Below are 122500 nucleotides of genomic sequence, written 5' to 3'. Positions count from 1 at the left end.
GACTGCCCCATTTGGTCGCCTCCTACAACAAGGACCTATTCTAACCCAGATCCCCACGGGCTTACCAAATTGGACTTTCCTAGGGATGTCTGTAAAGTTTGTGAAGAATGCAATCATATCTAATCATCGTTACATGTCGACACAAAGAAACATTATTGAAATTTTACACTATCCCAGCTTTTTCAAAGCCCTTTGTGATAAACACTTTTCTATCTTCCATTATTTCACGGGTACTAATGACACAGTGTGTGTGGATAAGCGTAACCACTGAAGTGCGATGATCATTAACTAGTGAGGGGGTTCGGTATCGCTCTCAAAACCTACACCAATTTTCTCTTCATACCAATCGTGAAACTGGCCCTTCAATTTACTGCAAGGTCAAAGGTTGAAATTTATCGATAAAACATGACAGCACAAATCGGAGGTGATTTTATTCTCCTTCAACAGTTAAAACAGCTTGGGGCTTTGATGCGACTCTACACCCACATATGTTATTTTTCACTAAATATTATTACTAAGTTAAATTTTAATGTGAACTATGAATAGATACATTTGTATTTTTGATAAATTCTATTTGAATAGATTTCTTTATGATTAGGTTCGAAGTGTGCATTTGTAATGCTTTATATGATAATTGTAAATGCTTGGGAATAATCTGATTTTGGAATCGAATGCGATAAATTTTTTGGAGATGACCCACGCTCACCAATTTACGTATCCTCAAAACTGGCTTTTGCTATTAATGATAATAGATGGCCTCACATATTAATGAAACCACAGTCATCTTTAATCAATCAATGCCAGCAGGGATCAAATTAATTGATTGGCCTTGTTGTCTGGGGCAAATAAATCATGGATTTGGGTAAAGTGCTTTATAAAGAACAGATGCCCTTGGAGGTGGTTAATTTAAATACTTAACAAAATTCCTCAATGATTAAGCTAGTCTGTATTTGATGTGTGTTTTCTCAGGTCTTTATTGGATGCAAAATAATTTATTAATTTCACTTTATTGCTATTAAGTTATACTATGAAGTAATTATGTTGGTTTTGTTTTCAGAGGGTCTCCAGCAGTTACTGTCTGTCCTGGTAACTCGTTTTACCCACATCCACCACATCTCTAAGGAGAAAAAGCTCCTTTTGCATTTCTTTTCTCGGTTGATCATCAAAAATAGAATAGTCATAAGGTTTGTGTATAATAGAGTCGTCAAAAATAGAATATTCATAAGGTTTGTGTATAATTGAGTCGTCAATCAGTGAAAGGCTAATCTAATTTTTTCTCTGGTGTGCAGATTTGGATCAAAATTTCGTCTGTAAATGTCATGTGAAAACGTATTTCTCTTTAATCAAGTTGGAAAAACTGAAATAAGCTTTACTGATTCCGCCTGCTTTTGTCATTGAAGTTCTCATAGTTACAGTACCCGCAACGTTATTCTTGACATTCCTATCGTGCTCTATCGTGCGTGTATCCTATCGTATCGTGCGTGTATCCTATCGTATCGTGCGTGTATCCTATCCTATCGTGTATCAGGTTTTCCGTTTTCTATCGTGTTTTGCGTTTATCAGGTCTATCGTGTATCGTGTTTTGCGTGTATCAGGTTTTCCGTTTATCGTGAAAATCGTTTATCATGTAGCTTCGGAAACTATCGGGATCGTATATAAAATCTAATGAAAAAGTACAATACTTTCCGAAACCTTTATTCGTTTTGTTAAAGAAGCTATTTTTAGGAATCGAGGAAAGACGGTATATTTGAAGGAGAACATAAAGTTGTCGATTTTATGGCAGAAGAAGAGCTATTTGTCTGTCCAGAGAGAGAGTGAAAATTTATCACAATTTAATTCTAAGTAGTCTGGAAAGTAGGACAGTAAACCGAGCACAGTAAATCTGAAAGCTCCTTCTGAAGTTCATAAACATTTGTTTGTCTAGAAACAGTTATTTGTAATTAACACTAACAGAAAAATAGGGAGTTCCGATTTGAAAGGAAAAATCAGTAAATTACATTGTTTATCACATACATTTATATTTTAATAATGGTTCTTTTTCTTCCGAATTTTTTTTCACGTGTATGCTACTTATATAGCAACTGCTGAACTTGTGCGCGTCCTTATATCTGATTTTGTGTATCACCCGCGTTTTGACAGCTAACATTCTCAGGGACATTGTATTTCACACATTTAGAAGATTAAGTTTTAAAAGGGTGTTGCATCCCCCAAAATTCTGCTCAACTGGGCACGATTCCGCTGTCATCGTTGTTTTTTTTAAATACCTTGTACATGTACACATGTACCAATACTCGTACGTGTAGATACTGGAAATTTATGTTGGTTTTGATGATTATTTGAATTTTTTTTTACACACTAAGGGTTTCAAAATTGCGAATTTAAAACAAGCCGGGTTTTGTTTATGTTTTTTAAACAGTATATTTATGTTTTGTTAACAAAATATCAATTCAAATAAATATGTTCCAATTACTTATGACTATCAATTATCAATCATAGTGTAAAAATATCTAACAGGTGTAGTGCGGTTGATTTTTTTTAAAGCGGTCGTTATGAAAATAACTTGAGATGTTGAATGAGCCGTGAACTTAGAGCTTGATGCAAAATAACCCCCTCCTCGCTACACGCACAATATTACTTGGTTTTATTTCATACTCAAGGTAATATACATTAGCATAAGAGAGCTACTGAAGCATGATATCACTACATTATATTACATTTAGTTAATTCCCTGTATAATCTATATATTAAACATTAGGTGACAATATAAGTTTTAGAATCATTGGCTGATAAAATTCATATAGATATCAAATAATGAATTCAATGCCGTATATATTTTATTATTTTTTTTAAATTTTAGCTGTGATGGCATTAAAAAAAACAAAAAAACGTACGACCGTGGATTAAAGAAATTATATGGTACAAAACCGATCAATGTTTTAAACAAATGTTACCGCGACGGGGACAGGTAGCTGATAGTCATCCCGCGATGAGAACGGGGTTTTCCTGAGTTACCTATAGATTACCGCGTTAGATTTTTTCCCATCGCGAGAACCAAGAAATCCGCTTTGTCCGTAATGTAGGTATATAATGAACATTGAAATCCTTCAATATTATTATCAACATAATGTAAACATAATGTAATTATGTTGTAGGTATCAAAATTTCGTTCCGTCTAAACCGTTTCTAAATTTACAACATTTCTATCAGGTTTTCCGTTTATCATGAAGATCGTTTATCGTGTTTTGCGTTTATCAGGTCTATCGTGAAGATCGTTTATCATGTTTTGCGTTTATCAGGTTTATCGTGTATCCTATCGTATCGTGCGTGTATCCTATCGTATCGTGCGTGTATCCTATCCTATCGTGCGTGTATCGTGTTCTATCGTTTATCATGTCAAGAATAACGTTGCGGGTACTGTAGCAAGTTAGACGAGCTGTAGATCTGTAGCTCTCGGGGGAAAATATTGGACCAATTTTTTTCCACAGTGTTGAGCGCTACAGATCTGAAACTACTTGGACACAATCAGGCCATCTCCAGGCAAACATGTCACAGTGCTTCCTTGTGTGAAAAGAATGTGTGTGTGGGAGGAATGGTTCTAAGTTTTATAGGAAGAGACAAATTGAATATTAGGTTCTGTTTCATCTAAATGATTTGTAAATATCCTTACATACTGTACAACAGATTCAATCTGAGCCTGTAGTAGAGGTCCAGATATTCTGTATAGGGAATATCGCATCTCTCTATGAGAAAGGTGACTCAAGTTAGGCTTTATTGGGGTAAGTGCTAGCTATAGGACTCGCATATCTCTTTGAGAAGGGGGCTTGGGTTAGGATGCAATCTGATAGGTTAGGATTATAGCCAATGATTTCTGATCATTCATTGATTTATTTATCTTTAGTATTTTCTTCAATTTGTATAAGTATTCATCTGTTTATCGTTAATGCAACATGGTATTTCTGAGTTCAGGAGTTCAGTACAATTTGAATGAGTTTAAACAAAATATATTTATCTCACAGAGTAATTGTGCAGAAACTCCTGTTGTAAGACAGCTCTGTTCAGTTTTTTTAAGTAGCATATGTACTTGTAACATATTTTTCATGCCTTTGTGTGAGGGTGTGCATGCTTGTGTATGGGGGTAGGGGTGGGGGGTCCCGGGAAGAATTGATAGGTAACACTTCTGTTCAGATCTCTTTGGTCAACCATTGTGATTCTTCAGATAGAGTAAAATTTTCATCTAAAACCATTACAAAGCCCTTTCTTGCTGATAAAACATTGAAAAACTTGACTGTAACTATTTAGAAATCCTGCAGATTTACAGTGTGTATATTATGAAAATTCTTGCGATGGTTTATTTTTGTGAGGGTTATCAATAAATATGTAAGAAAAAAGGTATTGTATACTATTGAACTTACCTCGAAAACTAGATATTCACAGCTGTTTGATTTCATGAATAATTACGTGAAAATAAAAACTCAGTCTACAAATGAGACCAAATGTACAGTAGCGAGATTTTCACTGTTTTATTTTCAGAGAAGACATCAGACGAGAATTTCTGGAGTCCCTGACGCCATTGTTTAACTTGTGTGTGAAGAATTGTGTGATGTCTGAACAGATACTGGAAGTCCTTAGTGATCTCGCCACCAGGTCGGCAGACAATTACGACAATGGAGTGATGTCCTTTGTATCATCTGTGTTAGGTACAGTCGTGTTGTGTGACAATTCCCCTCCCCCAATAAAGTTTGTCAATGAATCATCTAGCATAATTCACCCCAGAGTAGTGTATACAGGAATATGATACAGAACCATGCTCATACAAAGGTTGCCTGTTATGAGAGGGTGTATGTGAATTAAGGTCATGTCAACAAGGTCATATTAACAAGCTCGTATAACAAGACCTTGTCAGCAAGGTCTCAAGAGCAATTCAAATGCAAATTATATATAGATAAATGAATGATTGCATAATATATTGGTAACAAATACAATAGAATTTTTATATAATGCAGAATGACCTATTTAGTATGATAAAAAAAAAACATTTATTCTGCATAGCACAACACTTGAACAGACTGTTAGTTTTTGATAATGCATATTTCATAGCCTTGTGTTTTTATACGTTCTTTAGAGCTGGATTTGGACAGAGTGTTTTCTATGGACAACAAATGCTTACGGAGCTTTATAGAGCTTGTTTATCGTGTGTCATGGCTGAGTCGGGAGAACTACAGAAAACTGAAGGATCTGATACATGACGAGCGGCTACCAATTGAAACTGGCCAGTATCTGCTTCAAGTTCTGCAACAGAGGTACAGTTAATGTGCCATACCAGGGTGTGGTGTCCATATATAGCTCTAAACGTAACACATATACATAAAGCAGGGAAATAAAAATACTAAATAGATGTACACTGCATGCATATATTTAGTTACTAAATTTTTATGCATGTATATTTCATGAAAAATAATTCAATATACACTATAAAGCATGATGTCGCAATTGTTTGTTACAGGTATGATACACATGTTTGTTTGTTACAGGTGTGATACCCATGTTTGTTTGTTACAGGTGTGATACACATGTTTGTTTGTTACAGGTGTGATACACATTTGTTTGTTACAGGTGTGATACCCCATGTTTGTTTGTTACAGGTATGATACACATTTGTTTGTTACAGGTGTGATACACATTTGTTTGTTACAGGTGTGATACCCATGTTTGTTTGTTACAGGTGTGATACCCATTTGTTTGTTACAGGTGTGATACACATGTTTGTTTGTTACAGGTGTGATACACATGTTTGTTTGTTACAGGTGTGATACACATTTGTTTGTTACAGGTGTGATACACATGTTTGTTTGTTACAGGTGTGATACACATGTTTGTTTGTTACAGGTGTGATACACATTTGTTTGTTACAGGTGTGATACACATGTTTGTTTGTTACAGGTATGATACACATGTTTGTTTGTTACAGGTGTGATACACATTTGTTTGTTACAGGTGTGATACACATGTTTGTTTGTTACAGGTGTGATACACATGTTTGTTTGTTACAGGTGTGATACACATGTTTGTTTGTTACAGGTGTGATACACATGTTTGTTTGTTACAGGTGTGATACACATGTTTGTTTGTTTGTTACAGGTGTGATACACATGTTTGTTTGTTACAGGTGTGATACACATGTTTGTTTGTTACAGGTGTGATACACATGTTTGTTTGTTACAGGTGTGATACACATTTGTTTGTTACAGGTGTGATACACATGTTTGTTTGTTACAGGTGTGATACACATGTTTGTTTGTTACAGGTGTGATACACATGTTTGTTTGTTACAGGTGTGATACACATTTGTTTGTTACAGGTGTGATACACATTTGTTTGTTACAGGTGTGATACACATGTTTGTTTGTTACAGGTGTGATACACATTTGTTTGTTACAGGTGTGATACACACATTTGTTTGTTACAGGTATGGTAGACACAGTTTGACAATAGAAGAACATGGACTTTACATACAGTTTCTTTTTATGTGTGCCTTTGGTAAGTATAATTAATTTGATAGAATAAAACTGACAATGAAATCTCTATGCAGTATGATTATGAAATGTGTGTGGAATGTTATTCCTTAGTATGAATACATGTTGTGTAGAAACACTGGTTTCATTGAAATGGAAAACGTGTACCTCACTTTGATTATTTGCTCTTTGGCTCACCTGAGCAAAAGTTACATGTGAACTTTTCTTTTCAAAAGTTGTTTGTTGTCTGTCATCATAAACATTTCACATATTTTTACTTCTTCTCTGGAACTATTGATTCATTTTTAATGCTATCAGTCACGATTCAAAAAATTAGACTTTGTCAAACTCAGAAGCAAATGGCTGTTTTGTAGAAAGTTTTAAACATTTTGAAATACGAATTGCTTCATCTTGACCTCACTCTTAAGCAAAGCCTAAAGAAACTATCTTCCTTATATTGATCAATTAATCTTATTCTGAATTTGAAATTTGAATTCTTCATTATTGGACTATGGGGAGTATATATTTAAAGGCAAACACTTGCGACAGCATTTAGTCTTTATTATTGGGCTCTGTGGTCAATAAGAAATATCTTGGAGTCAGTAGATATTCCGGAGTAGATGTTGTTTACAAGGACTTGACAATCTTATTTATTTATTCAGAATATCTACTCCATGTCTCAGATTGCAGGATTTGTTTTCTTTTACTTTGGAATTTTTCTACGGATGCCCCCCACTGAACCTGCATTCTCTTCCCACATAGCTGTGCATTGTTCACGGCTGAACTGTCAGCTGGAAAAGTAAAATCTTATAGGCTGTGATAGCCCGTTATTTACATAATGGCTTCTGTCCAATTTGATACACTGCATTTGTAATCTGAAACACTGTGTACATCATTAGGCAAAACTTAATTACGGTGTCAGCCTGTTCCGGTCAATATACAGTCAAACATTGTTACAGCGAATATACTTATAATGAATTCATGTTTAGAGTGAAGTGTTTTTCTTCCGTGTAGTTTTGAAACATATTATGAACCCTTTGGATATAACAAATTATGTTTATAACCAATCAAATTTGTTTGTCCTCAACATTTCAATACAAGTGAGTTTTACTGAATAATTAATACTAATTTTTACTATGAAATAGAATCACCAGTTATTTTATTTTATGAATTAATGATTTGACAAATCTGGGGTGTACATGTAAGTAAATTGTATATTTTGACTACAGATTCAGTGGAATGCCCATTGTCAGATCGGGGGACGGACTGGGATCGATTTACACGTATCGTGTCCATCAGTCAGGTACACATTTTATCATTCTCTGTCTATAAGCAGTTGTTGGTTTTCACTTTGATAGCTTGTATATCTATTTCATGAACTGTGTAGATTTTTGTTTGTTATTATGATTGATCAAAATTTGTCACTCGTCTACAGACTTTTCACAATTTTGACTTCTTGTCAAGAATCACTGGGCCAAACTTGTCACCAAGCATCCTCTGGGTGAAGGAGATTTAAAGAAGTTTGTAAATGACGGGTCATGCCTGTCTCCAAGGAAATATAATCAAAGGTCATTGGAAATGGTTAATTCAAACATTGTGTTCTTTTATTAGATTTTGAAATAATCACAAAAATCTAGAAGTCAGAAATCGATTATCATTATTGATTTACACCAGAAAAGGTCCGTTTTTTAAAAGCTTATTGAACTTGGCATAGATGTCGCTTTGTGACATATTAGACATCTGTATTAACTTGACATCTTGGTACTTGTATTAGACACCTGTATTAGACACCTGTAATAACATGACACCTTGGTACTTGTATTAGACACCTGTATTAGACACCTGTAATAACATGACACCTTGGTACTTGTATTACACAGTAGACTTTTTCTGTAGACGGTGTCAGAACAGCTGTCAATGTTTCTGTAATAACATGTCACGTTGGTACTTGTATGACTCAGTAAACTCTTTTCTGTAGACGGTGTCAGAACAGCTGTCAATGTTTCTGTAATAACATGTCACGTTGGTACTTGTATGACAAAGTAAACTCTTTTCTGTAGACGGTGTCAGAACAGCTGTCAATGTTTCTGTAATAACATGTCACGTTGGTACTTGTATGACAAAGTAGACTCTTTTCTGTAGACGGTGTCAGAACAGCTGTCAATGTTTCCAAACACAGAACAAGTTGTGGAACTCTTCTGTTGCTTCCTACGTAAAACAAATGTGAGTATTGCCATGACTACAGCTGTATGTCAACTTAATGTGCATTTACAATGTACCTATAATTACCTATATATACAACGTCTAATGGACTTATATAGTCAGAGGCTGCTAAACACAATGACACTCAGGAATCAATATCATGTGTTGTTTGTTTGTCTATTTTGTTCATTTGTTTGTTTACCTGTCTGTTTTGTTCATTTGTTTGTTTACCTGTCTGTTTTGTTCATTTGTTTGTTTACCTGTCTGTTTTGTTTGTTTGTCTGTCTGTTTTGATTGTCTGTCTGCCTGTTTTCTTTGTTTGTTTGTCTGTTTTGATTGTCTGTCTGTCTGTTTTCTTCGTTTGTCTGTCTGTTTTGTTTTACATACAGGAGTGGGACAAATACCATCACTGCATACTAAGTTCATTTGCCCAGTAAGTTTCTCATACACATTTTCGTCACTTGAATTCCATTGAAACACAAACTAAGTAAAATTAATTATAAGTACTGTAAGTTCCTTATTTTACGCGAGTACTTTTAAAATTTGGCAAAATGACTTGTAGACATCAAATCACGTGATCGATGACTTCGCATGTCATCTTTTAATCAAAAGCACTTGCATGCATTTTTGCCAAAAAAAATTAAAAGCGAGTAATTTTATTTCACAAGTGATGCCTCTCGCGAAATTACGTGATTATGAATTCCTCGCATATATTAAGGATTCTACAGTATTCAGGGAGTAATTAAATACATGGAATTCTCATTATATCATATTATTTCGTTGCTCGTGTGTATCATATATATTAATTATCTTAGACTAGAATATTACTTGCAAATATGATAATTTGTTGTTTTTATGTTTCCTCTATACATGTATAGTTTATCATCTTCCTCACTGACTGACTAGGTCCACTTTGTCCCACTTAAGCATTTTAAAGTTCCACTAGATGTACCCCCTACCATGCTTACACAGAAGAGCTCTTATCTTGAAACTGGCATGACATTAGCATTCATTTGGTAATAATTGTAATTTAATATTATAGACACATGTATAACCTACGTATACTAATACATTGTAATATAAACTTTAATAGATGAATTTGTCTGTTTTCTCGAGGAACTTAGTAGTCACGCTTGAAGGATTTTACAATCAATTATTGATGGGGATTAGTCAGTTTCTACTGAATTAGACATCTGCACGTGCCTGCTAACAAACACATGCACATTTATGATGTCGCGTACATACATGTGTATATTGCTTATCACAGGAAAATTACTTTCAAGATTAGCAACATTATATTGTCAATATGAGGAAGTATATAGAAGATTCTATGAATGAAACAATCATATAATGTATTATGACTATTACTATATACAAATTATGGTCCCTTTATCTCGTGTACACCTTATATGCAGTGTAATATAACATAATATGATTTTGTCTGGTGCCATTTTCATGCATTCAAATCACTAATTGTATTTTGAATGCCTCGGTATTTATTGTTTCTATGGACGTATAATCTATAATATGTGCCTTTGCCAATAATTATTATTGTGCTTGTGCAAATAAATCATTGTCATTATCAACACTCATTATTTGACCTCAGGTAATAGCACACTAGGTAGAGGACAAAGCCTCTTGGGGGAGGGTGGAAATTTGGACCTTGGTTTAAAACTAGGTAGTGGACAAAGCCTCTTGGGGGAGGGGAGGGGTGGATATTCTGCAAATTTGGACCATGGTTTAAGAATAGTATTAAATGGGTATGATACTACAAGATCTCGACTTCTTTGTGTCACCTGCAAAGTGAAACCGTAGAACTGAAATTGTAATAGATAGAACTTTCATTTTGACTGCGTATTAATTGATATAAAACCGTATAACATACACATCTTTTTTCTTGTGGTTGAAGCATTAACAAACAAATGTCAGTAATTTGAATCAAAATATAAGTTGACACCAAGATGTTTTCTGTTACCTTGAAATTTTCCTTGTTTTGATATCAAGAGACAAATTCTGAAATCACTGAAAGCATATAGTGGTCCCAAGTATGAACTTGGGATATGCTGAGGGTTGGAGCTGAGTATGAACTTGGAATATTTTGAGGATTGGGGCTGAGTATGAACTTGGAATATTCTGAGGATTGGGGCTTAGTATGAACTTGGAATATTCTAAGGGATGGGGCTGAATTTAGAATAAGCTGAGGGTTGGGGCTGTGTATGAACTTGGAATATGCTAAGGATTTGGGCTGAGTTTGAACTTGGAATATGCTGAGGGTTGGGGCTGAGCTACTGCAGTGGATGACTACACACCTGACTGCACAAAACAGTCATGGTCTACTGAGTCTGAACACTCAATAGCACTCACATGTACATGTATAGTAGACATTAATGTTGATGGAACACACATTGTACCCAAAACATTGATGGAACGCAAATGTTGATGGAACACACATTGTAGTAACAAATGTTTATGGAACACAAATGTTGATGGAACACAATTGTACCCAAAATATTGATGGAACACAAATTATAGACACAAATGTGGATGGAACACAAATTATAGACACAAATGTGGATGGAACACATTGTAGCCATAAATGAATTTATTGGTATTTTTTCCTCTTTAATCTTCAAAATCATAAAATATGATGTATTACTAAATGTCTGTGTATTTTGTACATGAATTCTAAACAATTTATATCTTGGATTTTACAGGTGGTGACAAATGATGAAATAGGAATGTCCATTCGTAGAATTGTAATCTTTGTCACACTGGCGTCAAAACTAAAAATTTGGAATTACCCAATCAGCAGGCAGGTAACAGAAGAAGCATTGGATTGGATCTGGAGCTACCTGCTGATGATAACAGAGAGTGATGCGGGATTACCTATTAATGCACTCATAGCTGAAGAAGTGACAGAAAAATGTCGACAATACTTATCCGCAGGAGAACAAGTTCTACAGCAGTTCTTAAGGATGATATTACGGGCTCTCTCAGGTATTAAAGATTTGGAAAGATGTGTATCTGTATTTGAGTACTCTAATACTGTTATTTTATCAACATCACAATGAACGGGGGTGGGGGTGGGTCCACTAAAATCTTGTCATTAAAGCAGATATTTCACTTTAATAACTCCCTACCCACACCATGAATGAGTTTACAGTTATCAGGGTTGAATGACACCAAATTTTAGGAGGCGCCCGGACTTGCTACACACATGCTCATAATTCTGAAGGTAAATATTCTGAAACTTGGGGGGGGGGGGGGGGGGGGGACATGTTGAATACTGATTTGGCTGGTGACAGAAGGTCTGAAACTTGGGGAGGGGAGATCATAGGATGTTGAGTACTGATTTGGCTGATGACAGAAGGTCTGAATCTTTAGGGTGGGTGGTGTAGCAACGTGTTTCATTTTCATATTCACTAATCTAATGAGAAACTGTACATGCATGGTATTTGAAATAGCATAACATAAATGTAGCATAGCATAGGTCAAAACATATTTCATGTATTATGTTTTTATCTTGACATGCATCTTCTCACAGGAACATGAAGTCTGTTACCATAGAAATTTTTGATTGTAAAAATGTATATACATTGTCATGTATTATGTTTGTAGGATTGGAGTATTGTCAACTTGAAATTATTCTGATTGTTAGATAGCAATAAGTCATATAAATTTCCAATAACATCACTTACAAAATTCTTAGTGTACACAACAAGCTATTATTAAAATTAATATAATGACAACAATTTATTAGACAGTGGTAATGTTGAAGAAGTTCATGCTGTTCAGCGGGCAGCCATATTGATTCTCCAGAAGGATCTGCCTTGGCCAATGATATCAGAGGATCTGAATTGTCAACCAATCATAGATGATATAGAGGTATTTCAAAGTTTAGGACATACAATATTTGCAATAATAAAGGAATGATTTGAAGTCCCTATTTGTTAAATGGTTATGATAGTCACCTGTTCTAAATTACTGAGTGAAAGGATGGACATTGTACCAGCACAAGTCGAAAAGGGGGGAGGGATCCGATTTCATGCCACAAATACAACTTTTGAAATGACCATACTGCAACATGGATTAAAATGTAATACAGTGTACTTATAATAAAGGAAGAATCTTAAAACAAGACACCGGTCACGGTAGCTCAGTGGTAGAATGTTCTCTTCTTAACCAGGAAGTCGTGAGTTTGAGCCCCACTTGTGCCATGCCATGGCCACGTCAAACCAACATAATGTAAAATGTAAACATAGTGATTGCTCCTTCAGCAAACGCTCGGCATATAGAAGTGAGAATCATGGGTCTTTCGAATATGACCTTAAAAACAGGTCCCATGTTGCGGCAGGCGTAGGCACGTTAACGAACCCTCACTGCTACAGCCCTGAGCGCTAAGCATGTGTCTAAATTTGTGGTACTTCCCCTACTACTGGTGACGTATTAATATGAGTGAAAAATTCTCAACGGGACGTTAAACAAACAACCAATAAAACAAGACTGATCAAAATTTCATTTATCATTCTCTGAAAGTGCATGAAGATGATCGCGTTATCTGCTCTCAGTTGTTGTTCTGTACAAAATAAGCTACAACTGTTAACAAGGCATGTGAGGGAGAGAGAAATAAAAAAAAAAAGATATCTTGTTGACAGCTGATTATATCATAGTCGGAGAGTTTTACTTTTCTGCATAGAAGTAAAATTATTTTTTCTCTATTTCAGAAGATTGAAGGTCTTGTGTCACAGCACGGTTGGAAAAAATTGAAAAATCTGTTATTGAAATTCAATAATAAATGTATAGAATAAAACTATTTTTGTAAGTCTTTCTTATAAGCTCAACTACACTAGAGACTGAATGAGCTTACTATGTAGCCTGAGATAATGTTGATAGTGTTACTGAGGTCATTTCCATGGGATAACCCTGCCATGTCAGTAGCTGGAACGGGGTAATTTTCAACCTCTCTTGTTATCACTTTCATGATCATATATGGCAAGGAATAAGGACTCTGTTTTTAAGTGATTCTTTTGTACCCAAGGTTACATGCTCTATATTCCTTTATACAAAAGTTACAGAAATGATACAGCACAAATCATATGGAAATTGAAAATTCTGTAACTTTTTATTATAGAAATATATAGCATGTAACCTAGAGTACAAAAGTATCACCTAAAAACGGAGTCCTTATTTCTTGCCATATCCACTCATGACAACATAGGTTGGATATATGTTGTTTTCTTCATCATTGGACGCGATATTAGAAGTGATGTTCTCACAAACAATTAAATAAACTAAATAAGAATCTGCAAAAATGCAGTCTGTAATTCTTTATCCCGGATGAATCCCAAAGTCTGTTATTGATCAGAATTGCCCAAGTCCATCAAAATATATCAATTGCACACAATTCAAAGATTTAAGAATTTATTCAGAATTATTTACAGACAACATACTAGCTGACAGTAATCAAAGTTCATAAAACAGTGTACATGTATGTTGTTGGTTTACCATGCAATGAGCTGAATTCACTCACAAAAATATAGGCATCTTTTACAGTGCTGTCAAAATCGACAGTTAAGTCCAGTCCCCAGTTCTGTAATATGCAATGTATACAATTCAGAGTTCCTCTTACCACAAAGTTTACAGTCTATTTATACTAAAGCAAACTTCCAAAACATTCTATTTCTATCAAGGATACATTACAAGCAATCACTTTATGTGAAGGATATAAGCCTCACGATCAGTTCTTTCTCGCATAGAATGGACAGTTTGAGGCTTATATCCTACTTAAAACATTGCATCTTTTGTTCTAAAAATGAACAGGCTCGGGTAAACCTATTGACAATGATAATTATGAATAAAGCTATTTTTGAGCCATATCAACACGTTCTCTGATGAGGAGAGCATTTTCATTGCACAATCAAAATTCAAGGCTTTTAATGAAAGTACTGCGAATACTATCTTAATGAGTGTTATATTCGGGTATGGAGGGTGAGAAAGTTATGGAGCCAAATTTTGATCTGAAATGCATTGTGTTTTCGAATACCGGTATATTGGATGAGGAAATAATTAACGCCAACGAAAAAAAACCCCAATACATCCATCTCGTGTGAAATGAAATTATGCATGAAAGCGAAAATAATAATTCAAAATTAGTATATGCTAATAAAGAAAACATTAAAAAATAAAGCGTTGTGAAGGAGTTTCGGAATGTGCCTCTGGATCCAACGAAATTCAAATATGTCTTTTAAATTTAAGTTTTGATGCGATATAATAATGGCCAATAGAATTTTAAGAATTGTTGGAGCAGAGGGAAAATATCGTTTTAAGTGTTTCAGTGATTTTTCCGATATCTGTGTTGACGCTTACTTGTTGGGCATTTAAAATTAAATGTGTATCTCTTTGACAAATGTATTGTCTTTCTCTTATTTTCAGCCTACCTGTAGACGTCTAATAAGTTATTGGGTTTAGCTGTCACTGTCCAATAAGTTAACGATTTCTATCCATTATTTTTAAGAACGGACAGTATCTGTCCTTTATTAAAAGTAATGGACAGCAATTGTCAACTTATTGAACACCTACAAGTAACCTTTTAACTACAAATGGACTTTTTTCTATACAAAAGCCTAAAAAGACAAAGGATTGCGTAACAAAAATATTTTAATACGATACCGTAGCTTTGTATTGAACTCTTACAAGCATCGTTCTAAAAATAGAACGTCTAGAACTCTGTTTCAGTCAACAATATAGAGGACAAACGTATTGCACAAAAACGTGGGATCGGGTCCTGCTCCTACTATTGCCTGATTATGTACTTACATCAACCTAAACATATATTGTATATTATCATAATTGTACATTATAACTAATATTATATTTTCTGTGGTACGACAATCTTTATTTGTACATGTATAACATAATATATTTTGTATACGGGAGAGGTTGTCTAAGTTGCTAGAACTTGTATAACCAATCCCTAAAGTATATTTATACAATAAAATATGTTCAAATCTAAACTATTGCTGCGTCAAACCTAAGACGTAGAAATGGGTTGTGACAGCTTCTTTTCGATGCGACCTTGAAATTCAGATTTAGTGCCACATGGTCATATGCATGACTGTACCCTCACTGCTCGGACTCTAAACGTCATCCATACTACTAAATTTGTGTTACTTCACTTACAGCTGGTAACTTCTCAATATGAATTTTTTAAAAAAAATCTGACGGGACGTATAACGACCCACCCATCCCATCCCGGAAAAAAAAGGAAAATTACAAAAATGGAATCTCTTCGACACCCATGTTTAACGTCTTAAATCAAAACTAGGCATTCTCGAAAACGAACTAAGCAGTCGGTCTATATTATCTTTTGTGAGAACTTCCATCTGTTCAATCTCAACATCTGATTTAATTTTATACCGTCTTCTTACTACATGTAGCTGTAGAATTAGCCCAAGTAGTGGAGGACTTTGTCAAACGTGGGTCTGGTCATACGGTTATAACGGGTGAGTGGCTTACATTGAATTTACCGTTGAAGGAAAGTGAATTGTGATGACATTACAGTACTTTTGCAATTATATACCCTGTATATTGTTTTGAAATATGTGTTTTTGATTATAGAGAAGTAAGGAATAACTGCAATTTAGAAGGAAACGTAAGATATTTTTCGTTAATAAATATAAAACAAAATAGTTACATCTGACAGAATTTTTTTAGATTCCAATGCAAAGTATATATGTATATTGGTTACGATTCAATGTCGAAATGTCCAAATCGATTTAAAGTTGATATGTTACAAAACTTCATTACAAATGTTCTTTCAACTTTATTTTCATTGAAAGACTTTCAATATTACAGGCTAAACGTTGAAGTAAAGTTGATATGACTTTGACCATGGACATCGCGTCAATATTTAATTATTTATTATTCCAACATATATAGATACGGAATTAGTATGAGGATGATTGGACATTATCTTCAGGAGTTCAATGCATTCCTAGTGAGTATTTCAACTTTCAATACTAATTCAGTGTTCAAAGTGAAGATAAGGAACAGTGATCAATCTCATAACATAAAGAAGACAAAAATTAAGAGTTGGGCAAACACGGACCCTTGGATACAACAGAAGTGAGATCAAGAGGAGGAAGTCCGCTGTGAGCCCTATGTCTTGATCAGGTTACGGAGTACTGTAGAATCTTCATTTTTCGTGGGGGATTGATTTTCGTGGTTCACTCTTACCCACGAATTTACGTGTCCTCGAACATTTTTTTAACCAAGTAGAGTTATCTCTCCTAGTAACATCATATCGCTTACCCACGAAATTACGTCCCCACAAACCAGCAAAATTTTGTTTACGCACGAACAATTGCCCCCCACGAATTAAAATGATTCCACAGTAATTCGTGATCAAAAATATGTAAAGAGCCTAAGAACTGGCACGAAGCACACCAGACAGCTTTCGACTCGACCACAGATTGTGTAAAGTATTGAATAACACTCTCATCCATAAAAAAAAAACCCTGGTATTTACCTCCCATCCATATCAACATTGAATCTGAATGGTGCTCTTTATTGTCCGTTAAGCTATAATTATATTGATCTATTCACACACAGAGAGATTTAATGGACTACGAATTGTTACTCTAGATTTTATTCAAACATTACTGATTATTTCACTGCTACATGTAAATACGCTTTTAATTGCTTGATGGTGGCAGCATACATTTCTCTCTGTGAGAAGAGTCTTTATATGCATTAGTGGATGTGCTGCGTTTCCCAGTGAGATGAGTCTTTGTATGTCTCTAATACATCTTCTTTTCCTTCTTCCATTCTCCAATGGTCAGAACATCGGAGATGTGGACACGGAAACTGCTTTGCAAAACATGCTTTTCAAGGGATATAATCGGTATCGCAAACCTGTATTGAATATTACCACTAATGTTCCGTTTGGGATGGTAATTTCTCTGTACAGCATAGAAAAGGTGGACGAGAAATCGCAGACATTTTCATCTGTTATCTGGCTGATGTACAGCTGGACAGATGAGTATCTCCGCTGGAATATATCAGAATATGGGACTGAATATCTCCGAGTTCCAGCCGAAATGATATGGGTTCCGTCTATTTGTGGTATTAACGAGCTTGCTGAAAAGATGTGTATGACTTACGAATCTGTGAAAGAAAACGAGGCTTTCATTCATTACACAGGGTTTGTCTCTTTGTACAAGTCAGTTAAAAGTACCATTCAGTGCAAAATTAATTTACAGAAATATCCTTTTGACGAACAGAGGTGCACTTTTGAATTTATGTCATTGATATCAGCAATGCATCAATTAGAAATTAACGACAATTTCACTTTGGCTGACACATCACGCGCTGTATACAATGGCGAATGGAGTTTGGTGTCTGCAGAGAAGAACATTCGCACCTTGCCAACTACAGCTGATCAGTCTCCAAATTATTTTCTGGAATTTACAATAAAGATACGAAGACGTCCCACTATGGCGATTTTTACGGTAATGTTTCCCATTATCACTCTCTCTACCATGAACATTTTCTGCTTCGTGCTTCCTATTGCAGCGGGTGAAAAGATTGGGATGTCAGTGGCTATTTTTCTGACTTTTGCGGTGTACGCTACCCTGCTGAGTGAAAATATGCCGACATCCGCCGAAAACCTTTCATGGTTCAGTATCTACGTTACAACACAGGTCATTCTCAGTGCCATTACGGTAGTATTGCAATCCATTCTACTTCGTGTTTACCACCAGGATCCGCAAACTGATCAGTATGAGAGAGAAGTTGATGCATTTCAACATCGTCTGGAGACTGTTATGGAAGGAGTAGAGAAACGTAGTCCATTTGTCGGGTCGGAACAACCCACCACAATTAAGACACGCACATGTAGCAATAGAGACATTGCATTGAGAGTGGAGAACGTATTTTTGGTGTGTACCATTTCCATTAATATTGTGTCAATCTGTCTTCTCTTTGCAAACACTCTGTGAGAAAAGCAGCGGAATGGTGTCATATTTGAAACAAACGGCAATTACCAGACGTGATGAAAGAAATGTGTGTATATCGCCAAGTACATTAATACAGAGAAAAAAATGATGTGTATGTATATCCCTAATATCACCAAATGTATTTCTACAACATACAGAAATAAGACGAACAGTGCATGGAAAGCGCGTTGTAAAAGAGACAATAACTGCCTGAAATAACAAAGAAGTTGTAGAGTCTGATAGGAACTTTACTTTATTAGTACTATGATTTGATAAATATGAAAACTTAGATTACCATGAGATGGAGTATGTACCACGTGTAATGTGCTACAGTTTATCTAAGTCATATATTTATATATATCTAATTATAAAAGTCAAGAAACATGCATGAATACGAAACTGACAAAGAACAGTTATATATGTCTTAGGGAGAAACAAAAAAGTTTGATTAATGAAGGGCCGGACGAACATGTATACCCCCAACACGCACCAGAGGTATAGGACCAAGTGTCCAGGGGGAGTAAGCATCCCCTGTTGACAGGTTGCATCCACAGGCACCTGAAGTATGGATATTACTACCCCCCCCCCTTTTTTTTGATAATTTTTTTTGGTGGCAATAATTTCTCTGAAATGTGTGAATTCCCAGTCTATCTCATCCCCCTTTCGATTCATGTAATCGTTTCACGCTTTTTGTAAACTTTAGAGATTGGCCTTCTACCGGTATAATAAAATGATTTTATTATACCGGTAGAAGGTCAATCTCTTTCCATTCATAATGAGCTGGGAAACTGATTTCTTTATTTACAAGAAGCCGAAGATATTACTATAAAAAATGTGAATGCGTCTCATTTCTCAAATGAATTACCACTTGGTGGTCAATTGTCTATCTTTTTGAAAATATTGTCATATTGGATGTCAGATTTATGAGAGAAGCTGGAAAATCGGGAGCAAGTTTAATTTGCTAGTTTTATCACGAATTACGACATTGCTTAAAAAAAATAACGCCAGTTTTTCGAATGAGATCTTATACTCTGATGCAACGTGTTACGGCAGGGGTTGGACAATAAAGAAAAATTTTTAAACTGCAAAGGCCCCGAGTGACATGCATATATCTGAATTTGTTTCATCTCACCTTCAACTTGGGACATTTCGTTGTGGGTGAAAAACTTCTTGAACGGACATAAAGCAAGTTTACAAAGAAAATCAGATATAGCAAAGTAGTCATACACTTTTTTTTATGAACATCAAAGACCGAAGAACTACAAAGCGCCTTTAGTGTTTCTGTCTGTCAATTGTGTTCCGATGTGTCCATTGTCTCAGTCAGCCGTTAAAAGACTGTGCTTGTCATTAATTGATTTGGGATGGTATGAATCAATCCGTGTGCATATTTTTTGTTTGTTCAACTGTTTTCCCATTGTTGTAGAGGAATTAAAACCTTTTAGAATATGTTTTAACTGTATTTGAAATAACTGTTATTTCTCTGATAATGTCATGTTAAGTATACATGTATTATACTATGCTGTAATGGTGGTCAGAGTTTGACAATACCGGCGTTGAAACTCTTCCATAGAATTCCAAAATCAATGCAGAAACGGTAATTTTGTCTGTAATAATGAAAGAATTAATTTCTAAAGCATTGATCCATGTAGATAACAAGTATCATCAATTAATCTAATTGAAATTGGATCTTATGATCCGCTCATGCATCTACTATCGCTACACATATGTGTAGCGATAGTAGATGAGCGGATCTATATGGTCTAAGTTTAATTAGATTGTAAAGTATCATTGAACACATAAGTGACCGTATAACGGGTTTTTTCCGTGTGGCAATGATTTTGGCCTGTTTTTGCGATTAGGTACTATACAATTTTTATAGCTAGATTTGCACTGTTCTTGCAATCATTATACGTATTTTCGCAAGAAATATAATTATCTTAAGGTTTTTTTTTTGTTTTGTTTTTTTATAACAGTTGTCTTTAAGTTTTAGGTACACTGCATGTAGCACTCTCCCGTAAAGGAGGTAAATAAAGTACATTATACTTGGTTGTTGTTGTTGTTTTATCTCAGCTGTTCCTGATGACAGTATAAGGTCTCAAGATAAGGAATCATCACAATCCTGACTGTCAATATTTGTGTTTTCAATCTTGTCCGCCGAAATATATTCTACTAAAATTGTTTGACTCCCGGGTACCTATGAGCTAGAACATCGTTAAATGTTGTGTACAGCCCGCGGGAAATAAACCGCTAGAGTCTTCCATATCTGCATCATATTTGGATATTGTATTAAGCCTACGTAGATATCAACGGCAAACTAACAGCACATCTTCATGGCAAACGAGATTATTGCAGCTTTTCCATCGTCAACGTCACAAATTTGATGTATTGATTGATTGATGTTTTCCGCCACACTTAACAATTTTTCAGTTATCTGGTGGCGCCCAGTTTTTATTGGTGGAAGAGAGAACCCAGATACAATGTACCTGGAAAGAGACCACCGACCTTCCGAAAGTAAACTGAGAAACTTTCTCACTTACCGGCGCGAGCAGGATCGATTCGAACCCGCGCCGACAGAAGCAAAGATGTAGCATATATTCCATTATCACATACATGTGGTGTTTATGTCGTGCAAGTTATTCGATGCTCGAGAGCACGTTCTGCGTATGATCAATGTTTAAATGGAGACGGGCTACTGAAAAATAGTTGATGTCACAGCTAGATGTTTCAAACGTCTCGTTTAACGTGAGCACTTACGAATTCCATGGCCTTTATAATGATTTATAGATACAGCCTATCATCATGTCGCTTGCTGCTTGACGTGTTTCATAGTAATGTTAGGCTGTTCTTGATACATACTGATTTTGACTACGGATCACGATAGAGGACTCGCGGCGGGTACGATCGGTCAATAGAGGATGATTACTCCTCCTAAGTACATGATCCCACCTCTGGTGTTTTTAAGGATCAGTTTTTGCATGCCCTGTTCTCAAATTTGTGTTCGCTATAGGATTTATAAGATTGGCCAGGTTTGTTTGTATTGTTTTTTTCCCCATTTGTTTTCATTTACGATAATTGCATACAATCATATTCAAAGGTTAATGATGATCCACATAAATGTGTGCCTGTTCAACCTACATGTATATCCATGTTACTGGGGTTCTTACTATTATGTTCAATCTTCCCAATCTGATTTTCTTTTTGAAACCATTTTTCTACATGAAAAGGGTGACGGGTTGCGTTAATGAAGTGGTTTGAATGTTTGTTTGGAGAATGAAAGGTAAGGTGAACGAATAGTGATCAATCTCTTAATTTCTATATATTTAAGGAATACAAAATAGAGAGTTGGACAAACATGGACCCCTCGACAAATCAGAGGTGGAATCAGGTGCCTATAGGAGGAGTAAGCATCCCCTGTCGACCAGTCACACCCACCGTGAGCCCTATATCTTGATCAAGTAAACGGAGTCATCCGTAGTCAAATTCAGTGTGCCAAGAACGGTCTAACAATTGGTATGAAAGTTGAAGATAACGAACAGCGATCAATTTCATAACTCCTATAAACAATACAAAATAGAGAGTTAAGCAAACACGGACCCTTGGATATACCAGAGGCGGGATCAAGTGCCTAGGAGGAGTAAACATCCCCTGTCGACGGGTCATTTGATCCAATGATAAACTGTGTAATGGCAAACTAGATTATTATAACGACCATAGAATTTGCTAAATATTTAAGCGAAAATTTTGAAACCCCTGAAACATCAGCTTGTTTGTCTTTAGCCTGCCTCGATTTAAAAATTGATCATACGTAGAACAAGCCATTGCGTATCAAATCAGTTTGAGAGATATAAAAACCATTTGCAGGTGATCATGGAATATTGCTACATAGATATGGTAAGTTGACGATGGAGAAGCTATACAGAATGTGACGTCTCTCTCTCTCTCTCTCTCTCTCTCTCTCTCTCTCTCTCTCTCTCTCTCTCTCTCTCTCTCTCTCACCTTGGCAGCATCAATCCCAAGACGTTTTAAGCTCCTTTGGTAAATGGCCAGCTTGAAAAGCAAACGTCGCTGGGTTGGTTTTTTTTTTGTTGGACAAGACCCGAGGCAGGCACGATTGAGAACTTTCAGTGCGAAGACCCTGAATACCATACACACGACTAGATTTGTACTGACGTCGAGATCTATTAACACCTGTATCCTAGATAAGATCTTGAAAGTTCCATTTTAGATTGATTGATTGTATCGTGCTCGAGAAATTTTCACTCATATGGAGACGTCAACAAGACCGGTGAATGGCTTCAAATTTAGGCCTATGTTCGGCGCTTATGGCCATTGAGCAGTGAGGGCTCTTTAGCGTGTCACACCTACTATGACACGGGTAATCCGTTTTTAAGGTCATCTCCGAGGACCCGTGACATTCACACCTGATGTCGAGCGTTTGGCGATGGAACTGTCACTACCTGTTTCAACGACTTAGGTCTGTCGCGGCTGGGATTCAAACCCCGGCCTTCCGCATGCGGGGCGAACGCTCTAACCTCTCGGCCACCGCGGCGGTTGAAGAAGTTTAATACTTTCTAGAAACGGAATTTACGTAAAATAGGATTTAGTGTAAACATACTGTGCGTTTTATTAACGTGAAGTACTCCGCAGCGTTACATTGGATGTTGCATTACTGAAGACTGGACTTGTTGATCGGTTGATTTCGACAGCGCTGTATATAAACAGGTTGATTCTCGTAGTGCATTCAGTTCGGCGGCGAGCAAACGACACACTGCCTTATGGTCTTTGATAATTGTAAATTAGCATTTTTTCATTAATATATTTTACTGTAAATAATTCTAAATAAATCGTTTAATTTTTGAATTATGTTGGGTTTTGTGGGTATTTTGACCCATACAACCTTTAGCTGGTGACGTTTTAATGTGAGTGAAAATTCGTGAGGGTAGGTAAACCAAATCATCAAACACTTTTTAAATTTGTAATTGAGCAACCACTCCATGTTATTTTTTTACGAACACGTGAAAATATATTCGCGGAATCTGTCAATCAGTTTGATTTATAATTCTCAAGTATTCATAAAAAAGCAATACACATCTAAACATACTCAACTCCAAACCGGGTTCTGAAGATCAAGTAAATGTAAGAATTTCCCCCCTTGCTTTGTACAGGATATGGCTGTTCTTTTGACGTATATTCATTAACTGAAATTGTCCAAGGTTGAAATACTGATTTGATAAGTAGTTTTCAACCAACACAACATTGGCATTAAGCAGAGTATGTACAGTTTATATATATATAAAAAACTGTGCAATTCTGAAAATTTAATGTTCAATATCGATTGATTGAGTCTTCAAAATACATACAAATAGTGGCATTTATTGATGCCAGGCGGGGAGTGTGATGGAATGTAAGAGTTATCTATCTTTGCACATATTTTTTTTCGATTAGAGTTATTTGCTCCTGTTTTGGAACTCTTGAGAAGTCGTTGTTCCAACGTAAACATGTGGTCCCGCTACACACGTGTACTATTTTTGTCTGCAGTCATTGTCTCCCTGTCCTCGCCTCGCAAAATCACTTTGTAGTCCTGGCTGGAAGCCAGTAAGTTTAACCGAACACACTCGCACTTCCTGAATGAATGACTTCATCTGAAATCAGATCGTGTTCGGTTATACCTACTGGCTTCCTGTCAGTACTAATAATTATAAGATTTTCCAAACAATTCAATTATTGCTATAATGATATAGAAATTGCTAATTGATTAATCCTAAAATCACACATTATATGTTGGCAGTAACTGTCCGGTTTTGATCAGAGATTCAGATAGAGTATAATTTCAAATTCTTGTTTTCCCGTAGGGATCCGGGTTAGGATATGTCCTCAGTACCCCTTGCTTGTCGTAAAAGGCGACAAAATTGGGCGGTCCTTCGGATGAGACCGCAAAAACCGAGGCTGCGTGTCACAGCAGGTGTGGCACGATTAAAAAAAACCTGCTCAAAGGCCGTAAGCCCCGAGCATAGGCCTAAGTTTTGCAGCCCTTCACCGGCAATATTGACGTCTCCAAATGAGTGAAATATACTCGAGAGGGACGTTAAACAATATTTAATCAATCAATCAATCAAATTTTTGTTCACAAACACATGTTAGAATATTTACAAAACAATGCACGCGATAATCACAAAGCTACACAATTACTTGGAGGGGGTTCTGTTTGCCCGTGTCCCCTTTAGAACGCTAAATACATATTAGGTTTTCATAAAATGTTTTTTAATCTCTTTAACATTTGTAGACCTTGCAGGTTTGTCAAATCTACATACATAGTGGTTTTCCTACCTCTGTGTTTAATAAATAAAGTACAACTACAAGTACATCTAGAACATTATCAATAAAATTCAATACAAAATAAAAGTCTTCCTCCCTTTCAATAATTTACGTTTTTCATGCGAGTTCTATTCCTTTCGTCTTAATGTGGAGTCTTGACTTTCAAAAGCCGCTACTTAATTTCGTCTGGATGCCTCTATTTAACTTCGTCTGGATGTGGAGCCAGTGCTTTCGGAAGCAACTCTCCCGCGGGACCACGAAAATGGAATCCGAGGGTGTCTGTAACATCTGTAGCTTCCACGTTAAATTCGGCGACGGGCACTCCACGCATGGCTACTTCCGGGGCAAATAAACAAGCAGGGTAGACGACCGAAGAAGTTCCAACCACTAAACACAGGTCACACGAGTCCAGCTTTTCTTGTGCTGCTCGGAGCACAGACTGATTCAAACTCTCACCAAACCACACAACATGAGGACGAAGCAGCCCTCCGCATTCTTTGTTGGTGCACCTGGGTAGTTTTTCCAAAGGGATACGCGCATCTTCAGCTTTGGGGTCTGGGGCCCCCTTTCCTGCCAATGCCTCACATATAGGGCTATCGCGGTTAAACTTTACATCTAGACATCGAGTACATCTGGTTTTAAACAGGTTTCCATGAAGTTCAATGATATTCGTAGATCCGGAGCGGAAATGCAGTTCGTCAATATTCTGAGTAATGACAGTAACGTCACGACTTTGTGGCTTCAGTCTCTTTTCACATTCAGCAATGGCTATGTGAGCTGGGTTAGGGCTCTTCGAACCCATTACTTCCCGTCGGTAATGATAAAATTCCCAGACAAGTGAGGGGTTTCTACTAAATGCATCTGGAGATGCTAAATCTTGTGCTGCAAATGTTCTCCATAGACCACCGGCGCCGCGAAACGTAGGGACACCGCTCTCCGCACTCACTCCGGCTCCAGTCAGTACTACGATGTTTTTAGCCTTACCAAACTTTTCTCGGAAAGCGTTAAAGTCTGAGCTAGCCATTTTCTGGGACAATAATGGTGAATGTCTGACAAGGAACTTTTGGTTTGGTAGTAACCGTGTTGACAGTATTCCAAACTTCCGCAATCCTGTATCACATGACAGAGATTTCAAAGAACTAATAATAATCATGATACCTTACAGTCTTTTTCTCACGGCGGTCCATTCTGGTCATAATGAATTATAAAGGGTCTGATACTTCCTGATTGACTAGTTCAGACGAGTAATGCCTTGCCTGCGATCATAGATATTACTTTGAAGCGAATATTTTTTCGCTGAAAGTAAAACAAATTCAGTAGTTAGATTAGTTTTCTTCCGGAAAACAGTTAGACTCTTTCTAGAACTACCATCTTCGCTAGATATAGAACTACTAGCATAAAACTAAATGTGATATTCCAAATAGTGGATTGAAATAAAATATTTTTACATACTGTATTTAGAATTACATGCAGTAGCTCTCTGGTGCTTTTGAATGCACAATGACAGAGATGAGAGCCATTAGACTCTTCTAATTTAGGAACTGGATTCACAAGTGAATGTATATGGCTCCGCGAAAACTGCGCAGTGTCGGGCAACTCAGCAGTACGTCTTATTCTGACTTTACAGGTTAAAACTATGGATGCTGGTATAGTTGTTTTCAGGATGTTCCTTAAGGGCGCTCCTGAAGCCCTCTTTGTCTAGCTGGCCGATGCTGTTTCCGCTGGCAGGATGTTCCTTAATTAAGGGCGCTCCTGAAGCCCTCTACTGTCCCGGACGATGTTGTTCCCGCTGGTAGGAAGTCCCAGTCCCTGGTGATTTTTGAGAAGAAGGAATTTCCATACATTTCAGTATTGGACCTTTCCTGAAACAGACGATCTTTCCCTCTTGTTCTGCTGTCACTGGAAACAGACGATTTTTCCCTCTTGTTCTGCTGTCACTGGAAACAGACGATCTTTCCCTCTTGTTCTGCTGTCACTGGATTTGATATATTGTTGGTAGCTAGTATATGACCAGAATTAGTCTGTCCTTGGTTTTTGTACAGCATACAAAGTCTGTTTAATTTTCTTCTCTCTCCTAGGCTTCCCCACCTAAGATTGTTTATCATTTTCATGACATAGCCTGGTGTTCGGTCTGTGTAGTTGTTAAACACGAATATTGCTGCTCCTTTTTTTGCACTTTCCCCAGATTGCTTGTTTCATTCTGATCATTCAATTAAAATTAGATCCTATGATCCACTCATCTAAGTACTATCGCTACACTGGTGTAGCGATAGTAGATGAGCGGATCACAGATTACATTCTGATTTGTTGGGTCCCATACTGTTCTGTTATAATGTTGGTCTAACCATTGATGTGTAGGCGGCTGACTTCACTGGATGCGTGCAGTCTTTGCTATTTCGGCGGATAAATCTCAATGTTAATCTGTGTCCTTTTCTTACAGAGTTGTCAATGTCCCTGTCCCATGTAAGATTGTTAGTGACGGTAACAAGGTTGTTAGTGACGATATTTGCTTGCTTCTGCTGTTTCTAGTGTATGGCCGTGTAATTGATATGTTGTTGACCAGTGTAGTGGTTGTTTGTTCTTTGGTGTTTTTCGGATGACGAGCACTTCTTGGCGTTGACTCATTTGTGACTTGTTTTCCCAATGATGTTAAGTTACACTGTAGAAGTTCACGGTCTGTTTGGTTCTTGGTTTTGCGGCACAGGAGATTGTCATCGGCTAATAATTTTGTTTCTAAAAAGCTATAGATGTTTCTTGCATGCCATTTATGTAGGTCAGAAACAACAAGGGACCTAGAACTGTCTCTTGTGGTACACGAGAAACTTTTTTTCCCGGCTTGCTTAGATTCTTGTTTTCCCTGTCTTTTCAGGATACTAGGATGCAGATTAAAATCATTGTACTCGTGCCAATAAATCCCAACTACAATCTCCGGTGTAGAGAAACCGTTGTCAATGAGTTACCACAAATCAGTGACCACAGGCAAAGTGTTTACACGTACTGTATTCAGACCGAACGGGATTTCTTGGCATAATTCGGTGTGAGATAGAGATTTTATGAAGCCCAAGAGATAAATATCCGCGTGTTTTCATAATTTGTGTGTGCACTCCCTCTCCCTATGATTATATAAGCGTGCGCACTAGTTAGGACTTTTGGAGAACTCGTAACCAGAAATTTGGGTACGAGTTCTCCTGGAGAAAAACTTTGTCATTTTACCAAATAGAAATGTGGGTACGATCAGTTCTCCTAGAGAAAAACTTTGTCAATTTTATTATAAAAATCTGTGTACGAGTTCTGCAGGAAAACTACCATTTCTGATCTAAAAATCTAGGTACAAGTTCACCTGGACAAAAAACTTTGTCATTTTATCAAATGGAAATCTGGGTACGAGTTCTCCTGGAGAAAAACTTGGTCATTTCTGTCATAAAAACATGGGTACGAGTTCTCCAGGAGAGAAAAACTGTGTCATTTTAAAATATAGAAATCTGGGTTCGAGTTCTTCTAGAGAAAAAACAACAACTTAGTAATGAATTAAAATCTGGGTACGGTTTCTCCCGGAGAGAAAAACCTTGTCATCTTATTAAAAGGATTCTCCTGCAGAAAACCTGTCTTTTCTGTCATAAATCTTTCAATTTCAATTCGTAAATTTATATAAATCTCATATTTAAGTATTACAATATTGTCTGAGACATATTAAGTTTAATTTCATTTTAATAACATTAACGAAATATGTTTAATTATTTCTGGAAAACTCTGTTGGACTGGTAAAATTTTCTGCGGATTGGTTGAAATTAATAATAATACCCCATCAGTCCGACTGGACTGGTGACATAAAAAATTAGCTTCAAGCCCCTTACGGAAGCCGATAGGTGCCAGGGTATAGAATTAATATTTATTTAACTGGCGGCCGCCACTTAATTTATGTGGTGGCCGCCACTTAATTTAACTGGCGGCCGCCACTTAATTTATGTGGCGACCGCCACTTAATTTAACTGGCGGCCGCCACTTATTATCTGGCGGCCGCCAGTTAATTTATGTGGCGGCCGCCAGTTAATTTATGTGGCGGCCGCCACTTAATTTAACTGGCGGCCGCCACTTATTATCTGGCGGCCGCCAGTTAATTTATGTGGCGGCCGCCAGTTAATTTATGTGGCGGCCGCCACTTAATTTAACTGGCGGCCGCCACTTATTATCTGGCGGCCACCAGTTAATTTATGTGGCGGCCGCCAGTTAATTTATGTGGCGGCCGCCAGTTAATTTAAGTGGCGGCCGCCATATAAATTAACTGGCGGCCGCCATATAAATTAACTGGCGGCCGCCACATAAATTAAATGGCGGCCGCCACTTAATTTATATGGCGACCGAGACTCAAATTAAATCATTTATATGGCTGTCACCAGTTATTCAATTCCTCTTTCTCTCTCTCTCTCTCTCAAAATGAAAGGGATGCAATCCCTCCCAATGCTTAGTAATATGTATGTGATATATATATACAATTAAGAGCATTAAATTATTGTTTTTCTATTGTACTGTTAAATACGTAGAACCACGGGGCTGACCCTCCATTTTTTTTGACAACGTTCAATTTCTATTATTTTCACATGCAAACTATAATTATTTTCACATGTGAAATAAGATTAATTGGCGGATTGGCCCCATCCCACTCTTTGGGTGGTAGTAATGAATGGGTTTTTGCAATTGGCAGCCGCCATATATGAATTAAGTGGCGGCCGCCAGATAAAATAACTGGCGGCCGCCAGTTAATTTATATGGCGGCCGCCAGTTAATAAGTGACGGCCGCCAGTTAAATTAAGTGGCGGCCGCCACATAAATTAAGTGGCGGCCGCCAGTTAAATAAATATTAATTATATACCCTGGCACCTATCGGCTTCCGTAAGCCCTGACCTGTAGGCCTAATATTTATTTTTACCAAGAGAATACCGTGGAAGTAACAGTTCGATACATTATTAATGAATGATTATTTATTTTTAAAAAGTGTTCTCATTTGCTCCCTTTTGTTTATTTAGAGAACTTGTTTATTGACGTCGGTGTTTCGTGAATTCGCATACCAGTAATTTAGGACTTGAACTGTTTTTCCGTCTTTAATCGACATTCTGTAATGCAGAAAGTTTTAACTCTCATTCAGAAATATCTTTTTAACTATCAAAATTTAAAGAGGTATAATTTATATTCAAAATATCTAAACTAAAGGTCAATATATGTAATTACAATTATGACTAGGTAGTTTTTTATGAAGTGGCGAAAAAGTTGACAGCTGCTGTACATTCCGAGCACCTTGCCCCTTTGTTACGACAACACTAGTAAAGGCTAAAGGGTGAGGAGTTTCGAACGGGTTGTATTATGTATGCCTAAAACCCCGTATTGACAAACAGTGGTGCAATATTTTATATATTATATAGAGTTATGTTGCATGTCCGGCAACATAATACAGCTGTTCTCTCCATAATGAATTGATCGGGTAATATAAGGTTTGTTAATTAATTCTGAAAAATATTCCTTTAGGTTAATGATAATGTGACATTATAATTATATACAGTGTCGTGTCACGAGTGTGGCGAAACAGTTAACATCTGTTTAACGAAACAATTTAATCTCGGAAGAAGTTTAGATTATTGTAAGTGTTGACGTTATGAAGCAGTGATTTGTAAACATTGATTTTCAAAACCAATTTGCGTAATTATAAGGAGTGCCAACAATGGCAACATACAGGTTATCATGTGGGTATATACACTGTGTTACACAGACTAATATTAATCTCAGTGAGACTAACAGGTCCAGTCCAAAGACTATTTCTACCTACGTAGCTATTAATAGCTGCCTAGGTAATTAAACGTACTTAAAGTAGCTACTTCTACCTACTTTTACCTGTTTTTGAAAATATTAATAATAATTAAGGCACATCTTTTAAACAGCTATAGGTCAATCGTTTTATGTAATCATGTTGTGCATGTGCACGACAAAATTTGGAGTGTAAATTTGAATACTTTACGAGGATAGAGAATGCAGAGGAAATGCATGAAAATTCGCCCCAAAAACCTTTAATGTAAAAATGCATGAAGGTAAACTTTAAAATTAATACAGATTTGTAAGACGTACATTCTACACTTTTTATCACATAGCTTTGATCCTAAGCTCCTAGAAAATGGAACTGGATGCTTTTTATTGATGCAAATTTGAAAGGTTAGAAAGTAATCCTTTTTGTCCAATATTTTTGTGGTATTCATCATCAGTGTAAGTGAATCAAGAAATTTGGTACAGTCACCATATTGCGCCGTTCCTGTGTTTGGCTACGAAATGTAAGTAAATGAAAAAGTAGGTAAAAATAGCTACCAGAAGTAGGTTTGAATACCTACATAGCTATAAGTAGTTACTTACGTAGGTAGAAATAGTCTTAATTTGGACTGGACCTGATTAACTTTGATATATCTACAGACTGTATATGTATAATATTATTTATGTATACGTATATACAGACTGTGTATTGATAATTTAATAATGGGTATATACATTTGGTTTGGTAGATTATACGATTTGTATATTTAGATCTGGTGGTGGGCCTATATAGTTTAGATACTGTAAGTTCCTAATATATGCTAGGAATTTATTATCACCTAATTTTGCGAGAATCATTGATCCATTGCAAAATGAAATTATTCGCTTTTATTCTTATATTGCTAAAATTCATGTTAAAGCACTCGTAAATATTAATGTTCTCGAGATTTGACATACATGTACACCGTCCGTACAAGTGATCATTTCGTGATATAAAGTACTCACATGAAATAACGAATCTACACGAGTAACTAATCGCATGAAACAAACGGAATTACTAGATGTGTTTAGTGTTGGAAATAAAATCATGTTCAGATATATAGCTTTTTACACCCATGAAAAAATGGGTATTTCTAGATGTAATCGTTTTTTTTAAAAAAAATAAGGTTGCTGCATTGGTCTCTTTTACGTTTTCATAAAATATTGCTATATAACATTATATAACATTATATAACATTATATAACATTATATAACATTATATAACATTAGAATGTCTGCATATTTTATTTACAACTCTTACAACATATGCAATATAATACACAGAGACTTAACAAACACAACACACAACAGAGCTATTCTGTTTGTTCCACGAGATTCATTGTCTAAACCTTGGTGTTCCAAGAAAATCAATTCTGTTTGTTCCACGAGATTCATTGTCTAAACCTTGGTGTTCCAAGAAAATCAATTCTGTTTGTTCCACGAGATTCATTGTCTAAACCTTGGTGTTCCAAGAAAATCAATTCTGTTTGTTCCACGAGATTCATTGTCTAAACCTTGGTGTTCCAAGAAAATCAATTCTGTTTGTTCCACGAGATTCATTGTCTAAACCTTGGTGTTCCAAGAAAATCAATTGGATATATACAGAAATCCTTTTGATGAGAGTCAAATTACACCATTCCAGTTAAGGATTGATTAATGAGGATAATGCGAGGAGACTGCATGTGAAAAGGATTTGTTACTCCTTTAGTTATGGGGCATTTCTTTGCAACCCAGAATTGTTTAAAAGTATAATACCATGTGAAAGAAATTATCTAAATACGGGTAATAAAAATGAAATATAATTTCTGTAGTTATTGAACAATCTAAGATATACATGTACATGTGTATATATAAATTGACAAGTCAGTTTTGTACCAAGGTTGACATGATTTTGTCTTGTGCCCTCTCGTCTGTTTATGATTATGATGAATAAACATCTGACAGGTGCATTATGTGCCTCATCAAGACATGGTCATTGGTATTTTACTAGTTCAAAGTCAAGGTCGTTCAATAAGAAAATTCAATAAGATAAATTTTCCTACGATCAAATATGACCATGCTTTAGAAAACCATGTTTAACAGTTGCATCTTGTTTAATGTCTATTAATAGATACATAACAAAACAGAGAATGTCAGAACGCAAAGAAATGCAATCAACATCGACAGAACTTCAAACAGAAGTCACCGCGGCAACACATCCACAGAGCAAGATGGCAGCACAAGTGACAGACGGGTTAAACCTACGTGTCAGCCCTCGTTCATCTCCAAAGAAACTTCAGAAAAGAGCCAGTAAGAGATATTGGACTGTCCATTTTTACAGTTCAAAGGAGGCCATGTCCAATCTGAGTGGTTTAACAGTGGCTAGTTGTAACCCTACATCAGAACATGCATGGGGGTCCGAGGAGAAGAATACCGCACATTGTCACACTTCAGAAGGTAATCTATAGATACAGTCAATCTGATTCAAAGCAGATCTTTGATCCGCTCCTGATTATTGGAGTGTTATGCTTCATCTTTGGGTGCAGATCAAATATCTGAATTTGATCAGATTTTATATTCTGTATACCGGGTACCTTTAGCACGAGACTATTGTTTACAATTGTCTGTATGTGATAGCGATAGTTGTTTTTATTTAGTTCAAGGGTTTCCATTGCTACAGTACTGTTCAAAAAATCAAAATGACTTGTGCAATCATTTAGGTACAGTACTGTTCAAAACATTAAATGACTTGTGCAATCATTTAGGTACAGTACTGTTCAAAACATTAAATGACTTGTGCAATCATTTAGGTACAGTACTGTTCAAAACATTAAATGACTTGTATTGAATTAAAGATCTTGCTCCTTTTATAGTACTGTTCAAAATGTCAAAATGACGTATCTGTATTATTTTTTATTTAGCTAGATAATGGAGTCTCAGTTTAGATTGAATACATAGTCACATCTTCTATTGAAGTTGAATTTGGGTTCATATTCTTTGTTGAATCTTTTACTCAGCAGTGACTTATAACCAAATCCCTGGATCAAACTGGAATCCGGAACAGGATCTCAATATACGGAATCTGGAACAGGCTCTCATTGTACAGGTTCCGGACAAAATGGTCTGTAATTCCTGCTCGATGGAGTTTCAAAGTAGACCTGACCAGGTACCATAATCTTATATACTTGCTTATGAAATGATCAGCGGATGCAATTTCAATGCCTGAATTCCATCCATTATCATGAATTGAATTGTATTGAAAAATTTTTTTTGTGTATTTTACAAATCTCACTTGCACAATTTTAAGGAGGAACAACACACTGGAGAAATCTACTATGGATGGAAAGTGGAAGATATGTACAATAATTTTTTGAAATTCAATGACAACTTCCAAATTTACCTCATTTAGTGGTGGTGGGGGGTGGTGCAGTTTTAGTAGAAAGTAATCTGAAAAAAATTAAAACCCTTGCTAGACTCGAATGCATAAACTACATATCAGGAGTCGGCATAAACTTACTGAGCTACCCAGCTAAGTGGGTAGATTTGAAAGGAATATATATACATGTATTGCTGATATTTATATTTTTCATCCAATTCCAAAAGGAAGTCATTTCACAAGACCTTATTTTTGCGTGGAAACGATGATGTATTTAGTAACGAGATATAACTTTCATGAATCATTATATATTGCTTAAGTCTTCTTTGTATAAGAGTCTATCTGTGAGGACTAAAAATTTTGTGAATGGCTGATCTTGTGAAATCAGGCTTAAATAATGTTCTTGAGAATGATATGTCATTTACAGTATCTATAAACTCATCAGAACTACTGGACAAACCTATTTTTGTTTTTGTACAACACATTGATCTACGTAGCAAATTGCATGAGTAAGAACGGGGTTATAGTTGTACAATAAGGGAGACATATGTTTATCAGTGAGGCATATGTTTATCAGTTAGGCATATGTTTATCAGTGAGACATTTGTTTATCAGTGAGACGTTTGTTTATCAGTGAGATATATGTTATCACTGAGACATTTGTTTATCAGTGAGACATATGTTTATCAGTGACACATTTTATCAGTGAGACATATGTTTATCAGTGAGACATATGTTTATCAGTGAGACATATGTTTATCAGTGAGACATAGGTTTATCAGTGAGATATATGTTTATCAGTGAGACATATGTTTATCAGTGAGACATATGTTTATCAGTAAGACATATGTTTATCAGTAAGACATATGTTTATCAGTGAGACATATGTTTATCAGTGACATGTTTTATCAGTGAGACATATGTTTATCAGTGAGACATATGTTTATCAGTGAGACATATGTTTATCAGTGACATGTTTTATCAGTGAGACATATGTTTATCAGTGAGACATATGTTGCATGAGTAAGAACGGGGTTATAGTTGTACAATAAGGGAGACATATGTTTATCAGTGAGACGTTTATTTATCAGTGAGATGTTTGTTTATCAGTGAGATATATGTTATCAGTGAGACATTTGTTTATCAGTGAGATATATGTTTATCAGTGAGACATATGTTTATCAGTGACACATTTTATCAGTGAGACATATGTTTATCAGTGAGACATATGTTTATCAGTGAGACATATGTTTATCAGTGAGACATATGTTTATCAGTGACATGTTTTATCAGTGAGACATATGTTTATCAGTGAGACATATGTTTATCAGTGAGATATATGTTTATCAGTGAGACATGTTTATCAGTGACATGTTTTATCAGTGAGACATATGTTTATCAGTGAGACATATGTTTATCAGTGAGATATATGTTTATCAGTGACATGTTTTATCAGTGACACATTTTATCAGTGACATAGTTTATCAGTGAGACATATGTTTATCAGTGACACATTTTATCAGTGAGACATATGTTTTATCAGTGAGATGTATGTTTATCAGTGAGACATATGTTTATCAGTGAGACATATGTTTATCAGTGAGATATATGTTTATCAGTGAGACATGTTTATCAGTGACATGTTTTATCAGTGAGACATATGTTTATCAGTGAGACATATGTTTATTAGTGAGACATATGTTTTATCAGTGAGACATGTTTTATCAGTGAGACATATGTTTATCAGTGAGATATATGTTTATCAGTGAGATATATGTTTATCAGTGAGACATATGTTTTATCAGTGAGACATATGTTTATCAGTGAGACATATGTTTATCAGTGAGACATATGTTTATTAGTGAGACATATGTTTTATCAGCGAGACATTTGTTTATCAGTGAGATATATGTTTATCAGTGAGACATTTGTTTACCAGTGAGATATATGTTTATCAGTGAGACATATGTTTTATCAGTGAGACATATGTTTATCAGTGACACATTTTATCAGTGAGACATATGTTTTATCAGTGAGACATATGTTTATCAGTTAGGCATATGTTTATCAGTGACCCATTTGTTTATCAGTGAGACATTTGTTTATCAGTGAGATATATGTTTATCAGTGAGACATATGTTTATCAGTTAGGCATATGTTTATCAGTGACACATTTTATCAGTGAGACATATTTTTATCAATGACACATTTTATCAGTGAGACATATGTTTTATCAGTGAGACATTTGTTTATCAGTGAGACATTTGTTTATCAGTGAGACGTATGTTTATCAGTGACATGTTTTATCAGTGAGACATATGTTTTATCAGTGAGACATATGTTTATCAGTGAGACATATGTTTATCAATGACACATTTTATCAGTGAGACATATGTTTATCAGTGACATGTTTTATCAGTGAGACATTTGTTTATCAGTGAGACATTTGTTTATCAGTGAGACGTATGTTTATGAGTGACATGTTTTATCAGTGAGACATATGTTTATCAGTGAGACATATGTTTATCAGTGAGACATATGTTTATCAGTGAGGCATATGTTTATCAGTTAGGCATATGTTTATCAGTGACACATTTTATCAGTGAGACATATGTCTATCAGTGAGACATATGTCTATCAGCGAGACATATGTTTATCAGTGAGACATGTGTTTACCAGTATTAGGTTTATATGTTCATCTGTGACGGAGACATATTTTAGCCGATCGGCCATATGTAGTATGAATATCACCTGTAACTACTGTAATTATCAGTGTGGTTATCAGTAATAAGTTCATATGTACTGCGATGATCAGATATATTTAAAGTACTGTGATTTTCAGTTATTAGTACTTTGGTTATCAATTATTATTATAACTGGTTATCATGGTAATATTCAGTTATAAGTATTGTGATTATCACTGTTATATGTTCAGACTGAGTTATAAGTATTGCGGTTAACAATTATTAATAACTGTGATTATCATGGTTACACATGTATTCAGTGAAAAATATAAATATCATGGTTATTAATTATAAGTATAACTGTTATAAGTATTGTGATAATTAATTATAAGTATAACTGTTATAAGTACTGTGACTATCGGTTATAAGTGTACAATGTCATGTACTATGTATTTCAGAAGGAGCACTTTAAATCAGACTGGCATCGCTACAATCTCCAGAGGAGACTGAAAGGAAAGACAACTCTGACAGAGGATGAATTTGAGGATGTTTGTGGTGAGTGTTATCGCTTGGGTTAGATTCCCAGTTTAGATACAAATATCTCTTTTCTTACCTGGTTATGAAATAAATACAATGCAAGGAAAATATCCGATACACCGTTCATTATTCGTTCAGTCACCATTCCATCACTGTTGAAGTGGGAAAGAAGAATGCATGAGGGACTGTAACAGATTCCTTCCTTATTTAATGGCTTCCTGTTGTCTTCCTTATTTAATGGCTTCCTGTTCTCTAGTGATGAAACGATTGTCGCCGACAATTGATTGTCGATCGTTTTTGGCTCTTCAATTCCGATTATCGATTGTATTTTTCATAATCGATTGTCGCTTGTACACTAATTAATATCTAATCTGAGATTCATCTGACTGTTACTCCCGCTTTCATATTGAGACATGTGTGGGGGAGAGTCAGAGTGGACTCCACAATGAAAATTAGGAATTCAGTGACACCAGCTAGTGTGTATTATACTGCACATATCCATAAAACTAAATAGAAATAACTCCAAAAATAATAAACATTATTAACTACATGTAAATACTGATTATATTGATCATTGATCGAAACAGTTCTTTCGATTATGACCGATTATCGATTATGAAATTTTCCTGATTTTTCAACACTACTTTTCTCACCAGTTCTAAATCTCACGAGACAAATTCATCAACTTCACAATGTCTAAGATCTGTAATTGTGGCACCAGATTGATGTCCTTAATACTGGACCCAGTCTTACCACTAATGCGCAAAACAAGAACATCTTCTTAAAAATTTATATTGGCAATGAGTACTGTATCTGGTGTTTTAAAGCTGGATGATGGCAAAATTCACATTTAATAATACAGGACCTTATTGTCTGATGTAGGCACCTGGGCTCTTATTCACAAAATATCTTACGACTAAGATGGAAAAAAGAATTCTGTTTGATAATCAAATACCGATCACAAGGTCATAAGTATGTATTCAACTTTTATAAACCATGGATGTTCTTTTCATATTAATTAAGAAAGTCTACAAGAAATGCAAAATAAGGAAATTACAGTGTTTGTAAATTTTGATCTTAGTCGTAAGATATTCTGATGTAGGCACCAGGCTTACTGCCTTTCCCATAATTTAGACTTGATGTTGGCAACAAGCACACTGCCTAGCATGTAGTTGGCCCACAACCCCGACAGCCTTGTTTTATCAATGTAACCCATTTTTACACTGTAACTACAGGGTCAGTCTCCAGCATCTCCGGCTCAGACTCAAACTCGGAAAATGAGGATGCCTTTTCTGTTCCTCCCATGCTGCCCCGATCCCTACAACTCCAGAAAGAGGCTCTGGACAGCTGTGACAGTGAGACAGAGACTGGAGGGGCATCAGAGGGGGAAATGGGTGGAGCATCTGACGATGCTGCAAGGAAATATCCAAAGATATTCTTTCGTAATTCGGAAGGCCTGCTGGTGTCTGTGTACAGATGTGTTGTTCATCATAAAAAGGTGGGGTACTTTTGTTTGTTTGTTGGGGGGTGGGGGGGGGAGTATTTTAGGTATTAGGCTTTGTTTTACTTCTAAAAAGTCGACTTGTATGGTTTCGCCAACAAAAACATTTACAACTGATGTCTACAGCTGTATGAGGCCAAAATGAAATGTATGTGTGTTTCCTTTTTCACTCTCCTAAAAATTTGGTAGGATAGGTTGGTAAAACATTTTATTTTATTAATTTTAAACTTTTTATTCATAATCTTAATTTTTGATATGCTTTAAATAGAGGCTTATCTACATTACAAATACTTTTCAAACATTTTGAAGATCAATAAGGGTCAAAATGTAAATCAGAGAAACTCGAATGCGAAAACAAAAAATTCCAGTTTGAAAACTGAATTTTTATCATGTTTATTTCATTTATATATATATCGTCAATAAAATATATAGGGTTGGCAGCAAAAACATAGGTAGGGTCGGGAAACCAGAAACACACATATATATTATTTTGGTCTAATAAAGGAAAATGCTACATGTAAATGTGACATCACATGGTTCTCACCATCTTACGTAATTTAGATGTATACACATGATTCAGTTATTTACACATAAATAAGCAGCTGTAATGATACATATTGGGTATTAGAAATACAGAATATTATTACAGGCTGGAGACATTTATATATATTATAGTTATATTACAAATTGCATTCTCCTCTATGAACCAAACAAATTCAGCACGTGACACAATCTGTTCATATTGACTATATGAAATAAAGTTGTGTCATCACATTTAACAGTATCCCTATTGATACAATATCTCACATGTTGAAGTTGGGTCATCACATTTAACAGTATCCCTATAGATACAATATCTCACATGTTGAAGTTGTGTCATCACATTTAACAGTATCCCTATAGATACACTATCTCACATGTTGAAGTTGTATCTCACATTTAACAGTTTCCCTATAGATACAATATCTCACATGTATGTTGAAGTTGTGTCATCATATTTAACAGTATCCCTATAGATACAATATCTCACATGTATGTTGAAGTTGTCATCACATTTAACAGTTTCCCTATAGATCTATACAAAATCTCACATGTTTAAGTTAATAATATGTAGTTTGGACACAGACAGTGGGGCATGACTAATTAGAACACAATGATACATGTAGTTAACTGTCTATTTTATGGCATCAACCGGATTGTTCTCAATGTAGGTCAAAGTTCAAAATCAGTCAGAACTTATTTCCATGGTAACCAACATCACAGGTGAAATGAAGTGGGCCATTCTGATGTGTGGTGGGGGGCATTTTGCTGGAGCAGTCTTTGATAGGTAAGTATTGCATACTGCAGACTGGTCAATTTCAAATTAACAATGAAATTTTTTTGACTTGAAGCAGATCTTGTTGCATGAAAATGAAATTTTTTAGGGAGAAATTGATCCTTCACAAGACTTTTCATCGTTACGTGGTCAGAGCCAAAAGGGGTACAGCACAGGGCACCAGAGACAGTCAGGGAAACGCCCCTAAATCTGCTGGGGCCAGCATTAGGAGATATAACGAGACAGCTCTGAAGGAGGTATTAGGGACTAGAAAAGCCTGTTTCTATTTAGGGCTCCGTATGAAACGCGGGAGTCTTATAGGAATCACATTGTCTGTCTGTCAGTCTGTCAACAGTTTTGATGTGATGTGACAACTCAAACTTGATCCACTGTAACATTTTCAAAGTTTTCACAGAAATACTTTATAACAAAAGAAAGGCAATATAAATTTTAGGGTCATATTGCTTTTTCAGTTTATATGTATTTGTATTGGATATATGCTGAATTCAGTTCTGTATAAAAAAATATCCGAAAGTTTTAGGCCTGTTATGAGACATATTAATAAATTTTACATGTTAATTTACCTGAGAAAGGTCCCGTGGGGATCCGGGTTAGAATAGTCCTCAGTACCCCGTACTTGTCGTAAAAGGCAACTACATGGGGCGGTCCTTTGGATGAGACTGCAAAAACCGAGGCCCCGTGTCAGAGCAGGTGTGGCACGATAAAGATCCCTCCCTGCTCAAAGTCCGTAAGCGCTGAGCATAGGCCTAGATTTTGCAGCCCTTCACCTGCAATGGTGACGTCTCCATATGAGTGAAATATTCTCGAGAGGGACGTTAAATAATATTCAATCAATTTACCTGAGACAGTACGATATTATTACAAAGTACTGAAACAGTCTGATAATAAAAATATTATGATATCAAACTGCTCACTAGTTAAAGGTTTTGTAGCCATCTCAAAATCATACTCTTTTGAAAGAAAATGTTGAAATGTAAATAGTAGTCCATTTGTAATGAATAAAAGATTTATGTTGAAATATTTTCGAAAACTACAATTAAATTGACTGAAATTTTATTTTCACAGGATATAAAGTCGCTATTGGAATCATGGAAAGTAGATTTAGAAAGCTGCGACAGGATTTTTATTCGTGCACCAGGAGGAAACAAAAGAATATTCCTGCATGGAAAATCCTCGCCCTTTAGTAAGGAGGATGAAAGGGTCAGAATGATCCCATTCGCTACCCGAAGGCCCACCCTAAATGAAGTCAGACGAGTGTTTGAAATGTTGTCCTCCATTGAATGTTATGGTAAGTATATCCATTGAACTACAAAGTTAATGTGTTTTATGTATTAGATTTAATTTATGGTTAGATTTTAATTGTAGTTATTAATTATTTCATGTGTTATGTCTGATATATAAATTATATAACTGAGATATTTACAGTAAAACACACTTATAACAAACATGTTTTTAAGTGAATTCATGGTTATATAGCGAAGTTACCTTTATTCCCCTGTAAGAGGAAAATATAAAAAAATTTTTTTTTATCGGATATAGTGAAGTTTAGTTATAACAAACTGTTCTTGCTGGCCCTGGAGGTTTGCTATAACCATGTTTTACTGTATAAGGAAATTTGGTTATAACAAACTGTTTTTTGCTGGCCCTGGAGGTTCGCTACAACCTTGTTTTACTGTATTGTATAAACTGAGTGTTGTTTGTAAATCGATCAGTGTTATATTAATGCTTGTGTTTCTACGTATATTTAGCAGGTGCTTTACATGCACTGCTAGAACTAATACATGTATGTCTTGATTGTCACATCTGATATTCCGAGAGAACATTTTTTTATCTGATATACGTTATTCATATCATAGGGGATGAATCTGACATACAGGATTTTATTCCTATTGCACCACACATGACCTATAACCCAGTCCTGGGTCAGCTAGAGGTCACCAATCAAGATCCACAAAAGAGCAGACAAAGAAAATTATCAGGGGAGAGAAGCAGGGAAGCCTCACCGTTGACTATAGATAAATATAAACTACAGGAAAAAGTGTTGTTACGGGCACAGCAGTTAAAGCTTATAGGTAATTATAGCCCTACCATAGCAGTTAAAGCTTATAGGTAATAACGGCCTTACCACAACAGTTAAACCTTATAGGTAATTATAGCCTTACCACAACAGTTAAACCTTATAGGTAATTATAGCCTTACCACGGCAGTTAAAACTTATAGGTAATTATAGCCTTACCACGGCAGTTAAACCTTATAGGTAATTATAACCTTACCACAACAGTTAAAGCTTATAGGTAATTATAGCCTTACCACGGCAGTTAAAACTTATAGGTAATTATAACCTTACCACAGCAGTTAAAACTTATAGGTAATTATAGCCTTACCACGGCAGTTAAAACTTATAGGTAATTATAACCTTACCACGGCAGTTAGAACTTATAGGTAATTATAGCCTTACCATGGCAGTTAAAACTTATAGGTAATTATAACCTTACCACAACAGTCAAACCTTATAGGTAATTATAGCCTTACCACGGCAGTTAAAACTTATAGGTAATTATAGCCCTACCATTGATCATACTTGTTAATAAATGTAAACTACCGGATAAAAGTGTTAATACAAGCTAATAGTAAGTACAAACGCAATATGAAATATGCATGAGTGTATTTACTGATTACCAGAGTCACCATTCAGTTAGGCACATTCTATTAATAGCTGAATTAATGTAGCTCTCTCCGAGTTTTTTTTTTGGGGGGGGGGGGGATCAGAATGAAATTTTTTTTTAGAGAGGGCTACACTCTTGAAGCTAATTCTGTTAACAGAGATGAAAAGCAATGATACCAATATCATACACTTGTATTGTCAAAAGGATGAGAAACACCTGTAGCTTAGCCCATATTTGTTGTTGATGCATTGTTACTGAAACAAACCTCTGTTTAAAATATGATACGATATGAGTCGTCCCATGCAGAAAGTACCCTAATAGTAAGAATTATCAAAGTTGACTTCTTGATGGATTATGATAGGTAACAACATGAAGAACATGCATATTATTTCTCAGTTATGCATGATAATTTCTCATGACATTTCGGGTACAATTCACTTGCTTCTTGTCTTGTTTATACAAGAAAATTTGGGGTATATCAATGGGTTTGATTTAGAGGTTGCATGTTTTGATGGTTCCCAGTTGTGGCAAGTAAAAATTTGGATGTAGCAGAGAAAGGGAGAAAACTTTTTGAATCAATCGGGGATCGAACCTGGTACCCTTGCATTACTAGTTAGGTGATCCAACCACTGAACTAACCAGGCTGACATATGAAGTATAGTGATATTGCTACACAACAAAATATAACCTACATGTATATATCCGAATCATCAAGAACTCTTCATATTGAGATGAAAATACGATTCTGGAAAACCAATGTCAGAAACGTGACTGTATATGCCTTTATAAAAAGCCAGATATGTCGTTTAGTTCAAATATTCAACATACTTACTGAGAACAGGCAGTCAGAGATTAAGAAAATATTTATATGACGTAACAAAAATGACGTCAAAATGATGTTAATGATTCGCAGAAAGAGTTTCAATTTTCATTTATTCTTTGGGAAATTCTGAACATTTTGTGTCCCAGAAACACTCCCAGTTGTCGACATGTTGTTACTGAAACAAGCAATCTGTCATTAGGATTTATTTTTTTTCATTTCAGAGGATGAGATGCAGAGAGATGACCTCCCCTTGTCTTCAGATGGATCCATTAGTGATACTGAATTGGTGGAAACCATGGAAATACATTCAACACGTGAGCTTCAGGAGTTTGAAGTCACAAGGAGTCCTAATAGAAAGAACAGGAGACGAAGATTGTCAAAACATCAAACAGAACCGGAATCAGATCCTTTAGGTTTCTTTTATTTTGTTGTTTTCAATAAAAAGTTCAATTTTGAATTAAACCACATACTGAATTAAACCACGAACTTAATCAAACCACATACTGAATTAAACCACATACTGAATTAAACCACATAGTGAGTTAAACCACATACTGAATTAAACCACAACACAGTGAGTTAAACCACATACTGAATTGAACCAAATAGCAAATTAAACCACTTAGCGAATAAAACCACAAGGTGAATTGAAGTGAATTAAACCACATAGTGAATTAAACCACATAGTGAATCAAACCACATTTTGAATTAAACCACCTAGCGAATTAGACCATAAACTGAAAACTAGATTCTGAATTAAACCACATACTGAATTAAACCACATACTGAATCAAACCACATAGTGAATTAAACCACATACTGAATCAAACCACATAGTGAATGGCAAATGAAACTTCAAATTACTCGCCCTTGATTACAGGTGGCGCACAATCCGTTAATGTCCAAGGCGTTTCTAACCTCAAGTTTAAGAGAGCGTCGGAAGGACACGTTTAGATTAGAAAGTTGTTGAATATTTAGTAACGAAGGCGGATTACGGTTCGTAGGACCTCACTGCGCTTAGATACGAACTTAGAAAACGCAATGCAAGACTCTCTGGGCGGAAAGGAGAGCACATTGAGAGTTTCAGCTGCAACCAAATTTTCTCTGCTGTTAGCAATTGCGTTCATTCATATTTTGACGGCCTTGGTTAACTTTAAAATTAAATTTTAAATGACATCTTAAATATATTTTTGTACCATACTTCGTTTATATATTGATGACTCAAATTTCCCCTGTTCGATTATAGATCTAGTCTATAAGGGGGGGGGGGGGGGGGGGGAGAGTCATAGAATTATAAGATCATTGATGACTGTATCACTATGGATAGATAAAATTTCAGCATAAAACATTAATGCAGAATATTACAATCTACAGAGCAAATGTTTGACCCACCGTAAATACTTTCTGCAACAAAGTCGTCATCTGATAAGACTGGTTTTTCTAGCGCACGACGCTGAGTGGAACTTAAAATGATCGTTGTTGCTGTCACATTTGATGACAATGAACCAATTGGTTTTTTTTTAAAGCTTCATTTCTCGGGAATTCTACCCCCGCTCCCTGTTTGCACAACAAAAACCTTACACTCTCTCATAAATCTTATGTACATCGGAAGTCAACAACGACGTAAACGAGTCTTGCGGCACCTATGTTTGAAATAGGGGAAAGAACTGACAAATATTTGCAATTAAACCACATACTGAATTAGACCACAAACTGAAAACCACATTCTGAATTAAACCACATAGTGAGTTAAACCACATTCTGAATTAAACCACATACCGAATTAAAATGAAATAAACCATATACTGAATTGAACCAAATAGCGAATTAAACCACATGGTGAATTGAAGTGAAATAAACTACATACTGAATTAAACCACATTGTGAATTAAACCACATAGTGAATTAGACCACATAGTGAATTGAACTAAATAGCAAATTAGTGAGTTAAACCACATACTGAATTGAACTAAATAGCAAATTAAACCACTTAGCAAATTAAACCACATGGTGAATTGATGTGAAATAAACTACATACTGAATTGAACTAAATAGCAAATTAAACCACTTAGCGAATTAAACCACATGGTGAATTGAAGTGAAATAAACTACATACTGAATTAAACCACATTGTGAATTAAACCACATACTGAGTTAAACCACATACTGAATTAAACCACATACTGAATTAAACCACATACTAAATTAGACCACAAACTGAAAACCACATACTGAATTAAAACACATAATAAATAAGAAGTGGGAATTGAAAATTTTACATTGGACATATTACGGAGCTGCAATGAATAAGTATGATATGAGTATTATAATGCGTATTATGGATCTATAATACGGGTTCTATCCAGGTCATACAGACACACAATGCAGAATATGGCCACTGTAGATATATTTAATTCCATGGAATCATAATTTCATGGATTACCATTTTTAGTTTGGTATTTAGGTATCAAATTTCAATGAGTGTGCTGGGCCTATATTAAATTCTGCGGATTTTATGTGTGTGCGGACATAGCAAAATTGAGCACCATGAAAAATAACGTATGTTTACAGTATTTTAAGATGTGTAATGATTATGGATTTACGATATGCTGCCTTAGTCGTGTATTATAGATTTATAATTCCCAGACATGACACTGCTATCCTGAGGTCACTCGTATTGCACTTACTAAAAGCCAATATTTATCATTTAGTACTGTAATGCTGTTTATTTTTACAGGGTGATAAATTTCAATTAATTGGCGTATTTTAGTGTTTAGATAGCTTTTCATCAAAATTTTACTCACCAAATAAGCACCCAATGGTGACTGCAGTATTTGTAAGAGAGTTAACTCTTCCTTGTCCGACAAAATTTATTCCGCTAAAATTATGAGAATTGAGTGACAGAAAAAATCGCCAAATTTTAGACGTGCTGAAAAAACTCGCTATACGGTATGCATTAAATCAGATAAATGTATCAGTTTGAATACATGTAATGATTTTGTTTACAGAGGAGGAGAAATATCACCTGAAGAATTCTTTGTTCACGGCTTGTAAAACAGGAGATGTAGTGACCTTGAGAAATCTGCTAGCGGTGTTCTTGAGAAGTGTACCAGCTGTAGAATCACCGGAGAAGAAATCGGACAATGCAGAAAATGAGCATTCAAGTGACTGCTGTTTGCAACATGTGCTCGCACATGATCGAAATGGAAGTGGTGAAATGAGGGAACAATTTTCTGTGAGAGATACTGAATCGGATTTAACGGGTCATGAAAGTAATGCGCAAAACATGCGTGTAGATAAGACAGAAAATATAAGTGATACTGATATATCATACTCACCCATTCCATCTGATGTTAGTGAAAATTCATCTGAAAATCAGATTCAGAAAGAACATTTGAAAAAGGCATATAGTAAAACAGTGTGTGGATCAGGAGGCGGCATATCTCAGTCATCAGAACTCTTATCTCCAGTAGACACTAATGAGATGCTGAATCAACCTATAGGTGACAATAGACTAACTTTGTTGCACATAGCTGCCAAAGAAGGGCATAACAAAGTCATCCGGATTCTTATGGATTGCGGTGCTAACCCAGCTACTAGGTATATGTACAATAACTTACAGGTTAATTAAGTTTGTTGTTTTATAGACTTAAGGACATAAGCAACGTTTCTCAATGATGAATAATTTTTCTTGACATGTCACATTTGATTCACTTGCATTCTATCTTGTTTGTACAAAAATATTTGGGGTATATTGCTATGTCTGTTTTAGAGTTAGCATATTTTGATAAAAGTTTTAAATATCCCCTAACCATTAGCAATATTTGTTTAATTATCACCTAACCATTAGCAATATCTGTTTAAGTAACACCTAACTATTAGTAATATCTGTTTAACTGTCACCTAACCATTAGTAATATCTGTGTAAGTATCAACTAACCATTAGTAATATCTATTTAAGTAGCACCTAACTATTAGCAATATCTGTTTAACTGTCAGCTAACCATTAGCAATATCTGTTTAACTGTCACTTAACCATTAATAATATCTTTTTAACTGTCACCTAACCATTAGCAATATCTGTTTAACTGTCACCTAACCATTAGCAATATCTGTTTAACTGTCACCTAACCATTAGAAATATCTGTTTAATATCTGTTTAACTATCATCTAACCATTAGCAATATCTGTTTAACTATCACCTAACCATTAGCAATATCTGTTTAACTATCACCTAACCATTAGCAATATCTGTTTAATATCTGTTTAATATCACCTAACCATTAGCAATATCTGTTTAACTATCACCTAACCATTAGCAATATCTGTTTAACTATCACCTAACCATTAGCAATATCTGTTTAACTATCACCTAACCATTAGCAATATCTGTTTAATATCTGTTTAACTATCATCTAACCATTAGCAATATCTGTTTAACTATCACCTAACCATTAGCAATATCTGTTTAACTATCACCTAACCATTAGCAATATCTGTTTAACTATCACCTAACCATTAGCAATATCTGTTTAATATCTGTTTAACTATCATCTAACCATTAGCAATATCTGTTTAACTATCACCTAACCATTAATAATATCTGTTTAACTGTCACCTAACCATTAGCAATATCTGTTTAAATGGCAACTAACCATTAGCAATATATGTTTTAAGTATTACCTAAGCATTAGCAATATCTGTTTAAGGAACACCTAAGCATTAGCTATGTCTGTATAAGTAGCACTTAACCTTAGCAATATTTGTTTAGGGATAAATTTGGCCAAACTCCATATACCTCTGCCAAAGACCGGGAATCCAGAAATGAATTTCGGAAGTTCATGGGACAGTATCCTGAGCGATATGATTATAAAGCAGCTCAGGTGAGTAAGCTTTTAGGCTTCCTAAGAATTCTGCAGGTTTTTAAAATGAAACAAGTAGTTCTTTTGCCTTTTGCTGACTGCCCGGATATTGTTGTGCAAGCTTTGCATTTTTAAAATTCTGGAACTGAATATGAAAAAATTAGATATCATATTCTAATTCAACTTGTTTCATTTCTGTATTTTGATTGGCTAACAACTTGATGGAAATCACCATTAACAATCGCCAACTATTTTTGTATTCCCCCATGGTCTCTAGAGTAAATGATAAGGTTGTTTGGTTATTATACCCCCCGCAACAAGTTGTGGGTGGGGGGGGGGGGGGGGTGGGTAATACTGGAATCGGGTTGTCCGTCTGTCTGTCTGTCCGTCCGTCCGTCTGTAGACGCAATGGTTTCCGGACTCTAAAGCATTATCCTTTCCACCTACCGTCACCATATCATAAATATGGACTACCCATGGGATGAAGATGTTCCCTATCGATTTTGGGGTCAAAAGGTCAAAGGTCAAGCGCACTGGACATCGAAGTAGCAATATGGTTTCCGGGCTCTAAAGCATTATCCTTTCCACCTAAAGTCACCATATCATACATATGGACTACCAATGGGATGAAAATGTTCCCTATCGATTTTGGGGTCAAAAGGTCAAAGGTCAAGTGCACTGGACATCAAAGTAGCAATATGGTTCGGTTTGTCATGCCATTTGTTTTTTACACTCAGAAAAGAGGTAGTCTATACCTATTACCAACACCCTTTGGGAGATTGGGGTAAGCGGGGGGTATTCTTAGTGAGCATTGCTCACAGTACCTCTTGTTTTTTCTTTGTCTTGTCGAGAATTGTTCACTCATATTGAGACATCACCAGCTTTATGTGAAGTACCACAAAATTAGACCTACGCTTAGCACTGAAGTCCATAGCTATGAGGGTTATTTAATGTGCCAATACCTGCCACGTTATGGGACCTCTGTTTTTAAGGTCATATACGAAAGACCTGTGATTCTCACTTCTAAATGCTGAGTATTTGGGAAAGAAGCAATCACTACCCATGTTTGTGTCTTAGGTGTGAAGCCACTATGGGACGAGTAGAGCTCAGACTCACGACCTCACAGTTATGATGTGAATGCTCAACCACTGAGCTATTGCAGTAAACCGTGTAAATAATCAGGATATCTATCCACGTCCATATTCTGTGATATCTGTTGTCTACGGTATTTACATGTGATTACTCTGTGATAACTTTAATCTATAATATATGTTCTCTATTATATTTACTCTGTGATATCTGTACTCTGTGATATCTGCTCTCTCTGATATCTGTACTTTGATATCTGTACTCTGTGATATATGTACTCTGTGATATCTGCTCTCTCTGATATCTACTTTGATATCTGTACTCTGTTATATCTGTACTCTGTTATATCTGTACTCTGTGATATCTGTAATATGTTATTTATGTACTCTGTGATATCTGTACTTTGTGATATCTACACTCTGTGATATCTGTACTTTGATATCTGTACTCTGTTATATCTGTACTTTGTTATATCTGTACTCTTTGATATCTGTAATATGTTATTTATGTACTATGTGATATCTGTACTTTGTGATATCTACACTCTGTGATATCTGTACTCTGTGATATCTGTACTCTGTGATATCTGTAATATGTTATTTATGTACTCTGTGATATCTGTACTTTGTGATATCTACACTCTGTGATATCTGCACAATGTGATATCTGTAATCTGTGGTATCTTCACTATGTGATATATCTGTACTCTGTGCTTTGTGTGGTATATACTCTGTGATTTGTAATACCTGTATGTATCTGTTATATGCACACTGTGGTATCTGTACATTTTGGTATATGTGGTATCTGCATTTTAATATCTGCATACTGTGATATCTGTCTACTGAGATATATGATTTGTGAAATCTGTACTCTGTTGTAGATTCCAAGTGCACTAACTGATGATATGGAGAAAGGAAGAAAGCAAAAGGCAGCCGAAAAAAAAAAGTTACAAAAGAGAGCCAAGCAAGAGAGGATGAAAGTAAGAAAGTAAAATTAAGCTAGTGATAGTGTTCATTGACAGAAAGACAATGTTCAGTGGCAGTCAGAATGTTCAGTGACAGTTAGACAATGTTTAGTGACAGAAAGACAATGTTCAGTGACAGTCAGACAATGTTCAGTGACAGTCAGACAATGTTCAGTGACAGAAAGACAATGTTCAGTGATAGAAAGATGGTGTTCAGTGACAGTCAGACAGTGCTCAGCGACAGTAAGATAATTTAGTGACAGTAAGACTGATGACAATTGCTGACACAAAATCAGATATAAAGAATATTCATGGTAGGAATTCAATGTTTTCTAGTGTATATATTGTCCTTATGTTGTATACATAGCTAGCAGGACACTTTTAACACAAAATCATGAAATCTGAACATTTATATCTGAAGGAAAAAAGAGAAGAAGATGCCATAAAGGAAGCAGAGGAAAGAGAGAAGAAGAGATACCTAGCTCTGTCTGATCGAGAAAAGGTAACTTAGAAGAGATACTGTAAATGTATTACATTTGGCTGTGTATTCTATTTAGCGCCTTTGGCGGAACGCAGCTTCCGCTAAATCAAGTACATCGCTAAATGCCATCGTAAATCTAGATGTTTAAAGTAATTCAGGAATGCGCTAAATCAAATCTACGCTAACTTGTTGAAAAAGCGATTTCTGCCAAATATCGTACACGCCAAATATAATACGTTTACAGTATTTAGCTCTGTCTGATCGAGAAAAGGTAACTATGAAGAGATATCTAGCTCTGTCTGATGGAGAAAAGGTAACTATGATGAGATATCTAGCTCTGTCTGATCGAGAAAAGGTAACTATGAAGAGTTACTTAGCTCTGTCTAAGCAAAAAAGGTAACTAAGAAAAGATTTCTAGCACTTATTGATTGGGAAAAGGTAATTAAGAAGAATTATTTTTCATTTGTCTCTCTTTATTATCTGAAAAAGGTACATTTAGCTAACAAGAGATTTCTAGCTCTTTGATAGTAAAAGGTAATTAAAAACATCTCCTGCTTTGTCTATATCTCTCTCTCTCTCTCTCTCTCTCTCTCTCTCTCTCTCTCTGATGTGCAAAAGGTAAATACCAAGACCTATCTCTCTCTCTTTCTCATGTGGGAAAATATAACTTACACAAGAGATTTCTCCCTCTCTCTATCTCTGATTGCTTGTAGGTAACTAAAATCTTTAGCTCTGTCTGATTGCTTGAAGGTAACTAAGAAGATCTTTAGCTCTGTCTGATTGCTTGACGGTAACTAAGAAGATATTTAGCTCAGTCTGATTGCTTGAAGGTAACTAAAAAAGATCTCAAGTTCAGTATGATTGGTCAAGGTACATGTACCTAAAACATATCTCTAGTTCTGTCTGATTGGTTGAAGGTAATTAAGACAGATATCTAGTTCTGTCTGATTGGTTGAAGGTAACTAAAACAGATCTCTAGTCCTGTCTGATTGGTTCAAGGTAACTGAGACATATCTTTAGTTCTGTCTGATTGGTTGAAGGTAACTAAAACAGTTCTCTAGTTCTGTCTGATTGGTTCAAGGTAACTTCATGAAATTTAAGACCCAATGTGTTCTTGAATTTATGATTTCAATCACAGGATGCTTCATATCAAGAATTTACAGTTAGTGCAAGTAAATTAAATAATTTTTAGATGACTACTGTACTTTTGGGCACTAATTTATTGAGACTCAATTTTGTTTTCTTAATCAGCGTGCCCTAGCTGCAGAAAAGAGACTTCTGAAAAATATAGAGGAAACAGGCCAGAAAACCCCAGTGTTAAGGTTAGGCTCTTGTTATTTAGCACTTTATACAGTAAAACATAGTTACAGTGAACACGCTTATAATGAATTATTGCTTACAGTGAATGTATCCCAGTTTGCTTGTCATTCTCTAAGTGGGTAGTCCCGGAAGCTTTCTAAAATATAATAGGTCAGATTAATACATTGTATTATGACGTCATTATAAGTTATCAAATGAACCAAATATATTTTCTTGATTTTGAAAGCAAAACATGTTGATATACATGTACTATCGTTATAGACAATGTCAAGCTTAGGAACCAGTGACTCTCCTCTAATTCATCCTGGAAAATAGATTTTTAAAAAGAATTCTACAAGATACTAGTACAGTGTACATTTATTGAAAGTCAATCCAGCTTGGACTCACATCTTTATATGTAATTGACTGAATATCGGGAAAATATACCCACTTGAGGTCATTGCGCGGTAAAGTGGATCGAGTTTGCGAGGTCCACGTCTGTGCAATGACTGAGGCGGGCATATTTCCGGATATTCATCACACAATAAGGAATACTCACTACTATGGCCCTGGGCATCATGCACGAGTAAAAATCTGTGGTACTTCACTGTCTTAACAAGAGTGAGAAAAAGATTCGAATTGCCGTAAAACAAAAAAAACATATACATGGATAATTCTCGACACACAATTGACCTCATGATTAATAATATTAAATGAAAACAATGTAAATTTCATATCATTAAATTAAAGAACCTTGACATTCAAGAAGTAGCACACCAGAGAAATGGGATATGGATGAAAAGTGAGGGTTATGTACAACAGTATTTTGAAAAGTTTCAAATTTACCGTATACATGTACTTTTAAAAAAAGCAATTGTAGCAGAAAATGATATGAAAAAAATAAAACCATGCTATACTTGAACCCACGATTTACAGATCAGGAGTCGACATTCATTTCAATCAGGAGATATCGAACTGGACTGTTGACTATTCTATGGTTCATTTCGATCAGGAGATATTGAACTCATCTTCGCTAGCCAAGGGTGACGCTCCACGGTGTTTCTCTTTTCAAAAGAGAAACACCGTGGAGCGTCACCTTTGGCTAGCGAAGATGTATCGAACTGGACTGTTGGTTATTTAATGGTTCATTTCGATCAGGAGATATCGAACTGGACTGTTGACTATTCTATGGTTCATTTTGCTTATCAATAAGAGGAATACATGTAAAGCAGAAAACTTCACTTAAATGAAGACACCGAGTGAAAAGATGTGACTTCTTATTTTGATTTGATAAAAATACAACATTTGAAATGTATATTTTCAGTCGCTGTTTCCAGTGCGGCTCGGACATGACCGGCAAAGTTCCATTTGAATATTCGGATTTCAAGTTCTGTTCCCCTAAATGTTTAAAACAACACCGAATGGGAGAGAAGAAGACGTGATCAATGCAATGTTGTGTTTTTATTTTGGTGCTCAATGTTTTTCGTATCACTGATGGCTATTGCAATAAACTGCTAATCATCTATTCAAACAATGATAATAAATGCATTAGTACAATTCTTGTCAAAATAAAACGCAGCAAACAAATAAATTTAAATTTTTGATATGACTTTTAGATTTTTATTTTACATCGTTGGATTATTAAGCTGTATAAACATTTGATGATCCATAAATTAAAGAATAGATTAAACACTACATGTTGTTTTGTGTCAGTTTGTTTAAAGGTGGATGTTATTTGTACCATGTAACTGATTCTCTGTGTGTGTGTGGGTGGGTGGGGGGTATTCGCGGGTTGACTGGACGTTCTCTGCGGTCAGCCATTAGGACACATAAAAAAAATAATGTACAACTGTACCTGTATTTATGTTAAATAGACCGAATCATGATGATTACATGCAGTAAAGATGTACAGATTGCTGTGGAAATCTTTTAGAATATTTCCAACCATAATTCGATAATTGATTTCACAATTTGGTTAAAATTTAAAGGCTTCTTTCATGATTGGTTCAGTTTGATGCCCGGATGTCAAGAGGCCAGTTGTTATGAAGAAATACCGCATTCTTGATATATACCGTTATATATATATATATATATATATATATATGTATGTATATATATATATATGTGTGTGTGTGTGTCAAGATGTCTAAAGAAAATGCATTTTCAAGATATGAGTCCCCCTATCTCCACTATTTCAGAATATAGGACCATGAATTTCACAATTTACAATGCTTATGATGACTTTACACACAATTTGCATGATGTGTCGGAGTAAAGATTTTTTTCTGAAATAATTGTATTCTTTTTTTAGCTCGTGAACTTTTCTGATCACGTTTTGTCTGTCTGTCCATCTGTAAACTTTTCACATTTTCATCTCTTGAACCACTATAGACGGTTTGAATTTACTTTTAAACAGTAAAACTTTAGAACTTTAAACATAGCTAGGGTACCCATGTTTGCCGATAAAATAAAAACCCATAAAGCAAACGGTATGAAATTCTACTCTGTATTGTAATATTTTCACACATAATCAATCAGCATTACTACCAAAGTTCATCCCGAAAATTCCGTATACTTTCCAAGATACTAAGAAATTCAGAAAAATACCTATTATTTTTTTTTTATCGAATCCCGTGGGGATCCGGGTTAGAATAGGTCCTCAGTATCCCTTGATTGTCGTAATAGGCGACTAAATGGGGCGGTCCTTGGGATGAGACCGCAAAAACCGAGGTCCCGTGTCACAGCAGGTGTGGCACGATAAAGATCCCTCCCTGCTCAAAGGCCATAAGCGCTGAGCATAGGCCTAAATTTTGCAGCCCTTCACCGGCAATAGTGACGTCTCCATATGAGTGAAATATTCTCGAGAGGGACGTTAAACAACATTCAATCAATCATTTATCGAATTCTATCTGGCCCTGACCCTGTATCAATGAATAAAATGTGTGTGTATTGCAATAAACAATTATGTAGAATGAGTAACACTGGATATCATTTCTAATTTGAATTTCTTGCCCAATTCATAAACTGAAGTTCAAAATTGAAAAAACAGTCTGCACTACCACGGCCATTTTGTTACGTCATTGACTTGAGCATGGCTTTCCTTACGGTATTTGGGTATGACACGTGGATATTTTCTTGAGTTCGGTATCATCTTTGTCCACTAGGCATATACATGTATAAGAGAGAAAGAAAGAAAGATAAAGATAGATGGGTAGAGAAAGTACCTTTAAGGCACTCAACATTGATCGAAAGTGTCGGATCTGAATATAGATACGAGGTCAAATAAATAAGGAATAAACACATAAAATAACCAACGACACGAACAATATGAAATTGTCAAATATTTGGGAAGACCTGTCCCTACTTCAGGACGATAGAATATTTACATAGAAATGAAATAATACATGTACAAAAAAGACCAAAAGCAAACTAGCATTAAAACCATAATACAAAAGCTGAGTAAAAAACGGTACGTGCATGTTGATACTTGGGGCAATAAAGTAAAAGTCTGCTCTCAACGAATGTCCAGAACGCTTGACGAAGGCATAATCAAAGAACGGGTTAACTAATCGACATAATTAAGCGGTTTATTAACTCGTTCTAATGAGGGGTCATCATAAGTATTTCAAATCTGGAGGTTTGAAGATTTTAGCTCACCTGAGCTGAAAGCTCTAGTGAGTTTTTCTGATCACCTGTTGTCCATCGTCTGTAAACTTTTCACATTTTCGACTTCTTCTCCAGAACCACTGGACCAATTTCAACCAAACTTGGCAAAAACGCATCCTTGGGGGACGATCTCTCAAGTTTGACCAATGCATCCTTCAAAGGGGAGATAATTTTTAAAAAATGCCAAAATAGGATTGGGTCATTTAAAAATCTTTTCAAGAACCACTGGGCCAGAAGAGCTGTAATTTACATGAAAGCTGCCTGACATAGTGCAGATTCCAATTTGTTAAAATCGTGACCCCGGGGGTAGAGTGGAGCCACAATAGGGGATCACAGTTTTATATACAAATATATATAGGGAAAATCTTTGAAAATTGTCTTCTCAAGAACCACAGGGCCAGGAATGAAAGCTTCCTGACATAGTGCAGATTTAAGTTTGTTAAAATCATGGCCCCGGATGTAGGATGGTACCACAATAGGGTATCAAAGTTTTACATACAAATATATAGGGAAAATCTTTAAAAATCTTCTTAAGAACCACTGAGCCAGAAAAATATAATTACATGAAATCTTCCTGACATAGTGCAGATTTAAGTTTGTTAAAATCATGAACGTGGGGGGTAGGATGGTACCACAATAGGGTATCAAAGTTTTACATACATATATATAGAGAAAATTGGGGCCAAGGTGACTCAGGTGAGCGATGTAGCCCTTTGGCCTCTTGTTGGTTTGAACAATTTTTTTATTGTAACTGAATTTACAAAGGGATTGAGCACAAGTTCTTAAAACGTAGAACGCTCTCTCCCATAGACATGTACATGTATATCTAACAATCTATTTTGTATGCATGGTAAAACAGATATTGTAAATGTAATTTCATATATAATCCAGCGCATGTTGATCGCTTACAGAAAAAAAAAGCAATGATATACCGATTAATCATCTGGTCCAATAGCCAGGTGGGTAAAATTTATATTTAATATTTATTTTAATTTATATCTACAATATCTTGCCCTGTGATAAGTATCTGACTATCTATTAAATAATGTAGAACTGTGGTGAAAAATAAAATATGAATAAATATAAACAAATAAATAATAAGATTACATTGAATAATAAATAAAATACTGGTGTTAAAGTTTAGGAACAAAGTGTAAATAAGTAAATAGAGGACTAAGTATGGATAAAATGAATATTTCAATGAAATATAAATTTTACAAATATATGAAAAGATTAACTGCTAATGATGGTGTTATACAGAAAGTAAACGGCAAATAGAAAATTTAGAAGGCACAGAACAACACTGAGAAATAATTAGGAGAAGGTGGCCACTTCCATTCTGGCAAAGTCATAGAGTTTGTTCATGTCATTGCCAATTTGGGGTGGAATGACTTCAGTCCATGCATCTATAGAATTTCTCCTTTTGTCAAAAATCAATTTCACCCGTACTTTAGAATTTGTATAATGAATAGAAATCAATATCCAATTTGCTTAGGACTTTGTATATTATTTTTCTCCCCTTTCTTTTAATTTTCATGAAATAATAAAGCAATTTGTATTCTTACAAAAGCCTGTAAATAATAAGAATATTATATAAGCCTCCAAAGAAACGCTAACTGTAGAATTTAATTTAGATAACGGAAATCAATGATGAGGAAATTAATGTACCATTCCAGTAGGTTTGTTTAATAGTGGGATATGGCGATGTCGGGAATACGTGAATTGGTTGTAACTTTAATCCTAGTCATAAGATGTCTGTTAATATCAGGTAGGTTTCACAGTACACGGTACTCCCGAGTTTTAGATTTAATTGTTTATCATAACATAGCTCTCATTGATTGATTTTCGGAAAATTAAAAAATATAATAATATATATAATTCGGTGTGACGCAATCGATTTTTTGAACATGATTCTTTTAGTCTTTAGTGTTCATTTTTTTCTGTATTTTTTTTTTTATTCATTGCATTTATTTATTTATTGCATTTCATCATTAATTAATTTTCCCCTAGAATTCCCATATTTTCGCGTGTATAGCAGTTCGAAATACTTGAAAGTTCAATTATGTGAAAAATAACATTGAGTACAAATGAAACAAAATAGAAACAAATTGATATTGGGGAATTCATTGTATAATATAGACATGCAGTAGAAGAAATACCAGCATAGGAGTTATTGCCCTTGATAAAAAAATTTCAATTATAAATGATTGATTATCTGTGGAAAATATAAACTTTTTCAGTAGTAATAGTTTACCAATTTCTATTTTTATTTTATGCAGTGAATAAAATTCCCCCGAAAGATATATCTCTGTCATGCGCAGTTTAATTTGATAAAAAAAACTTTGCCAAAACCTATATGGCATCACATGAGGATTGATCAACCTTAAATTGAAAATATGAAAGACCGAAGTAAGATTTACTTGATTTAACCATTGGCAGTTTTCTATATATCTGATTTAACCATTGACAGGTTTCTATTTGATTTAACCATTGGCAGTTTTCTATATATCTGATCTAACCGTTGGCAGGTTTCTATTTATCTGATTTAACCATTAGCAGTTTTCTATATATCTGATTTAACCATTAGCAGGTTTCTATATATCTGATTTGATCATTAGCAGGTTTCTATCTGATTTAACCATTGGTAGGTTTCTATCTGATTTAACCATTGACAGGTTTCTATCTGATTTAACCATTGACAGGTGTCTATTTATCTGATTTGATCATTAGCAGGTTTCTATCTGATTTAACCATTGGTAGGTTTCTATCTGATTTGACCATTAGCAGGTTTCTATCTGATTTGACCATTAGCAGGTTTCTATATATCTGATTTAACCATTGGCAGGTTTCTATTTGATTTGACCATTAGCAGGTTTCTATATGATTTGACCATTGGCAGGTTTCTATATGATTTAACCATTGGCAGGTTTCTATATATCTGATTTGACCATTAGCAGGTTTCTATATATCTGATTTAACCATTGGTAGGGTTCTATCTGATTTAACCATTGGCAGGTTTCTATCTGATTTAACCATTGGCAGGCTTTTATCTGATTTAACCATTGGCATGTTTCTATCTGATTTGACCATTGGCAGGTTTCTATCTGATTTAACCATTGGCAGGTTTCTATATGATTTAACCATTGGCAGGTTTCTATCTGATTTAACCATTGACAGGTTACTATCTGATTTAACCATTGGCAGGTTTCTATCTGATTTAACCATTGGCAGGTTTCTATATGATTTAACTATTGTCAGGTTTCTATCTGATTTAACCATTGACAGGTTTCTATCTGATTTAACCATTGGCAGGTTTCTATCTAATTTAACCATTGGCAGGCTTCTATCTGATTTAACCATTGGCATGTTTCTATCTGATTTGACCATTGGCAGGTTTCTATCTGATTTAACCATTAGCAGGTTTCTATCTGATTTAACCATTGGCGGATTTCTATCTGATTTAACCATTGGCAGTTTTCTATATATCTGATTTAACCGTTGGCAGGTTTCTATTTATCCGATTTGACCATTAGCAGGTTTCTATATGACTGATTTAACCATTGGCAGGTTTCTATATATCTGATTTAACCGTTGGCAGGTTTGTATTTATCTGATTTGACCATTAGCAGGTGTCTATATATCTGATTTAACCATTGGCAGGTTTCTATTTATCTGATTTGACCATCAGCAGGTTTCTATCTGATTTAACCATTGGTAGGTTTCTATCTGATTTGACCATTAGCAGGTTTCTATCTGATTTAACCATTGGCAGGCTTCTATTTGATTTAACCATTGGCAGGTTTCTATCTGATTTAACCATTGACAGGTTTCTATCTGATTTAACAATTGACAGGTTTCTATCTGATTTAACCATTGGCAGGTTTCTATCTGATTTAACCATTGGCAGGTTTCTATCTGATTTAACCATTGACAGGTTTCTATCTGATTTAACCATTGGCAGGTTTCTATCTGATTTAACTATTGACAGGTTTCTATCTGATTTGACCATTAGCAGGTTTCTATCTGATTTAACCATTGACAGGTTTCTATCTAATTTGACCATTGGCAGGTTTCTATATATCTGATTTAACCATTGACAGGTTGCTATCTGATTTAACCATTGGTAGGGTTCTATCTGATTTGACCATTGGCAGGTTTCTATATGATTTAACCATTGGCAGGTTCCTATCTGATTTAACCATTGGCATGCTTCTATCTGATTTGACCATTAGCAGGTTTCTATCTGATTTGACCATTGGCAGGTTTCTATTTGATTTAACCATTGGCAGATTTCTATTTATCTGATTTAACCATTAGCAGGTTTCTATCTGATTTAACCATTGGCGGATTTCTATCTGATTTAACCATTGGCAGTTTTCTATATATCTGATTTAACCGTTGGCAGGTTTCTATTTATCTGATTTGACCATTAGCAGGTTTCTATATATCTGATTTAACCATTGGCAGGGTTCTATCTGATTTAGCCATTGGCAGATTTCTATCTGATTCAACCATTGACAGGTTTCTATCTGATTTGACCATTGGTAGGTGTCTATCTGATTTGACCATTGACAGGTTTCTATCTGATTTAACCATTGACAGGCTTCTATTTGATTTGACCATTGACAGTTGTCTATCTGATTTAACCATTGGCAGGTGTCTATCTGATTTGACCATTGACAGGTTTCTATCTGATTTGACCATTGACAGGTGTCTATATGATTTAACCATTGGCAGGTTTCTATCTGATTTAACCATTGGCAGGTTTCTATCTGATTTTACCATTGCCATTGACAGGCTTCTATTATGGTAAAAATACGGATGTGACGGTGTCTCAGGCTAAAACCCAGTGCGAGTCCATGGGACTACGGCTGGCCGTATTCAACACCCAGTCCGAGTGGGAGGCAGGCAAAGATTTTCTCAATACCTACAATTCTCTGTGGGGGTACGTATATGTACAGTATTTAATTCAATGAAATTGTCCGGTACCTCTAACCCCCAACACCATTATCATAATCAGGATTCTTACTTACTTTTCCAGACTATCTAAATGAAACCTGTAATTACGATTTAAGCGGCTTTATTCGGGATGCAATGTTTGAGAAACAAGTTCATCATTACAACTATGTCACTTTTCGCCACAGAAAAAGTAAAAACGTGTGGATAGGATTAGACAGAGACGTCAACCAGGCGACTATGGTGTACAAATGGACTGACGGTACTACACTTTCCTGGGGAGCATTTTACACCACGCCTTGGAAGGATGCTAGCACCCCCGTGGACGATGTCACTAAGGCCTGTGTTATAATGGAGTGGGGTGCGAGCTTAAATTGGAAACACCATAGTTGTGATGCGATCGAGGATTTCTTGTGTGAAGGTGCGTCCTAACAGAGCTTTAAGATAAGTATTTAACTGAAAAAATTCCACATTTAACTAGAGCGTACATTGGATATAATTTATTGTAATAGTACGTTTATCGAGGATCATTAAAACCAAAATTTGAAGAATTTTAGGACTAATACTATACGCATTATTGAAGCCGTAAAGCTCTTCGGGATGACACCATCTAGTTAAAACATGACATGAACATTAATTCATGATAACGCTGTAGGTGGTCAGATAGCTGAGTCCGAAAAGCACCTGACTAGAGATTGGCCAAGATTCAAATCCCGGTCTGGTCCGTTACATTTACTCCCTTCCTGTTACATTTGGTTCCGTAGACCAGCCCCTGGAACTGACAAGTAGCTCAGTCGGTAGAGTGTATTGTACCCTAACGGAGATAGAGCCCGGGTTCGACTTCCGGTCTGGTCTGTTACATTTTTTCCCTTCCTGTTACAAGTCAGCTAGTGTATGATTTCTAATTCACGATAGCGCACCTACATTGTAGTGTATGACATAAACTCTTCTTCATGATAACGCCACCTAGTGTTGGACATAAACTCTTCTTTAAGATAACCTCACCTAGTGTATGATATGAACTCTGCTTCACGTTAACGCCACCTAGTGTATTATAGGAATTCTAATTCTCGAGAACGCCACCTAGTGTATGATATGAACTCTTAAGGTAACTCACTACATTAAAGCTTATAGAGGTCTACTCTTTATGACACTACGTCACAAGATGGCGATTTAAATGTTTTGTGAAACTATTTGTATTGATCGATTTGTTTGTCTATCATCGTAGCTCACTGGTTAAAGTATTGGACTGGTGAAACGCAGATTTTAACTTCAAATCTTGCAGAGTCTTTTGTTCACATGTGTTGAAATAATGTTTTTGAAAATCATGTTTCATCCAAATTTGCATATTTTCTGCCTTTTTGACATACATATGTATATACTTATTATATATCATCATATCTTTTATGATTAAATCAGTTCATACTGATTTGAGAAACTATTTCAGGGTGAAGTGAGCCACCTTAAATCACGATTTCGCCACCTAGTGTGGTATGAACTCTGCTTCAAGATAACGCCACCTAGTGTATGATATGAACTCTTTTATGATATCGCCAACTAGTGTGATATGAACTCTGCTTCGCGATAACGCCACCTAGTGTATAATCTACCCTAATTCATGGTAGTGTTAACAAGTCTATGATGAATGAGCTAATTCCTGTATTCATTCGAAGCGTACAAAACGTAGCAGAAAACATTTACACAGTTTATGGGGAAAAAAACCCTGAGAAAGCTAAATTGAATTTGAATTTAAACTACCTTTCCAGGATTTTACATGAACCCTGCGTCTGTTGGAAACTGGGCTACTGGCAACTCCGCCTGCGAGGGCTTGGGTATGAAACTGGCTTCCCTGAAATCTGCCGAAATCAATGCAGCTGCCATAGAATACATCAACATACAACAAAATTCTGGGTCTGTATCCCGGCATGATTTTCTCTCTCTCTCTCTCTCTCTCTCTCTCTCTCTCTCACACACACACACACACACACACACACACACACACACACACACATGCACACAATAAAAAACCAAAATCCAGAGTAAGTCCTATGTCACATGCTCGTATTCCACCTGAATGAATTTATTAAAACTTGTGCCGCGCCTGAATACTAAGCTTAACCCATTTACTCGTACTTCAGTACTTCACTTAGTTTGCCGACTCTAACCTCACCCAAATTAATGTAACCATAACTCTCACACAATTCCTGACAAAACTAAACACTTCTTGTCGTACCCCATCTCAATTGATACCTCCGATATGACAATGGTTAATTGTATGGGAAACAGATAGGTTTATAGATTATGTTAAAAATACGGTACCGGTTAGTGCTTCAATTAAAGTTACGGACTGAAAGAAAGTTGTTGTCCTGGAGTGGAAGATCTGATCACATTTTTCTTAGGTCAAGGTCATTAATATGGCGCTTGCACCTATATCTATTAAAATGCGATATGTAGAGAGATGCGAGGGATACATTAGATGTCGGCCTGATATTATGAAGATCGCGATCTTTCTGAGTAGAAGGATACAAAGTAGGTTAATTGGTGCAATCATAAAGTAATTTGTATACTATAATCAGTTACAATGTATAAAATTCTAGACACATTTATTTATATTTTGTAATACAAAGGAATCAAAGTTCCAAGGTCCATGCTTCTTATTGAGAAATAAAATAAATGAAAAAAACCAAAACAAAAACAAAAAACAAACAAAAAACAAAACAAAAAAAACAACCAAATTTTATTTTTGACAAATCAATGATAAATGTAAATATCTATATGTAATCTCATCACTGTAGAAAAATCCCATAATCCATCATGATTGCTCTCGGATGATTAGATATATCATATTCTTCTGGTATTCTCCCCGCTATCATACAATAAATAAATTTAGGCTACTGACAAATAAGTTGATTCCACCGTGAGCCCTATATCTTGATCAGGTAAACGGAGTAATCCGTAGTCAAAATCAGTATGTAAAGAACGGCCTAACAATTGGTATGAAGCACGTCAGACAGCATTTGATTTAATGACAGGTTGTACGTATATGTAGATTAGATCGTTATAATACGAAATCTAACTTTAAACGAGATTGATGAAACCCCAGGGAATACTTAACCATCCTAAGCACCCACCTCTGGTGTGACCAGGGTCCGTATTTGCCCTGTTCTTAATTTAATTGTATTCTTCATAGGAATTATGAGATCACTGCTGTTCGTTATTTTCACTTTTTCAGTTTAAGGAGGTACTCTACATCGTCATAATGATTTGATTACCTAGCCGAGTAGCTCAGTAGGTTAACATACCGACTGCTGAACTATAGGTCGCAGGTTCGAGTTCAGCAGGGGTTTTAAATTTTTTTTCCCAGATTGCTTTCTACTAAAACTGTATTTTTAGACAAAATAAAGTAAATCTGAAAATGTCCAACTTCAAAATATTGTTGTACATATCCTCCACTTTCCATTTACATCAAATTTCTCTGGTGTAGCATACCTCTTTAAGTTACAGGAATTGAAGAAATGTATTACAGCCTACAATGCGACACAATTTCTGTATGTCACTAGTACTAGACTTGTTTACACAGGACTGTGGGGGATGTGTGGTTCGGTTTGACGCTAACAGGAGGGCAGTATGTTTTCCAGGACGGAACTGCGGTTATTTCCGGGGTGTATGGAAGCGTTCACAATACCTATCCATGGATATATTATGAACCCAATAATCCAGGCTCTGATTTTTGTATCCGTCTTCAGTCTGTTGGCTCAGGACAATTCGAGTGGGCGGACAAAAGTTGTTCATATACTTATAATTTCTTATGCCAAGGTAAATACATATACAAGCAAGAAATCATGAGGCATTGTGAATTTTTTTATTTACTTCGTATACGAATTTGAATTTATTTTGTGACAAGACTTTCGTCACATTTCTTTGTAGATCCTGTAAATGAGAACAATGCTATGCTTTATTTCAGACCAATTTACATCAGCCACCACCACAACCACCACCACCACCACAACAACAACAACACCATCGACTACCACCACGACACCAACTACTACAACAACAACTACTACCACCACCCAACCACCGACCACCGTTACAACTCAACCAGCGACTACCACTAAACCATGGTGGTTTGTAGAGTACAGCGATGACGGGCAGGCAATTGGAGCTAATGGCAAGGTGATAAGAATGATAACAATACATCCCTGTACATCATCAAATAAACCCAAGACGTCTGGTGCAAGTAGTAGTTACTATCCCTTCACCAAGCATCCAACATTGAAAGTGAAAGTCAGGTTTCTTTCGGATGTAATACATAGGTCTCTTATCATCGTACGCGTTGACACGATATAAAATCATCATTGCTACGGGTTTGAGTCGTACATCCAGGTCAAAATGTTTGACACTTCATTTTCAGAGGATGACGTCTCTATTTAAGTGAAACATTCTTGAAGAACGCGTAAACAAACCAACAAACAACGATGCGCATGCGAAAAATTAAGTGTTTCCAAGTCATGCTCTCTTTTTGCATCGTAATCATTAACCTATTGATATTTTGAACTTCTCAGAAAGTACAATTGGTTGTTATAGCATATTTGGAGATAGAAAAACAAATAGCAAATCTCAGATTCTCTTTGGTAAGATACTTAAGAATCACCCGAACATCAAACTGACCAAATAAGTGCATAGAAATAGTGAACACCAATGTCTCTATTAGAATTAAGATATTCATAGGTACACATCCAAGCGCCGCACTATACAGATACAGATTTCTATACTCATATAGCCATTGCAAAAGACCACCATTTCATATTACCTTATCAACACTTCTATAGTTTAGGACGCCTTCAAATAGATTAAATGTTACACAGGTTTCGTTTTATTGCTTTTAATTTTTATGCTTAAATGCTTGTACAAAGTAAATGCCTATCAGTAAGTTCTGTAAATTCCAATCGTAGTGCAAACTGTCATGAAATAGTATATCGGAACTCTTCGGTATTGAGAAGGTAAATATGAAATGGTGGCTGTTTGCAACGGCTTCGAAAATAGTCAACTTAATTTACTGTGGGAATTACACCATGTAAAGGTAAGAAATGCATGTTTCATTGTGAAAGGGAGTTAATAGGATATCTAAGGGGAAAAGTTGAAGCGGACAAGAAATTCATTTTAACCCATTTTAATCGCAACAAGCGGCCGAAGTTTAGGCAAGATTTCCCGAATCACTTTGTGCTACACTGGTCTGAGATTCGGAAGAGGCGTCAGTCAAAATATCCAGCCTCGACAAATCTCGCTGATATTACGGGGGGGGGGGGGTTGGTTGGGTTACATGTGAAAGAAAGTGAAGTATTAGCCAATATGATCTGACATTTTGGGTGTAAAATCTGGAGTTTTCATCTATATATCTTTGATAGTGGTACACAACAAAACACACACATACTTTCATTGGCGTCGCCATTAGTGCTGACACTTTGAGTTCCGGGAATACTTAACGGCGATTCACATTGGTCCTTGATAGGTCACGTAAGGTCATGCAATTTAATGAATTATGCGAAAATATCGACGTTTTGTCCCACGGGAGGTAAACGTAGTGCGACCGCCCGTGGGTTTCCAACGATGGGTTGTCGTAAGAGGCGACTAAATAGGGCGGTCCTTCGAATAACACCACAAAAACCGAGGCCCAATGTCACAGCAGTTGTGGCATGATAAAGATCCCTCCCTGCTCATAGGCTGTAAGCGATGAGCATAGGCCTAAATTTTACAGCCCTTTACCGGCAATGGTGATATCTCCATATGAGTGGAACAGGCATAATCATGTTATTCGATCTGCGGACTTTACGATAGCATTTATTCCGTAAATGTGACTTAAAAACGGAATAAATAACATGATTAGTTAACATGGGTAAAAATATAAAAGTATTAGTAACTAGTTAGTCCGTGTGCCGACTATCTTTAATCATATGTCTTTATGCATATAAATATATTATAACGATATTGTTAAGTCCGCGGATCGAATAACATGATTATGCCGAACTGAACGATCAATGATGCCCTAAATGTGATCAATATAATAACTTGAAGGAAACCCTTAAAGTCAAATTGTCTTTTCCAATGCGAAAATAAATAGTATTTGCCAATACAACCTATCATTAGGTCAAATGCTGTCTGACGTGTATCATGCCGATTGTTAGGCCGTTCTTGGCACACTGATTTTGACTACGGATTACTCCGTTTACCTGATCAAGATATAGGGCTCACGGCGGGTGTGACCGGTCGACAGGGGATGCTTACTCCTCCTAGGCACCTGATCCCACCTCTGGTGTGTCCAGGGGTCCGTGTTTGCCCAACTCTCTGTTTTGTATCGCTTATAAGACTTAAGAGATTGATCATTGTTCGTTATCTTCCCCTTTCATTAGTTAGCAGATTCCATATACCGAAAATTAATGTTTAATGTCCCATTCGAGAGAAGATGACATCGCGTTCAGTTGTCAAGAATTTTACGTAAATGCTGTATATGCAGGCGCTCTGAAGTATTTAGCTGTAAGAGTTCTTTACCATTTCAGTGTCTATTGTCGAATAGGGCTTCAGTTTTTAAGGTCATATTGAAAGACCAGTTCTTTCACTTCTAAAACAAAGAGCTTGGTGAAGGAAAAATCATCCCTTATTTCAACAAAGCATTCCTGTTGCTGCCTGGAGTAGATTGCAAATCTCTCCCAGACAAAGCGAACGTTCTATCAAAGAGCTCAGGAATTTTATCTAGCTGATATAAAAAATCAAAAACAATAACATAAATACATGTATCATGCCTATGATGACATTCATAATGAAACACGTTAAAAAGCTTTAACTTACTATGGAATCATTGGACCCAGGGCGAAGCATTTGGATAACTGAAAGTCCCCAGTCCAATCCCCCAAAAGAATGGTTGTGTACAAAATTTGTTTCATTATTTGCAGACATTTGAAAAATCACAACCACCAGCTCGATTTGGAGTTATTGGCCTCGCTATCGGGTTTTCCACCTTTGGGTTTCTGACCACCATCATTTGTCTCCTGTGGTTCTGTTGCATCAGAAACAAAGAAGACTACCGCTACATGGAAGAGGAGGAAGAGGAGGAGAAACCAAAACAGATGTTCATGCCCACCTCCGATAAACCACATGGAATCGCGTACATCGCTTAGCAATACAACGAGCCAAAATCCCTATTGCAGCCGTAGATTGTAGTTTCAGAAACCATGGAATCTGAGACAGAAAAAATAATTTCCCAAAGACCATATTTATACAGACTTTTTATGACAATCTATACTAAGTAAAATACGCAGTCACATCTCCTTATGTGTTGTTGCCTCTAGCTTAATCTTACGAAGATGGAAGAGCAGCCACAAATCTCCTATATTACATTCCAATCTTTCTGTTTGAATGCTTGTTTTCAGTAATAAATATTTTGAATTACATTTTCATTTATCACGAACATACAGATAACTAAAGCGAGTTAGTAACCGCCCCCTCTCTGAAACGAGAGTTTATGAATTTCTTGTTATCAAAAACCACAAGGTTTGATTAGTGTCTTTTGAATTAACAAAAAATAGGAAATGGAGTTTCCGAAAATCAGCTTCCAACGAGAACGTTATGGAACCGTTTCTCCCTATTTTAGTTCCCTCGGGGAACCTGGTTAGAATAGGTCCTCAGTACCCCTTTTGCTTGTCGTAAGAGGCGACTAAATAGGGCGGTCCTTCGAAAAGATCACATAAACCGAGGCCCCGTATCACAGCAGGTGTGGCTCGATTAAGGATCCCTCCCTGCTCAAAGGCAGTATAAGCGCCGAGCATAGGCCTAAACTTTGCAGCCCTTAACCGGCAATGGTGATATCTCCATGAGTGAAAAATTATCCAGCAGGACTTTAAACAATAAACAACCAATTCAAATTTAGCTTACTTGAGCAGACAGCCCAAACGAGTTCTTCTGATCACAATTTGTATGGCGTCTGTCCGTAAACTTTTAACATCTTCCACATTTTCTCCAGAACCAAACTTGCCATAAAACATCCTTGGGTGAGGGGGATTCAGCGTTCGGCAAAGGGTCGCACCCTTTTCAAAAGGGAGATAATTAAGACATCGTGAAAAAATAGTGGCATTTTAAAACAAGAAAACCGGAAACAGTACATGATATACGACCGTCACAAGCTTATGTAGCCTGTTTTAGCTCACCTAAGCCAAAGGCTCAAGTTAGTTTTTTAATTAAAATTTGTCCGTTTCCGTCATCGTCGTAAACTTTACACATTTTCATCTTCCTCTCCAAAACCACAGAACCAATTTCAATCAAACTTGATACAAATCCTCCTTTGGTGAAGGGGATTCAAGTTTGTTAAAATGAAGGACCATGCTCCCTTCAAAGGGGAGATAATTACAAAAATAGGGTGGGGTCATTTAAAAATCTTCTACTCAAGAACCACTGGGCCAGAAAAGCTGAAATTTACATGAAAGCTTCCTGAAGTAGTGGGGATTCAAGCGTATTAAAATCATGACCCTCGGGATATGTGGGGGCCACAATAGGGGGTAACGGTTACATGTAAACATGCGAATATATAAAGAAAATCTTTTAAAATCTTCTTAAGAATCACTGGGCCAGAAGAGTGGACATTTACCTGAAAGCTTCCTTATATAGAGTAAATTCAAATTGTTCAGATTATGGCCCCCGGGGTTAGGGTAGGGCCACAACAGGGGATCAAAATTTCATATGCAGATATGTAGGGAAAACTTCTCCAGAACCACTGGGCCAATTTCAACCAAACTTGATACAAAGTATCCTTGGGTAACGGGGATTCAAGTTAATTGGTTCAAATGAAGGGCCATGCCACCTTCAAAGGGGAGATAATCACAAAAATAGGGTGGGGTCATTTAAAATTCTTCTTAATAACAATTGGACCAGAAATGCTAAAATTTACATGGATGCTTCCTGACAAAGTGGAAATTCAAGTTTGTAAAAATCATGACCCCAGGGATTAGGGTGGGGACACAATAGGGATCAAAGTTGTATATGTGAATGTATAATGAACCAAACTTGGCACAAATCGTCCTTACAAGGGGTGTGTGATATTTGATGAATTTGTAATTAAGTTTGATAATTAATGAATTTTTAGTTTTTACCTTTGAAACGGGTTTTTTTTTCTGAACCAAGCTGCTTGTAGGATGATTAGTTTTGCTCAAGCTCGATAAAATTGTCTAAGTTCCATTTTGTCGAACATCAATTTTTTTTCTCTCTCAAAGACCTTAGCTGTTGGAGGAGTTAGAAGGACAAACTAACTCTGTTACAATTCCTCAAAACTTCCTACAGTCATCAACTTGTAATTTTTTGAAAAAATTACAGAACTTCAATACTCATGCAAACACTCTGTAATTGATATTGTGTGTAACGTGTCAAGGGGGTTCGTACCCGGTTGATTCCAGGATCTGGGGTTTTGAATTAATTCAACAAGTAAATAATTTTCCTCTGTAAAAATGATTGAACAAAATGATACAGTTTTCCTCTCTAAAGTGATTTAAATATATAACTACTGGTCTGCAAATATATACAAATAAGACCCTTCCCTTACTTAGGGGAAAATCACACTTGGTCGGCCTATATTACTACTTTATGAGTTTATACACCTCTAGATAGAGATATGCCTTATTCAGGCAGTAACAACTATCTAAGAGGTAAGCCCTAGCCGAATAAAGGTGGTCCAACTCCAGAAGCAGCAGTTACTGTGTTAATGCCTTATTCAGGACGGACAGTGAACTGCTAACCTCTGAAGCCTTACACCTTCCCTAACCGAGGAAGAATGACAAATAAATAGGCGAACCTCCAGGAGGTCAACCTCTAAAATGCTAGCCACTACTGTGGTCAGACTCCAAACAAATGGTCCTATATAACAAAGAAGTGTGGCAAGCCTCCAATATTTATATTAGGCAATCCACCTGTGGCAAGCCTCCAATATTAGGCAATCCACCTGACCAAACTAACCGTTATAATGCTTCTTCTTCCTCCGCTTGGCTTAAAAAAACCTTACTGACTGGCTGCAGCTGTATATATACCCTCTGTGGGTCACATGATCAGCAACAGTTTCTAGATCACCCGCTGCTAGCTAATTGTGTATCAGCCATAGTTAAGTTTCTAGATCACCGTTTCTGTAGGCCTCTTGCAACATTGAAAAACATGAAATCATTACATTGTGCAATCATGTAACTCTATGTAATATTAATTTTCCTCAAAACTGACCAAATTCAATAACCCGTAATTTTCTCCAAAACTGAAGAAAATCGAAATCCTTGCCACATTCACGTCTTCGATACCCATATGTATACTAGCGGAAAAAAGAAACTGTGCATTATCTAATATATGAAAAATTAATAAAAAATAACAATGAACAAATTTTATTTTTTGTAATACTGTTAACAAATATATTCGTTACAACATTTCATAATCCATTAATGTTAACGTCAAATAGCGTCAATTTCAGCACACTCGAAAGACACTGGTATTCAAACTTGAATTAACAAAGTTAATAACGCGTGTGACCACCATTTGAATTCACGCATGCTTGGCAACGGCGCCTCATTGATGACATTAAAGTGTTCAGAAATGCTTGAGGGATGTTGTTCCAGATGTTGGTTAAAGCCTGGCCTAAATCAGCCAATGACACTGGCTGATTTGGTAAACGGCTTAGACGTCGCTCCATTTCATCCCAGACGTGCTCGATCGGCGATAAATCGGGAGAAACAGCTGGCCAAGGCAAGACATTGACATTCTGTTGAACAAAAAAGTCCCTGACTACACGTGCAACACGTGGCCTTGCGTTGTCTTGCTGCAGAGTGGTGTGATTTTGCTGTCTCTGTATGAAGGGTATCACATGGCGCTGAATAATTTCGTCTCGATAGCGTACGCCGGTGAGATTTCCATTGACAATTTGTAGAAGAGTCCTTCCACGTGCTTTTATTCCACCCCACACCATAACGCTACCTCCACCGAATTGTCGACGTTGCACAACACAAGCGTCCTGGTACCGCTCCCCAACGCGACGATACACTCTACAACGGCCGTCACTGCTATCCAAATGAAATCTGGATTCATCAGTGAACAGAATATTGGCCCAGTCCTGTATTCTGAATCGCAGATGTCTCTGCACCACGCTAGTCCAGCGATACGATGAGGTTGAAGCAGTATTGGGCGCACCGCTGGACGTCTTGGTCTGATGCTGTGCTCGCGCAGACGATTACGCACAGTTCTTGGACTGATTTGTCAAACTCCAGGAATGCTACGAGCAGTCAAACTTGCTGTCTGGAAACGATTTCTCAGGTGCACAAGTCTAATGTGGTTGTCCTGTCGACGTGATGTCACACGAGGACGCCCAGAACGTGGTCGATCCCGAGTGTTACCAGATTGTTGGAAACGTCTCCATAATGACTGGATGGTGTTCCGATGAACTCCAAAGTGTCTTGCTACGATATTGTGTGCCATTCCAGCTTGAAGCGTCCCAACAGCACGATTACGTTGGTTTTCGCTGAGTCGTGGCATAACAGAAGGGTAAATTTGGTCAAAACTAAAGTGCTTTCCTTAACGAAGTGTCCAAACAAACCTTTTACACGTCTTACTTCAAACAGTATTGGCCAGTAAAACTCGTGCGTACGAACACTTCAATAAACAACATATGTTCACTAACCATGAAAAAGTCCGTGCATCTGAGTCGGGTACTATCCGATATTGTTCAAAAACATCACCTTTATCGATTGTTTAGATTTTATAAACAATAAATATAGAAAAATTGTACTAAATTTTATAACGCAGTTTCTTTTTTCCGCTAGTATATATTGTTTAACGATCCTCTGGAGAATATCACTCATATGGAGACGTCACCATTGCCGGTGAAGGGCTGCAAAATTTAGGCCTATGCTCGGCGCTTTCGGTCTTTGAACATGGAGGAATCTTCATCATTCCACACCTGCTGTGACACGGCACCTCGGTTTTTGCGGTCTCATCCGAAGGACCGCCCCATTTAGTCTCTTTTTACGACAAGCAAGGGGTGTCGAAATGTTCACCAGCAACTCTGTGATTCTTTCTATTCCTTTAAAAACTTGTTTTACATTGACGCAATGTTCCATTCTTTATACATTATGTAGTTGTCAAAAATGAAATCATTGAATTGTTTTATACACAACACATGGACACAGATCTTACTAATCATTTTCTTTCTTTCAATTATTGCAATGGTTTTGATTGCCAAACCTTGAATTCCTTGTGCAATAAACATTGATATATTTTCCAGTTTGGATATTTTATTGAACATAGACTGGTGTTAATGACAAAATGACCACTCAAATTTATGGCAAATGAGATGATTTCAGCTTCTTCATAGTCAACATCCCATATTCATGTAGCAATAGTCCATGCATATGGTGTTTATGTCTCTCAACTGATTCAATGCGCAAGAGCTTGTTCTGCGTATGATCAGTTTTTAAATCAAGGCAGGCTACGGACAAACAAGTTGATTTTGTAGGGGTTTCAACAGTCTCGTTTAAAGTCAGCATTTCATAAATTCTATTGTCGGTATAATGATCTAGTTTGCCAATACAATCTGCCATTGGGTAAAAAGATGTCTCACGGCGGGTGTAATCGGTCGACAGGGGATGCTTACTCCTCCTAGGCACTTGATCCAACCTCTGGTATATCCAGGGGTCGATATTTGCCCAACTCTTAATTTAGTATTCCTTATAGGAGTTATGAGATTGATCACTGTTCGTCATCTTCACCTTTCCATGTACAATTGCTGTATTTTGTATCGAATTTTAAAAAATCTATTAGTAATTGCTATAGGATTTACAGTACCGTAAATCATAATAAAAAATCACGTGAACAAACAAAATTGATCATAAAAATCGGTGGTTTTTTGTTACATTAATGTTGGTTTTTTTGTTTTTTGGTTTTTTTTATAATGCAACCTCTGGATCTTGATACAATATATAATAATGTGCTTGATACATTTGCTGGTGTCTGCTTCAAAAATAATACTTCAGTATATGTTTGCATTTGATTTTTTTTTTTATAAACCTGTGGTTTTTTTTAAACATCTGTGCTAGATGAATCTTAAGATACCAAAATCAAAAAGACTTATCAAAATTTTGAGTTGATTAAGAAACTCAAGCAATGAAGAGGAAGTCAACTTTGCTACTATTCATTTTGACTTTTGCAGTGAACAGTGGAATGTCATCATAAAAGCCTGGCTTGCAGTACTTGGGATATTTTCCACAATTAAATGACCATTTATATTTAAAATCTGCATTTAAGGTAGCTTATTACGCCAAAATTTTATTTATTGGTTTGTTAAAACACCTTATGAAGTATGATTTCACCATCGAAAGAGTGATACAATCCCTTAATTACTTTACATGTATATTACTAGCAGTCTGATTAAAACCAACCCCCCTTCTCCTATCGTCAGTCTGATTAAAACCAGCCCCCCTTCTCCTATCGTCGTCGAATAGGAGAAAGGGGGCTGGTTTTAATCAGACTGTATTACAGTGGAACCCCGTTATTACGTTCCCCCTTTAATACGTTAGTCCGCATATTACGTTGGAATTTCAAAGCACAAAACCATTTCTTAACAAACCTATATAAAATAGACCTCGTTATTACGTTGTCCTAAGATGCCGGGACTCGGTATTACGTTGTAAAAATTCCGACGAAAACGTAATAAACCCCTAATTATTCAATAGTGATTCTCAAAATAATAAGCCATTCACACCTTGACTGCCTGAGGCAGTCACCACGTAAATTTCCTGATCTGTTTGGGGATTAGAGACGCTTGACTGATCACGCTTCGATAGATCTTGCGACATCAATACAGGTGAATACCCCGTATCGAAGCCAGTGATAAACAATTAAATAATGTTTATTTAGAAATTGTACTCTATGAAAGTTACTTCATTTTTCATATTTTGATAATCAAAGAAATAATTTCTCAACTACCTGCGTGTTCAGCATTGTGTGATTACCTTCGCTATTAAAACTCTATTTACGGACAGCTTTGGTACCAAACATGAAAGACAAGATTTATCGTAGCAATGTTAAAACCGCTTGGGTAACTTCTTGGACATAGGTGACTAAAGGAAGTGTTCAATTAAAAAATTGTCCGTTGTTTCGACATGCAGCTTTGGTGTTCGTAAATCTCGTCCATACATACACCGACCAAACTGTCTTGTGTTATCGGCCGATTTACCTCTGTGAATATTCTAAAATCCCCTGATGCGCACGTGATTTTAGTGCCATCATTTAGCGTTGTAAATGAAATCTTCGTGCATCATTATATTTTTTTTTATGTGGATTGTGCTTAAATTGTTCTCCGTGTTTATCGTTGGTGAGAAAAGTGTGTAAGTGTTGGGTATCGTGTGCGTTTTGTGTCTATAGTTTTGTTGTTTTTTGGATGGGATTTTTTTTTATTGCGTTGTGTATTGTGTAATTCGCGAACTTAATAAACACGATGTTTTGTTATTTTTTTTAATACGAATGTTGAATACGAACCGGAACGAGTTATTGAGAGAAATTTACATGAACGCATTGTTTTAAAGTTGAACAAAATGGCGGTCCAAACGAATGCAGAAAAGCAACGTTTATCAAAACATCCTTATGAATCCTACACCAGAAATAAAGAAAAGGGATAAGAACATGAAGAATTACGGACATTAAAGATAAGATGTAAATAAAACAAAGTATCATAGTCTTTTAAACAAAGAAACAGTAAACATATATTCACACACCCCTTCACGGAGTACCAACGGACGATATACAATTTCCAAATGATATTTTTAATGGATTTCACTGGGAACGTTTATTACGTTGCCCCCGTTATTACGTTATTTTATCGTGACAAAATGGAAAACGTAATAACGGGGTTCCACTGTACTAGTATATGATTTTTTTTTCACTTTGAAAAAGCTTCTTGTAATTATTTGTAATTTCAATATCAAAGAGAAACGGAAATTGTTTTGTCCATAACCTTTAGTCTTTCCTTTATACTAGCCAATTTTGATTGCATATTAAATTTGGCTGAAATAAAAGTAAGATATGAAAAGAATTGAAACCAAGATTTGAAAAGAACTGAAACCAAATATTACTTATATATCATATCTTTCATACTTTAATAGATCATTTCATGCTAATTTGAGAAAATCTTTTCAAGATGTAGTAAGCTGCCTTAAAGCTGCAACAAAAGAATACCGGTAAACATAAAATTTATTAAACACAAAGCATTGCACAGTTTTTGAAATAAATATCTAGAATACAAGGTTTTGTGAAAGTTTATAACTGGAACATGCAAACTTGCTTGTCATGTTCACAACAGAGAAGTTTGTAGAAAATGACTAAAAAATTCTGGCATTGATAATACAGGTCATCAAGTACATGCATAATTTATATTTCATGTACAAAGTTACTCCAGGATATTTCCATCTGAGTTGTAGAGAAGTACATCTAGTTGGTGAATATTGCCCTTGTAACAGCCCTTACTAAACACATTGACCCTTTTTGATTCATTAGTGTAGTCTATTGTCAGAAGGTCGGTCTTCAACAGTTCAGGAGACTTCGTGGTCAGAGACACAGTGCAAGGCAGAGGGCAGTTGTCAAACAGATTCTTGTAGCCGTCTAGGGACATCAACGGGTTCTTTTCTGTGTGAAGTCTACGCAGACACTTGCAGTGTGTAGCTATTGAATGCAGGGACTGGTCTGTTAAACACATTTTCTGTATCATTGAACCACTGCTGATGTTCAAGAGTTCTAGTCTTTGGCAGCTTTTAACAATGTAATATATTCCCAGGTCTGTGGTATTAAAGCAACCATTTATGTCAAGTTCCCTCAGATCTGGGCAGTATGTTGCAATCTGCTTGAGACAGTTATCTGTAACTTTTGAACACAAACCAATGTTCAGAAATCGCAGTTCTGAGTGCACCTTTGGCTTCGGTATTGATGGACACTTCAACGCATTCAAAAAGTTGGTCCTGCCCTGGTTCATTTCTGGTTGTGGCTTTTCAACTTCCTGTTTTGTGACATCACAATGATGTGGATTTTCAGTGCATTCTGGAACATGCATCAGCTGATGGGTTATTTTTACACTACTCCTAGAGATATCATCTGGATCATCTGATCGTCCACATTGTTCAAGGTCACTGTACCTGTAATCCTCTTGGCTTTTCTGAAATGACAGTATTGTTGTTACCTATAAAACCAGTGATAGAGTTGACCTGCAGAGGATAATGAGGTATTTTTCTATTAGAAATTATCATTCTCTACAGTACAAGATCTTTGATAGAGCAAACATATTCGCACATTATTTAAATTTGACCACTACTGTAGCCCAAATCTATCAACAGGACTGTTGCTTTCTGTGAGGACTAAAGAGAGCAACAGAGTTGTGTACCTTTAGGGAAAAAATGGGGAGTCTCTTCCTATTTCCCCCCATACATAACAGGTTAGCATTCAATGGAAAGAAATCTATGAGATTAGGGTGATAATACTAAGGATTTACAGTTTTACATAGAAAACAGGAGAAAACCTTTAAAGTTCTGCTTTTTCAAGAACAGCAATGCAACAGATTTTCAAAATTTTGTAAGAAGAATTTTCATAATGTAGATTCAGCAAGTCTAATTCACATCGTAGCCCTTGCAACTGGGGCCAGGGACGATATGGAAGGGTTCCTGCTACTGCCCTGTAGCTTATCAAATTCAAGCCCCATATTTCTTAAACTTGATCAATTATAAGTCTGCATTATGATATTTATAGTTACATGTATTACACATGGAAATTAATTTGATTATCAGATTCTGTGTATTTTGAAATATATTTACAAACCTTAATTAATCTAAAGTAAATTACTTTACAAACAAGTTGATACACACATGATAAATAGTCGGTTATTATAGAATCGGAGGCCTCAAAGTTGACTTGTCCACGACTTCCAACAAGGGAGGGTACTATATACAGCACCATCTAATAAGCTTTAATTCTGAATATCTAAAGTATGTAAAACAAAATGTACATGCATAAGCATTGTGCTTTACTAGATATCTGTGGAGTTTCTTGGTCACAAACTAGGATCACGACATATAGGCTTATCAATGAGGAATTTACCCATTAAACCTTCAAAAGTTGTTTAAACATAAGATCAAGATCAAAGGTCACTTATTCTTCCAATACAACACCCCCACCCCTATATCCATGCACGTTTAAAATATCAATAATTCAATAAACTTCATACTGTAAATGGGGAAATGATTGCGGTGGTTTTAATTTCGTTATGTTCGTGGTTGGGGATTTTTCCGCGAAATTAAAACAACCACAATCATTTTGCAAGTGTGACACAATATGTTTTGAACAGTTACCAGTAATCAAAATTAAAATTTGAATTCCGCAAAAATAAAACCACCGCAATTGGATCAATATGAAAAACCGCGAACTTTTAGCACAGCGAAATTAAAGCTACTTACAGTATATTCTTTTGCCATCATCGTTTGGCTAAAATTTTACTTTATCATACTAAGTTATTGAGCTTATATTGGTGAATATTGGCACGAGTTGGCTGTCAAAATGCACGAGCTTGCGAGTGCATTTTGACAGCCAACGAGTGCCAATATTCACCAATATAAGTTCAATAAACCTTTCATTATATAGCTATAGTATTTAGTTGTTAAATTATATCCCTTTTCACTCAAAATAAACGAGAATTCATCAATATTGGCATCTACATGTAAGGTGAAAGTGTGCAATATCAGCATGCATTTCTTAACTGTTCAATATTGAACCTGTCAATGATGCATGGAGCAAACTGATTTTGTGAATGAGGACATCATAATTTATGTACGGTAAAACATTTTGTTTAAGTAAATATCAAATACCGGCTCATACTCGGAATATTTCGGGCGCACACAATATACACAATGCAAAGTCAGCGTTCAATAAATTCTCAGGATATTGAACGTTAACATTCTCTAAATTTTACGCAGATTTTATAATAGACTATTTATTAGCTATATAATAAATAACTTTATTAACAAATCTTAAACTCAATGAAAGACATGCAGTGCCTGCTTTCATATCCGCAGTCTTATATCTCCACAAACAATGTGTGTGTTCCATCGACATTACCAGGTACTAAAAGTTTTATGTGTATGGCAATGATTTCATTTAACAACAAGATGTGTTTGTGAAACACAAATGCTCCCGATAATGGCTAATTCCGAAGATGGCCAAGGTCACAAGGGCAAATATCTTGGTACCAGTAGAAAGATCTTGTCAAAAGAAATGCTCATGTACAATATGAAAGCTCTAATATTTACCATTTAGAAATTATGACCTATGTAAAAAAAATTTTTTAAGTAGGTCAAATGTCAAGGTCAAAAGGTTCAATACCAACAGAAAGATCTTGTAACAAGGAATACTCATGTGAAATATCAAAGCTCTATCTCTTACTGTTCAAAAGTTATTAGCAAGGTTAAAGTTTTCAAAAAGTAGGTCAAACTCCAAGGTCAAGGTCACGGGGTCAAAAATGTTGGTACCCACGGAAAGGTCTTGTCACAAGGAATACTCATGTGAAATATCAAAGCTCTATCACTTACTGTTCAAAAGTTATTAGCAAGGTTAAAGTTTCAGACAGAATTACAGAATGACAGACAGGACAAAAACAATATGCCCCCCTATCGATCTTGGGGGCATAATTAAGCAATTAACATACACTGCCGGTTATACAATATTCAGTTGCAGACCTGGTGGTGAGGAGGACAATCGGCAGGAGGGGTATGATACCAAGGAGTACCTCATTATGGGAGTTGACTCAAACACCACATGCTTACAAATATTTCATTTTCTATAAAAGCCTTAGTATTTTCCTACAGAACTCCGATAGTCAAGTTTCTCTTCAATGAATTTTGATCCTTACTTGGAGTTTGTCTGTCGGAGTTTCTTCTACTCTGTTCCTTTTGATATCTGTAAATTACAAAAACTCTGTAAAAATCTGGAAATAAGTTAGTTCATATCGAAGACAGTAGCTACATGTACCATTGCACAAATGTATAACAAAAACACCCGCTAAAGGCTCACGGGACAAAGACCTCACCCGAGTTAGCATGTTTTTGTTGTTGAAATGATGAATCTTGTAATGCTATGCATTTAAATTTTCAGCAAATTGAAACTTTTGCACAGTTATAGGTCTTGGATAGAATCTGACATTGTTATAATTAACTTTATTGTAGCATCATCTGGTGTCCCACCATATACTGTAAACCAACTTTTATTCACAGCTACAGTGTCCTTTATTTCACGATTCACCTGTAGTAAACTGGTTCGTGGCAAGTAATTTTTGCGATCGAGCCTTTTTTGAGCATATGACAGACATTCAAAGACTGGTTCGTATGAAAAATATTCACAACGATGAGGTTCTTGCGAATCTCGCGAAATTTTCTCGCACACCAATAAAAGTTGGTTTACAGTACAGTACACTAACTAAACTTGATCAGGAAAACTTGTTTCATATTCTGGCTCATGAGTCAGAGCAACTAGAGAGCATACGAGTTACAGTAAAGTTTAACTGAAATAAATTATGCAGATTTTCAATCATATTATTTTTGTCTCACTGGATTTTCATTTCAATTTATATCCATTTTAATAGCTTTCACATGCATGCAACAGCCCTTTTAAAATATGAGGATGGAATTATAGATACCAGAAGATGTTGCAGTGCAGTCTGATATTTCCTCATCTTGGAAATACCTGAAAATAAAAATAAGAAATCAAGTTTAAATCATCCTTTAAATATGTCATTGTTATTTTCATTTCAGTATAGCTGATACCCTAAAATGCCCTTGCAGAAATTGATTGTAAAGTTACTTTTAAATAGCATATGATGTATGATTTTTTTGTGTGCATAAAATTGTACTATCATAAATGAATATTATACCGAGTCTCATGGTATTTTCCTTGAAATTGTTCATATGTTTTTAAATGGCCCACATAAATGACCCAACTGTCTGCATCTAGACAATAAGAGTTTACAGGGTTCAGGTAAGAAACTCTACCAATTCAACTTAAACTTGGCAAGCATATCTATTGATTGGATTTAGTACGAAGAACAATCAACCATTATCATAGAATAAATTAATATTCAGTGTTCGTATCAATAAAATTAAATTTTTGAACTGAGCTTTTCAAAACAAAAAGATTTTTTGGAAGTTCATCAGAAGGCATTAATTAGCCATCGTTATAATAATATTTACAAATTACGCGTTAGTCTTGTAAAGTCTTATTAGTGATTTACAAAATCAAAATTACAATGCATGTATAAGGACTTTTTTACCTTTTACCAGGGCTATATTCAAGATGGCAGCAGCTAACCTATGGGCTAGTATGGTGGCTGATTTGTGCCATTTTATACGTAATTGTCTTTTTGTTATTTCAAAGTGTAAAGACAACAAAAAAGATGTTTAGTAACTTTTCATCCTGAAACAAAAAAAAAAAATTACAATGCTATTAGCTACTTTTAGTCTCAAAATAACAAAAAGAGAATAAATTGTAAAATGGCACAAATCAGCCACCATACTAGCCCATAGGTTAGCTGCTACGATCTTGATCACAACCCTGACACTATAACAATGTATTACAGTAACCCTGGTTACCGTAATGGCCGTGCTACTGGTACCTGTCAAAAGGAGTTTCCACTTCATCAAAGGCTTCAAACTTCAGACCTGCCACAAATGGACAATTTGCCGTAGTGAGGGATTGCAGCCATCTGCAGGAGACAACGAGAGGGTTGATCCCTCTGCCAGTCAGGTGTACACATTCACAAAAGTTCACTGATTGAAGGAAAGCACAGTGCTGTGCTAGTACTTGTAGTGTGCTGTCCGTGACGGAGAGACAGCCAGATACATCTAGATGAGTGAGATTACTACAACTCCGTGCTAACTGATCCAGACCTAAGTCTGTAATCTGAGCACTATTGCACATCGTAAGTGATCGCAGGGCCCCGGAGCTGTGAGACAGATAGTCCAGGCCCCCATCTGTGATATTAGACTTGTGATAGAAAATCTCTGGATCAGACACACACAAATATTCCAGGTTTGGGCAATGTAAACATAAATGCTTGATAGATACATCTGTGACATACATACAGCCTGCAAAGGACACTCTACATAAACTGGGACAGCACCGGCAGATGTGTTCCATTCCTTTGTCATTAACACTTGTAGAATTCAGGTGAAGGGAGACAATCCCGGATTTCTCTGGCAGAGACTTAAATCCAGCATTGGATATACTGTCACACCCATACAATGCAAGTTCCTTGATCTTTCTGCAGTTTTTCAGAAGAGCACACAATGTTGAATCCATTAATTTGTTAACGCTGGCAATGTGAACAGTTTCCAACTCTAACAGGGTGCTGAACATGTCCGAGAGGAACGTGTTAAATGTCGGAGGGTGAAAAGCAGCTTCTGCAATTGGTTCTGCTGACTTGCAACTTTCTGTTATTTTGAACGTTTTCAGATGAGGAAGTTTTTTCATGTTTACAAAGAAGTCACCATCATTATAATAAGCATAGCCATAACTGACCTCAATAGAGGACAAGTTTGAACACTTTTCTATCAATGGTTCTACATACACTTTAGGGATAAATGGAATTTTCAATGAAGAAATATTTCTCATATCTAAGTCTTCATGTAAAATACATTGCAGGATCTTATGGAAATTGAAATTCCTTTCCCTGTGTTGAAATGCCTTCTCAAATACTAGATGCTGAAGTCCCTTGGAAACGTGTCTCAAAACTGCGAGTAGTTCTTCCTTTGAGAGTTTTTCATCAATCTGCTGGCTGTAGTGGACAGTGGTCCACAAGCGGTGGTGAAAACAAAGCTCACTCCAGGTTTGACAGGTTCTCTGTACAGAGAAGAACAAGTTGTATAGAGGGATGTAGGAGAAGATCAGCAACAGCATCTCCTCCGGGAGGTCCACTATCTCCATGGCGATCAGCAATCTCTCTCTCCTACCTTACTATGTACATCTAGCACCAGGTAACATTTACCTATGTGTATTTACATAGGTGCTGAGGTTATTTGAAATATATAGTCATAATCTTCTCTGATTCTGCTGCCATAAGACTACCTGAAAGTATTTTTAAAAAAATGTCACTAAATCTAATGCCATATTGTAACTACAGTGTAGTACTAAGTTACATAATATATAGTAATATGGTGACATGACATTAAGTAAATCTATACATGTAGATACCATTTTGCTTTCAGTTTTAGATTATGGTTCGTCTTCAAGTCCGACAAATCAGTTTTTGCACCACTGATTTTAATTATTTTTATCAATAGTCATTCTATTTTCTGGAAATCTGAGCACTTATCGATTAAAAAAAAAAAAATCATTTAAGTCATGTTGACACCTTAGTTAGAATTGTCAATTTTTCTGAAAGTGTACTTTTGGTTTCTACATCAATGAAGGGGAATTAGGAAATTAAAAAGAAAAACTGGGGTCATAGTGCTTGTTATTGAGATACAGTGTTTTAAACTTGACCTTTTTGCACTTAACTCGAGATTTATTATTTTAAAACTTGATTTGTCCGTTGGTGTGAACACAACATAAGCTACACAAATCAATCATTACATAAAATGGATACATTTATAATCATGTCTTCTAACAATACAATAACATATAAAAGTTTAATGAATACTATTGGAATAAATGACCTTTTTGCACTTGAAATATGGAAAAAATCATTATATAGAATTTGAGAGTATCAAAGAAAATATTAGAAGCAAGGTCAATTTCTAAAATTGTACATAAATTACAAATTTAAGTCTTGTCTTAAAATTTAGAATGGAACTTTGAAAAGTGGGGTTAAAGATAAAAAATTTTAACCATTGGCCAAAATTAAATTTTTTATACAAAATTTCGAGTAAATTAATTTAAACTTTACAACAATTGAATTAGTTCCAAATCTCAGCTACTTGTATCATAATTTATAAAACTGAAATACACATATACATGTAGGGGTTATAAAACATGACAACATACTGGATAAAACGGAAACTGTTAAAATCATGTAGATTTAGAACATGTTATATTGAACAATTATCCTTCTGCCACAAAATGTTATAAAAGTCCCCGCATACTCTTTCAAAATTTGAATTGACACAAAAATTTTTCAACTGGATAAAATGTATATTATGTTTGGACCAATGAAATCAGTATTAACCCTGGCCTTTACTTACAAAGTTATAGCATCCTGTGCAAAAGCTGAGGAGCTGACTTTCTTTAATAGTAATTTAACATACTAGACGAGACAATTGCATGACCTAATTCTTTTTTTCTGTTCATGAAACCTTGACGAAAGATTTTCATATATAAATATATGCAGTCTGACATTCACTTAGAGTATTCTGAATCGATCGCTCACATTTTGCAATTCTCAGGATTTTACTTTCACGCTGTACTTTGTATGAGTCACATCCACAACATCCAAAAAAAAAAAAAAAAAAAAAAAAAAAGTACCCGTATAATATCACACATTAATGGTTTACTCATAGAATCAATTTAAGCATCGTCGGTTACCCAAGGGTGCTTCTAATCGATTCTCTCCATCATCAGGGAGCGTGTGTGTACCGTGGTTTGTGACGATGCAATTTAAGGGGACTACTTTCTTTTTAAAAAGATAAAGAAAATAATATAATATTGTTTACAGATCTCTCTCTTTTTCTCTCTGTCAGTGTTTCAGTGTAGTAAATTAGTTGATATAAATGGTTGAATCATGGCTAGCATACCTTATACACCATCTACATAGATTACGTCCATGTTCAATTTATAATCAATTGTGCAAGAGTTATGGCGAACAGAATATTATCACTAAATTATAATAATGATAACAGTACAATCGATATATAGAGTGATCTCCCTTGATTCACTTTGGAGAAGAAAACATGAATTATGAAAACAGTTACAATGCCATTCAATCAATTTTTGAATCTTTTGGTTACATCGTAAATCTATCATCAAACTTCATGCCAATAACGTTGATTGTAAATACCGATAGTACGCTCTGTCGAAAAGTTAATTCTGCAGACATCATACATCCGAGGTAGGAACTCTTTTATCATTAGAGGTAACAACGGTCCATTAGCAACAAGCAAGTATCGGACAAGCACTTGCAGTGGGGGAAAAAAGAAAAGAAAGGTAAACAATATTTTGTGAATGCCTGTTAGCATTCACATGCAAGCCAATATACTAGTAATTGCACACCTGTAACAATAAAGCAGTTAGAAAAGGGTGTATTCGTAAGAGGCGAAAATTTTGATTTAAGGTACGTAGAATCTAGTTCGAATTGCCTTTAATGTGTATCTGTTTTCATTGGCACGGAAGGAAGCACTTATAGCCCAGTTCTTCATGATTTGTTGAACTGTAATACTACTGTCTGTGTTGTGTAAACTGTAACATTGTCTGGATAATTTTCTCCCATCCTAGTCTTAGTTCGATAATAATTAATAAGCTAATTAATTATTGAAGGAGCACACGCTCTTTCCATGTAATTTGGACGTATCGGTAAAGTGCAGTTGTCACCACATCTGGAACAGACTACCAGAAGCGATTATTTTCGTTCCAGCCCTTGAACTAAGATAAATATGTGATCAGCATGATCAGGAATAATCAATTAACTCATGTCAACATGTATGGTTGTAAGTGATCCACAGGATTTATTGAAAGATTAATGATCAAAAATCAAATTATGGATGATAAATTTATTTAATACAAAAAAGTGTGTGGTGAAATTGAAAATATGATGGATGATTCATTGAGTGATAAAGAATTGAGAATTTTTTTTATCAGATTACATATTACAACAGATATAAAATGCTGAATATAATTAGCCACATATTAGATGTATACACTTAAAATATGAATGAACATACATTGTACAAGTTAATGAGTTCTAAATAAAACGTATGGACCTACACTTAGCATATAAACATATAGTTAGCTTAATTAGTTAGTATAGAAGTTTTGAGGTATATTTTCTTTTATTGTCTCTTCCTGAAATTCTAAGTTTTACTGTGCACTTTTAGAATATTTCTTAACCTAGCTGTTATATTTACCTCATTGTCGGAAACCCACGGTTAATTATGCTTTAAATTGTTCCTCACTCCATCACCCGTGGGTCCATTCATTCCTACTCGCTCTTTCTCATGAAAAAGTAATGAGGCAATTTGATTGCATGGGTGCCCATGGAACACCCAGAGTGAATTTGTCCAATCAACAAGATGCTTTCAGTCCAATTTCGGTATACAATTGTTATGATAGCAAAGTTAAGTTAATACTAACTTTAAAAACAGAAGAGTTCTGTTACTATAACGATTACTTTGATTGGACAATATTTCTAAATATTTATTCATGAGAACGAGCGAGTAGGAATGATTGGACCCACGGGTGATGGAGAGAGGAATGATTCGCGTAATCAAACATGGGTTTCCGATGATGTATTTACCTAAAATTCTGACAAACTAGTTTGAAATTGTGAATATTTATCTGATATGATTTGTAAATTATATGCTTGTTGATCATTAATATTATAGGGCAACAATTGGTAATGATATATATAAACTTGTAAAAGTGGAATTCTTTTACGTGTTTTACTCATGATGAGCTGTAGTCTAGGTTTTACAGAATTTTCACTGAATAGATATCAAAGATGAAATAAAAGAAGATTTATTAGAACACTTTTAGTATACAACTCATAGATATCTATTTTGTTCACACAGATACAAACTATCATAAACAAAAGCTCTGTGGGATGAAGCCTCCGGTAGCTATGGCAGTGGGTGGGGAACCCCCCATGTTTTTGCAGCGACCATCCACGGGAAAATCCCAGGACGTACGACACATACTGGCCAAAACATTTCGTCAACTCTACACCAGGGATACAATTGGCCCCGATACTGTGAAAAATCTGAGTGTTTCTAAAGGTGGAGATGATGAATACCATGAACGATATGTTGAACAGTTACAGAAGGTAACTTGCTATTCTAAATTCTCTACTACTTAGATTTGAAATTGATTTATTTAGGCACATAGTGAAATTATACCATACAAGATTGTTTTGTGAAGGAAATCAAATCAAAATATGAAAAGAATCTTTACAATATAGTATATGAAAATTTGAATATATTATTATACTGGAAGCATAATTACGATGTTGATTTCCTGCTTTTAACACAATATATGAAACAGTATTCGAATTTGGGCAAGTTCCATAATTTTTATAATAGAAAATTTTCTGTCTTGTTACTACAGGTTTTTCATGAGAGACAAAGAAGACTGGATGAAGCTGCTCAGTTAGAGAGACATATAATGCAAGCTCAAGCTCGGGCTATGTCAGCTGATGAAAGGGAGCTCAACCGAGTGTCCCAAAGTTGTGACAATTACTCAGACTTGGGTCTTCCTCCTGGTACTAATAATGGACTTATTAATCTTTGTGGCCATCAGATCTCATTGATCTGTAAAAATAATAATGGAGTTTTGATGATACGTATTTTTATGAAGAGCTGCTCCATATTTTTTTTTTTTTATGAATAATAATTCATCACTTGATTTCATGATCTTACACAACTTGGAAAACACTGAAAATTGGTATTCTGATTTCAATGGTTGTCATCGAAAATACGTTTTAAAAAAAAAAACCATTGTCATACCACTGACCACCTTGTCATTACTGATGAAAACACTAACAATAAAACAGAAATGACAGTATTTATTACTAGTAATTGTAACAGTGCCTCTGAGTATGTTGTTCATGTACTGAAGAAATATAACAAGATTAACTGTGATACAAACAACAAAGAAGTAAAAAAATATTTAAAAGTGATTATATAAACCCAAGGTAAATTTCTACAAAGTACTAAGAGTCTGAATTGTTTTTACAGTGAAGTCCCATTTCAATTCTTGTCTTGATGCTGGGCTTTTAAAGAAACACAAGTTACTGACTCCAGAAGACTACTCTACACAAGATCCAGCCAGTGTTACCCCTCCCACAGGTATTTATAATTAACACACACACATATAGCGTACATACACAGGTATTTATATCTAACACACACATATAGCGTACATGTACGTCTTGTCCCATGACCACGTTTTGTCACTCTTGCACAGATTTCAATCCTGTCTGGGCTGTTCATCATGTCTGGGTTGTTCATCTCATCATGTCTGGGCTGTTCATCATGTCTGTGTTGTTCATCATGTCTGGGTTGTTCATCCTGTCTGGGTTGTTCATCTCATCATGTCTGGGTTGTTCATCCTGTCTGGGTTGTTTATCTCATCATGTCTGGGTTGTTCATCATGTCTGGGCTGTTCATCCTGTCTGGGCTGTTCATCCTGTTTAGGCTGTTCATCCTGTCTGGGTTGTTCATCCTGTCTGGGCTGTTCATCCTGTCCTCCACATTATAACTGCTAGACAGGACATGTCCTCTGCGTTAATCATTCACCCACTGCTGGGATGGGCACCCCACTCCTATCCTCCCCTCTGAACAGGTATTGATCACTATTGTACTGGTCCTGTTCCCATCCAGGTATCACCACTTGCCCTTTTTAATAATTACTGTATGCAGGAAATTTTCGTCCTGTGTTACATTTAGCTCATGTGCATTGAAAATGATTTCAGTTAGATTTTAATTTTAGTCCAAAATTGTTTTTTTTACTAATCAAAAGTAATGAAATAAAATGGAGCAAAATTTACTCATTATTAGCATTATTTTTTTTTGGAGGAGGGAATGGGGAAGGTCAGTCACCCAATGTGTCTTTTATTGATAATAAATTGAAATAAATTCAATTTATTTGCATTACAAAATAACAAATAATGTTCATTGTCAGAATAGTGGGGGACCAGACCCCCCCCCCCCTTTATTGAAGTTTTACTGCAGGGTCAGCATTCACTGCTATACTTGTAGCTTCTACCAATAGACTAGTACATATATTTTTTGTCATATATGGCCCCTCCCTTGAATAACATTTGCTTAGTGGGTTTAGACAAATTTCACTGTGCTTGAAATTTGTAAAAAAAAAAATTCTAGGAATATTTGTAAAGGACAACTGTTTCATGAAAAATTGTTTTCAATATTTGTAGAACCCTTAGTTCCAAGTTATGCAAGAGAAACTGTGTCCTCCCAGCAGAGAAATGATCTGATAGGGACCGGAGAGAGAAGAGGGGAGACACCATTATTCCTCGCTAGTTACCTCAGGCAGAGTACGGACTTGGCTCTGTATGACGCGGAGGATGGGAGACTGCTACAGGAGGAAACCCCCTCCCCTGTCATGGAGTCGGTAAGTCTGTCATGAAGTCTGTAAGTCTGTCATGGAGTCTGTAAATCTGTCATGGAGTCGGTAAGTCTGTCATGGAGTCAGTAAGTTTGTCATGAAGTCTGTAAGTCTGTCATGGAGTCTGTAAGTCTGTCATGAAGTCTGTAAGTCTGTCGTGAATTCTGTAAGTCTGTCATTGAGTCGGTAAGTCTGTCATTAAGTCGGTAAGTCTGTGACTCCATTGCATGTACTGCACTTCATGAAATACTGTATAACGGGTATTTTTGGGGGTTGGGAATTTTTCCAAATTCTGCAGTTGCATTATTTATATGTATCTATATATATCATCTATATGTATCTACAGTTGTATGTGCATATATATATATTGTGATTGCAAATCTTATGAATTTTTCCTATCCATGAATAATGGACAACTGCAGAAAATATCCGTTATATGGTATACCCTTTTAAAGGGACTGGTTCATGATTTTTGATAAAAACATTTTTCATTTTCGATGTTAAACATTAAAAATATAACTCATCTAATGCTGACAGCCAAAATTTTGACCTTCTGAATGCAAGAATAAAAGCAAAATTTTAACCTTAAATCTGTGTTACGTAAACAAAGACTCGAGTCTTTTTATGTATACAAACAAATAAGTGAAATATTGATTTTGTAATATAAAGCATCTTAATTTTGCATAGTCACAAATTTTAACTTTTAGATGACATATTTTACCCCAAAAATGCTTGAAATGTGAAAGATATGATAAACTTAGATCGCTATCTAATTCTTTTGAAAATTTCGTAAACAATAACATACCGCAATCTTTGTTTACAAAACATATAACAAACTCTCTAAAATGAGCTTCTGTGATAATGTATAACCATAATTTTTATGTGAAATCTTTTAAACAGATTTTGATCATTAAAAGTGAAAAAGATAATTTTGTGGAAAATCATGAATTTTTAATTCCATACTATATACGTGTCTGTGTTTTTTTATCAGTTGGACAAACCATTGCCTGCATGGAAGGTGCACTTAAGTGAGGAACAAAGAGAAATTGACAGAACGGACTTGGCAAACTTACAGGCCAAGGTAAACTTCCGCCGAAATCCACGACATGTTGCCCCGTCTGTTCCCCCTGGGGGTAGAACATTGATTAAGGATCACAAACAAAAGCCCAAGGAAATCGGAATCCAACAGAAAGAGCCCTCTAGTGTGTAAGTAGTGCAGAATGACAAAGAAAAAAGTGGGTTTTTAAAAAGAGAGAGTTTTAAAAACATGCCTATCAAGCTTGTCAGCTTTGAAATTAAGGAGGTATGCTACACCAGAGAAATTTGATATAGATGAAAAGTGGAGGATATGTACAACAATATTTTGAAATTGAAAACTTTCAAATTTACTTTATGTAGTCAAAAAATGCAGTTTTAGTAGAAAGCAATCTGAAAAAAATTGAAAACCCCTGCTGGACTGAAACCCGCGGTCTACAGTTCAGCAGTCGAAGTGCTAACCTACTGAGCTACTCAGCTAGGCGATGATTTTAGAAATGAATAGACAAATATTACTGATATTTATATTTTCATCCATGTTTAAAAAGGAAGTCCACCATTATGACGATGTAGAGTACCTCGTTAAATTGAATTGAAATTTAAATGTACATGTATGCATTGACATACTGTTTGTTTCCTATTCCAAAAAGAGAAAGATTGAGACTATATTTGCATTTAGACAAAAACTGCTGCCCATTCAATATGCAATAAAACACGGTTATAAGGAACACACTTGTAATGGATTTACACTTAGGCCAATTAAAATTAATTGATAGATTAGCATCCCCGCCCACCCCTCAAAAAACGGCCCGCCCCAATCTTTTTTATTTTCACAAACATTACGATTTCAAACAAACTTGCTTCCCAGTGACATGAGTGAATGATTAAACCAGTGACATGAGTGAATGATTAAAGTCACAGAATGTTGGTTTTATATCTTCTACCAAGGATTCTTTGAATGTTAACTTGATTAACACTTTGTGTGATGCCTTTTTCCATTAATTTTTTTTTCTCAGGAAATAAAAATTAAAACAAATTAAATCCTCCCACCCGCCCCATATTTTTTTGTGACCCTGGATGATAATCTACTAATTAAGTTGAATTGGCCTTACTGCGAAGTAATATTTATTCCCCTATAAGAGGAAAATAATGAAAATTCAATATTTTATTGGATATATTGAGGTTCGGTTATAATGAACTGTTTTTTGATGGCCCTGGAGGTTCGCTATAACCATGTTTTATTGTATAATGAAGTTTAGTTACAACAAACAGTTTTTTGCTGGTCCTGTAGGTTCGCTATAACCATGTTATACTGTATAATGAAGTTTGGTTATAACTATTTTTGCTGTAGGTTCGCTATAACCATTTTATACTGTATAATGAAGTTTGGTTATAACTAACTATTTTTGCTGTAGGTTCGCTATAACCATGTTCTACTGACTATAACGAAGTTTAACTGTTTTTGCTGGCCCTATAGGTTCGCTATAACCGTGTTTTACTGTATAATGAAGTTTAGTTATAACAAACTATTTTTGCTGTAGGTTCACTATAAGCGTGTTTTACTGTAATGTTACATTATGTGTTGTAGGGTCGCTGAACCATCAGTTGTCTTTCTTGTGTCGCCACCCATTGTGAGATTCACTGATTATAAAGTTGGCCAAGTTTATGAGGTAGGTTACAGCAGTACGTGTATTTGTATTGCCAAAGAAATAAACTCTCCCTTTTTTAAACAATACTATAACAATACTTTTTGGTGATTCATATTGCATAATTAGTAATCATGGTAGTTTATGTTAAGAACATACCCCTGCATGTCTTGTCTTTGATCCTGGAAGCAGTAATTTTGTCTTGTTTAAATCACTGTTTATATTAAGGATTTAAATCAGAAATAGCATATCTCACTGTTAAGAGTTATTTCCCTTTTACAGATCACTTTGGAGTTGAAGAATGTATCTTCTTGTCTCCGTCAATGTCGAGCCATGCCCCCATCATCACCTTTCTTCAGTATTGGACTAGGTGTGTATATTTAACAAACACTATCATGAATCACAAAAGTTAAAAAAATTTCATAAAACATTTCATAATTCTAGCCCAATAAAAGGAGTTTTTGGAGATTTTACAATGTAGAATGTCCATGTGAATTTGCAGGCCAGTTTCCGGGAGAGCATGGATTGGTGGCTCCTGGAATGAGCTGTCACTACGGGATCAGGTTTGCCCCAGATTCCCTGATGGACTACGATGATGAGATTAGGATTCAGACTCAGTCCTCTGACCCAATTATCGTCCCTTTGCAGAGCAGACGACAGCCACCTCTCATTTCATGTAATTACAAACTAATCAAGGGATTAATTGTGTAGAATGTGTTTGATACCCATGAAGTCCTAATGTATAAAAAGCTAGCGCAAATAAGGAGATCATATAACGGGCATTTTCTGCAGTTGTCCATTCCCCCCCTGAAATTTGTGGATAGGAAAAATCCACAAATATTACAATTGCAAAAAAAAATATGTCAATGCATATAAGTATAGATATGTATAATGCAACTTCAGAAATTGGAAACAAAAAATATAGTTTGCTACCTTTTAGGGATCTGATCATAAAAATTTCGACCTGCAGAAAATGCCTGTTCTACGGTATGTACAGCAAAGAATCTATTCAATTCAAAGTGCACATCTACATATAAAAAAAATTTAGATTAATTTTGATTTGTTGATAGTGCCAAAGGTCCTTGATGTTGGCCACTGTCTGGTGGGAGGTGTTCACATCGGTCAGTTCATTGTTAAGAATGAGGGAGGAAGTGGACGATTCTGTGTCATGCCTCGGTCCTCCTGGCCAGCCACCAACTTCAAGGTATGCAAACCCCCCCCCCCAAATTAAACAATAAACAAAAACGAAACCTAAAAATGGAAAAAAAACAAAACAAAAAACTACAGGATAAATAGACCAGGTGATTTCTACTTTGAAATGAATTTACAATTACTGTACAGAATTGTGCTTGGCCACTTGAATGAATGTTAAAATATACTACATGTATATGTTCTGATATTGGCTTATGGTGAATGTTGTGTGGGTGTGTGAATTTGTGTTGTAATATATACTGTGTTATAATGAATATCAGACTGTGAATTGTAATGTGGGCATTTGGATGGATATTGTATTTTAGTATACGGTGTTAAAATGTCACTTAAGATATACATGTAGTGTGGGCGTGTGAATGTGTAATGTGATGTACAGATGCTATAGTCATTGCACGTTTCTCTCGTAATGTGCTGTAAACCCCTGTTTGTCACAACAGATATTTCCATTTTACATAGATATGCCTTAAAATCTAATTAATGGCATTTGGAGTTCCTTTTTCATCAGTTCACAACTTTCGCAATATAGACTGAGAATATATTTGGTCAGGACTTAAATGTTGAGTTATGGCCAAGGTCATACTTGTGTACATGTCAAAGGTCAAATATAGATTATTATCATGTGACTTTATGTAGACATAAAATTGTTTATTGATGAAGTTAGAAATTAGATTACCTGATGAATATGGAGTTAACGAACATTTTCCTCTCTCAGAGTGTGGTCACCAATGGCAGTGTTCAGATCCCCCCTTTTGATGTGAGACCTTCCATGCTGGAGCTGATGAAGGGAGACACAGGTGTAATGGAGGTCGTGTTCGCCCCTCACGCCATCCGCAAGTTCACCCAGGAAATCACAATTGTCTGTGACAACTGTCAAGTCAAGCACTTCACGCTCAAAGGTACAGTTGGCAATCTTGAACGGAGTTGAGTGGGGGGTGGGAGGGGTCATCAAGAAAAAACTTACAGTGAAATATCATAAATCAGATCTATGTAAACTCCCCATGATCCACTCATTATGGCTTATCTGTAAAATTGTTTTAAGAAAATGTATATGCACATCTCAGCAATTCTTAATGAAATATCTGTTTCAGGTAATTTTTAAGATTCCAGTGAATATATAAAATATCTGTTCCATGCAAGTTTTTAATAAGTGCAATGTACCTGTTCGATATAATGTTTGATAAAATACCTGTTACCACATAATGATTTGTATGGATGTATCACTTAATTGCTGAAATCGTGAAATTTGCAAGTATATGGATACAGATATGTTGAACAAAGCTCTTGCTTCTCAAGAAAATCGACATTAAACATATAAAGTAAAACACGGTTATAGCAAACCTTCAGGGCCAGCAAAAAACAGTTTGTTTTAACCAAACTTTGTTATATCCAATAAAATTTTCATTATTTTTTCACTCATAGGGAAATAAATATCACTTTGTAATAAGGGTGAATTCATCGTAAGCGTGTGTGTTATAAGTGTATATTCATATTATAAGCGTGACTGTGTGTTATAAATGTAAGTTTGTTATAAACGAGTGTGTTATAAGTGTGTTTTACTGTATGCATGTACCAGCTTTGTCTATAATTAGGTGAAGCTCAGAAGGCAGAGGTGGAGTTGATAAATGTGGAGCGTGGATTGTCTGAGGCATTGCCGGGAGAATTATCAGATGTCTCTGCTGAAAATTTGATCCGATTTGATGAACTCAATCCTTTTACATACACAGACAAAACTATTGTAGTGAAAAACATAACGTAAGTAAAATCTGACTTGTATGTACATGCGATACGATTTTCATACATACATGTATGTACAGACATGTAAAAATGCTTTCAGCTTTCCCTCATGTTTTCTTCCTTTTCCTTTGTTGACAGGGACGTGGAACTGCCCTTCCAGTGGATGATATACAAACCAGACATGACTGACACGGATGAACTGGACAGGAAGTCTGACCGCGTGCCCGATGTGGACTCGGTGTTTAGTGTACATCCTCCCAGCGGAATGTTACCCCCAACAGCGGAAATGGAATTCAAGATTACCTTTGCCCCTCCAGTGGTAACGCAGTCTTTATTTTCTTAAAAATTAAGCAGTGAATGTTTTACATAGTGATATATAAACTTCTCCTATAATTTTAGGATTACAAACTAATACTCTCTTTCTGAAAGAAAACAATTATTGCACATTCTTCCATTGCATATGAAGCCATTAGCTTTGACATATATATATATATATATATATATAGAGAGAGAGAGAGAGAGAGAGAGAGAGAGAGAGAGAAAGAGAGAGAGGGGGATCATAGAAATAACTGATAGTTTTGAGCTTGATTTTGCAGGTGGACATGTTTCATAGTGTGCTGCATCTCCTGTTGCAACAAGTTCCCCCCTACAATGAGAATGGATCAGCCAAATCTGCCAAGAGCCGGAAACAGTCCATGGAAGAGCCGAACAGCTCTAGTGGCGAGGAAACGGAGGACGACGAAGAAACCATGTCCGAGATGTTCATGAACTCTGACAGTAAGCTTTGTTTTGATCTTGGTTTTGTCACTGTCATCTTTATTAATCTATTGAAATTAAGGTATATGTTCAAAACTGCAGAGATAAAATGATCTGAATATTAAATCTGGATGTTTAACAATCCAAATTATTGAATTTTTGTTGTACATATGTTTAGGTACCAATAAACCTTTTATCATGAAAAATTCTTTCTTAAGTTTAGATGTTGACTATAATTATAGAAGATTTCCTCTAGTACCAGGCACATCCAGATTAAAGAAGTTTCTTTGTTATAAATGTTGTAGCACTTTAAGTGACTGACTATTGAATGAAGGGTATGATTACTTAACTAAGCATTGAAGACTTTAGAAATTTGTGGAAATTATATCTTTACAAACACTAGGGGTTAATATACTTAGTACCTATAATCAGTCAGGTGGCATTGAATTTGCTGCTTTTTTTTTTGACACTTAATATTTCGTTAATGATGAGGAAACATTATGAAAGAGAAAATTGTTTTCAAAATTCAGATATTAAGCACAAATAAAATGCATAGGACATACATGTATTTGTGCAGTTTGTTGTGCTATTAAACCTCAGGAGCATACATCTTTGAATATTTACATTTCCTGTGCTTTTTTGCCTTTGATACATGTATCTTTACATGATGATAGTAATTTCCTCATGAACATGTTGCAATTGTTAACTGTGTAGGAATCTAGATATTTAATATTATAGGTAGTGTCTATTTCAACAGCTGGGAATTCCAACAGCAATGAGAGTAAAATGTAAATATCAGATAAATTCTGTTAGTTCTTCATGAAGTACGCCAGCAGGAAGCATCACAGTTGATACACCCACGTTTATACCTTGAGTAATATACCAAAAATATATTCATATGAACGGTGATGGCTATTTTCTGATCATGTGATACATGTTATGATGGTATCCATGAGAATGGTCATGTATAAGATCCTAATTATGAAAACTAATTAATTTTGATCAGAAGAATGTATAAGATCTCAATCAAAAGTAATTAATATTGGCCAGTAACATGCAAAAGATCTCAATCAAAACTGATACTGGCCATACAGAAAGTATGCATGTGTACTTGTAATAGTACTTAATTTTTTAGGTTCGTGGGAACTGAAAAAAGAGCACTAATGTATGGTTTGTGTTGAAGTATGAAAAAACACTAATTATCAAACTGTTGTCATCCCGTGTGGATCTGGGTTAGAATAGGTCCTCAGTAGCCCTTGCTTGTCATAAGAGGCAACTAAATGGGGTGGTCCTTTGGATGAGACCGCACAAACTGAGGCCTTGTGTCATAGCAGGTGTGGGATGATAAAGATCCCTCCTCAAAGGCCATAAGCGCCAAATGTAGGCCTAAATTTTGCAGCCCTTCACTGGCAATGATGACATCTCCATATGAGTGAAATATTCTTTAAAGGGATGTTAAACAATGTTAAATCAATCAATCAATCAAATTGTGTACAACAGAGCACTTTGAGTAATGATCTGTTCTTCGTCTTCTAGAATGTTGCTATACATACATACATTAAAAGATTCTAAAATCATGCAAAATTACTCCCAATCATTTGATTCTGATCTCTTTACCAGTGAAACAGTTTAAAGATGTCACAGCTCTAGAGATTGAAGTCAAGGGTAAAAGTGTTCCTCTGAATGTTGTGCTGCATCCTTATGCTGTGTACAGCCCGGGACAACATCTACTGGGCACAACTGTAAAGAAACTCGTCACTGTAAGTTATACACACAAACACTAAACTGTAAAGAAACTTGTCACTGTAAGTTATACAAACACTTAACTGTAAAAAAAACTCGTCACTGTAACTTAAACAAACACTAAACTGTAAAGTAACTAGTCACTGTAAGTTATACAAACACTAACCTGTAAAGAAACTCGTCACTGTAACTTATACACACAAACACTAAACTGTAAAGAAACTCATCACTGTAAGTTATACAAACACTAAACTGTAAAGAAACTAGTCACTGTAAGTTATACAAACACTAAACTGTAAAGAAACTCGTCACTGTAAGTTATACAAACACTAAACTGTAAAGAAACTCGTCACTGTAAGTTATACAAACACTAAACTGTAAAGAAACTAATCACTGTAAGTTATACCAACAATAAACTGTAAAGAAACTCGTCACTGTAAGTTATACACTCAAACACTAAACTTTTAAGTAACTAGTCACTGCAAGTTATACAAACACTAAACTGTAAAGAAACTAATCACTGTAAGTTATACAAACACTAACCTGTAAAGAAACTAGTCACTGTAAGTTATACACTCAAACACTAAACTGTAAAGAAACTCATCACTGTAAGTTATACAAACACTAAACTGTAAAGAAACTCATCACTGTAAGTTATACAAACACTAAACTGTAAAGTAACTAGTCACTGTAAGTTATACATACAAACACTAAACTGTAAAGTAACTAGTCACTGTAAGTTATACAAACACTAACCTGTAAAGTAACTCGTCACTGTAACTTATACCAGCAATAAACTGTAAAGAAACTCGTCACTGTAAGTTATACAAACACTAAACTGTAAAGAAACTCATCACTATAAGTTATACTAACACTAAACTGTAAAGAAACTCATCACTGTAAGTATACACTCAAACACTAAACTGTAAAGAAACTCATCACTAAGTATACACATAAAGACTAAACTGTAAAGAAACTCATCACTGTAAGATATACACTAAATGACTAAACTGTAATTTTGGTGTCATAGAAAGCATTGGTATGGCAGACATCAATTTTAGCAATTTATAGCAATTTATCTATAATCCCACTTTTTTTTAAGTATTCACTTTTTATGTAAACTTATTTCTTTTCGTGATTCTTTTTTATCTAGATGGCAAACCACAGCAGGTCAACTGTAACATTTCAATGGCAGCCCCATCATGAGAAGACAATTATTGAAATGGAACCACCATTTGGAGAACTTGGTACTGACATCATTTTAAAATATTGTCTGACTTTGATTGGTGAATGATAAACTGTCTTTTTCTTTGTTATTGTGTGTGTCTGTAACAGTTGTATCCTTGGTCTGTTGGAAATTTATAAAAAGACTCTAGGAACTGAAAGATCAAGATGAAAACTATGTGGTTGTTAAGGTCAAGGTCATTGTTGCCACTGTTGAATGTTGCCATGCTCAGAGTCAAAGTATTTACATTTTTGTCACAAATTAAAATTAAGAGTTATTCTCTCAAAACATTTACTTTCTGGAAAGTCATGAAGGTTGTTTATGAAATTATTTTTTTTTAAAAAAAGTCATTGCAGCCATAGTTACACGTACACTACATGGTGTTTTTGCAGATCCCGGCATGGCCATGGACCTAGAGTTGAGTATCACAGGGTCGGAACCAGGGAAGGTGGATAAAACCCTTTACTGCTACGTGATGAATCTGGAGGAACCACTGCATCTCCACGTGGAAGCAGAGTTCAAGGTCATTATTAACTTCATATAACCTCTGATGCTCTTCTATTTTAAATGTGTGGGTAATGTAGATTTTCAATTACTACATGTATTACAATCAACTATTGCATTGTTCTTTGTGCTTCAAAACTGGATTCCATTGATAATTGTTTTAGCTGTTGTGATTTACATCTTCAGCTTGTTACGTTTTTGGTAAGAATTATTGGCATCCATTGAAGGGCTAAGGGTGTTTGGTACAAAGTTTGGGATCATTAAACATGCAATCGCATAGAAATTGGAATGATTTCTAACAATCAACTTGTTTATCGGTTAAGAGGATATAAAGACTGTTTATTGGTCCCAAAGGTACATATACAGCTATTAAAATTTTGCTTTTATTTCCTTGGAAATCGTTTTGTTTTATACATGTAATGTATGGGTTATTCATCTTTTATATATATATATATATATATATATATATATATATATATATATATATATAATATGCACACACACACATATAATATAGAACAACAGTAAATGTACTTATACATAAGTTCTTGCACACATTTTGTGTTTGAATTTTTATATAAATACATGTAATTGCAAAAAGTTATGCACCCTGGCTTTTTACACGTATCACAGCTTTTTACATGAGTGTCAGGAACATTTTACTATTGCAAACGACAAACATTTATTTTCAGATTGAATCTATACACTTCTCTTTTCTAATTTCTGTTTTCTCAATTTTGAATTACTTTCTTATAATATGTGTTGTCATCCTGGCAGGGCCCGGAGATCGCAGTGGAGGAGCCAAACGTGGACTTTGGGTTGGTGCGTCTAGGAGAGTCTGCAACAAGGAAGATCACTCTGTCAAACCTTTCTCAGATAGTGACAATTTGGAGTATCCAAGATGTATCTGAGAACTATGATTCAGAGGACTCTATGGTCAGTCTATACAATTATATACGGGATGTCAAGGTCAAATAACTCAGATAAACATGCATGCTTCTCATTATAGTTCAAACACAATTGTTTTATTTCCAATCTTTTGCAAATATTTGCAAAAAGCAGATGCATTATTTATAGACTCCTTAACAGACTTACAATAATATTTTTCAACAAAACATATTTTCAGATATGTAGGTCAGTCCCCCGCCACTGGTGTGTTGATAGTAGAGACACAATCTAACTCAGTCAGGCCTAGTCATTTGTCCCTACAGTCACTAAATTCTTTGCTTTTGTGGTATAAATTTTAATGCTATTCTATATACCATGGCACTATTAGTTGTTTTACTTTTGATGCAACTTGTGTCTTTATCAAGAGTCATATATTATATAAACAAATATCACATAAAAATGATAATTATTGATAATCTACATCGTTAACAAAAGTGATACACTAGTAGACTATATATGTTTTTATATATAAAATATATTACATTTTATATGCCGAAGAAGTGAGGTACACGTGAAATGAATTAGTATAATTAACTCTCACTTATAGTATTTTTCTTAAAATTTAATCTGTAGAATATTGTTTTTAATAGGACATATACAGTCAAACTCGCTTATAGTAAAGTGCTGGGGGCGAACAATTTTGATTCGTTATAAATGTAATTTGATATATCCAATACGTTTATCATATTTTTTATAACTACAGAGAATGAACTTTGCTGTAATTGTAAATTCGTTATAAGCGTGTCCACTATAACCACATTTTACTGTAAACAACACACCTGTATCTATTTCATACTGGTCTATGTACAGTTTGCAGCTGTGTGTAAATGTTGAGTTTTCTTTTCATGTTTGTTTTAAATATTACAGGCGGAGTCGGAGTTTACATTCACGCCATCTGGTGGCGAGTTGAAGCCTCTGGAGCAGCAGAAGATCACCATTCAGTTCAAGCCCTCTAATGTCCACACACTTCAAGCAATCTTTGAAGTTCAGGTGGAAGATGGAAACAAAATGTGTGTATAATTTCTTGCTTTCAGTTCCTTTCTCCTAATCATATTTCATATCACAGTATGATCTGCGTTAATTCATGAATTTTATATGCTTTTAGTTTTCACCTTTCTGCAATGTTTTTGAATTGATCGACAGTAATTTCTAAAAAAAAAAAAAAAAAAAAAAAATTGCCGTAAATTTTCTGAAGCTGCATGAGTCTGCATTGCTTTCAATAATGTGATAATATTAGATAATATAATGTACTTTGTGTTATTTTGCATCATATGACATTGCCTTCAGTAATGTAACATTATCAGATAACACTTGTGTACCTTTATTTGGAGTCGTCGTTTCTTTCAGTAACCTGGCGGCCTTTGGTGAAGTGCAGACCCCCGCAGCGTGTTTCCTGACGAGCCAGATCTGTATGGAGGAAGTTTACAAGAGAGTACCGGTCAAGTACCAGGCCATTCTCATCAACCAGACTCTACTGCCCGTCCAGTTCTCCCTGGGACAGGTAACTGCTGAACATTACATGTGCAAAAATAGCAGCGGTCAGAGTGTCAATATTTAGGTCACCTGGGCCACGTTTTACAAAACAACTAATACAACCACGACAAAAATCTTCTCTTGTAATTATTTTATTCTTCACGTTGATTGCATTGCAATTTTAATGTGAATAAGAAGAGCTTAGTTTTGTTATTTTATGTAAGTATAATCTCCCAAAATTAATTAAGTTGACAAGTTTTCAGAACTATATAAGATTTTTAGTCTTAGTTGTAAGTTCTTTTGTATAACAGGCCACTGACTAATAGCAATGGGACTAGTCCTCTGATTCGCAGCACTTAATGGGCATACTTCGCTTTAACCAGCTTTGATTCGTTTTTGAGAAATTTTTGTGAGGTTCTTACGAACCTCATATTTCTTGCCATGAACCATTCCTTTATTGTTATGTCCCTTTTATGCTTATGATAATCTCGGTCACAAAGATTATAGTTGCCACAAACCATTGCATCACTGGTAAATTGCAAAATATAATCATTGTAAATAAACTGAGTAACTTGTTGCTTTCAATTAGAGTGTCATTCATCTCTAGGAAAATGGTTGCTTTCTCGTAATAAGGAGCACAGTATAAGATATTTGTCATAATTTAGTCATACTGTAGATGGTCAATAAATGTTGTGTTTGATGGCAGGTGGAGGGCGATCACAGCATGGATTGTAGTGTGGACCTGGACATCTCCAGTGGTTGGCTGGATCCAAGAGAGGAGAAGGCCATAGCGGTCAACTTTCTGGCTAACAGAGAGGTAAGATATTAATGAAATTACATTCTATACTGCACAAGAATCTAGTGTATACAGTACGTGTAAACTATATTCACTTTGTTTACTTAAAACACTATTTAAGAAAGGAAAGATGGCCATTGATTTTCAAGCAAAACCTGCAGGCAGCATTGTTATTTATGTATAGATGGTGTTATGATTGATTTTAATGGCAGGGAGAGTTTTCCGACCTCCGTATCCCGTGTATGTATTATTTATGTATAGATGGTGTTATGATCGTTTTTAATGGCAGGGAGAGTTTTCCGACCTCCGTATCCCGTGTATGTGTTATTTATGTATAGATGGTGTTATGATCGTTTTTAATGGCAGGGAGAGTTTTCCGACCTCCGTATCCCGTGTATGTGTTATTTATGTATAGATGGTGTTATGATCGTTTTTAATGGCAGGGAGAGTTTTCCGACCTCCGTATCCCGTGTATGTGTTATTTATGTATAGATGGTGTTATGATCGTTTTTAATGGCAGGGAGAGTTTTCCGACCTCCGTATCCCGTGTATGGTGGAAGGAATGGAGAGTCCTCTGTACCTAGGACTGTTCTCTGATGTGCGCGGTCTGTCTACGAATTTCAGGGTCTCGACGGATGGATACACGGCAAGGTACCAAGTTCGTCCCATATAAACATCATTTAAAAAATACTGTTTACTAGCTGGCAAATTTTCGTGTTCTGCCCCTTTTGCCCTTGTTATCAGTGGGTGAATAAAAGACTGGGCAAAACTTTTTTCAGTAAATAAATTTCTCTTTTACATCTGTTAATTACATGTAATGGGGGTGCTGGTAGGGGACATGAATACTCTCAGAATGCTTGTTTAATGTGAACATTTTTAATCATTGTGTGTGAGGTTTGTTTCTGAGAATGTTCGTGGAATTAATTGCAGCAATTTTTCTGATGATCTACATCTGGACTTTGGTGAAGTTAAAATCGGATCCGTATCAAAGTTATATCTACACATCAGAAATGAGTCGGCCATCACTGCTCCCTACAGTATAAGTGTAGAGTACTTCTCAGCTAAACCCCCCACCCCACCACAAGAACCTGCGGAAAGAAACATGAGCACCGGACAGAGAAGGGCCCTCCTACAGAAAACACCGAATCTAGCAGATCCCATGGCAAAGACTTCTGCCAAGGCAGCTAACGGTAATACCACATTCTACTTCTGTGTGTACATGGACATTATATGGTATAAGCAGAATTTTTAACAAGAATTTAATTTTGGCATTATTAGCGACAGTGTTGAGGTCACTAAAATTTAATATCGCTAATATTTATTCTATATTGGTAATAGCTATCTTTCTTGGGTTATAAATCACTGAAATTAGCTCTTGCTAAATATATATATACCCATAGTTTATGGACATATCATTAATTTGTGTCTCACTAAAAATACCACTTATATGGTAATGTACGTGTCTTTTGTTGGACAAAAAAAAAAACAAATTGTGAAGCAGAAGTTCAATTATTATGTTTCTTCTTGGCTTTCATATGTATACATTAAATCATTCAACATTTCATAGTTTTCTTTATATTTCAGATGCATATCAAGTTATGCTGAGTCAGAACCTAGGGGCTGCTTTTGTACCCAGCCCCCCTGCCGGAACGCTGATACCCTTTGGAGAAGAAATCATTGATGTCACAGCTTACTGCGACATGTGGGGAAGATACTCGGATGTCATGACAGTCAAGGTCAGAATAACAATTCTGGTGCTCCCAGCAATAAAGCAGGCATTTAACTCTGTGTTCAGTTGAAGTCAAAGTACTAACTTACAACTAAAGATATTAACTGCACTTCTACATGTGCAAACAATTCCCCCCCCCCCCCCCCCCCCCCAGAAATTATGATAATGAAAACTAAATTTATGTTTTTATTATTAAAAGGAATATTAATTTACCATATGGCATGTGATTTATTGCATCCATGATTTCTTAACAAAGTTACTATTCATTAAAGTGATCTTGTCAATTGAATGGAATACCGTATAGGGTTTTTTTTCTGCCGGCCTAAAATGTGGCAATTTAAGATAGTTCAAAGGTATATGCTTATAATTCTAACGGAATAGATTTTGGTGGATAAGGAAGAGTTATCTCTCTTGCAAATACTAAAGTCGCAATTGGATGCATATTTGGCGAGTGAAATTTTAGCGGAAAGCTATTTAACTGCTAGAATAAGCAAAATTTATCACCCCGTGGAAAAAATGTGCTATACGGTACAAACGATTCAAATGGTCGAAATGAATTCAAATCGAAAAGTTTGTGAATCATTGCAACTCTATATACATCTGTATGTAGGACTACGGCGTTTTCTCCATTTCCTGCTTGTTAATTTTCTCACAGACTTTCGAACTGATCCATGTTTTGTAGGTGGGTGATATGTCTCCTTTGTCCGTTCCAATCAGCATGACTGCTGTAGGATGTCCACTTAAGTTCCAACTGACCGCTGCCCAGCCAGAGCAGAAACCCATTATCAGGTAAGTCTTGTAGGTTAAAAAAAAAACGTTCATTTAATTTGTGGTTGTGAAATTATGAGAATTGAAAACTTAGATTCTGAATTCAAAAACAAAGAACTGCATGGTCAAACCAGCAAGTAAAAATTGAGTGTGAAAATTAACTATGAAGTCTTGAAAGTTTTATTATAATAATCATAGAAAATTTTTATTACACAAATGTAAACAGGTATCATAGCAGACTATTTATTTAATTCTATGACTACTAGTATGTACAGTTGGACTATAATACATTTAATATGATGTTACTTAGGTTTGGTACTCATGTATCTGGTGTGGCTCCTACCAATCGAACCATGAGGGTCAACAACACCAGTCCGTTTGGTAAGATCAATGCCCCTGGTACTTTATCATGAGGATTTGTTGTTTACGTAACCGTAAAACTGATAATCTCTCTGACATTGTCCTAATTTTGTGGAATGATGTGGTTCAAACTCAATTTCAATTTTCATTTATTGATCATATGTTTTTTTTCCTACAAAGTAGATTAAGGTTTTCTTAATCCCTTGAAATCTATGTTTGTAAGTTTGTACATAATTTGCACAACATAAATATGTACATATATAACAGTACTGATATTTTCATGGCTCGTTAGCTACGTAATATAGATTAATTAATTTTTGCTGTTACAGTATTTCATGTTACTTTATATATGATATTGATTTTACTGCAGATTTGCGCTTGGATTGGAATATATTTAACGTAGAGAAAGATGACAAAAAGACCGTGGACTTAATTGTGACCTATGGTGAGGCCTTCCCCAGGCTGGACAACACGGGCAAGGAAATTGTACCCCCCTGGGAAGGTGTGTTCTGCCTACTACAATGTTGATGTGTATTGGCTATATATTATTGGCTAGATGTGAAAACATGCTTCATCAATTAGAATTAGAATTTTTTATCGTTTATAAACGAAAACTTAAAATACATGAGTACAATGAATATGATGATCTGGCATGTGTCCAATTATAGTAAATGCTTTGATACATGTGTAATATTGCAGGAGGAGGGTTTATTATCATAATCTTGGGAAGAAAGATGACAAATGATTAACAAAATTAATAACTAATATCTTAGAAAAAAAAACCCATCTCAATAGCATTGATTTTTCAGTGATGTAATTTCGGGAATCTGAATTTTTACATTGTTTATTTTTGCGACATTGGATCAGAAATGCTTTAGATTTAATTTTTAAGTTGCAAAACATTGTTCCTAAAAGATGTTTTGAATGTACGTTATACCAAATTCATTTCAGGAATTTTACAGTAATCAATAAACTTACAAAATTGCTTAAATTTTATCTAAAGCAAAAATAAATAATAGATTTATGGTATTTCTAACATCTTTTTTAAATAACACCATGTAAAATTTAAGCAGTAAAATAAACTCAAAATTAGAAACCCTGCTTAGCTTTTGTAATACCCTGTATGGCTTTGGGAATGAATGTCTAAATGTTCTGTATGTAACTTTTGTATCCAGGTGACCGTATGGCTGGTAAGTGTGTATCGACAGTGTCAATGCTGGGCACTACTAATTATATTCCATACTAATCTGTTTTCCACCTACTGATATTGTATACAGATTTTATTTTGATTATACTTTTATTGCATGCACTTTCATTATTGTACATTTAATGAGGGGATCGACTGGGTGAAAGGAAGTGGATCAGGAAAGGGGGGATAGGCCAAGGGGAGGGAGGGAAGTTAGAAAAGAATGAAAGGAATAAAGAGAGGAAAGAGAAGGGCTAGGAGAGAGGAAAGACAACGAATAGAAGAGAGGAAAGGGAAGGAATAGGAAAGGGAGGGAATGAGAGAGAGGGGAGGGGGATAAGAGAGAGGGAAGGGGGTATGAGAAGGAAGGAAAGGAATAAGAGAGAGGGAAGGTAGGGAAGAGAAGAGAGGTAAGTGAAGGAATCAGGAGAGAGGGAAGGGGATATGTGGGAGGAAAAGGGGAATAAGAGAGAGGAAAGTGAGGGAATAGGGGAGGAAAGGAATAAGAGAGAGGAAAGGGAGAGAATAAGGGAGAGGAAAGGGTGTATGAGAGAGAGGAAAGGGAAAGAAGAGGATAGAGGGAAGGAAAGGTATAGGAGAGGAAAGGGAGAGAATAAGAGAGTGAAGGGGGTATGAGAGAAGGAAGGTAGGGAAGAGAAGAGAGGAAAGGAAAGGAATAAGATAGAGGAAAGGGGGTATGAGAGAGAGGAAAGGGGGATATGTGAGAGGAAAAGGGGAATAAGAGAGAGGAAAGTGAGGGAATAGGAGAGAGGAAAGGGAGAGAATAAGAGAGAGGAAAGGGAGAGAATAAGAGAGAGGAAAGGGAGTATGAGAGAGAGGAAAGGGAAAGAAGAGGATAGAAGGAAGGAAATGAATAGGAGATGAAAGGGAGAGAATAAGAGAGAGGAAAGGGAGGCAATAGGAGAGAGGAAAGGGGAGATAAGAGAGAGGAAAGGGAAGAAATATGAGAAAGAAAGGGAGGGAATAGGAGAGAGGAAAGGGAAGGGATAGGAAATACGGAGGGAGAAGAGGAAGGGGGGAGGGGAGAGAAAAGGGGTAAATGCAAGAAAAAGAGGTACTTTTGATATGACTGGAAGACATCAGATCATTAAAAAATGAATTTTTCAAGAGTTCTTACATTTCAGTAATATGCAGATGAAAGCAAAACTAAATCCCTTGTGTATTATTAGGAATCTACATTATGTGAGCCCATTAAGTACATATATGTAAAACCATAAATTTACAGTACTAGCCAATATCAGTACCACCACCCAATCTAATCCCCCAAATAATCAGTATTATGGATATAAAAGGACAGGGAGAAGTCTATCAGCTGATTACTGCAAATTACATCCATTCTTTGAGCCCATTTTCATGATCTTGTATTGTCAGATTTTCATCAGCATTAAATTTGCAATTTTGCAATCTTTCATTTTGTTCATTGCAGCATATATGCAAAATTATTCATGTGCATCAAGGTGACCTTAAAAATATTAGGAAAAAATAGTAGGTTCTCTCACTAGATTCCATTAAAAATCCTTGCATGCTTTTGTTCATGTGATATTCAGTAAAGCTACTAATCTCACAGATTGTGTTCAGTGCATGAGTGTCTACTAACCCAGAGCATGTTTGTGTGGGATGTTGTGTAAATGTATGTAATATATTACCTTTCACTTTTCTATTTCTTTGTTTGTTTGTCATACTATTTAAGAATATTATGCCCCTGGAATTGAAGGTTTGGGGATGTATAGTTTTTGGCCTGTCAATCCATCTGTCTGTGGCAAAAACTTTTAACCTTTTCATATCTTTTACACCATAAAAGGAAGAAATTTATATTTGGTATGTGTATTTTTTGTGGCAAGACCAAAATCTTTGACCTTGTGACCTTAACATTGACCTTTGACCTGGTTCCACTTTGTTGTAACCAGAGATCAGTGTTTCACAAACACATCTTGTTCATTCGTAGAAACATCAGCTTCAGGTGATATGCCACTAATCTTAACCTATGCATGTTTCCCAGGGCTGTAGCAGTGAGGGTTCTTTATCATATAAATGCCTTAACTGTTACACGGGACCTCCATTTTGAAGGTCATATCAGAAAGACCTGTGACTGTCCACTCTAATCCAGGGCAGTTTGTGAAGGAATAGTTACTATACCCATGTTAATTAAATGTCTTAGATTTGACATGATATTGGGGTCGAGAATTAAAGCTTGACCTCTTGGTTGCAGATCAAGTACCTTAATCACCAAGTTATTACAGCCAGTCCACTTTTCTGTGTTCGGTGTACTGTAAGAGTGGTTATATATGCTGGGGGTCAAGTACACGTTTTTCCATGTCCAACCTTATGCGTGGGAAAAAATATGTGTTGACTGAATATGATATATTATTAATATTATATCAGATATTTATACCTGTACATGTGGGGGAAATTTACGAGCTTATTGTATGACCACGGAATTACAGTGTAAATATTCCCCACACATAAATTACTTGTGTTAATATTGATCATAAATTCTGTCTCTGGCATATTAAATAAGTTAATCATCTCTGGCATATTAATGAGCTAATCTCTGGCATATTAATGAGGTAATATACAATGTAACTTACAGTTCCAGTTCCTGTAAGAAGACAACCTTCGGACTTCTTACCGAACTCACCCTCCACCTCAGCAGGATCCACCCGTACACAGTACAGCACCAAAACATCTCAGGCCATCCCAACAGAGGCAGAGCTAATGGCCAAGAGACTTCCTATCATCTCCCTGTTCTGCCAGGCTCATGAGGGGGTCCCAGGTGTTAGTCCCTACAGTGTTAAAACTAGACAGTTGGTAAGTATCTATACAGTGTTAAAACTAGACAGTTGGTAAGTATCTATACAGTGTTAAAACTAGACAGTTGGTAAGTATCTATACAGTGTTAAAACTAGACAGTTGGTAAGTATCTATACATTGGTAAAACTAAACAGCTGGGGATCCGGGTTAGAATAGGTCCTCAGTACCCCTTACTTGTCATAAGAAGCGACTAAATGGAGCTGTCCTTCGGATGAGACAGCAAAACCGAGGCCCTGTGTCACAGCAGGTGTGGCACGATAAAGATCCAGTCCTGCTCAAAGACTTTAAGCGCCGAGCATAGGCCTAAATTTTGCAGCCCTTTGCCGGGAATGTTGACGTCTCCATATGAGTGAAAGATTCTTGAGGGGGACATTAAACAGATATGCTATCAATCAATCAAGGTCAAAGGTTAATCAAAGTCCTAACAAAGACCATGACTCCCAATTAAAATTCCTCTAAGGATTATGACTCCCAATTAAACTTCATGACTCCTGATTAAAGTCCCACCAAAGAGATCATTGTCATGATACATATGTTGTTGTGGTTTTGTGCCTTTTCCAAGCAATGAGACAATGGTATATATGGCATTGTTAAGACTCGACAAGAGTGAGAATTCATGCATAAAACGGTTAGAGCATGTGTCAGACAAAACTGCAGACAGGAAATATACCCTGGAAATCAATCATCACTGCTCACACTTCTTCATTCAGGTGATCCCCGCCCGAGGTCACGCCAATGTCAATTTCACCTTCACTCCATTCCCAACAGAGGAGGTGGTCAAAGATATGGACTGCGAGGGATTTGCTCTTGGATACATGAGCTTGGATAAGGTAAAATGCAGTTTCCTACATGTATCAATATCATATTTTTTTTCTTCTAAATTTTGAAAATCTTTATTTTATTTCTCATTGTGCTTTGCTATATAATCAATTTGTGAATGGAATTCTTTAGGGTGGTTGTGTGGAGGGTAAGGTGGAGCGAGACCAGGGGTACAGCGTGGAACCACTCAAACTAGAAATGATGGCCCACATCAAACCAGCCCTGTAAGTATCTACACGATGATGTATATTGATTTAAAGATTTTCCTGAACCATGTTTGGTCAAGTACTGTAAAAGTGCTGGTGGTTAAGTAAGCGTTTTTCCATGGGGGATATGTGGTAACTGAACATAATATATATCATATCATTCAAATATTTATAACTATATATGCGTGGGGAAAATTTATGTGTAAATAAACACTTTTACTGTACTAACTCAAAGTTGTTGAAAATTATTCTGAGTTGTATTTAAAACCAGCTTAAGGAGGTATGCTACACCAGAGAAATTTGATGTAGATGAAAAGTGTAGGATATGTACAAAAATATTTTGAATTTGAAAATTTGAAAATTTACTTTATTTTGTCAAAAAATACAGTTTTAGTAGAAGGTAATTTGAAAAAAATTTAAAACCCCTGCTGGACTCGAACCTGCGACCTACAGTTCAGCAGTCGGTATTCTAACCTACTGAGCTACTCGGCTAGGTATTTAAATGGAAAAGGAAAAGTCAAATATTGCTGATATCGATTTTGTCATCCATGTTTTTAAAGGAAGTCAGCCATTATGACGATGTAGAGTACTACCTTAATGCTCCCTGTAGATAAATACATTGTACACGTAGATTATACAGGTCTCCCGACACTCCATTTACTGAGACAATGGATTTTAGTGTCCAAAATCATGGAGGAACTACTGTAATCTTCATCACTTGTCGATCTGTAATGGAATTTGAAGTGAATTATTTTTTATCTTTTTCGGTGTGATTTTAGTTTGACTATCGAGTGTCATGACGATGAGGGCATGAGGTACAGATCTGCCATGAGTGATCTGCTGCAGGCGGGAGGACAGGTGAGTTACTCTACCATCCCAGTACTACAGGTCCAGTTTTATTTGCAAGACTTTTATTTTGGTTTAAATTCACGAGATTACAAGTTCGTGAGGATACATCACATAAAGGTTGCCTGTTTACATGTCCAGAGAATGTGGATTATCAAAACCTGCATGCTTTTGTCCAGAGAATAAACGAAGTGTGGGAAAATTTTCACCCGAGTGTTTCAATACATGTAATAGTTCTCCCCTTCTACAAGTGTATCAGAATCAGCATTTTGAAAATTATTTATGAAAGCTTATGGTTTTACTGAAATTTAATCATTTATAGCAGAAAGACTAACCTATGATTGACAGCTTTTAAGTTCAGAGGTCATATGGTATAATTTAACATGAAAGTTGACATTTCTTCGAATTCCTAATATATCAGCTGATACATATGGAGCGCCAAATTAACATAAACTCAAATAATTGAAGATATCTTCAATTATTTGAAGATATCATCAATTCAATTATTGCTGTCTTTAATTGAATTAATGCGTGCATTAAATCAATTATTGCTCTCATCAAATGAATTAATGGGTGCTACAATTCAATTATTGCTGTCATCAGTTGAATTAATGCGCGCATCAATTGAATTAATGAGAGCAATAATTGATTTAATGCGCGCATTAATTCAATTATTGCTCTCTTCAATTCAATTGATGCGCGCATTAATTCAATTAATGAGAGCAATGATAGATTTAATGCGTGCATTAATTCAATTATTGCTCTCTTTAATTCATTTGATGAGAGCATCAATTTAGTAGAAATATTGCTCGCAATAATTAATTTAGAGCTCGGTTTAAATAATTTGATGATCTCTTTAATTCAATTGAAGATATCTTTAAATCATTTACAATGCTTTTGTATAAGGAATTAATGCGCGCATCAATTCTTTTAAAGAGAGCAACAATTCAATTAAAGATATCATTAATTCAATTGTGGATATGTTGAATTGAAGATATCTTTAATTATATAGTTGCTTTCTCTAAAAGAATTATTGCTCTCTTCAAATGAATTAAAGATATCATTAATTCACATTGAAGAGAGCAATAATTGAATTAATGCGCGGATTAAATCAATTATTGCTCTCATTAAATGAATTAATGCGCGCATCAATTCAATTATTGCTCTCATCAATTGATTTAATGCGCGCAATATATCAATTATTGCTCTCTTCAATTGAATTGTAGCGCGCATCAATTCAATTGTTGATATCATTAATTCATTTGAAGAGATCATTAATTCAATTGAAGTGCGCATCAATTCAGTTGAAGAATTAATGCTATCATCAATTCAATTAATGCACGCAATAATTCAGAATTGAAGATATCATTAATTATTTGAAGAGATCTTTAATTCAATTGTTGCGCGCATCAAATGAATTGATGATATCTTCAAATAATTGAAGATATCTTCAATTATTTGAGTTTATGTTAATTTGGCGCTCCATAGATACAGAACTAACAATCAAAGTATTTTTGAAACTAAGTTATGAATAACTTTAAGAGATATGAACAAATTTATCCCATCACAACAGCTAGGTATGAATTTACGACAACTGAAATATGTAAATATGAGGGTTGGACATGAGAAATCTGTTGATCAGCAAGCTTAAGTTCATGCTGTAGTTCAACTTGATTAAATCCGAGTGCAGTAAATATGATTTTGTGTCTGTTGAACAGGTGTCCAGAGAGAGCTTGAGAATTAACACATCTATGCTGTCGAATAACACGGAGACTCCCTTAGTGTTCAGGATGATGACCAAGAAGCCATTTATGCTGGTGGATGTGGACCCTTCCACCAATGAAGAACTCTCCACCAGAACAACGGCCACACAGATGCAAACTCTCAGACCAAACCATAACCTCATTGTAAGAACTAAGATTGATATCAGGCTCTCTTGGCAAAATTATCATACAGAAATGCTTTTCCAATATCATGGTGTTGAATAAATTGTCATGTTGATTTTATTTAGTGTGTTTTGGGTTGTCTTCTAGTTCTAGTTCACAGACAGTGTAGACAGCACATGTTTTAAATGTATTTCTATGTTGCGTGCTTACAGGTGCAGGTGGCCTTCCAGACCAGTCTAGATCTTCTTCCTCTGAGCGAGGAGTCACGATTGTCAACCGCTACCTCGGACAAGATGACGGCCGAGGAACGGAAATTAGAAATTCAAGAGAATCTCATTATAGAATTCAACAACACAACGACACAGGTACTCCATTAAACAACAGAGGAAATAAATACAATACAATGAATTAAAACACACACACAACAACTCTGGTAGCTCCATTAAACAACAAACAGAAGAAATACATACAGTTACGAGAAATGCATGCACGAATAATTTCATACAGATTGATTAGGAATCAATTCAAGTTGGTAAAATTTCCTGGCTAATACTCTAGACTCATATTGTTGTTCATCCTGTAAATATATGTGTTTTCCACTTTAGAGAAGTAATAAATTTAGTGTTTTCAAGTTTGTACATGTATATGTTTTATAGTCAAATAAACATTGTGTTTTCTACTTTTTGCATAAATTATATTAATATAGGATTAAACATTCTTTTTGAAGAATTTATCGATGTGTAAACTCCTGACATTTTATACTCACAAACTGAATAAAAGTGCAAAGCACTTTTATGTTAAGTTTGTGAGTAAAATGTCCGGTCAGTTTACACATCGATAAATTCTTCAAAAAGAATGTTTGATTCTTATAATTCCCATTCATTCACTTTATTAACAATTGCAAAAATTTGAATAGTTTCCCCCGCACTATGTTATTTGTTTTCAGGCGTGTATGAATTCATCGCATTTTCGGGTTTATTGATGTATAAACTCTTGTTCAGCTTTATTTTTGTCCAATCAAAACAATTGAATATTAAGTAACATTGGAATTATAGATAAAAATATATGAGATGGTGTTTCCCATGCTGTACATAAACTTATAGAATTAAACATTAATGTTTTCCACTTTTGCTATGGTAGAGAATTCCTCTGTGTGCCACTCTTTCCCTGCCTCAGATGGAGCTATCCCATGAGTCCCTGGACTTCGGTACTTGTCTCGTGGGTCAGAGACGAGAGCTACAGATCACAATATACAATAGGACTGCCTCCCATTCGTACTGGATTTCTAACATAGGTAACCTTGAATGTTCACTACCATAAAACAGTACATTGTGTCACTGCAATCTTTAATGTTATCAAAAATACATGTATCTGGTTAATAAATAGTTATATTCAAACTCCCATCAAGAACAAAATATGATGCTGATTGGACAAAAGATTGTTTTGAATCAGAATAAAATAAGATTATATACAATTTGTTACAATTTAGTTGATAGTTTCATTCTTAGTGTTAGTATTTTGTCAAATTGCTGATGTAACTTCTTTTTCTTACAGACACCTGTTCTGACACTTGCTCTCAGAACACATTCTGCATAGAACCAAATTCTGGGACTCTGGAGGCTCACATAACTCACATCAGTAACAGCAAGACTCTGCTGAAGGTTTACTTCACAGCCAAGTAAGTCACTTAACTCACATCAGTAACAAGGAAGTAAATTACATAACTGACATCAATAACAAGGAAGTAAGTCACATCAATCACATCAGTAACAGGAAGTAAGTCACATAACTCACATCAGTAACAGGAAGTAAGTCACATAACTCACATCAGTAACAGGAAGTAAGTCGCACAACTCACATCAAATAACAGGAAGTAGGTCGCATAACTCACATCAGTAACAGGAAGTAAGTCGCACAACTCACATCAAATAACAGGAAGTAAGTCGCATAACTCACATCAGTAACAGGAAGTAAGTCGCATAACTCACATCAATAACAGGAAGTAAGTCACATAACTCACATCAGTAACAGCAAGACTTTACTGAAGGTTTACTTCAATGCCAAGTAAATCACATCAGTAACAGGAAGTAAGTCACATCACTCACATCAGTAAAGTCACATAACTCACATCAGTAACAGGAAGTAAGTTATATAACTCACATCAGTAACAAGGAAGTTACATAACTTACATCAGTAACAATAAGACACTGCTTAAGGTCTACTTCACAGCCAAGTAAGTCAGTCTGTAACTATGGAGACTGATTAACATGGTGAAGGGAACAAAATTAATATTTCAAGGTCAAAGTTGCCCACAGTTTACCCACAAATCAAAATACAAGATCAAAGCTAACCATAGTTTACCCACAGTGTCAAAGCTGCCAACAGTTTACCCAGAAGTCAAAGCTGCCTACAGTTTACCCAGGATGTCAAAGCTGCCTACAGTCAACCACCAATCAAAATGCAATGTCAAAGCTGCCCACAGTCAACCACAAATCAAAATGCAATGTCAATTAAAGCTGTTCACACTTTACCCACAAATCAAAAGTAGAAGGTCAAAGCTGCCCCCAGTTTACCCACAGTGTAAAAGCTGTCCTCAATTTATCCACAACTGAAAAATGTCCACAGGTTATACCCAGAGTCAAAGTTGTCCACATTTTACCCACAAGTCAAAATACAAGTGATCTCTGTCCACTAATTACATGTACCTATATGAAAATCTTGGGTTACCCTTAGGTTATTCAGTGGCGGACTCAGAAAATGTTCAGGGTTTGCGACCCAACTTTGTACCTTATCCACCCAAGAAAGGGGGGACCCAACTTTGTACCTCATCCACCCAAGAAAGGGGGGAGGGGAGACCCAACTTTGTACCTCATCCACCCAAGAAATGGGGGAGGGGACCAACTTGGTACCTTATCCACCCAAGAAAGGGGGGACCCAACTTTGTACCTTATCCACCCAAGAAAGGGGGGGGGGGGCAACTTTGTACATTATCCTCTCAAGAAAGGGGGAGGGGGGGGGGGCAATTTTGTACATTCTCCACCCAAGAAAGGGAGGGGCCTTAAAATGGCAAAAAACGACCCTTTTTAAAGAAAAAATATTCAACCAAAGGGGAAATTGCAACACCTTCATCCCTCCATTAGATCCACCAATGTGTCATTCATTGCCTTTATTATAATTAAGCTGACAGCTCCTGCCAGGCAATCTGCAATCTCTGGTGATGGGATGGGCTGTCCATATTTGGCATATGGGTATATGATGTCTATGCAGGTTTGTCTGTATACGGCCACCAGTGGTTTGATCAAGTTCTGTTTTGTATAATGTCCATGTATGAAAAATATTACAGACACTGTTACAGACACAATCGCTACGGGGAAAAATCTCATCCTCATAAACTTAAGCGCGTCTTAGATAATCATTTTTAGTTTTGCCCGCTCTTAGTTACCTCAGTTTAGTATTACTTGATGTCCTTTTTTTGTATTTTTTGTTTTTTGTTATAGTTTGTTGTACATGTAACGTGTTTTAAGGTAATTGTGTTGAATAGATAAGTTGCTATATAAATGTACAATAAGAATAAATATGAACACATTCTCTGTAGAGAGGATATTTTGATGCATGTTTCTTAATTTTTACATTTCTCTTGTACAGGCATGCTGAGATGTATGAGGGAGTATATGTCTTCCATGGACAGCTTGGGGAGGAGCCTCGTAAACTGTACCTATTTGGCCAGGGTTCATATGATGGAAAGCATGAGGCCATTCTCAATGTGTAGACAACTTGTTCACCACCCTTAAAACAATTATCTGTGATACAACTATACATGTATGTTAGTTAAATACTGCATTTACAAATATTCAACAATATACTACTGTAGATTCCTTATTTTACGTGAATACTTATTATCGCAAAATGAATCATGGACGTCAAATCGCGAGAAAATAATAAATTCACAAGTGCTCTGTGGATCAAGTGTTTTTGCATGTACATGTATTTAAGCAATATAAAAATAAAAGCGAGAAATATTTTTTCGTGAGTGATGTTTCTGAAATTACGCGATAATAAATTCCTCGTGTATATTTAGGAATTTACAGTATATAATATGACTGATACAAATATATTTTCCCCAAAGTGATACATGCAGTTGATTGGAATTGATCAAACTTATAAAAATGAATAACTAAGAAGCTAATATTTAGTATTACTTTTTGTTACAGATATATGTTTTTACATTGTACATTTCTTCAAAACTGGAATAATTATTGATTCCTTGCAGTTTTGTTTGTTTTGTGAAATAAATGATTATATTTTGACTTGATATATTACTTTCTTTGATATAGTATGTTTCCATGACAACTGATATTTAGATATGAAGCACGGAAATAGCAATGAACTCTTAAATGAACTTAACTGCCCGAAGTGAAGAAATATTCAATATAAAGCACAGAAAATTTCACTTTATTTGGATACCCACTTCCACCCCTACCCGTGGTTTTATTCGCGACCTACGGAACCAAATCTCCTAGCAGCATGTAATCAACGCTCTAGACCGCTCGACCAAACAGCGCGCTAGACCGCCCGACCAAACAGCGCGCTAGACCGCTCGACCAAACAGCGCGCTAGACCGCCCGACTGTCTAGATGAATTGTTCACCTTCTGACAATGTACATTCCCTCAAAGCTGCACCAAGATCTATTTATCTAGTTATGAATACAAGATTTATGAACGACCTAGCTACTTGTGAATTTAACCATTAAAGCTGACATGAATTAATAAATATAGTATAATTCTATATGTCCGCCATATTTCTCTGCTAATCCGCCATATTAGTTGGAATTTCTATTGTTATATGTATCGGGGTTCGCATGGTATATAAGGGGACGAGCTTTGCTACGCTTCACTTCACATCAGTGTCTTCGATTTACCTGTGCGGGTAGCTTCGACAGGTAACACGTACATCTCCGATACTAATTTATAGGACATCAAGAAATGAAATCACGTTTTGGAACACCACGCAGTGCTCAAAATTATAATAAACATATCATACAGTAGTAAATCATTCTAAATATATATATTTGGATAAATATATATAGAATGCCTTTACTTTACGTGAACGTGCGTACATTTGCAGTAAATATGTCAAAACTATACAAAAATGCGGAGACATATTTCATCTTTTATCTATTGATAAAATGGAATAAGCAAAGAGTATACAATCTATACCATTCACAATTACTTCAAGTAAAAGGCAAAGACATAAATACTACTGTACTTATAAAAATGGCATGTATGCTCGCCATGAAAACGCATCGAATGCGGACGACTATTTACCTGGGCCTACTCGTAATATCTGTAAAGGACCGCAGATGTACGTGTACACTTGTAGAAAATACTCTAAGTAGTAGTAAAACTCCCTTTATTTGCATTATCCATGAAACAAAACGATAAACTCCATTTGCATTCCAACAGTAAACAACATTGTCCATTGTACAGACTGCGACACACTTAGCCCGTGCCGATCAGCTATCTTCAATCAGGGGAAGTATCAGAGTATAATATTTACCCTGTATTGTGCATGAATCCTTATGATTTATTGGTCAAAGTATTGCAGATTTATAAATCAGGAAATCATTTAGGTACATAAATTTGCATATACAACACTGTACGAGTGTATGGGATGAGAGAGAGAGAGAGAGAGAGAGAGAGAGAGAGATAACAACGAGAGAGATAATGACGAGAGAGAAAGAGAACCGATGATCTTGTAATAATCGTGCTCTTATTAAGACAAATGATATCGTTAATTCAATAAAAAGAGAACAGTACTAGTAACTCAATATTGCTCTCATTAATTGATAATACAGATTTATTTGATTCATTTAATTAAAGCACGCATTAATTAAAAATTAAACATATTTTTAAATAATGTCATTTTCAATTCATTTTATGCTAATTTGGCGCTCAATAGATCTTATATATCTATGCCATTTTGCGTTATTACATTCTGCGTCGAACTCGACGCAAATTGTACTAATGCAAAATGTAATAATCGAGTTTATCATATTATGCGTCGTTATCAAACATCAAGGGGGAGAGGACAAGAGTGTCTGTCACCCACCTTTAATAACAATATCCATTTTTTGTTAGTTTGTAATGCAAATAAAAGATACATTGAGTGACAACCCCTCCCCCACTTACCCCAGCTTGAAAGTTCTGATATAATAGTAGAAGACATACACCACCACCAATTAAGAAAATGAAGATATGAGGCACTCATAGTAGAGGACTCTAACCACCCCATCCGACCCCCAACGACTGAAGAAAATGAAGTGTAGGGGGGGGGGGGAATTATAGAGGTAGTCAAAGTAAAAGACTCTTTAACCCTTCACCCCACATTAGGACTTTGAACATCGGACAAAACATCTTGGTTTGTTTGGGTGAATTGTTTTATTTTATTGCTGTTTTCGTTCATCTTTTTTAATTATTATTTTGAATGGCAAGAAATTTTGAAGAATCCAATTTTCCATTTTTTCCCCTGTTGTACCCCCCTCCCCCATGAAAAATGACGATACATGTCTGGTTATTACATGTACATTTTGTTTTGCAACACATGCATGTATACTAATTGTATGGTGCATGTAGAATTGCATCCTTTACCAAGTTTTCCTTCATTTACACAGTGTAAGGAATGGTAAACCAAAATCACAAAACAAAATGCATAAAGACCAAGATATTTTCAAGCGTAGGAACTTCATTCATGAATACATAAATACATGTATTCAGAAAAATCGCATGCATACATTGCAGGACTATAGCATTTGTGTGTTTTAACGTTTCTGTAACATGCCATAATGATTACTTTGAGGCTTGAGTGTAATTTATTCATAAATATTTTCATTTCGTAGATCTGGCGCAATGGCCATACCGCTGTACGTAGAAATTTCAAATTCAAATGTATTCGATAAGATGTTAGTATGCATAAATCAGTAAAATTCGTGTTGAGCTTTTATTTGATATCATACAATGTCAATATACTGTAATGCATTAGTAGGATATGCAGAAGGCAAGAGTATAAACATTTTCTTTTTTTCATTATCAGTATCAATATCTATATGATCACGAAAAAACGTTATATAATTTATATCCGGATTCATTTATACCGATTTAGATATCAATAAAAACAAAGCTGCATAGTTTGGGAGAGGGGTTTCTAATGAGTCTGATGAAATTAAAAGAAGGAACCCAACATTTGCATTTAAACTAGATATACTTCAACATGAATTCATTTCTGCTCTGACTGAAAGCATGATTCTAAATTTGGGAACGAATCTCGCATACAAAATAATTAATAGGGGAACACATAAATTCGAGCTCCTTTGGAATTTAATGAAATGTAGATATGCACCTTTCTTTCAACACGAATTGATATGTTGTTTCAGGCACGAAAACAGGGGGTTGGGGTGGGCAGGAAGGCTGGTCTGCTTTCCCCACTTTTTTTTTTACAATTTACTTTTTTCCCGTTATTCTAACATACAAAGTCAGTATTTTCTACATGCACAGTTCAAATTAATTTTTTTTTTTTATGAATTTGTAATGAATTCAATTATAAGCATCAACTCCTGTAAGTTTCCAATATATTGTCAATCACAAAATTTTAAATAGCTGGAAATTTTTAATGCTTGAAAGCCTACATTTATATAAGTGATCAATTTTCTTTCCTTCTGTGAAATGATATATTATAAATCGAAGTAGGACGGTCTCTCTCTCTCTCTCTCTCTCTCTCTCTCTCTCTCTCTCAATGAATATGGACATACAGAGACCGTAAATAATTATGTGGTTCCAAAAGAGACAACAAAATTATATTTTCGTTTATAAATTTCCTTTCATATGTGTCTTTGTGTAATGAACTGTTTATTATGGATTGCAAATGTAGTACACGCATTTGCACACAGATGTATATTTTCGATCATTATTCCCTTATTTGTATATCCAAGTTTGTATATGATCATCGAGAAATTTTGAATTGTGCACGCAATATACCCAACCAGATATTAGATTCACCATTTCTATAAACTGCAAAACCTCGACCAGACAAGCATTCAATACAGGAAAATTTTTCGACTCTGACATCTCCCCTGATTGAAGACACACTGTTTGGCACGAGTGAAGTGTGTCGCAGTCTGTATAATGGAATGAGAACGTGTTGTAAAGTTCTAACGAGATAAAAATGGAGTTTATCATTTTGTTTCGTGGATTTATCAGAATAAAGAGAATCTAATATTTTCGGTAAGTGCACATCTCCGATACCTGTTGAATAGACGCCCGTATTTGATACTTTTTTGGCGATTATGCCTTGTGCATTGCATATTATGCATATGGCATGCACCTTTATTTTGCAAGAATTGATATAAATAATATATTTTATGCTCTTTGCCTATTCCATTCTATCAGTATGTAATTGACAAATGATTTATCCGCATTTATTTTATTAGAAAATGCAAATACTTGAATGCACTTACAAGTAAGCAAGAAAAGCTTTTTTTTTCTTTTTTTTGGCATTTTTGTCTAACTTATCTAAACTTCCAGAATGTTGCATTAGTATACAATCAATATTTTGTAATTTTGAGCAAAGCATAATGTTTTAAAATGTTATTTTATTTGTTTCTCATTCCCTATATATTACTATCGGAGATGTGCACTGGTCGAGTCCACCTAGAAAAATCACTCAGGTGTGACAATCACATTTGGGGTATATACGGGTAGAGTAAATTAGGCTACCTGAAAGAAATATGGCGGATAAGATGAGAAAGGTGTACGTATTTATTAATTCATGTCAGCTTTAAGTACCGACACAACAAGTAACTGTTTTACAGTTAACCCTGAATTTGGGATTGTTAAAAAAGGTGTGTGTTTTGAAAATCTAAATGTTCGTTATCTTCTTCCAGAATTAGATGAATTCTGCACCGTGAATGATCTAGATCTATGGATGTATTGGGACTGAATTATTTTTAAATGATTAAATTAGCGATTCTGATTTGCAAATAGATGGTTATAGATAGGCAACATGAGGCAGGTGGTGGATTAACTATTTACTTTTCAAATAACATACATGTATCCTATAAACCAGAAAGGATTTGGAAATTAGCAACATTGAGACAATATGGTTGGAAATCAATTTAAATAATTACTATAGTAATACAAAACTATTTTCTGTTGTTCTACATACCGCCCACTATTTTACTTTACTTTTTCCATCCCCCACATTGATGAAATAAAGGAAAAAACTTTTTTTGGGGTGCTTTTATAGACTTAAAAGAAGCCCTTGACACTCTTCAAAGAAATGGTTGGTGGAGTAAACTTTTAATGTCCG

General features: G+C 35.7%; 7 protein-coding genes across 15 annotated transcripts in view; 5 read left to right on the top strand and 2 right to left on the bottom strand.

Annotated features, from left to right (window-relative positions):
• Nucleotides 1–13524, top strand: part of LOC125665742 (testis-expressed protein 10 homolog) — a 23577-nt gene extending 10053 nt beyond the window's left edge. For both annotated transcript variants that reach the window (XM_048898553.2, XM_056151113.1), the window contains exons 8-16: nucleotides 1058–1184; nucleotides 4531–4697; nucleotides 5123–5300; nucleotides 6467–6537; nucleotides 7742–7815; nucleotides 8655–8735; nucleotides 11429–11711; nucleotides 12475–12599; nucleotides 13439–13524. In XM_048898553.2, the coding sequence (XP_048754510.1) occupies nucleotides 1058–1184; nucleotides 4531–4697; nucleotides 5123–5300; nucleotides 6467–6537; nucleotides 7742–7815; nucleotides 8655–8735; nucleotides 11429–11711; nucleotides 12475–12599; nucleotides 13439–13522 (1190 nt within the window). In that variant the 3' untranslated portion in view covers nucleotides 13523–13524. The remainder of the gene's footprint in view (nucleotides 1–1057; nucleotides 1185–4530; nucleotides 4698–5122; nucleotides 5301–6466; nucleotides 6538–7741; nucleotides 7816–8654; nucleotides 8736–11428; nucleotides 11712–12474; nucleotides 12600–13438) is intronic.
• A 3970-nt stretch (nucleotides 13525–17494) lies between these two features.
• On the top strand, nucleotides 17495–18712 carry LOC125665348 (neuronal acetylcholine receptor subunit alpha-7-like). The gene has a single exon (XM_048897993.2). It carries the CDS (start codon nucleotides 17495–17497, stop codon nucleotides 18710–18712), a length of 1218 nt encoding a protein of 405 aa, XP_048753950.2.
• Nucleotides 18713–24790: 6078 nt separating this feature from the next.
• LOC125665741 (NAD-dependent protein deacylase-like) lies at nucleotides 24791–26475 on the bottom strand. Its single transcript, XM_048898552.2, has one exon. It carries the CDS (start codon nucleotides 26175–26177, stop codon nucleotides 25221–25223), a length of 957 nt encoding a protein of 318 aa, XP_048754509.1. The 5' UTR covers nucleotides 26178–26475; the 3' UTR covers nucleotides 24791–25220.
• Nucleotides 26476–30290: 3815 nt separating this feature from the next.
• Nucleotides 30291–54146, top strand: LOC125665740 (ankyrin repeat and zinc finger domain-containing protein 1-like). Of its 6 annotated transcripts, none has more exons than XM_056152499.1 (16): nucleotides 30291–30356; nucleotides 32965–33290; nucleotides 33851–33999; nucleotides 37352–37448; nucleotides 38666–38928; nucleotides 40143–40258; nucleotides 40356–40503; nucleotides 41333–41555; nucleotides 42124–42339; nucleotides 43978–44169; nucleotides 46765–47356; nucleotides 48528–48639; nucleotides 50588–50686; nucleotides 51093–51173; nucleotides 52404–52474; nucleotides 53776–54146. In XM_056152499.1, the coding sequence occupies exons 2-16, from the start codon at nucleotides 32984–32986 to the stop codon at nucleotides 53891–53893; spliced, it is 2784 nt and encodes a 927-aa protein (XP_056008474.1). In that variant the 5' UTR covers nucleotides 30291–30356; nucleotides 32965–32983; the 3' UTR covers nucleotides 53894–54146. The 6 variants fall into 6 exon arrangements, with proteins under 6 accessions (XP_056008474.1, XP_056008476.1, XP_056008477.1 ...); XM_056152501.1 differs by having other exon boundaries at nucleotides 30337–30500; XM_056152502.1 differs by having other exon boundaries at nucleotides 30342–30500; nucleotides 33854–33999.
• Nucleotides 54147–57599: 3453 nt separating this feature from the next.
• LOC125665739 (sperm receptor for egg jelly-like) lies at nucleotides 57600–68521 on the top strand. The gene is made up of 7 exons (XM_048898545.2): nucleotides 57600–57885; nucleotides 60915–61062; nucleotides 61262–61494; nucleotides 62840–62984; nucleotides 64654–64889; nucleotides 65038–65249; nucleotides 68024–68521. Exons 1-7 carry the CDS (start codon nucleotides 57816–57818, stop codon nucleotides 68246–68248), a joined length of 1269 nt encoding a protein of 422 aa, XP_048754502.2. The 5' UTR covers nucleotides 57600–57815; the 3' UTR covers nucleotides 68249–68521.
• A 7792-nt stretch (nucleotides 68522–76313) lies between these two features.
• Nucleotides 76314–85269, bottom strand: LOC125665737 (dynein regulatory complex subunit 6-like). 2 transcript variants are annotated; one of them, XM_048898543.2, is made up of 5 exons: nucleotides 85159–85269; nucleotides 81781–83231; nucleotides 80809–80855; nucleotides 80026–80072; nucleotides 76314–77286 (listed from the first exon to the last, which is right to left on the bottom strand). In XM_048898543.2, exons 2-5 carry the CDS (start codon nucleotides 83088–83090, stop codon nucleotides 76528–76530), a joined length of 2163 nt encoding a protein of 720 aa, XP_048754500.1. In that variant the 5' UTR covers nucleotides 83091–83231; nucleotides 85159–85269; the 3' UTR covers nucleotides 76314–76527. The 2 variants fall into 2 exon arrangements, with proteins under 2 accessions (XP_048754500.1, XP_048754501.1); XM_048898544.2 differs by lacking the exon at nucleotides 85159–85269 and adding an exon at nucleotides 84896–84995.
• Nucleotides 85229–117446, top strand: LOC125665736 (deleted in lung and esophageal cancer protein 1-like). 2 transcript variants are annotated; one of them, XM_056152438.1, is made up of 37 exons: nucleotides 85229–85304; nucleotides 86885–87135; nucleotides 87417–87570; nucleotides 88046–88156; nucleotides 89245–89441; nucleotides 90427–90641; nucleotides 92059–92140; nucleotides 92399–92486; nucleotides 92619–92792; nucleotides 93187–93320; nucleotides 94041–94224; nucleotides 94918–95080; nucleotides 95201–95381; nucleotides 95659–95839; nucleotides 97439–97578; nucleotides 98715–98808; nucleotides 99179–99309; nucleotides 100068–100226; nucleotides 101106–101248; nucleotides 101586–101739; nucleotides 102418–102528; nucleotides 103028–103158; nucleotides 103438–103697; nucleotides 104092–104243; nucleotides 104919–105025; nucleotides 105315–105385; nucleotides 105735–105866; nucleotides 106540–106554; nucleotides 109162–109379; nucleotides 110093–110212; nucleotides 110334–110425; nucleotides 111187–111265; nucleotides 112972–113160; nucleotides 113352–113504; nucleotides 114280–114433; nucleotides 114694–114817; nucleotides 116785–117446. In XM_056152438.1, the coding sequence occupies exons 2-37, from the start codon at nucleotides 86917–86919 to the stop codon at nucleotides 116906–116908; spliced, it is 5136 nt and encodes a 1711-aa protein (XP_056008413.1). In that variant the 5' UTR covers nucleotides 85229–85304; nucleotides 86885–86916; the 3' UTR covers nucleotides 116909–117446. The 2 variants fall into 2 exon arrangements, with proteins under 2 accessions (XP_056008413.1, XP_056008414.1); XM_056152439.1 differs by lacking the exon at nucleotides 106540–106554.
• Nucleotides 117447–122500: the final 5054 nt, after the last annotated feature.

The sequence above is a fragment of the Ostrea edulis genome, chromosome 10 (genome assembly GCF_947568905.1).
Source record: "Ostrea edulis chromosome 10, xbOstEdul1.1, whole genome shotgun sequence".
Taxonomy (NCBI): Eukaryota; Metazoa; Mollusca; class Bivalvia; order Ostreida; family Ostreidae; genus Ostrea; species Ostrea edulis.
The sequence above is the reverse complement of the archived record's forward strand: the minus strand, read 5'-3'. Positions and strand labels throughout refer to the sequence as shown.

Bases quoted from the DNA above. Each gene is read 5' to 3' on its own strand.
- LOC125665741 (XM_048898552.2), bottom strand. From the start codon at position 26,177: ATGATTATTATTAGTTCTTTGAAATCTCTGTCATGTGATACAGGATTG.
- LOC125665737 (XM_048898543.2), bottom strand. From the start codon at position 83,090: ATGGAGATAGTGGACCTCCCGGAGGAGATGCTGTTGCTGATCTTCTCC. The intron at 80,856-81,780 runs GTACCAGTAGCA...TTTTATTTTCAG, and splicing joins GTGGAAACTCCTTTTGACAG to GTATTTCCAAGATGAGGAAA. The intron at 80,073-80,808 runs GTATCTATAATT...TGTAATTTACAG, and splicing joins CTGCACTGCAACATCTTCTG to ATATCAAAAGGAACAGAGTA.
- LOC125665740 (XM_056152499.1), top strand. From the start codon at position 32,984: ATGTCAGAACGCAAAGAAATGCAATCAACATCGACAGAACTTCAAACA. The intron at 40,504-41,332 runs GTATTAGGGACT...TTATTTTCACAG, and splicing joins ACGAGACAGCTCTGAAGGAG to GATATAAAGTCGCTATTGGA. The intron at 50,687-51,092 runs GTAAGAAAGTAA...TTATATCTGAAG, and splicing joins CCAAGCAAGAGAGGATGAAA to GAAAAAAGAGAAGAAGATGC.
- LOC125665348 (XM_048897993.2), top strand. From the start codon at position 17,495: ATGAGTCTTTGTATGTCTCTAATACATCTTCTTTTCCTTCTTCCATTC.
- LOC125665736 (XM_056152438.1), top strand. From the start codon at position 86,917: ATGAAGCCTCCGGTAGCTATGGCAGTGGGTGGGGAACCCCCCATGTTT. The intron at 92,141-92,398 runs GTAGGTTACAGC...TCCCTTTTACAG, and splicing joins AAGTTGGCCAAGTTTATGAG to ATCACTTTGGAGTTGAAGAA. The intron at 102,529-103,027 runs GTAAGATATTAA...TTTTAATGGCAG, and splicing joins ACTTTCTGGCTAACAGAGAG to GGAGAGTTTTCCGACCTCCG.
- LOC125665739 (XM_048898545.2), top strand. From the start codon at position 57,816: ATGGCGATGTCGGGAATACGTGAATTGGTTGTAACTTTAATCCTAGTC. The intron at 61,063-61,261 runs GTACGTATATGT...TTTTCGCCACAG, and splicing joins ACCTACAATTCTCTGTGGGG to AAAAAGTAAAAACGTGTGGA. The intron at 61,495-62,839 runs GTGCGTCCTAAC...CTACCTTTCCAG, and splicing joins CGAGGATTTCTTGTGTGAAG to GATTTTACATGAACCCTGCG.